The sequence below is a fragment of the Lycium barbarum genome, chromosome 11 (assembly GCF_019175385.1).
Source record: "Lycium barbarum isolate Lr01 chromosome 11, ASM1917538v2, whole genome shotgun sequence".
NCBI lineage: Eukaryota > Viridiplantae > Streptophyta > Magnoliopsida > Solanales > Solanaceae > Lycium > Lycium barbarum.
In genome coordinates this window covers 122,849,283-122,993,461 of record NC_083347.1, presented here as the reverse complement: position 1 = coordinate 122,993,461, position 144,179 = coordinate 122,849,283, and the positions used below count along the sequence as shown (strand labels likewise).

Genomic DNA, 144,179 nt, shown 5'->3' with positions numbered 1-144,179 from the left:
AATTACTTTGAAAAATAAGCTGACACCTTGGAGATTGCAACAGACTCTACAGAGGTAATCACTATGCTTCAAAAGGGTCACCTTGCTTATTATCCTATTATCTCTGAATGCAGATCACTAATGGAGGAGTTGGTCCATCCAGTAATTAGACATAACTACCGAGAGCAGAACAAAGTAGCTGATCTTTTGGCAAAGAAGGGAGCAAAGCAAAAGCTGTTTGGACGAGCTCACATTCTACCTTCTCCTCCCATTTTTGTACATGATGTTTTTTTGGCAGATGTATTTAAAACTACTTATGATCATTTTATCCCGATTTGTAACCTTAACAATATTACAAACCATAGTTCTCTGAGTGGGGGCTTACAGGCCCCTAGTAGTTTTAGTTAATATACATATTAATTATCTGATTCACTAAAAAAAAAAAAAAAAAAAAAACTCCAACTTACAAAATATCATCTAACCTCCGCTTTTCGGCCGTAATCCCGTGCTTTACCAACGCATTCAATGGATTCCACCATGAACCGGGAGACACCTCCATATTTATGTGCCACATTAGTGTCATATCAACATTTGTCTTTACGTGTTCAACTTTATATAATTTGAGGTGCCTACTTGTACACACTCAATGACGGAGGGCGAAGACATATTTGTTAAGTGAGGCCAAGTTTGAGGGCTCACCTTATGCCTAAAGGTTATTTTTTTTTTTTTAAAAAAGGCCTTATAGTATATACATATTAATTTATTCGGAAAAGGGCCAAAATTACCCTTGAACTTTGAAAAATAGTTCATCCATACTCTTCGTTATACTTTAGGGTCAATTATACCCTTACCGTTATACTATGGGATCAACTATACCCTTATGTTTAACAGCTGCCACGTGGCATCACCCCAGTCCTTCAAAATTATTTTCCCTCAAATAATTTTTTACCCACTAAAATAACCCAACCCGACCCGAAATTTTTTTTCCAGCCAAACTGATACGGACCCAACCCAATACCCCTTGGCTGGAAAGAAAAAAAAAATCGGGTCGGGTTGGGTTATTTTAGTGGGTAAAAAATTATTTGAAGGGAAAATAATTTTGAAGGGCTGGGATGATTCCACGTGGCAGCTGTTAGACATAAGGGTATAATTGACCCCGTAGTATAACGGTAAGGGTATAATTGGCCCTAAAGTATAACAAAGGGTATGAATAAACTATTTGTCAAAGTTCAGGGGTAATATTGGCCCTTTTCCGTAATTTATTTAACTATCTTAGGACCCTAAATCTTGACCACCTGATTGTACTGATCGAACGGTCCAAAATTAATTTTGGCCGGGATATTTAAAACGGTTTCTAAGGGTTTTATCTCTCAGTTCTAACCCTAATCCTTCTCCTGAGCCGCCACACTTTTCCTTCACAAATGAGGTCTCAATCATAATATTTGCAAATCCTTTAATGGCTATTTTCAGAATCAGTAGAAACATTAATTATTTTTTTTGCTATAATACATGGCTTATATTCACTAAATGAATAACCGCACCATCAATTTGTTGTGATTTTGCAAAATCAAAAGTAAAATGCAGTAATAATTATTCTAACTAAGGAAATAATTAATCGAACTAAGGAAAGAAGAACTAACAGGTTTTGATTCATAGCTCAAAGCATTGCTCCAATTCAGTACATATAGCTCCAAAAACGTGACTAATTTGGCCATAGATTTTGAAGTTGAAAATTTGAGTTTTTTTGAAGTTGTGATTTTTGGAACTTAGAAGTTATGTTTGGACATGCATTTTACTTGGAAAAAAAATTTAAAGTTTTGTTAGTGAAAGTGAAATTTCTCCCAAAAACTTGGTTTGAGTCAGTTTCTGGAACTTTAAAATATTTTGAAGATAAATTTTTAAAATCTGATCCTATTTCATGGCCAAACAGATACTTGAAGTAAATTTTCTAAAATCTATGGCCAAACGCTAGCGAAGATTTGTGGGTGAAGTGAAATTTTGCCCAAAAATTGGTCTGAGAACTTGAAAATATTTTGAAGATAAATTTTCAAAATCTGATCAAATTTCATAGCCAAACAAATATCTAAAGATAATTTTTCAAGATCCAAAATCTATTGCCAAACGCTAGCGAAGTTTTGTGAGTGAAAGTGAAATTTCGCCAAAAAACTGGTCTGAGCCAGTTTCTAACCAATTTTTGGAACTTGAAAATACTTTGAAGATAAATTTTCAAAATCTGACAAATTTCATGGCCAAACATATATCGGAAGATAAATTTCCTAAATTTGATCCAAAATCTATGGCCAAATTGTAGCTAAGAGTTTGGATCTCTTCAGCTGTTAAGTACTCCTCCGACAGCTTCATGTACTACTCCCGCATTTCAGCTCTAACACTCTGTTTGGATGGTTGTTACATATTGTTTCATAGCAGAGTTGAGTTTGGATCGAAGCCTTCGAAAACACTGAAAATTTCTCCAGAGGTCAGTGCTCTTCCTGTTTTCTCGTTATTCAATACTGGATGTTTCATGTGTAATGGATATGCTCTAGCTTATGTTATGTAATGGATACAGTAGTCATTATGTTTTTATTTTTATTTATATATATATATATATATATATATATATATATATATATATGAAGAACAGAAAATGGATTATCGTTTGCCTTGGTGTTAGGATATCAAATAACTTTACATGATTAAAGAATCTTTTTTGACGACCATGTATATAAGAATCATACTTTATCTTTGAATGTATAATAGAGTTCATAAGGAAATCGGCAACCCTGTCCAACTGTTTGAATCAACAAGCCTTACCTAACTGCATTTCTTTCATAACTAGTGAATTTCTACTATTATAGAAGAGCATGTGGTATCAACATGGCTGCTTCATGTCAATAAATTTGAAGTCAAAGGATATTTTAGTCAGTTTAATTATCAGCTCATGCTTTACTGATGTTCTACTCCGTAGCTGTGTAGAGAGTTCTCTCGTTCTTCTGTCTCTCATTTTCATCTACAGAAATTATGAGGGGATTACTTGGTTGACTATGGTTGCCTTCTCAGTATCTCAGGTGAGCACTATTGCTCTCTTTTCAGTTGGAAATTGGAAATTTATATGTCCTTTGAAGAACTTCTTGGATTTCTGTATACTTGTATTTGAACAATACTATGGAGTACAGCAAATCTTGATATATTTGACTTGATTGAATAATTTGGGTTTTCTTTTTTTCCTCTCCTGTGGGATATGAGAAATTAAAATTATAGAATGGGAAGAATATAGAGGATTTATCAGATGGTTACTCAACTAATAATTATTCTCTCAGAAAGTCACTTTCTTTGTTGAAGAAAACTGGATTCAAGAAGAAGGGTGACTTTCTGAGATAATAACTATTAGTTGAGTGACCATCTGAGAAATTAACACGAAGAATACAGTGTTCTGTCATTTGGTTTTTCCAAATTGAAGGCAACGTCCAAGATTTAAGAGATCTTCATTTAGGATTCTCCTCTATCGTTATTGGGATGCTTTCTTCTTCTTTAATACATACATGTGCTTATCTCGCTAACTGAATTATCACCATATCCAGAAGTAGTATTGCTTATCTGTGTTTTGTTTGTATTGGCAGTTAAATAGAAATAGGTGACAGTGAATATTGTTTGCGATAATGGTACCGGAATGATGATTAGTGAAGGTCAGTTCTAACTTGGTTACTTTTGTCTTTCTGAAAGATGGATTTACTTGAGCTCATCCTCAAAAGGCAAAGTATCCAATAAGAATATTGTACTTTGTTCTGCATTATGCTCAAAACAGTTGCTTCTTATTCAGATTATTTGTCCCAACTTTGAAAGTGTGTCTCTATTGTTCTTCACTGATCACTTCCGAAACTGACTAACTCCAATATGTCTATTGTGTTTCTTGAATGGAACTGCAACTAAGAATTTTTACAATGAGAAATTGTTGCTTGAATTGAATTTTTCATCTCTGAATATGTGTTGTTTCTTTTCTTGATGAAGTGCATCTATTAAAATTCATTTGGACAGTTTGAGGTTGAAGTTGATGAGAAGCCACAACTGACAAGTTGATATGTAGCTGTTGAAAATCTTATAATACCACATGGGAATGACCTTCTATGGCGACCTTTGAAATCTTGATAAATAATATTTTGTTAAACCTTTTTGTTACTCAAGATGAACTTTGAAATGCACTTTTATAAATTTTTCAAAATGGCTGTATTTTTGGCTTTGGCATAGTTATTGCTACTATATTTTCTATCTTTGTTGGTCACTCTTCTCTTCACTAAATGAGCATTCTTTGTTCCACAGACACAGTTGAGTGGTTTAGTTGACATGAAGTGCAAAGTTTATTTCTTTAATCACATATTCTTACTTTTTTCTCCGGTACACTTGTTTTTTTAACCCACACTTTAATTGCGCTTTGTGCTTAAAAACTAGTAGGCTTGGACACAGTGAATAGGATAAATTAAGCTTATTTGGATGAGAATTGTTGGCCATTTAAAAATATCCCATTCATTGTCGATGTATTGTATCGTCTGCTTCATTCTATTTCGTATGGGATCTCTTTTAATTGGTAATTTCTACACTTCAGAATCAAACAAACTGACCTATTGGATGATCCTTCTGACGATCCTTCCCAACGTGCCGACTTGATTCAAGATGAAGGAAATACATAGATGAGGTAAAGAATGCAGAACTTTCTGGCCTACTTGATCATTCCCATAAGTTTCTATACATAATAATCAAGTATAGATCCATATAATTTGAAGTGATTTAGTTTATACATGTGTAAAATATTACATTATGCTGGTCAAGAGATGCAACGGTATATGGATGAACTTTTAACTTTTGTAGTGTAGATGATCTACCCAGGGATTCTGCAAAGCTATGTTGCCGAGCTTAACGAGAAACACACTACTTTGAATGATCTATCCTCTGTTACATTTGTCACTTTTGGTAAGTTTTTCCCCCCTTTTTTATTCTTCGGCCGCCCATTTTTGCCCTTCATTAAATATGGTTTTGCTATCATCCCAATGGGAAGCATCTCCGAAAGGTCACAGATCACAAGTGAGTTAGATAAAGGAAGAAGAAAGTATGTAAAGAAACCTTATTATTTGAAATGAATAATCCAGTTAAATCCCGAAGCATCTACACTATGTATTTGAAAATTAAGTTTCCCATTTAACTTGTTGCTGTGACATCAGGTTAGTTCATCTGTTTAACTTGTTCCTGTGACATTAGGTTAGTTCATCTGTAAAACGCCAATACCTTCTGCAAATGGAATGTTAACATGTGAGAAAATTTATAGCTTGTATGTGACAGAAGCATTTTGATCCCCCTAAGTACTTTGAGAAAGAAGTACTTGCTTGACCTTGACACACGTGGTAGTGTAATATATGGATAATGAACCAAAAAGGCGGGGTTCTGTGTAGGAGAATGGAATCCCATTACTCTGCAGTTCATCCTTTATGCGTTTTCTGAAACAGATAACTTGATTTTTAATCAAAATTTGATTTTTTTGATAGATACATACTATTAGTCATAACTCCGCCTGTGTGAGCTCGCTCACATTGCCGGTCCCAAGCCCGGATAAAGGAGGAGGGTTGCCGAGGGTCAATCGGAAACAGCCTCCCTACCCAGGTAGGGGTAAGGCTGCGTACATCTTACCCTCCCCAGACCCCACTATTGTGGGATTACACTGGGTAGTGACCAAGACCAATACATACTATTAGTCATAGGGCTAGCTTAGTGTTGGTGTTTTTTCTACCTAAATCCATCAGGGGTTGAAGTAGTTGTTTTGCAGAAATTTCTGTTTTACTTCGATTCGGAAAACATGGTGCTGCAGTTGTAGCATTTAAACTGACTGAGTTATTCCTTTTGAAACTTCATTTCCAGCCACCACAGAGCTGCCAAATTTAGCCACAAAGTTTGTAACTTGTTTAATTCATTTGATTTTTTTGCAATATGGACTAGGTATATATTCATTGATGAGTCAATTTTGACAAAATCGAAATTATCAAATTGATGTGATGTTGGGTATTGGTGTGAATCTCATGTGCTTGAACAATAAACAAACTTTAAGTATTGAGCTTTTTGTTTTCTGAAGATGGTGAAATCTATTCCATTTTGCTTAAGTACATGAATGTCCTTTTGTGTGTCTGGTACTTCATAACAGTTTAAATGAAGGAGATTTTTTCTTATACCTATTATGGGAGAGCTGCTCTATTTGTTCCAATACTCTAAAGATTGGTTTGGATTTTTTTATTTTTTGTATTTAAATGGACAACTTTAGCATGTTAAACATTGAGTAGTGCAGCTCTTCTATACAGATGTGTTTAGTGATAGTACATTAAAGATTTAGAGGTCTCCTTTTGAATTACCTTTTTTTTTAAAAAAATAAAAAATTACCGGCTGATTGCTTATCAAACTCTTTCGTGCTTTTAAATTCTAAACTGCTGCAGATTCATGTTAACTCTTTTATTTGCAATAATGCTGGAATACGAACATGATCCTTTTATTTCTTCACCCAGAACTCCGACAAATGTCTATTGTCTTTCTTTTCTTCTTTGTTTGAGATATAAGCATTAACAATTGATAATTACTTCACAACTGTACAGGTTTTTTTGTCAAAAGCTGCTAAGAAGAAGCTGTGGAAAAATGCATCACCAATTCACAATCTGTAAATAGTATGACCTGTAGATAGTTCTCCCATATATTATGTAAAGAATATGTACTTCGGCATTTACCAGTATGATGCAGCCATTGATGTTATTCCAAAATGTGTGAATAGTATCCAGTAATTGGCTAGTATGAAATGTTGTCTAACTGATTTGATGTCACACCCATGTCTATACGAAATTTTAGAATTAGGCTACCAACTAATAGATGACTCAAAAAATTGTACGTAGTTTTCTCCTGTTTCTAATAGAACCTTTTTGTTGTTTTGCCAAAGAATATATTGATTGCTCGAAACTTTTATAGGATAGGATGTATGTAAATAATACTCTCATGGATGTAATCATGTAAAGAGTGTGTCACTTTGCAGCCGCACAACATCCATGACAGAAATGTATATTTTATTAACTTTTGTGCAGCTTACATGATTTTGTTCTTAAATGCATGTAAACACTAAGAGCTCTCATGTAAAGAACGTAACATTTGGTAACCATGTGAAGCAATTAGCATATGATGATGTCTATACTGAAATTACGTACACATTCTTCAATTTATTCTTCCTACACATTCAAGTCAACACAAAGATAATGATAACTAGAAAAATGGTGGAGTGAAATCAGTTAGGAGTTGTTATTAGAGTGAAAAATGGTGAGCTGACAAAGCTGAATTTAGTTAGCTGTTATTAGAGTTAGTTATTTGTTAGCACTGCTGGAGTTAGTTGCTACAGTATAGTGTTAGTTAATTCTTCTTCAATCTTATTAATACCATTTGGATCGTTCATGAATATAATAATACAGTAATAATTTTTTCCTCTAAATTTAGCTGTCATCTTGAATTCATCCCTGACATTGAGCTTGGTTCATGAAATAAAAATAATTCTGATGGGATTATGTATTGAATATGTATTGTTGGTGTCACGCCCCGAACCATGGCCTGGACGTAACACGGCACTCGGTGCCTGACTGCATGTGACCGAGCGAACCACATGACTTGCTGAATCATCATGATGCATAACATAAGCGGAATATAACGTGAATGCATGATGAGCCTTTATAAAACATGGTAAGTCATAATACTTAATAAAATACTTGTTTAAACATGAGTGCGGAAATAACATGAATGAGCCAAAAATGGCTATACGACTCCGAATGTTTGACATAACATAACTGACTTGTCTAGTCTATGAAACCTCTATCATGAGTCTGACTGGAAAACGTACTTACTGGGATAAGGCTCCCAGCATACCTTTAGATGCAAAACTAAATAGATAAACACAATGTCTAAACCCCGAATGAGATGGGGCTCACCAATAAGCTGATACGAGCAAATCCTAATGATCAAAAGCGTCGTCCTGTAAATCCGTACCTGCATCGTGAAATACAGGCCCCCGGGCAATAAAAGGGGACGTCAGCACATTGAATGTACTGGTATGTAAAACAACTGAAAGAAAGAACATGGGACATGGAATAACATGATAAGAACTGAAACTGAAAACCTGGACATGAACATGAGTGCATACATATATATATAAAAAAACATGGTAAAAATATCATAAGTAGGGAGAGCAATAACTTATAACCGATCCATGGTCTGGTGCTTGCGTCCCGCCAGCAGAACACTCAGTCCTTGCCAGGGAACATGAGATTTAATAAAATATGAAAGGATCCAGTCATTATGAGAGATCGTCCGGGACATGGGTGGAGCGATCCTCATCCTACGGTGGCTACGTAGTTTCAGGCTAGCTGAAGCCCTCCTCGGTAATTAATGCAACTCCCAAAACATGAACATGTAAAATAGTGGCACTTGCTGCCCATGGTATATCATGAATCATAACTTGCTTGTACATAGTGTTCATGAATCATAACTTGCTTGTACATAGTGTTCATGAATCATAACTTGCTTGTACATGGTTTTCATGAATCATAACTTGCTTGTACATGGTTTTCATGCATCATAACTTGCTTGTATAGTTTCATAAGATAACTTGTCATAGTCATGCAAAACATGTTTTTGGTTCATGAGTAATAACCATAATTCGAAATCATATATATATATACTTGTCTTGAAAACATGCTTGTAACTTGCTGGATGAAATCATAAAGTTTCATATAAACATAATGAGAACACATAAGGAAGAATTCATGATTCATGGATTAAGCTAGGATTCCTAATATCCGTAATGGAAGATTAGGAATACAATAACGAACATAGATACAAAATTCATGTACATACATACATAATTACGGGCTACCAATATGTTGGGTTTAATGCCCTAGGATTTGAACTTCATAGATTTTACGAAACGAATCATGGGGAAGAACGTAGAGATTCCCACATGTGGATGGAAGTTCTACATACCTTAACTTCCCGCTTTTGAGCGTATCATAATGTCCTTCAATCCCTTCAACTTCAATCTATAGCAATACAAGCCATAGGGATTCTATATTAGCAACAATATCCATGTTTTGTTCATCTAAGCATTTTATCAAACACTTAGTGGGCATGAAGCTCTATAACCCTCATTAATGGTGTTTTCTTCACCCAATCCCCATTCTATTACTTCTAGCTAATTCTACCATCTCAATTAGATGTAATTAACATCATTCTTCATCAACCATATGAATACAACAATCCCAAGTCAACAATCCAACAACTCTAGCATAGTTCATATAATTCTCTTCATCAAACCCAATTATTATTCTCCCAAGAATTCATCAATTCACAACCATAAATGATTAGAGAGTAGAAACATTACCTTTCAAGAGTAGTAATCACGAAATCAACACCCCCAAGTTCGATCCTTAGCTTAGAATGACGACAACAACTTGTACTACACTTTATCCTTCACGAGCTTCGGGATTCGGAGTCTTAAACTTGGTTGATTTTCTACTTTCTCTCTCTAATTTCCCCTCTCTCTCACTTCCTCTCTCTAAAATCTGAAGTTATGGGAAAAAATGGGGCTGCTAGGGTTACATTTCCCTTATATACTAAGGGGAAATGGGTTGACCCAACTTGAAAATGGGTTGTGACCTTTCTGTCTTAAAACGTCCATATCTCCCTATCCTGATGTCGTCTGTGAACCCACAACCTATGGTTGGAAAGGTATTTCAATTATATACAACTTTCGTTCTTTGAGTTTTCCCAAATTCCCACGTTATGATAGGGTTATGGCCTCCCGAAGTCAGGTGACCCGAAACGTACATACGGACCAAGATACGGTCACTGTTACGGTCCCGTAACACAAAGGACGGACCGTAACTTGGTACCGTACCTTGGTGAAAATTTCCAGTGAGGTTCTGGAAATTTTCGAGACGTTACGGTCCACTGTTACGGCCCGTAACACGTGTTACGGTCCGTAACGTCACCGTTACGCTGACAGAAATTTCCAGCGAACAGGCTTCAGTAAAATGGGCATAACTCTTTGCACAGATGTCCATTTGACCCCCGTAAGATACCGTTGGAAAGCTATTTCAAAGGGCTACAACGTTCATCAAGGATGTTTTCTCAAATTCCCAACGGATTTTCATGAAATTTAACTGGAAGGCAGACGTGTCGAAAACTTAGCCGATTCTATAGGATTTCAAGTGCCTTACTATTAGCCATATTGAGACGATCATATCTCCTTGCTCCGATCTCTGATTGGCTTGGTCCTTATATCGTTAGAAAGGTATTTCTACGTACTACAACTTCATTGATAGTACCTTCCAAAATTCCAAACCGATCAAGGAGTTATTGCTGCCTGAACTAGGCCTATCGACCATTTTCGCAAAACGTTCAAACCTTCAATGTTTCCACTAGAACTCTAATAATATGAGCTTAAACTCAGTTCCAAGATGCGGGGTGTTACAGTTGGCTAGAATCGACAAAACCCAGAAATATATCTTATTTTCCTTATTAGTTTGTCCCAAAAAGATTGACACATTTCTATATTTAGAAATAATTTAACTTAATGAGATGATTTATTGCCACATAAATATCGAAGATTTTTTGGGACAGAGGGAGTAATTCTTAAGCATGCACCAATTAAGTTTATTACGAAAACTGATTTTGATGTTTGTAAAGACATACTGAACAGATCTACGGCTATGATTTCACTTCCACTGATCATGAAGTTACGTTGGAGCTCCACTATAAGTAAAATTTATCCGTAATCGGTGTTTATACCAATAAAATAAACATATACGAATACATTATTTGAAATTTACGCGTTCAAAATTCTACCCTTTTTAAATTATTAGATTTTAAATTAATAATTTATACATATTAAATATTTTTTTATAAGACAAATATGGGGTTTTGTGACATAACTACTGGATTTGACCAAATGTTGAACACTACCTTCCTGCATATCATGAAACATGTCTTCAAGTACACTCTTATCACTAAACTACAGCCAATCAATACACATTACTTTTAAATTATTTTTTTAATCATGATAAATTAATATGATTTAGCGTAAATATCGGTGCGAATGAAAAATCATTCCGGGTCTATATATATGACAAGGTTTTGCATGAAATTTATGTGGGGTTCGGACCCTCTATAAATATAGACTCTTCACTCAACTCCATGTAGGTGTTAAGTTTTGATTATATTATACCCTTCTATTTTACCTCATAACTTTAGTTTAGAACATCTATGGCTCACTCATTTGGAGTTCTTGATCCTATTCTCATCCTTTCTCTTCTGCTTTCAATCATCAACTCAGGTACCTTTCCTTTTCTTTTCGATCTACTTTTTATATTTATTTCATTTTAGCTTGTATTGGGTATTTTTCACTTTGAAATTAATTTGTGTGTTGTCCTCTTACTAGATCCCACTTATGAGATTATTCTTGATTTGTTGTTGTGTTGTCCTTTAATTTGTTTTCACATAAGATGCTTGATTTTAGGAACTTCAAAAGATTTTAGACTTGTGATCACTTCAACCAAACAACTAGGTACACATCGATCGTATGAATTTTCATTGTCCAAGTCCCTCGAGTTAAGCTAATTACTTAAATTCAACTAATTCTGGCGCGGATGTGGATTAATTCTACTCAAAACAGGTACCGGACACCAAAGTGAATTTTTTTTTAAAATAAGGTTATACTTGTTTCTTTTCTTGACCTCCCTTTTTTGTGATTATTCCATACCACCAACTCAACTTTTTTATTTTTTCCATTAACGTCTAGAATATGAGAAATAAAAATAAAAAAGTAGCTTAATTATCTTCAATTGTTAATTTTTTTTTTTCTTTTAACTGCAGGTGGAATCCTAAACCTTGCAAATGCACAAGCACCAGGACAGGTTAAACTTCTGACTCAAAAAAAAAAAAATCCTCTTTTCTTTTACAAATTATGTTGATTTATTGAGTTCATTCCTTAAACGGTTATTGAAAAACTTATTGAAATTAAAATAGGTGAACAAAATCGTTTTTCTTTCTTTTCTATCAGAAATTCATTTATCTTTTTGCTATTTTACTCAAATGCCACATCCTAAATTAAAATTGACCGGATGTATCACGTTCCAGTTGAGTAATCTTTTGATTGTAATATCAAAAGATAAGTGACTTTTCTGATACAAAGAACTAAAGGTGACTTTGTTTTTGTTCTTTTGTTCACCTATTTTGAGTTGTTAAGTGACTGTTTTAACAACGCACTCTGATTTTATTTTCTCAGAAAGAATATTAAATTTTTTATAATAAATTTTATAGGGATCTTGGTGCATTGCAAGACCCTCAGCTTCAGATGTGGAACTTCAAAGGAATATTCATTACGTCTGTGATGAACAGAAAATGGATTGTTCTTTAATTAATGATGGTGGATCTTGTTGTAACCCTGATACTTTCATGAACCATGCATCAGTGGCCATGAATATTTATTATCAGAATTCTGGAAGAAATTATTGGAATTGTGACTTTGGCAAAACTGGCGTTATTATTGTTACTGACCCAAGTAAATATTTTCTTGTTTTTTTGATGAGTTATAAAAATCGTTATAGATTCATTTTTTGATTTGGATTATAAGTTATGCAATTTTTAAATGTTTTATTTCCTCTTTTTCCAGGCTATGATAATTGCAAATTTGAATTTTGTCAGTAGATATTGAAACTGAAGCAGCATGGAATATTTTGCGTGATACGGTCTGAAGAAACAATCAGTCAATGTACCATTTATTTATATTTATAATAAAAAAAAAACACATCCTACTTTGGTCTTTTGTCCTTTCTTTTTTCTATCGCTTTTTCGCGTCTCAACTATCAATTGTACTGAATTAAGTAACTTTGGTCCAAATCCTATATTTGTTTTAAGAAATACATTGAATATATACATATTTTTTATTTCGAACCCATTAACTTAAAAGAACTAGAATTCCGAACCCAGTAATATCAAATCCTGCCTTCACATCTGCCTTTTCCTACTTGAACTATCACCATTTATGTATTAAAATACACCTTAACTACCTGTCGTTCCCTTTTTCTACCTGAACAATGGTGATATAGTTCAAGTAGAAAAACGGAATAATTGATAGTTGAGGTGTGTTTTAATACACAGATGGTGTCAGTTCGGGTAGGAAAAGGGAACATGTGATAGTTGGGTGTGAAACCCGAAAAAAAAAAGGATAATTTATGTGTTTTTTGACCATTATCTATTTTTTGATTAATTAAACTGATAGCCGAGATTCCAAGCAATTGGAGTAAATTTATTATGATCTAAATGTTTACTGAAACCAAGAACACTAATTTCCATATTTCAATGAGAGGTTAATTAATTTATAATAAACCATGGAGTGATCCAAGATTTTGGATCAAATGCAGAAGACATCGAAGCAAAAAGAAAAAAGAAAAAAAAAAAACAAAGAGGAGCATTCTAGCTAGCATGTGAAATTTGAGTTACGTTAGACGCACATTATGAGTTCGAATTCTGTCCTAAATAAAAAATTCATACTTAACTGAAGAAATATAGGCGAGCGGTTCATTATCCATTATTGTGTTTAATGTACCAAAATTTAGGAAAAGAATAGAGCAAAGAAAGGAAAATCATTTTCATTAAATCTTTTGGTGAGTAATATAACGTTGAAATTGGATAAAATATCGACCATCTTCAGTTTGTGCTCTTCTTTCTCTGAGAATTTTTCAATATTGGATCTTTAACAATTGCGCTAGTAGTTTTAGAGAAAATTCCACAAATGTTCTTGATGTTAGGCCTTAAATTTGACTTCATCCCTAACGTTTCATCATTTAAGGGGTCGTTTAAGGTCTAGCCATGCAGGAATTATAATGTAGATATTGAATCACAAAGGGATGTACTGGAATAATTAAAAAAAAAAAATCATCTTTGTATAACAAAAGTATTGTGTTTAATCTTAGCTTGGAGCACTAAAATCCCATTAATGAGTGAATCTAGATTAGTCGAATGATAAATTTTAAACACCGAATGGTTAAATCAGAAAAAAATATAATATAGAAATTGCTAATGTACAAAGTTGGAGCTAGGGTATCGTAAGGGATTAATCAGAATCCTTTTTGTAAAAAATTACACTATATATAACAACAACAACAACATATATCCAGTGTAATCTCACAAGTGGGGTCTGAAAAAGGGTAGAGTGTACCAGACCTTACCCCTACCTTGAGGAGGTAGAGAGGTTGTTTTCAAAAGAAAAGAATTACACTGTATATACAAGATCAAAATTATTTTTTATGTATATATTTAGTAGATGTTGAATCCCTTAGCTTCTTCTTATGCTTATTCATTTCGTTATATTTTGAATCTCCTTAGTGAAATGTTTACCTCCACCGCTACTATGAATAAAACATTAGAATTAATATATCGTGCTAGTACTATATGAATTGTTATACGACGATACATAACATGTTGGATTTGTTATTCCAGAACTGCACTACTTTAAAGGTACTTCAGTATTTAAGGACACTTATCCACGTGTGTTTACACAGAAAATTGTTACAGTTGAATTTGTGTACATGATTAAGGACACATGGATCAATGTAACTAAAATTATGAAATAGCAAGTAATAATTAACTAGACAAATGAAAGTAAAGCATAATTAGTTGCGTAGCGTGGGCCTTGGAGAGGCTTTGAGCTAAAGCCTCTGCGCGGTGAATCACTATAAACACCACAAATTAAGCAAGAAAGAGCAAATGCTAAGAATAACATGAATACTATGTATTGTTGTATAATGTTTCAGATGATGTTTACAATGAGATGAGCACATCCATTTATATTAGAGCTATGGGGTGTATGATCCACAAATCATGCCTTATTCATTACCCATATTAATGTCAAAGGTAATAAAGGGATTTAATGTTATGACAATGAATGGTAATGAAGGGAAATACTGCACATTTAAGACTAGAGGAAGACTTGGGATTTCTTGCAATGGCTGCACATTGAATGACATTTGAACAGTGAGTTGGCATGCTTCTTCGGACCTCTTCTAATTTCTGTCTCCGAAAGCGGCTGCCAAGTTACTCCTCCGGAGCATCCTTATGCTTTCACGGAGCCCTCGTTTGTTCACTCTAATCTGATCTATCACCATTGTCACGTGTCATCCTCTGATTCATCCCGTGGCGTCTACGGATTTTGCCCTATACAACGTGTACTAATATAAGTATTCTTAGTAGTATATTATTACATATAATAAAATGTACTAATACATAAATTTAGTGTAAATTCTACTAGTATATTAGTAACGAGGTGCGTCATGTTAGCTATACTTGTGAAGACAAGTAAATTGCCCGATTACATAATAGATGGAAAAAAAAAATTAAACGTGTGTTCGGTATGCAGGAAAATGTTTTCCACAAAAATGTGTTCTTGGAAAATAAGTGAATTTCTACTTATTTTCTCATGTTCGGTTGGGTAGGAAAGAATAAGTGGATTTGTTGCTTATTTTTCATGTTCGGTTGGTAGGTATAAAACATTATATTTTTCGGAAAATACACACCCAAGCCCCACCAACCCCACCTCAATGCCACCACACCACACCACACCAACCCCCACACCCACCACCCACCCCAAGCACCCACCCTCCACCACACCCACCAACCAAATCCCAACCACCACCCTCGAACGCACTTCATCTTCACCCACCCCAACCCCAAACCACCACCCAACAACGCTCCATCCAACCCTCCCGCTCACCCCCGCCCCCCCACTGTCACGACCCGGCTAGGGGCCGCGATAGGTACCCGTGCTAACCACCGAGCACCACTCGTTTTACTACTCCTTAGCCTCTTTATCAATCGATTATCCACTTCATAGTTAATTTATAAGAAAACCATTTTCATTTGGAAACAAAAGCATTGAATATACTTGAGCCCTATAGGCTAGCAAAATAATACATATACGTTCATACATACAAAATGACCCTTCCATGAGACCATACAACCCACATCGAGTATAGTTGATCTCGAGTCTTATGCATGTATTATGATAAGCATATTATAATAAGCATATTATTACAAGTATTTTTGATGAGCATGTCATGGTCATGTTACACCGCGCCTAGTTGGCCGGGCAGTCACCGCCAAGGCGGGCAGCTATACGGATACACCATGACCTTTTGGCATGGGCAGACACCACTAGTGGGCGGCATGAGATGGTACCCCGGACGCGGGAGACCTGGACGCGGGCTAATGTTATTGATTATCACACCGTTCCGATATGGACGGGCAGCTTGCATATTATGCATATATGAGATTATGATGAGTATGAGTAAGACAACATGCAATACTCCTTTTATGATTGCCATTCAGATTCAGATGTTTCATATTGACGTTCACATTATATTATCACTGTCTTTCTTCATTGTTTATGCCTCTCATACTCAGTACAATGTTCGTACTGACGTCCTTTTTCTTTGGACGTTGTGTTCATGCCCACAGGTAGGCAGGGAGGAGACGTTGCTCCAGATTCCTAGAGTTGCCAGCCGATTAAAAGCCCTCCATTGCTGCGGAGGTGCCTATGACAATCTTTTGTGTACAGTTGTATATGTGTCAGTTCATAGAGGCTCGTAGATACTCGATGTGGGTTGTATGGTCTCATGGAAGGGTCATTTTGTATGTATGAACGTATATGTATTATTTTTCTAGCCTATAGGGCTCAAGTATATACAATGCTTTTGTTTCCAAATGAAAATGGTTTTCTTATAAATTAACTATGAAGTGGATAATCAATTGATAAAGAGGCTAAGGAGTAGTAAAACGAGTGGTGCTCGGTGGTTAGCACGGGTACCCGTCGCGGCCCCTAGCCGGGTCGTGACAAAAGTGGTATCAGAGCAGTTCGGTCTTAGGAAGTGTCTACGAGCCGTGTCTAGTATAGTCTTGTTTATGGTGTGTTGCGCGCCACATCGATAAACAAGAGGCTACAGGGCATTTAGGAAAAATGATCATCTTTCTTCTACAAGATCGTGCGATAGAACTGTGATGTAAGATTTCCTTTATTCTAATTGTGCGTTATGATTTCAGTGATTCCGCCAAAGAAGAAACAAATTCGCGCGATATTAAATGCCGCCGGTGAAGGCACCAGCCGAGAACCTCCAGTTGAGTGGGGACAGAGCGAGGCTCAGGATGCCACTTCCTCGCATGCCACTCCCACATCTTCTTCTACCTTGCCCAATGTGGAAGGGCAAGCAAGAGCCCCAGCTCCAATTCCTCCGCCGGTCGCTTTGGGCCAACAAATGACCGAGGCTATTCAGTTATTGACCCAGTTGGTGGCTGCACAAGCACAACGACAGAATGTGGGTTCAAGTGATCGGGCAGCAAGTACAAAGGCCCGTGATTTTATGAGTCTAAATCCTCCAGAATTCTTCGGGTCAAAGCCAGAGGAAGACCCACAAAGTTTTATCGATGATATATTGAGGCCATTGAGGGTTGTTCATGCCTCCGAGACTGAATCCGTGGAGTTGGCATCCTATAGACTCCGGGACTTGGCGGTATTATGGTACAACAATTGGGTATTATCAAGAGGGGAGAATGCTCCTCCTCCGATTTGGCAAGAGTTTGTAGATGCTTTTACTCGCCATTATTTGCCACCCGAGGTTCGCCGAGCTAGAGCGGACAGGTTCCTGAATTTAAAACAAAGAGGCATGAGTGCTCGAGAGTATAGTATGCAGTTCAATTCATTGGCAAGATATGCTCCAGCTATGGTGGCAGACATGGGAGACCGGGTTTACAGGTTTGTGAGTGGCCTAGGGCCACATTTGTACAGAGATTGTCTGACGGCCTCCTTGCAAGACGGGATGGATATTTCCCGGATACAGGCCCATGCCCAGAATCTCGAGGACCGACAACGACAGCAAGTAGAGGCAGGGGTAGAGGGGGAGTATCCACTTCAGGCGCTGCTCAGCCTCGTGTATATGCTCTAGCGGGGCGACAGGATCTTGAGTCTTCCCCAGATGTTGTCACAGGTATATTGTCTATATTCTCCCGTAAGATGTATGCGTTGATAGATCCAGGATCTACATTTTCTTATATTACTCCATATGTTGTCGGCTGTGTTGGGGTGAAACCCGAGTCCATTAAACCCTTTGAGGTACTCACTCCGATTGGTGAACCCGTGATAGCTAGACGGGTATACATAAATTGTATTATTGTGAAATGTGATCGTCAGACCCAAGCTGATTTGATTGAGCTAGAGATGGTTGACTTCGATATAATCATGGGTATGGATTGGTTGGCATCGTGTTATGCAAATGTTGATTGCCGGACAAAAATGGTTCGATTCCAATTTCCGGGAGAGCCCGTGCTTAAATGGAAGGGTAATGCAGCATCGCCGAAGGGTAGGTTTATTTCCTACCTCAAGGCGAGGAAAATGATAGCAAAGGGCTATATTTATCATTTAGTTCGGGTTCATGACACTGCGGCAGAGCCGCCAACTTTTCAGTCGGTTCCGGTGGTGAATGAATTCCCAGATGTATTTCTGGATGAACTTCCAGGTCTTCTGTTATACCCCGTTTTAACCGGGTTATAGCAGAGTACAACATATTGGAGATTCCTAAATATGCTTTGTTTATTTTAAGGAGTCGCCACCTAATTGACTTTACGGTGAATTAGGACACCTAGATATTAACTAAGGTAAAGCTAAAGCTAAACCTCTATTAATGGTCTACTTAACCAGTGTGATTCTAGGTAAGGGTTCTATATTATCCTAAAGGGAAGGGGTTAGGCATCCTTTAGAATCCGTTAACTTACGGTTATCCGACCAAACTTAGGTTAATTAATCAATGTTGGGTATAATATTTAAATTTTAAGAAAATAGCTTGTGCAAACAAGACTTGTAAAAATATAACAATTGGTGCAAAAGAAGATTTTAAATGTCATTTTATAAAGAAAAGGACTTCAAATAATAATGATGTTAAAAATGGGATTAGTAATTCGCGTAAGAGGAGATTTTAGAATGCTATTTGAAAAAAAGTTTATGAATGTTGCTAAGGTTCTTGAAATAAAATGCTAATAAAAACCTATGGGAAAGAATATAATAATTTGTATAAAAGGAGACTTCAAGTGCCATAAAATTTATAAATATTATTAAGGCTTTAAATAGAAGTGCTATTTAGAATGAAATTTGTAAAAAATATAATAATTCGCATAAAAAAAAGAAGAAACTGCAAATGCCATTTGAAAATAAACTTATAAATGTTGCAAAGATTTTTAAATGATGATGCTATTAAAAATAAAATTCGCATGAAATGTATAGGCAAAAGAAAGTGCGGGTTTGCGTAATGCTTTAACAAACATTTGAAACAAACTGAAACGATGATATATTGATTGACTTTGCGTTTTAGAAGTACAAAATATTCTTTAATTCCTATTTACATGTTAGTGATATTTCAAAAATTCCAATAAAATATGAATCCTTTGCCTCAAGATATGAAATTAGGCTGTTTGCAAATCAGTTATTTTAAATAAGATAAATATTAGATGCTTATAAATAATTTTGACATAAAAGAGAAGAATAGATTTATGGGATTGATTAGTCTTTTATCTAACTACCCCTTACTAAACTATCCCTACTAATTTCCAATAATTCACCGAAAAGCTAAGGGAGAAAAACGAAATGAGAACAAGTGTTAGTCAAATAATATACAAATTAAGGCATAAGATAAGGCAGAGGTATAAAAATCAAATGGGCAGCCCATTTGGGCCGCTGATCTGCTGCTATTGGGCTTTTGCCCCAGTTTTACTGTTGCAGTTGCTGCTACTGTTCCAATTTATTGTAGGGGGGAGGCCACGGCCTGTTGCTGCTGTGTGGATTGGACTCGAGAAAAGAGTAATGTTTCGTTGGGCTTTAGCCCAACATCGAATGCGGAAGAAGACGAGTCCGAGGGGACTCGTATGCGATGGTCATGCATAAAAAAAGAAACGAAAAGAAAACGGATTAGGATACCATTAGATGAATAGGATCAATATGTAAAATATACACTCGAAGCAGACCATGTATATGCTGTGTATAATCGAGTATACCTCTTGTATACACATATGCTATTAAATACAACATGCTTGCACTATAAGAATCTAAAGATTGAGCAAATAGCAATACAGCAGGCCTTACAGATTTAATCATGTACTCCTAAATCTTTCACGGGGCGGTTTGAGGAAGAAGGCAGTAATTCAACACTCCCGAAGGTATTTATACATATATACTAAACATGGTGAACTTAAGCTTAGTACAAAAGGGCAGCTGGTTCCTTATAACTGAACAAGATGGAATAGACTAAACTAAAAAATAAGGACTTGACAACTACGGACTGAACGTGATAAAACTATTATTTCACGAAAACAGGGAAGCTAAAAAAAAACATTAGGCTTGCTACAGCAAAGGCAGTAAAAATCAGACCTGCTTTCACTGAAACGGAGATACACAATATATAGATTAAATATATTGGCAACATACACCGCGTACCAAATCTAAGCGTGGCATATTGCAAAATACCTACTGAATCTAGGAAGGGCATTTATAGTGACCATTCGCACTGTCCAGTTCCATTTCCACATTAACAAGGCAACATATTAGTATTTATAGCCCCGTATCATCATTGCCAGTGGCTTATAATTCCAGAAAGAGTTATTTCAGCATTCATTAAAGCCTAGACAGCCTCTAATTCCACAAACCCGACTGACTGGTACCATTTAAGAAGGGTTGATCATGTTTTAGAGGAATGCTTGCATATGGGGAATCGTATAGAGAAAAATAGCTGTTTTAAAAATAAAAATAAAAAAAGATGATCTTTATGTCTTCAAATCTCCAACTTGAGCTAAAAGAGGTTTCAACAGGTTCAGATTTTACAACACTACATTCAAACCATTTAAGGTCACTGTTTTGCTCAAACTAACTAGGAACTATATCTAACGCAATACAACTTAAATGGCATGCCCAGATGAAAAAGGAAGTAGAGAAACTGGGCTTAAAACAACAAACAATATCTTGACCATGTCATTATTTCAACTCAACTGCCCAAACCTTATGCAAAGCAATTTTAAATTAACCCAAAAGACTGAATAAAAATATAAACATGCTTGATTATACCAACTGACGTCAACACTGATTCACCCATAACAGTGGTATTTGGCAAAAATACTCATATTTGCGAATGGACAGATTTACAGACACAGGGATGGGATGCCAGGTTCAAATACATCTAGACAACATATAAGCCAGACTCCACATAGAAGAGGGGAAAAGAAAAGGCAAAGCTTTTTCTAAAGATAGTGAACAAATCCAGGGCAGTTCAGCCTACTTCTAGACTTATCAAGATTAATAGTGAGAATCAGGACAATCTGGACAACTAGTGTTAGCAGCTTCAAGCCCATTTTGATGTCATTTCACACTTAGCCAAGTTTGTAAGACCTTTTTCCATTGGTTAGACACACTGAATGGTGAGCAAAGACTTGTAAAGTATAAATTCAACTAACAAAGACAATTTCAAACAGATTTACAGTGCTTAATACAAGTTGCCATCCCCTAATATAGCAACTCAGTCAAACTGCATATAAATACCCTCCCAAGGTAAGCAAGTTAAAAGCTAATCCCATAAACATAGTTGGTTAGACAAATTAGGTCACTATGCCTGATTAGATTAAGGAAGAAAAAATGTGATAGTGTGTTATGGCCAACATCCCAAATTATATCTCAACAGGTTCAAGATTATAAAGCATTATAGTTTCAAATTTCAGCACTCCTCAATAACAGGTTTATGTCTTATGTCCTTTAGTCCATTTTACTCAAATAAGCAACAAGCTAAAGACAGGTTGATTACACTGTTATGCCTAACCAACTGAATTCGATCATGCCTAGGCCTTATTACGTAATAATCGACCAACTACTCTTACCATAATAGCATGTTGACACAGGACACGCATTTAAACTAGACGAATCATATTCATATAATGCCCAAAGACCTACTTAAAATGGACCAGGTTATGCTAAACAGACTAAATCTCTTAAGTCCACTGAACAACAAATGCAACCAATCATAAAGCGTATGAAACTAAACCCAAACGAGAAAGTAACTGCCAGAAAATAAACTGAACCAAACAGGGGACTAATTAACACAAATGGTGCCTAATAAACTTAACAAAAACAGGAAACCAAACATTCTAACACATGCGCGGATATTCAGACTATGTACGCAAATCCAATAAAAAGCAATATTTGGACTAGCACCGAACCACTAAATCGAAAAATAAAATGAAGACAAGAAAGGGGAAGAAGAATCACCTGCTTCGGGTGCAGCGAATTGGGATTTTGAATCTTCGATCTACGCTCGAATTCTCAAGATACCAGGATCCCTTTTAAGTGCGATTTTCGTCTATAATGAAGTCGAACCTTCGTTTCTAAGGTTTCGACTCACTTAAACGGAACGAAAACGGAAACAGAGAAATTAAGATAAAAAAAAAAGATGGACTCGATAGAAATTCTATGGCTGAAAACTTCTTAGTTTTGGAGGTTCGATGTTTGAAACTTCTTCTATCTCCTTTTCTCCCCTTCTCCTTGTTGTTGTTTTCGTCCTTTATAGGTTTTTGTTTTCGTCGTTTTGTACTGAAAAAAAGGGGAAGGAGGAGCGGGAGAGAGAGGAAAGTGGGGGACAAGGGTGAGTGGGAAACGGAGAAGAAGGAGGGAACAAGGGAGAGTGGGAGCGGCGGCGAGAGGCGGGAAAGGGAGAAGAGAGGAGACGAAGGAGAAGGGGAGAGGAAAGGTGAGAGCGGCGGAAGAATGAGGGAAAAGAAATGAAGGGAAACCCTAGGGTTTCCCTTATTTTGCTGAAATGAATTGGACCCGGTCCATTTGTGGATCGGGTCAAATTTTAGACTGGGTATTTGAAAGAATGAGCTATTAAATTAAACATGGACTGATCTAAAAGTTGAGATAAAAAATATGGTCTAGTCCAAAAATATTAGGAATTAATCGGACTTTGATTTGGGGTCCGGTAAGTCAAAATACGGACTGAGTGCAAGAAATAGTTTGGCTTCTAAATTTGAATAAGAGATACATTTTGATTGACGATGTACTAAGGGTGCCAGAATATCACCTAATACGGAAATATGTAATTATAAAAAGATCCGGGTAAAAATTATATGATGTCGCAAATGACCGTGCTATAATATTTAATAACAAACGCTACCATTTAAATGTGCGAAATAAATGCGATGTGTGTGCGGAGGTTGGTAGAAACGTCGAGAAATGCAAGTTTCAATAATACTAAATAATAGTAGCAAATAGATAGCGGTAGTAATACTGCTAATAACAATGATAGTGGTAAAAATGATAATGTTGATGATAATGGTGATAAAAAATAATAATAGATATAATAATAATAGTAAATAACAAATATTGATAATTAAAAATGATAATAATTAATAATAATAATAATAATAAAGATGATAATAATTAATAAAAATAAATAATAAATAACGCTATTGATAGTGACAAAATGTTAATAAATTAATAATAGTAACAATAATAGTGGTAATAATAAGATAATAATGATAATAATAAGAAATAATAATGATGATAATAATAAATAACAATTATTGATAAAACAATGATAATAATTAATAATAAAATAACGATGAATGATGATTAATAATTGATAACAAAATAACACTGATAATAATGATTAGTAGTTAATAATAATAATAATAATAATAATAACAATAATAATGATAAAGGAAATAACAAGAAATAATAATTAATGACAAAAATAAAAATGATAATTTAAGAATAATAATAACAATAATAATAATAATAATAATAATAATAACGATAATAATAACTGCAGCGGAATAATAAAACGTGGGTGTTAAATAAAGACTAATAACTATAGTAAAATTTAGGCGCATGTTTTTTTTTTAATTTCTCAAAATATCAGAAGTATAAATAGGTATTTCGGGGAGAGGCGGGACAAAATTGGGTGTCAACATCTTCCACCAGAAAGAGAAATTGAGTTCGCTATTGATGTGTTTCCAGACACAAAACCTATTTCTATTCCTCCTTATCGGATGGCTCCGGCAGAATTGAAAGAACTAAAGGTACAGTTGAAGGACTTGCTCGAAAAGGGATTCATTAGACCTAGTTCATCACCGTGGGGAGCACCGGTCTTGTTTGTGAGAAAGAAAGACGGCTCGCTACGAATGTGTATTGACTATAGGCAATAGAACAAGGTGACGATAAAGAACAGATATCCTCTCCCAAGGATTGATGATTTGTTCGATCAATTGCAGGGTGCCAAGTGGTTTTCCAAGATAGATCTGAGGTCGGGCTACCATCAGGTGAGAGTTAGAGAGGCGGATATTCCTAAAACGGCTTTCAGAACGAGATATGGCCACTATGAATTTCGAGTGATGTCATTCGGGTTGACTAATGCTCCGGCTGTATTTATGAATTTGATGAACAACATATTCAGGCCTCTCTTGGATCTGTTTGTGATCGTATTTATCGATGATATTCTGGTGTATTCTCGCACGGAATCGGAACATGCAGATTATTTGAGGATTGTTCTAGGCATTCTTCGAGCCCGGGAATTATATGCGAAATTTTCAAAGTGCGAGTTTTGGCTAAATTCGGTGACATTTCTAGGCCATGTTATTTCCGATGATGGTATTCGAGTTGATACTCAAAAGATTGAAGCGGTGAAAACTTGGCCAAGGCCTACGACGCCCACAGAAGTTCGTAGTTTCCTGGGTTTGGCTGGATATTATAGGAGATTTGTAGAGGGCTTTTCATCTATCTCAGCCCCATTGACTAAACTAACCCAGAAGGCGGCTAAATTCCAGTGGAACGACGCTTGTGAGCGTAGTTTCCAAGAGTTGAAAGACAGGTTAACCTCAGCTCCAGTTTTAACACTTCCAGAAGGATCAGATGGTTACGTGGTGTATTGCGATGCTTCGGGTGTCGGGTTAGGATGTGTATTGATGCAGCATGATAAGGTTATTGCATACGCATCAAGGCAATTGCGGAAGCATGAAAATAATTACCCCACACATGATCTCGAATTGGCTGCAGTCATTCATGCCTTAAAGATGTGGAGACATTACTTGTATGGTGTGCACGTGGATATCTATACAGATCACAAAAGCCTCCAGTATATTTTCAAGCAAAAGGAATTGAATCTGCGACAGAGGCGGTGGTTAGAACTATTAAAAGATTATGATGTTGACATTTTGTACCACCCCGGGAAGGCCAATGTAGTAGCCGATGCACTTAGCCGCCGATCGATGGGCAGTCTATGCGAAGTCCCTCCGGAAAGGAGAGAAATGGTTCAAGAAATACATCGGTTGGCTAATCTTGGAGTGCGTGTGCTTGATGGGGGTGAGGCAGGTACTAGTATCAAAGATTCTACAGTTTCGTCCTTGGTTATGGAAGTGAAAGAACGGCAACGCGAAGATCCTCCGTTATGTCATTATAGAGACGTATCTTATGGAAAGGAAAATTCTTCGTTTGAAGTTTCTAGTGATGGGGTTCTCAGATACCGAGGGATATTATACGTGCCAAATGTGGCGGATCGGCGCCGACGAATCTTAGCAGAAGCACATTGTACTCGGTATTCTATCCACCCAGGTGCGACCAAAATGTATCATGATCTAAAGATAATGTATTGGTGGGATGGTATGAAAAGAGATATAGCGGAATTCGTAGCTCAATGCCCAAATTGCCAACAAGTGAAAGTTGAGCATCAGAAGCCAGGAGGCTTATTGCGGGCTATAGAAATACCTACTTGGAAATGGGAAGTGATCAACATGGATTTCATTGTGGGATTACCTCGCTCTCGGGGTAAGTATGATTCGATATGGGTGATCGTGGATAGATTGACGAAAGTAGCCCATTTCCTTCCAGTCAAAACAACGTACGCAGCAGAAGACTATGCAAGGCTATATCTCAAGGAAATCGTGCGGATCCATGGCATACCATTGTCTATTATCACAGACAGGGGAGCACAGTTTACAGCTAAGTTTTGGAAGTCTTTTCAAGAAGGTTTGGGCACACAAGTGAAATTTAGCACAACATTTCATCCACAGACCGATGGGCAAGCCGAGCGTACCATTCAAACCTTAGAAGATATGCTCCGGGCGTGTGTGTTAGATTTTGGTGGAAGCTGGGATGATCATTTACCCCTCATTGAATTTTCATATAACAACAGCTATCATTCTAGTATACAAATGGCTCCATACGAAGTGTTATATGGAAGGAAATGTAGATCTCCAATCGGATGGTTCGAAGTAGGAGAAGCACAATTAGTGGGCCCTGAATTGGTCCAGTAAGCAATAGAAAAGGTCAAGGTGATTCGAGATCGGTTGTTGACAGCCCAAAGTCGCCAAAAGTCCTATGCAGACAACCGCCGACGAGATTTGGAGTTTCAGATTCATGATTGGGTGTTCTTGAAAGTGTCGCCAATGAAGGGGGTGATGAGATTTGGCAAGAAAGGGAAGCTAAGTCCGAGGTATATCGGACCCTACAAAATCATCCGCAAGGTGGGACAGGTAGCCTATGAACTAGAGTTGCCTTCAGAGCTTGAATCAATCCATCCAGTCTTTCATGTTTCAATGCTCCGCAAGTGTGTTGGAGATCCCACAAAGATTGTCCCGCTAGATGATGTGAAAATAGCGGAAAAGTTAACTTATGAAGAAGTGTCTATTTCCATCTTAGATAGACAAGTGCGAAAGCTTCGAAACAAAGAGGTAGCTTCCGTTAAGGTCCTGTGGCGGAACAACAACTGGGAAGAAATGACTTGGGAAGCGGAAGAGAGCATGAAGTCAAAGTATCCTCACTTATTCCAACCCCCAGGAGAAATCCAAGACGAAACGCCAACGAGATAAGGTATGTATGCACTAATTTTTATGATTTTGGTCGTGTATGGCCACAAATATGTTGCTATTGTGATGTAGCCCTGTGAGGCGATGATATTATGGGTTGTTGTGACAGGTTAGTAGTGCCATAGTACAGGGTAAACTCTGGCGAAATTTTCGTAGAATTCCCGAGCGTTTAACATTCGAGGACGAATGTTCCTAAGGGGGGGAGAGTGTTACACCCCGGAAAATTTTCGTTCGCGCACAGTGGATCGACTGGCGAAGGACAATTTCGAGTATCGAACTAGCGATGTCTTAAAGATATTTAGGAGAAGAATTATAATGCCCCTTATGTTGGTAATTAGGATCCAAGTGAGTTTCAAGAAGTACCCACAAGCCAAATATGGGCACAAGCCATCCAAAAAGGGCGAGTTAAGGAAACACTTTCGGAGGATCTGGTTTGTAGGGACCAAAACTCCATTTTTAAGTTATAATTTGGGAAAAACACCACAGTATAACAGTTGTAGATAATTGAAATATCTTTCCAACCATAGGTGGTGGGCTCTTACATCACATCGGGATCAAAAGTTATGGCCACTTTACGGAAGATAGTTCACTACGTTCTGGCATGACCTGCGACGACAACATGCGACTCGCATGTTCGACATGCGACTCGCATGTTCGACATGCGACTCGCACATAGTGTCACATGTTGTGCCAGTGAGAGTTGATCAACTGGCATGACCTGCGACACAACATGCGACTCGCATGTTCGACATGCGACTCGCACATAGTGTCGCATGTTGTGCCAGTCCAGAATCTTCTGGACAATTATATATAGACCCAATTTCGTTCTAACTCATGTTTTTCACCATTTTAGTCCTAAAACCTCTGGAACCCTCTCCAAACTTTCATCCACAAGAAAAATCAAGGGAAACCAAGATTAACAACATCAAATCCATGAATCAAAGTGTATGAAACCCAAGTAAGGTTCATCTTCCTCAAGGAAATCCAAAGAGGGAAAGTAGGGTTTTGGTGCTAGAAGGGAAAAATCCACTCAAGGCTTGTCCAACCATCATCCAAGGTAAGTTTCATGACTATTACATGTTGTTTAAAGATATTGGAAGGTTAAGGTACTCGACTTGTAGAGAAGCATAGCAAATGGGTCATGCAAGAGTGAATAGTGTCATGTTTGGTTAGTAGTTGAATTGAATCATGGATTATAGGGTGTTGTGAGTATGAATAAATTATAAATGACTTGTAAACCCTGAGATAAATGTGATACGTGGGAAAATACGATATCGAACCTATAACCATAAATGTGATGAAATTGGAGAGAAATGGTGGATTTTGCTAAATGCACATAGATGATGATTGTTGATTGTGATATTGTGAGTAGGATTGGGAATGTTGGGAGTTGATATAGAACATGGGAAAAGTAGTATAAACAAAGGAAGTGCTGCCCAATTTTTCCTAGAAATAACGACGCGTTCTCATAGTTATTTAGCTAATGTACCTCGCATTCTTTAATGAAGGTGACGACGTAACATCGGAGGTGAACGAGAGACCGATAGCTTAGCTAAACGACAAAGGTATGTGAGGCTAGTCCTTTCTTTCCAATGGCATGAATCCTATAGTATAAGTTCTTTTCCTCTTCATGAGTTCCTATTTTCCGGAAAGCTAGAAGCCTATATTCATAAATGTCTATATAAGATAAGAGATATGATATGATGATGCCATATTGATAGTGATGTTATTTATTTCTTACACTCACCTTATGTTCTAATTCCTTCAAGGTGAGGCAGAATGTCAATAATTGCTCCATAATGAAATCGGAGAAATCATGACCTTACGTCACCCCGATAGAGTATAGTTGATCTCGAGTCTTATGCATGTATTATGATAAGCATATTATTACAAGTATTTTTGATGAGCATGTCATGGTCATGTTACACCGCGCCTAGTTGGCCGGGCAGTCACCGCCAAGGCGGGCAGCTATACGGATACACCATGACCTTTTGGCATGGGCAGACACCACTAGTGGGCGGCATGAGATGGTACCCCGGACGCGGGAGGCCTGGACGCGGACTAATGTTATTGATTATCACACCGTTCCGATATGGACGGGCAGCTTGCATATTATGCATATATGAGATTATGATGAGTATGAGTAAGACAGCATGCAATACTCCTTTTATGATTGCCATTCAGATTCAGATGTTTCATATTGACGTTCACATTATATTATCACTGTCTTTCTTCATTGTTTATGCCTCTCATACTCAGTACAATGTTCGTACTGACGTCCTTTTTCTTTGGACGTTGTGTTCATGCCCACAGGTAGGCAGGGAGGAGACGTTGCTCCAGATTCCTAGAGTTGCCAGCCGATTAAAAGCCCTCAATTGCTCTGGAGGTGCCTATGACAATCTTTTGTGTACAGTTGTATATGTGTCAGTTCATAGAGGCTCGTAGATACTCGATGTGGGTTGTATGGTCTCATGGAAGGGTCATTTTGTATGTATGAACGTATATGTATTATTTTGCTAGCCTATAGGGCTCAAGTATATACAATGCTTTTGTTTCCAAATGAAAATGGTTTTCTTATAAATTAACTATGAAGTGGATAATCGATTGATAAAGAGGCTAAGGAGTAGTAAAACGAGTGGTGCTCGGTGGTTAGCACGGGTACCCGTCGCGGCCCCTAGCCGGGTCGTGACACCCACCCCCCTCCAAATTTTCTATTTCATATATTTTATTTTACTTTTATAAAAAATGAGAAAAAATTTCTTACCCACCCCTACGCCCCAACTACAACCCGCCCCGCACCAAATATAACCACGCAAACTTTTATAATTTTTTATAAAGGAAAATTAAATATGAAGTACAAAATTCAGGAGGGGTAGGGGGTGACCGGGCAGGGGGAGGGGGCGGTGGGTGGAGAAAATAAAAAAATAAAAAAGCTTTTCAAAACCTTTTTTTTTTAAAATAATTTTCTTGGAGGGGGTGGGGGGTATCGCAGAAAACCAAAAAAAAAATCTTTTCAAAACCTTTTTAGAAAAAAAAATTTATTATTTTGGAGGGGGTGGTGGGGTGGGGTAGGGGTGGGCATGGTATGTCAGATACCGATTACCATACTGAAATCGAAATTTTTTATAACGCAATTTTGGTATTATGGTATTTGGTATGCATTTTTAAAAAGTTTGGTATTTGGTACGGTATTCGATATTCATAAAGAAAATACCGAATACCATACCGAAGTATATAATTACATATACAATTCATATATCTTAGTATTATAATACTAACAAATATATAAACTAGTATTATTAGAAAACTAACTGTTTAAACGTTGGAAGTGACTACTCTATCTTGATTTAAATGTCTTTTTTGTATAATTGATTTACGAAGGGGATTGCTTGTACTTTCTTTTGAATATTTTTACATGTGTAAGGTGTTTAGTACATAATAATTGAGACGCTTCTTAAGTAACAGAAGTCATAGTTCTCCACGATATGAGTATATGTAAGTCGAAGTCGGACAAACTATGGTACTGATTTACCGTACCGTAATATACCGAAATCGAACTTTAAAATATCGAACCATACAGAATTAATTTGGTACGGTAATGGTATAATATTTTTAGAAACCAAAATTACCGTATCGAAGTTTTTAATACTGGGGTAGGGTTGGGTGGTGTAAAAAACCAAAAAAAAAACAATTAAGGAAAAAATAATATTTTGAAGGGGGGGTGGGGTGTAGAAAACACAAAAAAAAAAAAAAAAAAAAAAATTGAAGGGGGGTGGGTTGGGTGGTTGTTGAAATGTCACTTGTGGACTTATTTTCCCTACTTTGATTAGGGAAGTCATTTTCTCCATTTTTAAACTTATTTTTCTAAAGAAAATGTTTTCCAAAAATTTTGACCAAACGAAAATTGAAAAATATTTTTCGAAAAATATTTTCCTCCATACCAAACACAGCCAACGTGTTGTTTGGTTTAGAAATAAGTTACGCAGGAATTAATGCAGGTGTGCTTCGCGTAAGTGTCTTCACTAAATTTACCTGTCCATTTGGGTTGAAAATGAACCCCTAATTGTTCATCGGGTTCTTCCTTTGGATATCAAGTGCAGTGTTTTTAAAAGGTGGGGGCATTTTACATATGCCTCAGCGGGACAAAAGCCTAATGAATATTTAATTTTTAGTATTTTATAAAATAATATAATTACGATAAATATTTTTAAATTAAGTAAAATTATGTAAAAACATAAATAAAAGAAAATTATAAACAAATGAAGTGCGTATATATATACATATATATGTGTTTGATCCTCACAAAAAAATTAATCAAAACAATTCATTATACGTCACTTACAACTTGATTATATATAAACATAATTTTACAAGTATAAATAATACAATGAAATAAAAGTTATTCTGAAATATTAAGTGACCCTCACTATGTTCTCAAATAGTAAATACATAATATTACGACTTGTTATTTGGATTATACCCAATCTTCTTATTTCTATAGAAGATGAAAAACTATTAAGTATCATTCATTTGTTAAAGAATTATGAAGGTCACCGATTTAACTAAGGAATGCATATAATTTGTGTAAGAACTGTAAGGCGAGCCGCGAGCGTTGGGCATTAAGCGTGTTTAGGGCGTATAGTCGGGCGCTTAGGGCGTAAGCCTCACAGGAACTAAGCCCTGCATGCTAGGCCCCGAGCATTTTGTCAGTGTCCCGTCCCGCGACGAATCCTGAAACTGCCTTTTAAAACTCTGATCAAGTGTTTGATGATGATTTTGTTCGCTGTTGAAATGCTGTTGTGTAAGGACCAATTATTTATGTGGTTTTTAATAATAAAGTGATTATAATATGCGATGTTCAATGATAATATATTGTTTTGCGGTAGTTATTACTCTATACGTCTCAATTTTATGTGAAAGTGTTTGAATGAGCTCAGAGTTCAAAGTTTTTTTGAAATTTATGATCTAAAATAAGTCACATATATTTTTGCTTCTATAAATCATATCATTAAGGGAAAAATGAGAAGTCTAAAGTTTAAATTGTTACTATTAAAAAATGTCATTTTTTCTCGGACTGATTGAAGAGAAAAAAGTCTCACATAATTAATAACGAAAATGATATACATAAATTAACCTCTACTATAAAAGTACATTTTTGTCTTTAAGTAATTTAATATATGTGTTACTATACATACTCTTATTCATATTTTAGTTTACATAAAATAATACATAAATTTTCGTATAATTTAATGGGGTTACTACAGAAATGAAACATTGTATTATTTTAAGTGAAACTTTATGTTGAGGTTAATTATTTTTCAACTCAAATCAAACTACCCCAAAAGGAATAAAGATTAAAGACAATGTTGGTGGCAAATTAATTGCTTGCATTTTGTGGGATTGGATTTTGAACATTTTCTAACATAATTTACTTTCTCTAACGGGAAAAGGGTCAAAAATATCCTTATTTTAATGGATAAAAATATCCTCCGAACTAATTTTGGGTCATTTATGGCCCTGCTGTTATCAAAGTTAGCAAATATATCCTTCATTTGACGGTAATTCTCAAATTAATTCAAATAACCTGATTTCATAAAAAATAACTCATTCTCATATCTTACCCGGCCCGATCCACCGCCTGAAGTCAATGGTGTTATTTGGAATATATTTGTTAACTTTCATAACTACAGGAGCTATAAATGACTAAAAATTAGTTCGGAAGATATTTTTAGCCATTAAAACAACGAAAAAGGCTCAAATATGCATCAAATTGTTGGAAATGACTCATTTATGCCACTGATCAATAGTTTGACTCATTTATGGCATCGCTCGTTACCAAAATGACTCATCTATGCCATTTTTCATTAACACATGTTTTATAATACCAGACATGACACGTGACCTTCAATTAGAGGTCAACGTCATTTAATTAAATCAGTCAAATTTTAAATCTCAAATTAATTAAAAAAATCCGACTCATGCATCCGACCCAATTACAACCATAATCTAGTTAGAGGTCGCGTGTCATATCTGGTATTGTAAAATTGGTGGTAAATAAAAAATATTGGATCTTTAACAATTGCGCAAGTAGTTTTAGAGAAAATTCCACAAATGTTCTTGATGTTAGGCCTTAAATTTGATTTCATCCCTAACGTTTCATCATTTAAGGGGTCGTTTAAGGTCTAGCCATGCAGGAATTATAATGTAGATACTGAATCACTAAGGGAGGTACTGGAATAATTAAAAAAAAAAATCATCTTTATATAACAAAAGTATTGTGTTTAATCTTAGCTTGGAGCACTAAAATCCCATTAATGAGTTTTCTTATGACATGAATCTAGATTAGTCGAATGATAAATTTTAAACACCGATTGGTTAAATCAGAAAAAAATATAATATAGAGATTGCTAATGTACAAAGGTGGAGCTAGGTATCGTAAGGGATTAATCAGAATTCTTTTTGTAAAACATTACACTATATATAACAACAATAACAATATATATCCAGTGTAATATCACAAATGGGGTCTGGAAAGAGTAGAGCGTACCAGACCTTACCCCAACCTTGAGGAGGTAGAGAGGTTGTTTTCAAAAGAAAAGAATTACATTATATATACAAGATCAAAATTATTTTTTATGTATATATTTAGTAGATGTTGAATCCCTAAGCTTCTTCTTATGCTTATTCATTTCGTTATATTTTGAATCTCTTTAGTGAAAAGTTTACCTCCACCGCTACTATGAATAAAACATTAGAATTAATATATCGTGCTAGTACTATATGAATTGTTATACGACGATACATAACATGCTGGATTTGTTATTCCAGAACTGCACTACTTTAAGGGTCTGTTTGGAAAGCCACCTGGTAATTGGAATTGGTGTAATTACTACCCTAGTAATTACACAGTATTGTAATTACAATGACCTGTTTGTTTGTCATAATGTAATTATAGTGTAATTACAAGTGTGTTGTTTGGCTGCACAAGTGTAATTACACAGTTAATTTAATTTTAAAATAAAACTTCACTATAAAAATTTAAAATTAATATTTAAAAAATATGTGCCTTTATACATGATGTTAAATTAACTATTTAATAACACATTATTTCTTGAAAATATGTTAATTATTAATCATATATTTGTAAGTAATATTGTAAAAAATAGTTGATATATAATTTCAAATTAATAATATTTTTATTTTAATTGATTATAAATACTTTTTTTGTGAGAACATCATGGGATTTGATGTTTGAGAAAAAAAAGAATATTTATAAATATAATGCTACAATATTATTCAAATGTTTAACAAAAATTCTATCAATTATAAGTGAAAAATAAACAACAAGTAATGTGAAGTAACAAGTCAATAGTATTAAAACAAATAAATTAAAGTAAAAAATATAACCTAAATTCAAAATCCAAAAGAATTTTTTTTAACATAATACTCTTATGTCAAATTCCAACATTACATAAGTAAGTTCCAACGTAACATAAGTAAATACTCCTATAATTCAAAAGAAAGGGAAAATATAAGTCTATAACCACATTCACAACGAAATTATACTTTAATAACGTCACTCATTATATGTCAAGTTTGTTAATGACTCATTCTTTCTAATATTAAGAGATGTAGTTTCAAAAATTAGAATAATAATACTGTTATGCGAAATGAAATAAATAAAATAAAATAAAAAAATATGAGCAATTACATGGAACCACAAGAAGTAAAGGTTGGAAATGAGAAGAAAGGAAATGAAATATAAATAATATAAAAAGAAAAATATATTTTAAAAAATAAAAAAAAATTAATTAATAGAAATAAAAAAAAAATAGAAAATCAAAGAAATTAAAATAAAATAAAAAAGAAAATAAATAAAATAAAATAAAAAAGAAATAAACTAAAAAATTACTCTGTAATTACAGGGTGTAATTACACCCAATTCTCAGCCCCCCCCTTGAGAATTGGAGAGTGTAATTACACCCTGTCAATTACACCCAATTCCCACCTAACTGTGTAATTACCTGGTCAAACAAAGAGGCCAAACTGTGTAATTACACCCAATTACACCCAATTCCAATTACCTGGGTGGCTTTCCAAACAGGCCCTAAAGGTACTTTAGTATTTAAGGACACTTATCCACGTGTGTTTACATAGAAAATTGTTACAGTTAAATTTGTGTACGTGGTTAAGGACACATGGATTAGTGTAACTAAAATTATGAAATAGCAAGTAATAATTAACTAGACAAATGAAAATAAAGCATAATTAGTTGCGTAGCGTGGGCCTTGGAGAGTCTTTGAGCTAAAGTCTTCGCGCGGTGAATCACTATAAACACCACAAATTAAGCAAGAAAGAGCAAATGATAAGAATAATATGAATACTATGTATTGTTGTATAATGTTTCAGATGATGTTTACAATGAGATGAGCACATCTCTTTATACTAGAGCTATGGGGTGTATGATCCACAAATCATGCCCTATTCATTACCCATATTAATGTCAAACGCACAGATTAATAATGCACATTTAAGACTGGAGGAAGACTTGGGGTTTCTTGCAATGGCTGCACATTGAATGACATTTGAACAGTGAGTTGGCATGCTTTTTCGGACCTCTTCTAATTTCTATCTCCGGAAGCGGCTGCCAATTTACTCCTCCGGAGCATCCTTATGCTTTCCCGGAGCCCTCGTTTGTTCACTCTAATCTGATCTATCACCATTGTCACGTGTCATCCTCTGATTCATCCCGTGGCGTCTACGGATTTTGCCCTATATACAACGTGTACTAATATAAGTATTCTTAGTAGTATATTATTACACATAATAAAATGTACTAATACATAAATTTAGTGTAAATTCTACTAGTATATTAGTAATGAGGTGCGTCGTGTTAGCTATACTTATGAAGACACGTAAGTTGCCCAATTACATAATAGACGAAGAAAAAAAAATTAAACGTGTGTTCGGTATGCAGGAAAATGTTTTCCACAAAAGTGTGTTCTTGGAAAATAAGTGAATTTCTACTTATTTTCTCATGTTTGGTTGGGTAGGAAAAAATAAGTGAATTTCTTGCTTATTTTTCATGTTCGGTTGGTAGGTATAAAACATTATATTTTTCGGAAAATACACACCCAAGCCCCACGAACCCCACCCCAATGCCACCACCCCACACCACACCAACCCCCACACCCACCACCCACCCCAAGCACCCACCCTCCACCACACACCCCACCCCACCCTCCAACCAAATCCCAACCACCACCCTGGAACGCACTTCATCTTCACCCACCCCAACCCCACACCACCACCCACCAACGCTCCATCCAACCCTCCCGCTCACCCCCCACCCCCCTCCAAATTTTCTATTTCATATATTTTATTTTACTTTATAAAAAATTATAAAAAATGAGAAAAAATTTCTTACCCACCCCTACGCCCCAACTACAACCCACCCCACACCAAATTTAACCACGCAAACTTTTATAATTTTTTTATAAAGGTAAATTAAATATGAAGTACAAAATTTAGGAGGGGTAGGGGGTGAGCGGGCAGGGGGAGGGGGCGGTGGGTGGAGAAAATCAAAAAAGAAAACTTTTCAAAACCATTTTTTTAAAATAATTTTCTTGGAGGGAGTAGGGGGTATCGCAGAAAACCAAAAAAAAAATATTTTCAAAACTTTTTTAGAAAAAAAAAATTATTATTTTGGAGGGGGTGGTGGGGTGGGGTAGGGGTGGGCATGGTATGTCAAATACTGATTACCATACCGAAATCAAAAAAATTTATATCGCAATTTTGGTATTATGGTATTTGGTATGCATTTTTAAAAAGTTTGGTATTCGGTACGGTATTCGATATTCATAAAGAAAATACCGAATACCATACCGAAGTATATAATTACATATACAATTCATATATCTTAGTATTATAATACTAACAAATGTATAAACTAGTATTATTAGAAAACTAATTGTTTAAACGTTGGAACTGTGACTACTCTATCTTGATTTAAATGTCTTTTTTGTATAATTGATTTACGAAGGGGATTGCTTGTACTTGTTTTTGAATATTTTTACATGTGTAAGGTGTTTAGTACATAATGATTAAGACGCTTCTTAAGTAACAGAAATCATAGTTCTCCACGATATGAGTATATGTAAGTCGAAGTCGGACAAATTATGGTACCGATTTATCGTACCGTAATATACCGAAATTGAACTTTAAAATATCAAACCATACAGAATAAATTTGGTACGGTAATGGTATAATATTTTTAGAAATCAAAATTACCGTACCGAAGCTTTTAATATTGTACCATGCCCACCCCTAGGGTGGGGTAGGGTTGGGTGGTGTAAAAAATAAAAAATAAAAACTTTTTTAAGGAAAAAATAATATTTTGAAAGGGGGGTGGGGTGTAGAAAACACAAAAATAAATTATTTTGAAGGGGGTGGGGTGGAAGGGGTGGGTTGGGTGATTGTTGAAATGCCACTTGTGAACTTGTTTTTCCTACTTTGACCAAACGAAAATTGAAAAATATTTTTCGAAAAATATTTTCCTCCATACCAAACACAGCCAACGTGATGTTTGGTTTAGAAATAAGTTACGCAGGAGTTAATGTAGGTGTGCTTCGCGTAAGTGTCTTCACTAAGTTTACCTGTCCATTTGGGTATAAAATGAACCCCTAATTGTTCATCGGGTTCTTCCTTTGGATATCAAGTGCAATGTTTTTAAAAGGTGGGGCGTGTTGTTTGGTTTACATATGCCTCAGCGGGGCTTAAGCCCCATGAATATTTAATTTTTAGTATTTTATAAAATAATATAATTACGATAAATATTTTTAAATAGGTAAAATTATGTAAAAACATAAATAAAAGAAAACTATAAACAAAAGAAGTGCGTATATATATACATATATATGCGTTTGATCCTCACAAAAATATTAATCAAAACAATTCATTATACGCCACTTACAATTTGATTATATATAAACATAATTTTACAAGTATAAATAATACAATGAAATAAAAGTTACAAGTATAAATAATACAATGAAATAAAAGCTATTCTGAAATATTAAGTGACCCTCACTATGTTCTCAAATAGTAAATATGTAATATTACGACTTGTTATTTGGATTACACTCAATCTTCTTATTTCTATAGAAGATGAAAAACTATTAAGTATCATTCATTTGTTAAAGAATTATGAAGGTCACCGATTTAACTAAGGAATGCATATAATTTGTATAAGAACTGTAAGGCGAGCCGCGAGCGTTGGACATTAAACGTGTTTAGGGCGTACAGTCGGGCGCTTAGGGCGTAAGCCTCACAGGAACTAAGCCCTGCACGCTAGGCCCCAAGCATTTTGTCAGTGTACCGTCCAGCGACGAATCCTGAAACTGCCTTTTAAAACTCTGATCAAGTGTTTGATGATGATTTTGTTCGCTTGTTGAAATGCTCTTGTGTAAGGACCAATTATTTATGCGGTTTTTAATAATAAAGTGATTATAATATGCGATGTTCAATGACAAAATATTGTTTTGCGGTAGTTATTACTCTATACGTCTCAATTTTATGTGAAAGTGTTTGAATGAGCTCAGAGTTCAAAGTTTTTTTGAAATTTATGATCTAAAATAAGTCACATATATTTTTGCTTCTTTAAATCATATCATTAAGGGAAAAATGAGAAATCTAAAGTTTAAATTGTTACTATAAAAAAATGTCATTCTTTCTCGGACTGATTAAAAAGAAAAAAGTCTCACATAATTAATAACGAAAATGATATACATAAATTAACCTCTACTATAAAAGTACATTTTTGTCTTTAAGTAATTTAATATATGTGTTACTATACATACTCTTATTCATATTTTAGTTTACATAAAATAATACATAAATTTTCGTATAATTTAATGGGGTTACCACAGAAATGAAACATTGTATTATTTTAAGTGAAACTTTATGTTGAGGTTAATTATTTTTCAACTCAAATCAAACTACCCCAAAAGGAATAAAGATTAAAGACAATGTTGGTGGCAAATTAATTGCTTGCATTTTGTGGGATTGGATTTTGAACATTTTCTAACATAATTTACTTTCTCTAACGGGAAAAGGGTCAAAAATATTCTTATTTTAATGGATAAAAATATCCTCCGAACTAATTTTGGGTCATTTATGGCCCTGCTGTTATCAAAGTTAGCAAATATATCCTTCATTTGACGGTAATTCTCAAATTAATTCAAATAACCCGATTTCATAAAAAATAACTCATTCCCATATCTTACCCGGCCCGATCCACCGCCTGAAGTCAATGGTGTTATTTGGGATATATTTGTTAACTTTCATAACTGCAGGAGCTATAAATGATCAAAAATTAGTTCGGAAGATATTTTTAGCCATTAAAACAACGAAAAAGGCTCAAATATGCATCAAATTGTTGGAAATGACTCATTTATGCCACTGATCAATAGTTTGGCTCATTTATGTCATCGTTCGTTACCAAAATGACTCATACATGCCATTTTTCATTAACACATATTTTATAATACCAGACGTGACACGTGACCTTCAATTAGAGGTCAACGTCATTTAATTAAATCAATCAAATTTTAAATCTCAAATTAATTAAAAAAATCCGACTCATACATCCGACCCAACTACAACCATAATCTAGTTAAATGCCACGTGTCATATTTGGTATTATAAAATTAGTGTTAATAAAAAATAACATGAATGAGTCATTTTGGTAACGGGCGATGACATAAATGAGCCAAACTATTAATCAGTAGCATAAATGAGCTATTTTTAATAGTTCGATAGAATAAATGAACTAAACTATTAATGAATGAAATAAATGAATATTTTCGATAGTTTAATGACATATTTGAACCTTTTCCGTCAAAATAAAGTTTGAGCATATTTTTGACCCCTCTCCCTTGTCTAATATATTGACCATAATTGAGTTATCCCTATTTTCTTTACATTAAAAACTTTCTAGTTTTCTCTCTCTCTATACCCGCCTGTTATCTCCTTCTTCAATCGCCGCCGGTGAGTTTTATCAAATGCTACCTCTTTTCTTTTTTTCAATTTTGTTTTTCTAAAATTTAATTAAAAAAATTAATCACTGTACACTAAAAAATAAAAAAAATTAGGGTTTTATTTTGTCACACCTCTTGCTGATCTAAATATCCAGATCTAATCTATTGTTGTTTGTATAGTTTTGCATATACTAATTTGTTTTTTTTTTTTGGGAGGGGGGGTGTGGGGGGGGGGGGGGGGTAAGGGAACTTGATGAAAATGAAGATTTCTGATTTTTGTTTTTTTTGAGTTAATTGTAAGAGCTTTTTATTTGGAATATTTGAAGTTGGTTTGGTTATAGTTTTTGCAAATAATATTTAGTTGTTTGGATGTACTGGAAGTGAAAAAAGTGAAAACAGGGTTTTAGATATCCAATTCATAGACAAATGCTGATTTTCAAATAATGTGAAGAAAAAAATTCCATAAAAAAGTGAATAATTTTCATGGCCAAACAGGTCCTAAGTTTTAATGCTCAGATCCTCAAAAAAAAAAAAAAAAAAAAAAAAAAAAAAAAAAACTTTTGGAGGATTCGGCAAACGCTCGGGCCATTTTTAGGAGGATCTGAGCAATAGAGTGTTGAGGAAATGAATAAAGAAAAGTACAAATATATATTTGATGAGAGATTTACACAATCATAGTGATATACAGGTAGTTTTAGATTTGTATATTGGTATACATTTGTATATTCGGCAAACACTCGGGCCATTTGTATATTGCGCCTTCCTTTTTCATCATGGAGAAAAAGGATTAAGGCATAGTTGAAGCAAAAAGAATAGTAAAGGTGTGATACCAACTAGTTGAATTTAGGCTTAGTTGTTGTTGTTATGCTTACATTATGTCCAATGTTTGCCAAGAGTCCTTTTTAGTCTAGTTTAAAAAAAAAAAAAAAAACTCAGTCATCAACTCTAAGGGCTCGTTTGGTACAAGGGATAAGGATAAATAATCCCGGGATTATATTTCAGATGATGGGATAAAATGGTAGTATAACTAATCCCGGGATTAGTTATCCTAGCATTGTAGTGCTATTTTATCCCTGTGGGAAGGTGGAATAACTAATCCCGGGAGAAGTTATCCTGGGATAACTTGTTTCCAACCAAATGACCCCTAAGAGGTAACAAATATTCTGCAGTCTAAGGTCTCCTCTATTTTCTTTTCGAATCTGTTTTTCTTATACTATTTATTATTCGTTAGAATGAAAGAAGTAGCCAATTAGCAGAGCTAGTGCATCAATAAACGATGATGAACACTTGCATTGAAGGTTGGCGATATCAATAAGTGATTCTCCGTGCCTATCAAATACTTCTTGTTTTGATTACGGCCTCGAACAAATCGCTAAATTTCTCATATAACATGTTTCGGTTATCAAAAAAAGAAACTTTCCTGTCAGTGAACGGATAAATGTGAGATTTTTTTGGAAAACTTGTTGAATTAGAGAAACAGTATGACTTAGGGAGCAAATTATGTAATATTGTAACGAAATGATCCCAAATAACGTGGTATGGATTTAGATGATTCGTATAACTGCTTTATCCCAATAAGAAAAAAGAGTTCATATGACCATTTGGAAGCAGTTATGGGTATACAAATTTTTGAAATAGGTTTTCGGTGAAGAACTTGGTGAAAATGAAGAGTTTTCATTTTTGTATTTTCCCAAGTTAATTGTATGTGCCCTGTTAATGTAGCATAGGTTCGAGTTCCAGTAATTTCTCGTTATGTAGGAGAAACAGACTAAGACATAGTACATGTATTTTTCATAACATTGAAGATTTACGTATACATAGTGAGATAGAGGTTTTTTGTGATTTGTCCGTTGGTATAATTTGTCGTATTAAGTTTTTGTTACAAAAATTATTGGCTCTCTTTGGAGCTGATCGAAAACAGGAAGATTGAGCTGTCGTTTTCATCACGTAGAAAGAGGATTAAGGCATAATTGAAGCAAAAGGACTGTAAAAGTGATACCAACTAGTTTAATTAAGGCTTAGTTGTTGTTGTACTTACGTTATGTCCTATGTTTGCCAAGAGTCCCTTTGTAATGTAGTTAGAAAGCAAATTATCTAATTCGGAGTGAAATCACTGAAATGGCCTGAAAGATTTATATAACTGATCCCAGCTATTTGTGAGTTGGGACTAATGGTTAGTTGATTGGATTGATTGACTAAGTATCAATAGGACTTCTATTGTTCCTGTTTGGTGATGATGTGCATTTTTTTCATTTGTTTCTCTGCCATCTATTATAGATGGATTGGCAAGGACAAAAGCTAGTGGAACAGTTGATGCAGATACTGCTTGTGAGCTTCGCGGTAGTAGCATTCATCACAGGCTATGTCTTGGGCTCGTTTCAAACTATGTTGTTAACATACGCTGGTGGTGTTGTCTTTACTGCCCTTGTCACCATCCCTAACTGGCCTGTCTATAATCGTCATCCTCTCAAGTGGTTGGACCCAAGTGAAGCTGAAAAGCATCCCAAACCACTGTCTGCTAACTCAGGTTCCAAGAAGAAGACCACTAAGAATAAGTAGGTCATTTGACTGACATTTTACTTTTGTATGATGTATCAAATACAGTTGGTGGTTTTTCGGTATGAGCTGAACATTTTTTGTTCTCAGTGAATTTTGTCAGTGATATACAATGGCTCAAGAAAGATTTAGTTTTGATATTGCTGTGCATATCTCTTTTATTCTTATATTTTTATATGTGAACTGCTTATTTATTTGCCATATTGTCTGAGAATTACGAGTCTCGACCAAACTCCGCCGGTATTTCGGTGAAAGGAGCTTAAGTAATACTAGTATCTTTTAGAATTTGTGAACATTGATTCCTGCAATGGTATCATGTCCACACATGTCTTGGTAAAGAACAAGTGTGAAGGTGAAATCAAAGTATATGCAGCACGAATAGAGTGAGGTGCTGTTACTACGGTCAATTGCTTCAGACTTTCATGCTTGATGCCTGCGAATGTGCTGCTTATAAGGACTGCAACTACGTTCTACTATCTATTTTTTCTTATAATATCACGTGTCTTTTATAACATTTCCTAAGTTCAGATATAGATTTCAGGTGGCATGAATCTTTAGCTGTACATATGATTTTTGTAGTTCATAGCAGAATGCATTTATAGCGTCTCCCCAGGGAACTTGATCACTTCACTTTTTGCAACAAAGTTGACAAATTAAATGTAGCACTATGACCCAACACATTCTCACTCTGTTGTATGGATTGCCTATAGTTGCTCATTGAAAGTGCAAAAATGAAAGCCACATTTGAGAAGTTTTCACAGATGTGCTTCTAGCCCATGTAGTTGGATGTTGGAAGATAGTTCTCTTCTGATATTATAGCACAAATGCATTAACCTATCTGGGAACTTGCTAGTTGCAGGCTCTTGATCAGTTCATTCAGCAGAGTTTACAAATTAAACGTAGCATTTGTATCCTAAGACATCCTCACTGGGTCTTTTGCTCGTCAAATGTCAGTGGCGGAGCTACTCGTATCCAAATTGCGGCAGATGAGGGAGTTTTTCATTGTCACTCATCCTGCCTTCCTAAGTGGTTGTTGCTGTGACAACAACAACTACGTCTCAGTCCATAACAAGTTGAGTCGGCTGTGTGAATTTGCACTGAACTCATCTCTTATCAGCATTATGCAACTACAAATAAAATGTATTGCAGTACAAGTCATGTATATTTTCTACGCCAAATCACTCCTATAAAACATAAGAGCCACTATTGAAGTGCTAAAATTTGGCATAAGATAATGACAATGTTTGGTTAGCCTTACAAAAATAAATAGTACATAGCTAATACTTTGCTTTTGATTAAAATTATTAGTAAAATAATAACGTGGTCGGCAGGATTCGAACCTACGCGGGCAAAGCCCACATGATTTCTAGTCATGCCCGATAACCACTCCGGCACGACCACTTGATGTCTATATGCTTCTTGAAATAATTTTAACACCATCTCCTGCCAACTTACGCGTATTTATCCTCTTTCCTATGTGCTCCATCCGTCTCAATTTCTGTAGCATCATTTGACATAGCATGGAGTTTCAAAAAGAAAAGAAGATTTTTAAAATTTGTGATCCAAAATAAGCCTAAAATATTTATGTAGATGTAAATCATCTCATAAAGTTAAATTATTTCATAATATAAAAATGTGACATTCTTTTTAAGACCGACTAAAAAAAAAAATTTACCACATAAATTGGGACATATGAAGTATGTTCAAACTTCAAACTGCAGACAATGGGAAAATATCCCAGCCATTTTTTTTGTTTCTACTAGAATTTTAATCTTAATCTACCGGATTTTTTTTTTTCTACTTCACTATCCAACCAAACCACCATTTAAATTTTGTCCATATTTTTTAAAAGTGGCAAACATATAGGCCCTTAAAAATTATCACTCCGGACAATGTTAGACTCAAACCTAATATTTGTTCACATATTGTTCAAGCTTACAAACAAAATATATAAGGTTATCGTCTAACATTTGCAATAACTTATAAAAATTTAGACCATTGTCCAATAATTTCTCTTAAGATTGTAAGTTTGATCAAACAAAATTCTAGACCAAGATCTAAAAGATCTATAAGTTGCGAGAGAAATATTAAAAAAAAAAAAAAAAAAAAAAAAAAAAAAAAAAAGGAAGCATCAATCACTAAATAGTTGCTTCAAAGCGAAAATTTCACCTTGCTGTCTATTTTATTAAGTGTCTACTCCCATGAGGCTTTCTGATATTTAAAGCCTGTTTGGATGGGCTTATGCCTTTGCAACTTATAAGCTGAAAAAAATAAGTTGAGATAGTCTTAACTTATTTTTTTTAGCTTGTAAACTGTTTTCAGCTTATAAGCTGCTTTAGATAAGCTAAGTCAAATGGGTCCAATTATTTTTTTGAGCTTATTTTAAGCACAAAATGACTTTAAGTTGATCAGTCAAACACTAAAAAAAAACTAAAAACAGCTTATAAGCAACTTATAAGCCAATCCAAACGGGCTCTTAAAGTAAAACAGTTCCTTTGTTGATTGTGATTTGTGTCTTCATTCACATGAAAGGAAGCAAACAAAAATCATCCCTTGAGATTTCAATGAAACATGAACCAGGATTACTTGCTGAAGCAAATGTTTATTTCAATGCATTAACCATAAGACTCCAATAATACAACAAAGAATATTGAGATAAAAAGGACTAAGAGCTATGCATTTCAAAGAAAACACATCGCCCGTGGCTCTTTTCAGAAAATAAATAAGCATTAAGAGCTTAAACCTCACTCATCTGTTAGTTTTACAACATACTCCCAACTCCTAAAATGAGGTCATTCAGCATTTCACTGCAAAAACTCTCGGGGATCAGTGACATAACCGGTCAATGCTGATGCTGCAGCTGTATACGGGGACGCAAGATAAATCTGGCCTTCCTTGTGTCCCATTCGACCAGGGAAGTTCCTATTCGTGGTTGATACACAGACCTGCAAAACAAACCACCATTCGTAGAATGAGGTAACGAACTACATCACGATGACAAAATTTGACCTCTTGGTTGAATTTTTCTCAAAAGGATTCTCTACAGCAAGATTAATGCACCTAAAAGATCCAGCATCGTACACTTAAGGAAGCTGATTTAAGTTATGTAATAATGTAAGTCCTTCACTAAAACCAGGCCAATCAATCTGGAATAAGGGTAAACCTACAAATAACCTTAATTCATGCTACGGTGAGCCGAAAATATGCACGTAAATGTTATTCCTCGTTCACCATACACATTGAACCAATCGACCAAACAACTGCCTACTTGCTTGTCTCTAGATTTTGCAAACCACATAGTAAGTTTAAGCTTTAGAGGTGCATGCATACAAATAATCGACAGCTATAGCTAGCATCATGATATATAGCACATAGACCGATAGTTCAGAATAGCAAGCCATTACCTTATCTGGAAAAGAATAGCAAGAGCTTGTATGGGTTTCTACTTGATGCAGGAGGTATGTTTCTAAGAAAGGGTTAATCACAGGAAGAGACAAATCTGTTTTTCACATAAATACTTCTGAAGTTATCTCTTCATTTATAATTGTTCTACAGAAAGTTTACGATAAGAATACATCAAATTTCAAATGCATATTTTCAACTAGGTGGCATAACATTGAATTTACTACTTGAAATTCCACTATGACATATACTATTTGTCAGAGACAAACCAATGACGTTTACTCAAGAGCCGAATACACGTAACACAGTAGCATATTAATGGCAAGTCAAGAGTAAGTCTTTTCTATTTTTATGAACTGAAAGAAAGAAAAAAGACCAGTGTGTTTCGTATAGAACGATACTTGTAGCTTGATTCTTTACTCATTCCGCTATTTGGGTGATTATTGATCAGCTGGTCAAGTCAGCTGACTTCCTGCGGATCAGTATGACTTACTCTACGGGCCAAGCTAACCCAGATATATATTGATGAAAAAAATCACTTCATTTCGACTACAAAAAAGTCACTTTATAACTAATAAGAAAAACTATTCATATAAAACAAGTAACGACTTGCCTGAGCCTCATTCATGCGTGCATAGGTATCTTTAGGGCCACCCAAACAAGCACCACAACTAGGACTTGCAGGTGTATCGCAACCTGCCTCCTCAAAAATCTGGGAACATGTTTTGCCGCCGGATCCTGGAACTGGGAGGCTATATACATCCATCCATACCTGAAACAGTTTCAAATATTCACATCATATGGTAATTCTGCAGTGATGATGCAGCTAAGGTACCAAAATAGTAGCAGGACGAAAAATAAGATTACGAACCTTTTGCGTAGCAGGAACAAGAAAAGTTGGAACCTTTACCTTCTTTCCCTGCATAAGACAAGGTTATTTGTTTAAACCTGAAAGACTTAACCTATCCTGCTTGATCGGAAGTAGATTGCAGAACTCGAACGTTCCATTTTTTAAGTTATCTAAAAAGGAAATAAAGCATCGGACATCTAGAGTCAATTGAAGAACATAACATAAGATCTAAAACAGGCATCCCGAGTCTTATTACATGGAAAACATGAGAAAAATAAGGACTTAATCATGAAAAATGATAGGTATTTCCTCTCCCTGCAGGAAAAAAGGGCAGCCCGGTGCACTAAGCTCCCGCTATGTGCGGGATCCGGGGAAGGGCCGGACCAGAAGGGTTTATTGTACGCAGCCTTACCTTGCATATTTGCAAGAGGCTATTTCCACGGCTCGAACCCGTGACCTCCAGGTCACATGGCAGCAACTTTACCAGTTACGCCAAGGCTCCCCTTCCTCTCCCTGCGGGAATGGGAGAAGAAATAAAAGAGCTAAAATTGCCACAAAAAGAAGCGAGAAAGTAAGCAGAATAGTGTCAGATAGCTGTGAAACATGGTGAAGCAACACTGCATACATATCTAGTAATCAGCCAATATAGGACAAGAACAAATCTAAAGAACATAGACTTGCAGAAAAGACAAGTGGCCTAATGTGGAAATCAGTCACTAACTGACAACAATTGAGTGGATTGGGGTGAGTTGTTGGATGTTTGACTATTTTGCCACAATCAACCTTAATGGTTGACTAGAAATAGGCTGTTTTCTCCTAATTTTACGAGAAGTGCGAGGGTAAAAATAGTGCAAATATCTGTCGATCACAATAGCAGCAGTATTTTGCTGAGTGCACCAAATCAACAACTACATGGTTAAAAATAGAAAATTGTAGTAACATCTTACAGAAGCTAGAAAAACTTTTGCAGCAGCCATGAAGTCCTCTGTTTTTCCACCAGTACAAGATCCAATATATACTCTGTCGATTTTGACATCTTTGCATTCTCTTGCCAAAGCACGATTATCAGGAGAATGAGGCTGCATGATGCACAGAAGATTTAGAACACTTGGAACAGGCAGTACTCAATATGAGTTAAAATCCATCACCAGAGAAAATACAACCAGAGTAATAAACAAGAATAGACTAGCTTAAAGCTCTGCAAAGAGCGCTGTACTAGTGTTCTTGGTCTTTTGATAACATAGAATTTAAGTACAATATTTGCCTATGTTGCTTGGACTCTCCAAACACACTTGCCGCACACGTGTCAGATCCTCCAATTATGCACTACTCTTGAACTATCCAACACGCACCCGATGGCATTTTTAGGGAGTCCAGGCAACATAGAATTTTGCCAACCTTATAAATTATATCCACACAATCAAACACTGTTAACACCATTGATGAACCCCCCAAAGAGAGAAGGCTAGAACATAACCAACCTTAGCCACTAAGGGCTCCAACTTGGAAACATCGAATCTGTACTCCTTAAGATATCTGGATATACCAAAAACAACGTGTAAATGTTAAAGTCATGGCAATTTGAATACAGATGTTATCCTAGTACTCTTTGGTGAGACAAAAGAACAGAAGAAGGTTATATGGAAGATGACTACAAGTGTACAACCTTATGAAAGAGTGACATAAAATAAACAAAATCCTACAATGTCGTTGGAAATAGAATAAGTTGATTTCATGAAAGGGGGCTACTGCTTTACTAAAAGACTCTATATCCCAAAGATTTTTTAAAATATACCAAGCTCGGACCCTTCTGGTGTTAGCTATATCCAAACAAACATTCCACGGCCATTAAAACATTTTTCCACAGAAACTAGAAAGCGGCAGAATATAAGTCTCACTACTAGCTTTTAATCTTAAGCAGCAGCGGCGGTCAGGAATGAATGTTATACTAAACTATCCACCATTTCATTAGGACAACACTTGCTCAGTCTTTATTCTTTTAGGTAACATGAGACAAAAGCACACTAGAATAACATGCAATCAATTGGTGATGTCGCAACAATGTTCTATGGTGTTAAATACCTGGCTCCTCCATCACTATAAACAGGTTCATAGGGCACAGAAGTCCTGCCCTGTGACAGCAGAAAACAAAAATCCATCAGCTGAATAGTGGTTCTTCAATTCAGTACCCATGAATGTAAAGTTATAAGATCTTTTTGGCAGCATGTCTCAGATGATATTAAGCTCAAGGGAAGTGGAAAAATTTAAAGAGGTGAAGTCGTGTCCCCAGATTCCCCACTTACCTCGAGATAGTCATATGTTGTTTTATCAGCTGGGATGATACCATTCTTTCCACCAGCTTCAACTACCATGTTGCATAATGTCATTCTTTCTTCCATCTATTAAAGCAATAAGAGCCATAAATTACTTGCAGATCTAACCTGGTTACTCCCATCAACAATATAAGAAAAAACTTACCGTCAAACTTTCAACGGTCGAGCCAACAAACTCCATTGCTTTATAAGTAGCACCAGCCACAGAAATTTCACCAATAATCTGCAATTTTTTAAGCAAAGGACAAGGATTTGAACTTTGAATTTTTATCAATCCAACAACGTTGTAAAGAAGTAGAACAACAGACATAACAAATCACTTACTGCTAGCTTTATTCACATAAAACAGCACACAAAAATGAAGTATAGAGCATCCAACAAAACTTACTTGCAAAATCAAGTCCTTAGCAAGCAAGTAATCGGGCATCTCACCATCCATTACAAATCTCAGAGTTGGAGGCACCTGCAGCGTACGGATGTAAAATTTCACAGATGACGTACATTAGCAGAAAGAGAAAACTATGAAAGTTGAAAATTTACAAGAGACAAATGTGACTGTCAGTTCTTGTTCATCCTTCAATTCAAATAGGAAATGATAAAGTATACACCTTGTTTCTTTAATACATTTTTTAATGCGTATTGTTTTTTCTCTTTTACATGCATTGGACCGCGTTTAAGTAGATTGTTTTGAATCTTCAAGCAATAGAAAGTGTTATGATTACTTGTCCTCTTTTATCTGGTGAGTTGCAAGGGAGAACAAGCTCAATTACATGCTTTATGTGCTTATCATTTACTATTCTAAGTTTTTAGCTCTGTCATCTGTTTGTCTTAAGAAAAAAAAAGGGCAAGTCTTTGGTAAGAGACAACAAAAAGAAAGTGGGTTACACCTCTATGCAACAGTAGAAAATGTAGATAAAGCTCCTCTGGTTATTTAATTAGGAACCATGTTGGCAATAAAATCAAACAACACAAGCCAGAACTGCATCCCTTAAAGGCAAGAATCACATACCTTGAGCAGAATCTTGCCAGTACCCAACACAAAACCTGCATCAGTATTTCCAATTCCAGTGGCGAATTGCCCGAAAGCTCCAGCAGTACATGTGTGGGAGTCTGTACCTAGCAAAACCTGGGAACAAACATAAGGGTTTCATAAAGTTAAGCATATGACAATACATATTAAAACATCTCGACAGAGTGGATGGTGGCAAATATTATTAACCTCTCCGGGTCTGCAGTGACCTTCTTGTGCAAGAGCAACGTGGCAAACACCCTTGTAATCAGGATTAGCCTGTATAGTTATCACGCATTTAGTTTTTCAGTTGTTAAGAGCAGACAAACAAAGTAAAAGCTTCAGCAGAGCACGTAATAAGTTATTCTCAGAGGAAATAGCCATACGCGGAAGTTTCCCAGATCTTTAATGTCATAGAAGTACTTAATATTTTGTTCAGTGCAGAAATCCCTCAAGATATCCACGTTACGGTTTGCTCGTTCATCAGTTGTGAATATGTAATGGTCAGGTATTATGACAAGCTTTTCACGATCCCAGACCTATGATATTGAAATAAGGAAACATCCATTAGATATATAATTCGAATAAATGCGTCTAATCAACAAAAAAGCTCTAGCCTGAGAAAGGTAATTTTTAGTTCATAAAATTAGGAACATAGTTTTTAGTTCATAAAGATAGTTTTTAGTTCATAAAGACTTTAAAAAGCATCACATTAAGTTACATTTTTTTGTCGAATGACATCGACCACCGATTACTATCCATTGCTTTAATTTTATAATACAGATGACATTCATGAAGTCTGATATACTATTGATAATTATTCATTTCAGTATAATCTATGGAAATATTGTACTCCCTTATGAAAAAGAAAAACGGAGAAGAAGTTTTCTACTCCAACTGCCTAGATGGCTGAAAGCAATGACTAATGAAAGCAAATACAGGATTAATTACAATACATTTGCTAAAAGCAAGAAGGGTTAAACTGCTTAGTTAATTTTTTTTTTTACAAGAACCTGCTTTGATAATAAGTAATAAACATCAAGTAAGCAACTCAATGCCAATTCATAAAAATGTGATGTTTACTCATAACAGGAAATTAGTATAGAAGCACAACATGAAAAGAAAGAAATTAAGCAATCCCTATAGCCATTTATACATATTGACCATGTCATAATTGGAGAGTATTGCACTTTTAAAAATATAGTACATGTCCAGAATAGGTTAGACTTGAAACATTTTTATCAGTAGATTAGACTTCAAACTCCTCAAGGTAAACAAAAAACTAATTCTAACTCGAGTTCAAATAAATCCAGAGTTATATGCAAGGAATTCTAAGTTACTCGGACTCTTCACTTTCGATGTTGCGCCCGTGTCGACTCGGCATGGGTGTGGGTGTGGGATCCGTACCCGATCTGGTCAACCGTTTTTGGGTACTTTGACCAAAATCGACAGAGAAATTCCGGACAGATCCAATGATTTCTATAATCAAAACAAAAGCTAAGGTGGACTTGAAGAAAATGGAATACCTTGTCTATTGAAATTTCTATGTCACTCCTTTTCCTTTTATCTCCTTCTGGGATTCTCCTCTTGATCAATATTTCCTCCTAAAGTTCTCCACATAATATCTCATAATTTAGGTTTTATAATTCTATTTTTAGATATTTCAATTATTTTTAGCCGAATTCCCGCACCCGTATCCATACCTGGATCCATATTCCCGAATCTTACAATTTAGATCACGAAGGATCCGACCTCTAGATCCGCACCCGAGTACGAGCAACTTAGGCAAGGATTATAATACAGGGAATGCTACAAGGTGAATAATAATGTAGGGACTGTTACAGTCAATAACAAAACAGATATAGTTACTCAGTAAATGATAATACAGATAATCCTTATCCAAAAGAATAATAATACAGATATTATCATGTAGGTATTGCCTAGTTTAAGAGCATTGTTGTTAGTAGATACTCTAACATCAGGTATTGCTAACACATGTATTCTTATAAATACACAGAATTTTATGCCTAGGATTATTCTCCCTTACACCGGAAACCAAATGAACCTAAAACTAACTACAAGTATCACAATGGCATAGTTTACATAATTTCACTTACTGATTCGCATATTTCCACATTTCACCAGACAACCAAATAAAAAAAAATAAAAAAATTGGTCTGTGCATAGTAGAGCTACATAACCAGGTACTGAAGTAAAGTAGCAGATTAAGAATCAGTTTCCAAGTACTCAAACCAAAATCAAATTACTCTACAAAAATTGCAACACAACAAATTTGCACTAAAAAAGTTACTCTATTGGCAACATATACCTTAGCATTCTGCCCAAACTCTTTCTTAAAAATTCCAATAGAGCCAGGCCCACAGACATCATGGGTCATCAGAACATCAACATTTACCCAAACATTGTCACCAGGGCTCACTTCAGGCTTCTCAGAAGCCTTAGCAAATATCTTCTCTGTCATGGTCATCCCAGCCTTTACCTAAAAATACATATGCAAACAAACCCCAATAATCAAAATCCACCAAATCAACGACCCAATTTTAAAAATATTAACGAGCACAAAACAATCAGAAATACAAACTGATCCAGTGGTGGCAGGTTTTCGCTCAGTCTGTTGTGGTGTCATCACAGAAACGATTTTCTTGGAAACCCTTTTCCGAGCAGTTTGAACGGAAAATGAAGGTTGTGAAGAGAAAGCAGATAGACCGACATCTTTCTGCGGGCAAATAAAATTATATCAGCAAAAGGGTCAGCCCAAATCTCATAAAACGGAAGAAATCTTGATTTTTGCAGCATATAATAGAAAATCAGCAAAAGGGTCAGCTTAAATTCACTCAAAACGGAAAAAAAGTCTTGACTTTACAGCAAAAGGGCATCAATTCAATCATTTATACACACTGAAAGAAGATAGACCCACATCTTTCTGTGCGAAAAGAAGAGGATATCAGCAAAAAGGTCAGCGTAAATTCACTCAAAACGAAGAAAAAGAAATTCTTCGATCTTCAGCAAAGGGGCATCAGTTCAATTGTTTATACACACAGAAAGCAGATAGACCCCACATCTTTCTGCGGGCAAATGAAACAATATCGGCAAAAGGCAGCGTAAATTCACTCAAAAGGGAAGAAATCTTGATTTTTGCAGCTTTTAAGAAAAAACCAGCAAAAGGGTCATCGTAAATTCACTCAAAATGGAAAAAAAATCTTGATTCTTGCACAAAGGGGCTTCTTTTTTCAATCACTGTATAAACACAAACCTTATTGACGAAAGTTGTAGAACTTGAAGCAAAGGAGCATCAATTCAATCGTTAATACACACAGAAAGAATATATACCCACATCGTCACGCATGAAAATAAGAGAAAATTAGCAAAAGGGTCAGAATAAATTCACTCAAAACGAAAATAAATATCTGATTTTGCAGCAAAGGGGCATCAATTCAATCATTTATACACAAAGAAAGAAGATAAAGCAACATCTTTCTGTGTGAAAATGACATAATATCAGCAAAAGGGTCAGCGCAAATCTCCTCAAAACAGAAGAAATCTTGATATTTGCAGTAAATAAGAGAAAATCAGCAAAAGGGTCAGCATAAATTCCATCAAAACGCAAGAAATCCTTTTATTTTGCAGCATATAAGAGAAAATTCACTCAAAACGGGAAAAGAAAAAAAAAAGTCTTGATTTTGCAGCAAAGGGGCATCTTAATTCAATCGTTTGTACACACAAACACAAACCTTATTGATTTTTGCAAGCAGAAATCAATAAGGTACTCAAAACAGAAGAAATCTTGATTTTTTTGCAGCATATAAGAGATAATCAGCAAAAAGGTCAGCGTAAATTCACTCAAGACAGAGAAAAAAACATACTTTTGCAGCAAAGGGGCATCTTAATTTCACTAGTTTATAAGCATAGCTTATAAATCAGCAAGAGGGTCAGCATAAATTCCCTCAAAATGCAAGAGATCTTTTATTTTTTGCAGCAAATAAAAGAAAATCAACAAAAGGGTCAGCACAAATTCACTCAAAACAAGGAAAAAAAAACTTGATTTTGCAGCAAAGGGGCATCAATTCAATCATTTATAGTTTCATACACAACATCGAGAAGAGAATATAGGTAAAAGGGTCAGCGTAAATTCACTCAAAACGAAAAAAGTTCTTGATTTTGCAGCAAAGGGGCATCTTTTTTCAATAGTTTATACACACAAACACAAACCTTATTTGATGAAAGCTGTAAAACTTGAAGCAATAATATTTTTTCATAAATAACATAATATCAGAAAAAGGGTCACCATAAATTCCCTCAAATGCAAGAAATCTTTTTTTTTCCCACCAAATAAGAGAAAATCAGCAAAAGGGTCACCATAAATTCCCTCAAACTGCAAGAAAGCTTTCATTTTTGCAGCAAATAACATATTATCAATAAAAGGGTCGTCATAAATTCCCTCAAAAATGCAAGAAATCTTTTATTTTTGCAGCAAATAACATAATATCAGCAAAAGGGTCGCCATAACTTCCCTCAAAATGCAAGAAAGCTTTGATTTTTGCATCAAATAACATAATATCAGCAAAAGGGTCACCATAAATTCCCTCAAACTGCAAGAAAGCTTTCATTTTTGCAGCAAATAACATATTATCAATAAAAGGGTTGCCATAAATTCCCTCAAAATGCAAGAAAGCTTTGATTTTTGCATCAAATAACATAATATCAACAAAAAGGTCAGCATAAATTTCCTCAAACTGCAAGAAAGCTTTGATTTTTTGCAGCAAATAACACAACATCAACAAAAGGGTCAACATAAATTTCCTCAAAATGCAAGAAAGCTTTGATTTTTGCATCAAATAACATAATATCAACAAAAGGGTCACCATAAATTCCCTCAAAATGCAAGAAAGCTTTGATTTTTGCATCAAATAACATAATATCAACAAAAAGGTCAGCATAAATTTCCTCAAACTGCAAGAAAGCTTTGATTTTTTGCAGCAAATAACACAACATCAACAAAAAGGTCATCATAAATTTCCTCAAAATGCAAGAAAGCTTTCATTTTTGCATCAAATAACATAATATCAACAAAAGGGTCACCATAAATTCCCTCAAAATGCAAGAAAGCTTTGATTTTTCCACCAAATAAGAGAAAATCAGCAAAATGGTAACCATAAATTTCTTCAAAATGCAAGAAATCTTTTATTTTTGCATCAAATAACATAATTTCAACAAAAGGATCAGAATAAATTCCCTCAAAACGCAATAAATCTTGATATTTACAGCAAAAGGGTCATCATAAATTCACTAAAAACAAAAAAAAAAATGATTTTGCAACAAAGGGGTATCATAATTCAATAGTTTATTCAAAAAAAGACAAACCTTATTGAAGAAAGGTGTAGAACTTGAAGCAATAGCTGAAGATGCCATTACTGAAACAAATTAGCTTAGCTTTTTTGATATTGAGTTAAGGGGAAGTAGCATATAGCCCAAATAAATGGCGGCTAAAGAAGGTAAATGTTGTTGAGCTTTGGGTTATGGGTCCCACAAATATGACAAGATCTTAGGGTGGTAGTGTACTTGGTAGAATATTGAATCTTTAGTCTGTTTGAAGAAATTTTGTCTCTATTTTTATTCCTTTTATTTATTTAAAATTTTGTCTCTCGAACCCGATTGGTCAAGCTTTCAAAATTAACTTATTTTAAAAAACACTAAAAGTACTTTTCAAAAAAATATTTTTGGCTAAAATCAGTTTGTGTTTGGCCAATTAATTTTAAAAATACTTTTAAGCAGCAATTAGTGCTTGATCAAGCTTTTAAAAAGTGCTGATAAGTGTATTTTTTTCAAAATTGTTTTTCAAAAAAGTATTTCTGGGTAAAATCTATTTTTTTAGCTTCTAAAAAACTGGTTCTACTACTTTCTAAAAACACTTACTTTCTCTCAAATGCTTGACCAAACACCTCATCTTTTTAGAATAAGTACTTATTGGAGAAAAAAATCAGTACTTTTGGGGGAAAATAAGTTTAGCCAAACAGGCTATCAATCTTTATTCGTTTTTATAGAAAAGCTATAGGTTTGAATCTGTACTTTGCGAAATGATTCAAATTTTTTATCATTAATATTTAGGGTTAAATACATTGTTGTTTTTATTTTTATAAGATTGGTCTTGTTGTAAATAAAATTATAAGTGAATGTCCATGTATTGTAAAATATGTATTTATTTATACTTGAAGAGCAAGGTTTGGTTGGAGACCAATGTAACTAGGTAATAACTATAGTTATTATGGACTAATCTAGTTAGAATGTAACTAGTTACTTGGTGACCAAGTATTTCTCTTCCTATAAATAATCTAAATAGAAGTAAATTTGAAAGAAAATAACTAATTCCTACTTGTATGTAAGTGAACACTTATTTTGGACCAAAATAAAAAAGGTTAAGTGAACACTTATTATAAATCGGAGGGAGTAATATATTTAGATTTGTTATAAAATAATACAAATTGAGAGTTAAACAAGAGAATTAGAGAGGAAGCTTAAGGAGAAATTTGCCATATTTTGATGGATCTTTTACTAAGGAGATAAAACCTTTCGTAAGCTATTATATAATCAAGAGATTATATCAATTGCAGTAGTATTCAATTAAGAGTAATTTAGTCAAATATCTATTTTTTTCTAGAAAATGATATTTTCCTAAGGAGTGTGCTAAAGGATAAATGAATACTTTGAATAGGAGAGAGTATGTACTACTAACAACGGAAGTACTACTAACAACGGAAGCTTTGGAATACATGAAATTACGATTTACTAACAATGGAAACTTCTCAATACATGAAACTTCTTTACAAGGAAAAATGATCAAATTTGTTGTTGCATTATGTAGAATGGTCCAGATTAACCTCATAGTCAATCTATAAATTTGTATGTAAAAATATAGTGAAGGTGATACCAAAAGGATCAAAACTTAAAATTTTCGAATTAAACATCACAGAATCACGATTATATAGCGAAACTCTCTGAACTTTGCTTTGCGGGAGCGCTCATATAGTGATGCTTCTTTTCTTGCTCTTTTCGGATCATCTTTAATAACTTACAAGCACATTAAAATGTTTGTAAGGCATTTCAAAGCCTTTCTTCTGGGAATCTTAGTAGTTCAATTGGTTTATTACCTGAACTTTTAATTTGTTGGTGAAAGAATTGTAACCCCCTTCCCCTATTCCCCTATGTAATAATATATTATTACTTGTTTAAAAAAAAAAGCCTTTCTTCCCATAAAACATGCTATTGCTTTTCAATTGTAGCATCAATTGTAGCCCACCTAACGTTTTTTGAACCCCTTCAAGATGTGACCTCATAATAGGACGTCGAAGTAACTCTTTAGCAGCAAATTTCACTCGTTTGTGTGCTGTCATTTATTGGCTACTTGTTGATGCTAATAACTAAGACCAACTAGCTAGTTAGGAACTTAGGATGACATGGAATCTCTAAGAATCACTAAAGAAGATTAAGTTAGTTACGAATTTCGTCGTGAATCCATCGTTAAATTGTTCGTAGCTAACTCAATTTATTGATAACTTGTTGCTAAATTAGATTAGCGACAGATTTTGTAGTTTAGCTCTAACAATTTGTGCGTCCCTTATTCCTATTTTTTTAGTAGTGAATGTTCTAAGACTTCTTAATCTATTATATTAAAAAAAGATTACTCCTAAGAGTTGCTTTGAAGTGTTAGGAAGAAGTAGAAGAGGAATATATGTAAACAGTACAATAAGCTGAATTGGTCTATGGTGAAACTTCCCTGTTATCAAAGAATGGGAATTTTTTTAGAAATTGGAAATGAAAAAATAGATGGAGAAAATCAAAGTTTTTTCAGGAGAAGACATACCAATCAACAACAAGACAAACCATATAATTTTGAGAAGTTCTGCTAAAGAAAACCAAATAGCAGAATAGTTTACAACATTGTAAACATTAAAACAATAATCATCAAATTTAATGAAAAGAGTGACCTAAACAACATGACCCCCTAATTCCTCAATAGCATCAACATATCATTCTTCTTGCAACTGGGCCTGAAAAATCTAATTGGGCTTGGGCTTTCAATGCCATGATCTGCTAGCAGTTGATGGGCTTTTGTACTTGTTGTTATGACTTCTCTTTTGAGGCTTCCCACAAATGCATTGGCATTCATACCCACAAATATTACCAAAGCAAGAAAACAAGCTACTCCCTCCATCCGAACGCCTTCTCCCGTGGCGCCCGGTCGAACGGTAGCTGCTCGAGCCCGTCCCTCGGTCGTATACTGGTGGAAGTTCGGTCCTCCACCTCTCGAGCTTGGACCGGAGCCCCTCGGTGCTCTCATCGAGGCTCCAACCATCCAACACTGAGCTCTTTTTGTCATCCAATAATGGGTATCTCTTTTCATCAACCAATAATGCAGCAGCCACTTCAGATGCTGAAGGCCCAATTTCTGATTCAGACAATGGGCCTCCATACACAAACTTGCCATTCTGCATTGGGCTTTTTGGGCCTCCAAACTCATTTCCACTATTCTTCACAATGGGCTTTGTAACAGATTGTTCATCCATTACTTTAGTTGTTGATGGGTCAATGTCAGGGCCTTTTCCATTTGGGGGCTCATTTTTGTTGCCCATTTCCAACTCAATAAGTTTGAGTTTGGGTTTGGGCTTGGGCTTTTCACTATTGGGCCTATCATAAATAGATGACCCTTTGCTCACAATAGAATCACTTAGAACAGAACTTGTCTTACCTTTTTTACCTTCTCTTTTTGATTTCTCCTTTATTAGCTCTGCTCCACTAATAACAGAACTTGCTTTTCCCTTTTTTTTCATCATATGAGTTGGAGGCTCAAATGAAATACTAAGTATTGAACTCTCTTTTTCTTGATCTTTAGCCTTTGATTTTGAGGGAATAGCAACTATTGAACTATTACCCATAGAAATGTCATCAAACGTGACTCGTTCGCTACGTTCACTCTTTGTCCGGCGTAACATAGGTTTTAAAGTATCATCATCGTTGTTGTCGTTGTTGTTGCTAGTGGTGTTGGTGTTGTTCTGTTTGATCTCGTTATTGCGTGGAAGATGTGTGTCTTCTTCCATTAAATCGCGATATCCAACTGCTGACGTGCTCATTTGTCTGTACAATGGCATACTTCTCATCGAGCCATCGAGCAACGCCACACCAATATTTAGTATACCCTGAGGACGCCCTGATGGACGACGAACCTACATACACCAAAATAGATATGTAGACATTCAAATGTCAATTAACATAAGGTAAAATTGATGATTGAAGAACAATAGAACCATATGATCACATGTATTGCAACTAATCCCCATATCCACAAACTAATTTATTTATAAACATTAACTTCATAACTCTTAGCAACATGTAGTACTTTTATAATAAATTAACTTATACAGTATCTTGGTATTTAACTTATAATTTGTAATTTTAACCTATTGTCACACACCAGGAGCCTTGGAACAACAATAGCCTTGGAACAACAATAAAGTTATTTATATATGCTGAATTATAGGTCACGGTTCGAGTCATGAAATTAACCATTTGTGTTCATGTTAATTAGCTGGCAAGTTGCCCACATTACACCCAAAAGGATGAGGCCCTTTTCCAAACCCCAGGTAAAAGGGGGTAAAAACGTGAAATTCTTTATAGAGAAAATTAAAAGAAAAGAAGAAGACATTCAGAAAGGCATATTGGAACCAAAAAGAGAGAATACAATAGAGAGGAGATCCAAGAATAAGTCAAATTGTTGTACGTGCATGCATGCATGCAACTTTACGTATGCAGGTAAACATCTATTGAACATACGTAGAAACTAAAAACCAAAAAAAAAAAAAAATGTATAAACCTGAAGTGCAACAAAACGCATTCCAAGATGGTGAGGACGGTGGTGAGTTCGAATAGGAGGGATTAGGTTTCCGACGAGGACACGAACCGTTCCGACGAGAGAGTCCCGGAACCAATGGACGGAATAAATCTCAATGTGGACGGCAGAGTTGTCCTGTCGGAGGAATTCCTCGTCCACACGAAAAACAAACTTGTCGTTCCACGTAGGGTTGTTGCCACCTTCGACATCAACACCCGTGGCGAGTTTCCGTGTAGGGTGGACCCATGCGGCGGCGTAGGTTTTCATTTTCTTGGACAAGGGTTCCAAGTCCTGCGCTGAAATGACGTTTATTTCCAAGAGTTGGAACGGTTTCATGATCCCCATGTTCTTGGAAATTGGCGGCATTTTCATGATGTGACGGTCGCGAACGTGATCGTGGTGGTGGGATGAGGAGGTTTTTCTCGTCGTCCGTTAAGAAAGGGACGACAAGGGAAAAGTTTTGGGTTGACGTGCTGGAGACCCCAAGTGAAATTGGGGTTAGAGAAGGAGGTGATTTTTCGAGAGAACATTAAGGGTCGCAGTATATACAATAAAGAAAATAATTAGAATCAATTTGTATTTTAGACGATATAGCGTCTTGACGCATTTGGAGGATTTTCCTTTTTATTGTTAAATGTTGTTAGGTTACAAAGGCATTACTATGGACCTCATTTTTAGGCAAGACTTTTGTTATACGTGGAACTTTCGTTAAAGCATTTATTAGTCTCCTTTGACTTGTTTATTTAATTTCCTGAACATTTGTTGTACAAATATACCATTATCATTTTACTCCCGTTGCGAACCATTTGCACCAATAATAATGTTTACAATTCTGATATTATCAAATCACTCAACAGATATCTGAGGCTACTTCGTAAAAATGAAATTCATAATGTTTACAATTATGATATTATCAAATCACTCAAAAGAAATCTGAGGCTACTTCGTAAAAATGAAATTCATAATTTTGTAAAATGAGATAATACCTAGCTACGATAACAGCTAATATAATAATGTTATTGTGATATTTTTACCATATCTTATACATAAGTTAAAAGCGATATGATTAGTTGGTATTCCCATCAAAGGGCTTATGTTCTGACAGCTAATGGAAAATATTCCATTTCAGCCTATGGACCTATGGTACAATGTTGGGTTAGCAAAGAAGAATGAGAGTTGCTGATTTAATATGGAGCAATGTACTTCAACCTAGACATAGCTTCATTGTTTGGCTTGTTGTGCAGGACAGATTACTCTCACAAAGGATAGGCTTTAAAGACTGCATATTCTTGTAGACAACACTAAATGTAGCTTGTGTGATGCTCAGGCCATTGAAAGACAAGTTCATTTGTCCTCTGATTGTGCTTGGACCAGGAGAATCTTCTATGCTATTGTACATTGGGCAGGAGTGCAAATACCAACAGGAAGCTAAACGGGTGTTGGCAAGAATCATAGAAGACAACGATCTTTGATGGAGGAGATGGAATTCATGAGGCAAACTATCCCAGCATTTTCTGACAACCCAAATGCTGGAGTCAAAAGGTTCGGAGGGACACCCCCGACACCAACTGTTAGAAACAATACACCAAGTGGAGACCGAGTGGAGGGTAGAACCGTTGAGGGTGAAGACGCATCCAAGAGTGAGTCCGACCAAGATTATTTAGTCATTCCAACGGTTGTTTCCCATACATTTTCTCTGTTGCTCCACTAAAATACAACTTCCAATTTTTCTTTTTCTTTTTTTTCATTTTTATTTTGTGGGGGTAACGATTATAAAAAGATCAAGTATAAAGGGGGTGTAATTAGGACCAGTTATCGTTTGAGGGGATAATGATTATAAAAAGTCAAGTACAAGGGGTAAAAGAATAAAACACACTAAGTTTAGGGAGTCTTTAGGTATTCTGCCTTAATTTTAAACTATGATATGTGTCCCCCCTCCAAGTAAGAACTTGGAAAATAACGGAGACAATGAGATATGGAGAGGAGCCGGATCTCTCAGTCATTGGGGGAGATGTTGAAATTTTTGTTGGTTAGTAATGACTCTCTTTTTGTTTCTTTTTTAATTTATGGAGCTTATAGACCATAGAGGTATATGACCCTCTGTATACATGGACACATATCACAAAAGCGATCCGTTATATTTTATAGAGAGTGATTTAATAAATTCACCAAATTAATTATACTACCATTTTCTTCCTTGTCTTTCCACTTATAACAATACATGAAAACAGAAGAGGAAAATAATGCTTTAAAAATCTTGACAGGGAATCGATTGCAACAAACAATGTGAAAATCATTATCTTGGAAAAAAAATTCTGGTGTAGATGGATCCTTAATGACTCCTACGGGAGTTTAATATTAAAAGGTTATTTTTTTCAATATATTAGTAGCGACATGAAAGAAATAAAAAAAGATAACAGAATTTTAACGGAGTTAATATTTGTGTAGGAATTTCATAGTACAGGAGTATTAAGTTTTTTGTTTTAAAATATATATAGGGCGTGTCTCTGTTTCTGAGTCATTATACATGGGCGTTTAACGTATTTAACTCTAAAATTAGTTGTATCTTTCTAACATAAATGGTTAAAGGTTTATAAATATTTAATTACTTGTTTTCAAATATATTGCATGCTTAAAATACAATTTCAATTTTTAAATATTTATTTACCCACTTTTGAGATTACACTAAGTATGTTGTTATTGTTGTTGTTTGAACTTCATTTTGAACTTTATAGTCCAGTGCACTAAGCTCCTGCTATGCACAGGATTCAGAGAAGAACCGGACCACAAGGGTCTATTGTACGTAGCCTTACCCTGTATTTCTGCAAGAGACTATTTCCACATCTCGAACTCGTAACTTTACCAATTATGCTAATTAGGCTCTCCTTCACAAGCACTATAAACGATTAGTATATTTCAGATAATTAATCTATGAAAGAAAATTACAACATTTTAATAATTATTTGCCGCATTAAGTAATTACGGTTAAAGCAGATTCTTCAAACTAAATCAACAAATTAAAGATTTCAAGTAATATATATATGTACATGAGTGTATCTATTTTATTTTATATTTTTTAAATAAAATATTTACCAAATAATAATAATATAAAATGTAAAAATGATATAAATAGCCCTCAGGGCTTTGGTTTAGTCGTATGAAAGCAACACATGATGTGTGACTCCAACCCACGTTATGGGTTCGAACGCAGCCACATACAAAGCCCAGTAAAATATTGGAGAAAGGTAGAGGGACGAGTCCATTATACAAAGAATTTTGAACCATGAATCATTGCCCGCTGAGACTTCTTAATTAGTTATAAGAAGATATAAATATGAATCTCTCAAGAGAAGTTAGATAGAAGGAGAATTAAACATTTAGTGGAATAAAATTTCAAGCATTTATCAAGATGAGCAAATACTGTAGGGATTTTAATAGCTCTCAGTTGGTTGACTACCTGAACTTTCACCTTATTAGTGAGGGTTCGAATTTCGAAGTTGTAATTTTCTTCCCAATCCCCCTTTACCCTACCCGCTATGTAATAAAAAAAGAATTTTAAAAAGAAAAAAGAAAAAAAGATGAGCAAACACTTTGTAAATTAATAACTCAAACTGGTAAAAATAAAATTAAAAAAACCCTAATTAATCTCCAAATACCTTCACATAGCTGATCACTATTCTTCCTTATCAGAACATCATTATTCTCTGCAGCATTTTTGATGACTCAGAATTATACAATTTATTACAAGGATTTGTAGACATAGTATTAATTAATCAATCAGCCAAAGAAATTATATTGTTGAATTGAATTGCTACGCAGACAAATAAATTGGACGGTCACTAATTCATTGATCAATAGAAAACTTATAAAATTAAGTAGATGCGGATTTAAGATTTGAAGTTTATAGGTCATTACAATTAGTGACGGAGGCCGAATTTTCAATAAGAAGATTCAAAATACATAAAAGTAAACACGTGGAAGTAAGTCAAGCAGATTCAACATCTATTATACATATACTACCAGAAAATCGCTAATTTCCTATGAAATCCGTTGGACTATGGTTCATCGCTAACGTTTTCACATTTGAGACTGTGGCTAAACTTTGATTGTCAGCTCAAAATTAGGCTAAATAATTAGCAATCACGTTCACTGTATGCATTGAGATCATTTAAGGGGAAAATACTCTCTATCAAAAATTTTCTGTATCCAGGGCTCGAATCCGAGGAAATCATATCTATCCCACTACAAGCCTTTGGCGGTTAAAAAGCACCCATCTACTAACTCGTATATTAAGAAATTCTTAGAATAATTTAAACTTCAAATCTAAAATCATTTCTAGAATCAACCCAGTAATCATCTTTTCAATCATATTTTGCGAGAAGCTTCTCCATTTTTGGCAGAATTTGGATGTCATCAATTGGTCCACATATGTATAATATGATTTTGTTGGTCGGATTTAGGTGAGATTGTTCCCCGTTTTTACCCCACATATATGCATAATTGATTTTTTTGGGTCGCAATAATTAAGTTAAGAAGTGAAAGAGATATACATTGTAACAACATCATTGGTTCCGAAATTTTCTGATAGCTATAGCGAATGTCTGTTATAAGAAAATCTTTTAAAGATGAAAGTATATATTCATATAATTTTTTTTTCATAAATAATGCAATAAAGTATCAAAATGTTTGATTAAAATCTCAAGACCTATTATTGGTAATCTTAGAGATTCTATTTCTATAAAAATTATTAATTACTATATATTATCAAACAAAGAAGATAACTATTATAAGGGATAATTTTACAAAAAAAGTATTGTTATAAAGATGGTTGTTGCTATTATAGGTAAAATATTGCTATAGAGTGGTAAAATGTAACGTAAAAAATCAGTTCCGAGAAAAACTTGACTATTATAGAGGGGTGTTATTATATAAGGATGTTATTATAGAGAGGTCTGACCGTATAATGGGCCATTTATGTCAAATATTTCAATGTGCTAATAGTTAACCTTATCTTATTACTAGTTGTACGAGGCCTGTGCTAAGCCCGGGCCCAAACTCAATATATAAAAATAATAATTCTATTAATTAAGCTATTATAATTTACATTATATTTTTCTACTACATGATTAATTTAATTGCAGTTAATCATGTTTTTTTTGATAAATTTCATAATTAATAAACTTTATTAGTCAAATAATTGGATAAGTTTCAAAAAGAATTATAAGTAAGCAAGTTTAGCAGGAAAATTTGCAAATACCAAAGGGATATGTGATTCGATACTGTATAAGCTAACAAGATAAATTATGATAATTGCAACCTTTTTTATGAACCTGTGAGCACACGATTTTTAGTTATAGATAGAGAAAATTTCTTTTGATAGTTATTAAATTTTGATGCATTAGTTTATGTTTCATGAGTTATGCTAGTTAAATGTGGTGATTTAAACTTAAGTTTAGAAAAAAATCAAGAAAAAACTTAAATTCATTAGAATGAACCTCGGAATTTTTTTTAGTTCTTACCAAATAAGAGATTTCAAAGACAATTTGATATTGGCCGATAATGCTACCTTCATTTTCAAACACTATAGGACACCATTTAATAATTTCGACTTTTAATATTTGTAATGCAACATATATAATATATAACCTCATACAATTATCAAAATTTAGAATAGTTTTAACCTCTTCATTACCCAATCTAACAAAAAAAAAAAAAAAAATTGTCCTTTTTTCCCCAAAAGATGCCAATTTATTGATTTTTGAAAACATTTGATGCGCTCTAAGTTAATCTACTAAAACTCATTGCACTTACCTTTCTTAATACAAATTTTACAAAAGAACAAAAACAAAATGACTTGTGCATACAAAGGAATTAAAGTTCAAACAAAAACCTTAATTGAAATATATTTTTCTTTAAAAAAAAAATATTATTCATGATAAAAGATTTTAATTTAGTAATTTCAAATATTTTTTACCAACTATTTTTTTTATTAAACCCATTAAAGAATGAGTTTTGATTTTATTTAAATAAAAACATAAAGTGTGGCGCATTAGTCACGGATGAAATAAATACTTAAAACACACTTAAACTAACAATCTTATATAATAATTACAATTTCAAATAAGTATGTTTAAAAAACTTTTGCTGATGATAGAATTTTTTAGTTTAAACTTATACTTACCTTGAACTCATTTTAAGATTTTAATATTACATTTTTGTTTGGATAAATGGATTTTACATAATTAAAATGATAGATAAGGTCCTCTTGTTAAGTTTAAACAACTAATCCCTTCGTTCCCTTTTACTAATCTAATATCGGAAAAGGGTCAAAACTGCCCTTAGCATATCGGAAATGGCTAAAAAAATGCCCCAATTTTACTTATTGGATCAAATTTGCGCTTTCTTTCATCTATTGGATAAAAAATTCTTTTAGTTTATTAAAAATCGTCTTATTTACATCCGTTGGTGATCCGGTGATAACTAGTCGGGTCTATAGAAATTGTGTGGTGGTGATTTGAGACCATCATACTATGACTTACCTATATGAGTTGAAAAAGGTAGATTTTGATGTCATTATGAGTATAGATTGGTTGACTTCTTGCTCTGCCAGTGTTGATTGTAGAACTAAAATAGTTTGTTTCCAGTTTCCGGAAGAATTGTAATTCTTGAACTGAAATGCACCTGTTAGTGTTTTGATTACCCTAAAGGTCGTTAGCATCATATACTTACCATCTCCACACAGCGGCGAAGCGACAACCCGACAAGGGTGTTCAACCGAACACCCTTCGCCGAAAAATTATATCGTGTAGACATGTAAGTTATTACGTATTACAGACATATATTACATATTGAACACCCTTAATATATAGATTATATGAATTTGAACATCCTTAAAAAAAATTCTAGCTCCGCCACTGTCTCCACATGACTACATGGAATTGTTAGTTGGGTAACCAAATGTCAAGTCATTCACACCCTCGACTTGGGTTTCAATTTTTAAACATAACATATGCCACATTGCACGTAAAATTATTTTGACTATATATTTAATTACTGTACGCCATGACATTCTAATCTAAAATTTCCAAAATAAATTAAAGATAACCTATCTTGAAATGTCGCACATAATTTGTTTTGATGGTGATATACAGTAACACAGGTACTCCAAATGCTTTGAAATATCAACTCCTGCAACACACATGAACATTATATTCATGAGATACCAAGAGGTAGAAGTGCATATACCAGTAAAAAATCCCATATCCACACTCCGATCAAGGCCTTTACAGAAACTATGATACTCAACCATACAACTCCCATTAATTACTCATAACCAGAACATTGATACTCAATTAAACCACACAATTTCAGCTCAGCTTAGGGCATGCATGAACCAATAGGCACTACAACACAAGGCATATGTTGCTACAAAATACATTGTAGCTAAATATAAAAAATTTCGTGGCTAAACACTTTAGCCACGAAAAAAATTTCCGTAGCATTCGTAGCAATATGTAGCGTAGCTAAAAGTTAGCTACAAACTTTACATGATCCGTGGCTAAGGATTAATACTTATTGCTACGAATTTTTTGTGTTGTAGCTATGATGGTAAGAAATTTTTGCCACGAAAAATATATTTGTAGCAAGTGATTTTATTCTTTTGCCACGACAAAATAAATTTTGTGGCTATCTTTATGCTTTAGCCATGAAGTGATATATTGTGGCAAAAGATGTAATTTATTTTGCCACAAAAATTAAAATATATAGCTATGCTTACATATTAGCCTCTTGTTATTAATATGTATTTATGTCTAGCTACAAACTCAAAATTTCATAGCTAGAAATTGGCATAAGATCCATGGATATATTTTTATTATATATTAAATTATAAATTATTGATATAAATTTATTTATTAGTAGCGATAAAACTTTTCATTGCAAATCTATTGCTATTTTTCCAGATTAAATATTTTCAATGGTTCCACATCCATACATATTATGAACATTAACAACATAATAAGCTTAAGGTATGACTTAATTCATACAAAAAATACACAAATATATAACTAAAGTTCAAGGCATTCATAATACACAATACTTCCAAATCATACATAATGAGATTGTAGAACAAAACTAGATAGGCTAGATAGTAACAAATATTACAAACTATGTACAACATGTTATACATTTCAACCACAATCCGTAAAATTCTAAAGTTTCTCATATCCAAAAAAAAAAATAAAAAAAAAATAGGGCATTTGTCTGGGATTTGTGATGCTGCAACCCTCTCGATGATCTTCTTGCATTCAGGGAAAGGATGAAGTAGGTTTTTCCTGCATCAATATGCTGAAAGCCTGAAACAATGAACCAAAAATACTTTGTCACAAACTTATATCTGAATCATAAAATAAAAATAACGGATATAAATACATTTTATGTATCTCCATACCATTAACAAATGTCTGCAAAATCATTTTTCCTCCTCTCTAACTCTTGTCATTAAAATGCATTTGTAAATTCAGAAATTAAACTAACAATCAGCACAATAAGAATGAGCCAACTCCCCAAAAAAAAAATTAATACAAAGATGAAGTTTGCTAAGTAACGATAATAGAATCTCAAGAAAAAAAAAGATTATGTCTTGACAATTCTTTTACAAGAATCTTAACATATAACAAAATGAAAAAACAAGAAGTACAATATACAGATCTTTGTAATTGGAAGAGAGAAGCGCCGATCATCGCTGGTCGAAAGGTCTATTGGCTTTCTTGCTTATGCGGTACTTCGAAGGCTAAGCCTCAGACAAAAAGGGAAAAGTAATAGAGGGGGTGTGGAGGCTGGAAAGGGAGAGGATTGGAGGAAGATGTTTAGGTTTTGAAGATTTTATTTTGGACAATTGCCCTAGCCTTTATGGCCATTTAACTTATTCACTACTATATTTTACTTTTCTTTCCTTCTATAATAGTGTACGTAAATGAAAGTAAATGCAAGTACTAACAAATATTAGTAAGAAAATTACTTCTCAAGATATCCTAAATAATAACTCCGTATAGTTTGCATTAAGTAAAATAGGAAAAACCAACTACTATATGATATCGTTAATCTTTGCATATGGTCCTATTTCAATTATATTAAATTCTTAAATTTATATTCTTAATTAGATTTATAACGATTAAGTTTTAAAATAGTATTTTCCTTCTATAATAGTACGTAAATGAAAGTAAATGCAAGTACTAACATATATTAGTAAGAAAATTACTTCTGAAGATATCCTAAATAATAACTACATATAATTTGCATTAAGTAAAATAGGAAAAACCAACTACTATATGATATTGTTAATTTTTGCATATGGTCCTATTTCAATTATATTAAATTCTTAATTTTATATTCTTAATTAGATTTATAACGATTAAGTTTTAAAATAGTACTATAAATCTAACCTTTATTCTTATTTAAATTGAATATATTTAGTAATAAGTATAAAAGATACATGGAAAATAGTTAATTTGATATCTTAGTTATTCAAATGTAATTTAAATTAATTATATGGAACATATATAAAAATATATATAATTTGATTAATGATAAATTATTGAAATAACAAAGGACCATATCATTATAACGTTTTTTCTCATCTAGATCAAATATAATTAGTTGTACAATATAATTGGGTACAAGCTTCTAATTGTTTAAATTCTAGTCTATAATTAGTTATAGTTGTTTACTATCAGTTAGATATCATTCAATTCTTCTTTTAATTATAATTGGAACTTACATGTAATACTTATTTAATAAGAATTTATAATATAATTTATGTTTTGATTACATACAACAACAACAACAAGCCCAGTATAATCTCACTGAGTGGGGTCTGGGGAGGGTAGAGTGTACGCAGACCTAACCCCCACCTTGAAAGGTAGGGCGGCTGTTTCCGAAAGACCCTCGGCTCAAGAGAGGAGAAAAAGAGAGGAAAAGACAAAAGGTTAGATATGGTCAAGCGTATCGAAAACAATATGAAAGCAAGAAATAACAAGAAATAACAAAACAAGAACGTCATGGTAAAAGGAGTATCAACTGCTATAGATAACTATGAAAATGAAACAATGAGAGTAAATAAGTCATTCGAAACCAACAGATACTCGCAGAAATCAAGATACAAGAAACTATAGAACAACATAATTACTCTTAAGGGAGGATAAACGCGACTACCTACTATCCTTCTACCCTAATATGAGTCCTCCATACCCTCCTATCTAAGGTCATGTCCTCCGTAAGCAGGGAATGCTCCATGTCCTGTCTAATCACTTCCCCCCAATACTTCTTCGGCCTACCTCTACCTCTTCTGAAACCGTCGCTGGCCAACCTCTCGCACCTCCGCACTGGGGCATTTTCATCTCTCCGCATCACATGCCCAAACCATTTCAGTCTCGCTTCTCGCATCTTGTCTTCCACTGAGGCTATTCCAACCTTGTCTCGGATGACTTCATTCCTAATCCTATCACTCCTAGTGTGCCCACACATCCACCGCAGCATTCTCATTTCCGCCACTTTCATCTTCTGAACATGCGATTTCTTGACTGGCCAACACTCCGCCCCATACAACATAGCTGGTTTAACCACCACTTTGTAGAACTTGCCTTTGAGTTTCGGTGGCACCTTCTTATCACACAACACTCCGGAGGCAAGCCTCCATTTCATCCATCCCGCACCAATACGATGTGTGACGTCATCATCAATCTATATTTTGATTACATGTTTGGCCAAATTTCTAAAATACTTTACTTATTTTTTGGGAATGTTTTTGTCAAAATAGCTTTTCAAAAGTATGTTTGGAGAAAAAGTTATTTGTGTTTGAACAATTCATTTGATAGGTGCTTTTTTAGTATGTGATAAAAATATTGTATTTGACGAATCTTTTCAAAAAGTGATTTTACGTATTAAATTGTGAAAGTGATACTAGAAAATGATTTTTAGAAGAGTTTAAGGAAGTTTTTTATTTATTTAGGAAAAATTTAACACATAAATAAAAAAAACATTTTAAGGTATTTAATCAAATATAAATATAGTTAAGCCCAAAAAGGGAGGAGAGAACAATTTGTATTTATATTTGAGAGATATATTAGCTATATTAATTATATGTAGTTTTACAAATATAATTTTCTTGGACGGATAATTTTGTCTTGAAATAATTAACTTTCTGCTTTGCTTTTAAAAAAAAAATTATAACTTTTTCCTAAAATAAGAAAAAACTGTTTCTATTGTTACTGCAAAACACTTTTTGATTTTGGCCAAACACCTCAAATCTCTAAAAAGAAAAGTGTGTTAATATCAAAAAGTACTTTTGGCTCGCTAAAAGCAGCTTGCAGTAATTATTTAGAGATGAGTTCTTAGATAAGTGAAATTATTTTAAATTATTTAAGATAATTAAGGTCGACCCATACATAAATTTATCTACAACTAATAAAGTCTTCAATATATAAATACTTGTCTAAAATAAGTGCTTAGACATATAAAGTTATTCTAAATACTTATTTAAAAATTATAAAGGACTAAGAAATACATAAATTTATAGATATTAATAACAATTTGAATTTTACATATAAAATCATAGAAAATATTAGTAATTTGAACTTAGAATTAATACCTATTTAATAAGAATTATTATATAGTTAGTTTCTTATATGGACTTAGAGATTAGCCATATTAATTTCTTAATAGTTAGTGTAAATTAATAAAATAAAATTATGTAAGAATTTGTATAAATAAAAATATGAGTGATAAAGAATCTTGATGGAAAAAAAAAAGAAGATATTTCGTCAATATTTCGGCATGCGTTAACGCAAAAATTAGTAATAAATTTCATTTTAGTCGTAAATTCCTCATTATTTTAATATTTATTAATTTTTTTCTCTCTATTTATTGAGTGATGAAAATATAAATCCATCATTATTCAATCTATGCAACTATGAAATGTCAATTAAAACTTATTACTATAAATTTAACAAAACTAAATCCACCAACACCATCACAAAAAGTTTCAATTGTATGAGCACTTATTTAAATCATTTTTTTTTATGTATATGAAATTTCTTTTAAGTGCTTATTAGGACTAATTAAGGATCATATACATAATATCTCTACAACTATTAAATCTTCAATACAAATATACACTTTTTGAGAAAAAGTGATCACACGTAAGAAATTACTCTATTTTAAAATAATTAAATACCAGATATATAAATTGATTCTACATGTAAATTTATAAATTAACGTAAAAAATAACAAGTTACAATGAAATAAAATATGCATGATAAGTTTTGAATTTACAAGTAGGTACAAATAATCGTTTAATGAAGATTACTTTTTTTCATTTTATTTGAATGTTAATTCATTGTTTAATTTATAGACAATAACTATTTTCTATCATTTAGAAAATATCTAAATTTTATGTTTAATTTATTTTCATAACTTAACCTTGTTAGACCATCTCTTATAATGATTTCGTAATAAATATAAACATATTAATTTTGTATAGTTAATTTATTGTGGTTAAAATACGACTATTGCAATGGTAACCTCACGAGCATAGCAAAAATTATAGTTAACTATGGAATTTTATTGTCACTCTAAATTTGTAGTTATTCATTTTGTCATGACAAATAATTGTAATTATTAAGCAAATTATTTTTACTTTTTTCAAATATAACTTGAAGAAAAAATATTTATTTAGCTACAAGATTTTTTGTCAAATAATTTAATATGGCTAAAAGATTACTATTGCTACAACAAATTTCAACTCGTGGTAAAAAATAATGATTAGCTGGAAATTTTATCACAACAATGAATTCCTGGCCATATCATGTTGTCATGATAAATAATTGTAGATATTAAGCCTACTTTTGCCACGGTTACTTAGTACTCGAAGCAAAATTATCTATTTAGCTATAATATTTTGTTTTAAATAACTCTTTGTGGCTAAAAGGTTACTATTGCTACAGTAAGTTTCAACTTGTGACAAAATTAATGATTAGCTATGAAATTTTATTATAGCAAAAGGCCCGTGGCTATATAATTTAGCTATTGCCACAATTTTTAGAACTTGAAGCAAAAGTATCTATTTAGCTACAAGATTTTGTTTTAAATAATTTATTGTGGCTAAAAGGCTACTATTGCTATGGTAACTTATATCGCGTGGCAAAAACTTATGATCAGCTACAAAATTTACTGTAGCAATAAATTTTGTAGCTATATAGGTAAATATTGCCACGATTGTTAGCAATTATAGCAAAACTGACGAATTAGCTTTGTCAATTAAATTTTCGTGGCTAAGAAATTTTACGAATTTGTAGATAGCCATGGAATTCAAATTTCCGTGGCTATTACTAGGTATTAGTCACGATTTTTAAATTCATAGCTAAAATTTCGTAGGTATATATGCCTTATGTTGTAGTGAGGGAGTGATAGAGAAACAGGAGCCAGCAGCAAGCTTCCAAAACATATTGGCACATGGTATCATATATTTTTCCTTCTGTTAGCAGATGTTTTTTGTTTTTTGGTGATACGTGGCTTTTGAATGGCAGGGTATTTATAGAAAGTGGACACGTTGTTTAGAATTAGAACTGAAATAACTGGCTTGCCCTTAAATTTAAATTGAATACCATTAAGCAGCTATATAGAAAAGAAAAATTTCTTTATTTTCTCTTTGAATTCTTTGAGGTAATGTTTGGTTGCTGAATTTTATTGGGTTGGAATCTGTGGTGCTAATTATCTATACTATATTAAAAGTGTGAAGGGCCTTAGAAATATTGATTGAACTTTTTGTCCTTCATTAAAAGACTCTACAATAGACAAAATTGTCATTTATTATTTCTTTTAAATTATTATTACAAAATTTTCATTTATATATCTTTTAAATTATTATTAATTAAATCCTAATCGTAATCATGTAGAGGAATTAAAATTCTATTAGGGTTAGAAAAACCCATCTATTTATAAAAGGCTTGTGCCCCATATGTATGTTCAATGTCTTCATTCTTGTAAGTACTCCTCAACTTTTTTGATCTTATAATTCTTTGAAATATATTTCTTTCTTTGTTGAAATATAATAATAAAGCTAATGTTTACCCTTTTCCTGTGTTTGTAATCTTTATCATTTTGGGTTCTTATGAGTTATTTTCTAATCAATTTATCTTGATTAAGGTATTATACTTCATCTTATATTTAGTTCAATCCTTTTGCTTTTTCCCCAATCAATGTATTCATTGTTTTATATGGATATTTTCAGAAGTGTAAAGTCACGTAGAGTAAGTTTCAAACGATAAGTTTACATAATAAATTTTATATTTGATTGTTGTATCTGTTTATCTTTTTTTTTTTTTTGTTATTTCTTTTGACAACTTCCAAATCGATAAGTTTACATCATAAATTTTATATTTGATAGTTGTATTTGTTAATCTTTATATTTTCTATTTATTTTTATGCTATTTCTTTAACAACATATACTTTTAGAAGTGTAAAGTCACGCCGAATAAGTTTCAAACCAATTAGTTTACATAATAAAATTTTATATTTGATTGTTGTATCGGTTATCATATATTTATGGTATGTAGTTTTTTTTTTTTTGCATGAATTGTTGGGTTTAATTGATAGGTTGAATGAGAAATGGAGGGAAAAGAAGTGGAGAGAAAAATGAGTTGTTCTCTCTTGCTTTATAAAATAAGCATTTGTCCCTCATAGGTGGTGGAAAGAAAAGTTCTCCTACTTAAAAGTAGAAGCACTCATTTGTGTTGCTAAAGGGTCAAGAAGAGGGTCTCCCCTCGCGCTGTCTTCGTCTCTCAGCTCGGCTTCGGTTTCGGATTTGGTCAAATGATTTGATTGATAATATTTTTGGACCAAATTTCCTTCTCAACGGAATTTTTCTGAAAGGTTGCAAACCTTTTCCCAAACAAGCTATATATTTCTGTTGATCCCCGGAATTTTTAGTTACGAAATTTTCTGATATTTTTCTTCTTTGTTTCCTGCACTTCGTAAAACCTTTCTGTGATATACTACCTTCGAGTGGTTCGTAGTCATCAGAATTTGCTATACCGCTATTTTGGTGAGTAAATCGTTCTATCCTGGGAGGAAAGATTCCAATACCTCGGGTACATTAAGGGGAATAATTTCCTTAAGGGCACACTGTGAATTCAATGGGCTCGATTTCATTTTTCCATACAATTAACATACTGTTCATAGTATTTTTAGTTTCTGCTAATTTCGATTTTCCAGTTTGTAGAATCTGTGCAGTTTCTGTTTTTCCTGTTACTGTTACAAAGTATTTGTTGCAATACAGATCTAATAACAATCTTAAGGAAATTATTGCTTATATATTTTAATATGTATCCTGTTTTGGAGACTAAAACCTTATGGTTTTCTACTCCGTTGAAAATTTTCAACTCCAACTTGAAGAACATAAAAAACTTCGTTGGATTATTAAAGTTCATAACAGTGACGCGATTTGAAGAACATAAAAACTTCATAGTGAAAATCCTCCTGCTACTAAAGAAGAAATGCCTGAAAACCAGCGCTTTATGATTACTGAGGCTTGGAAGCATACAATTTTTTTTTGTGCAAAGGATACATCCTTAGTGCACTAGATGATGATCTGTATAATGTCTACAGTTCTGCCAAAACTTCAAAAGAATTATGGCTTGCGCTCGAAAAGAAGTATAAAACTGAAGATGCATGCTTAAAAAAATTCGTGGTTGCCATGTTTCTTGACTACAAGATGACAGACAGTAAAACTGTTGGAACCCAAGTTCAAGAACTCCAAGTCCTTATCCATGACCTTATTGCCGAAGGTATGGTGATCAACGAGGCATTTCAAGTGGCTGTTGTGATTGAGAAGTTGCCTCCTTCATGAAGAGACTTTAAGAACTATCTGAAACACAAGCGTAAGGAAATGTCGCTGGAAGATCTTGTGATTCGCTTGAAGATTGAGGAAGATAATAAAGTTGCTGAAAAGAAGTCGCGTGGAAATTCAACGATTATGGGAGCGAACATCGTTGAAGAAGCTGCTCTAAAGAATAAGAAAAGGAAGAAACCTTTTGGAAAGAGTAAGGAGCAGAACAAGAAAAAAATCAAGGGAAATTGCTATAATTGTGGGAAAGCTGGCCACAAATCCCCAGATTGTCGTCTCTCGAAAAAGGACAAGAACAAGAGACAAGCCAATATAGTGGAGAAGAATGATGACATGGATGATCTGTGTACAATGCTGTCAGAGTGCAATTTGGTTGGAAACCCAAAGGAGTGGTGGCTTGATTCTGGTGCCACTCGACATGTTTGCGCTGTAAAAGAAGCATTTGCAACCTACGCTCCCGCTGGACTCGAAGAGGAACTGTTTATGGGAAATCCTGCAACAGCCAAGGTTGAAGGATATGGGAAGATGACTTCCGGAAAGGTGCTGACTCTCAACAACATTTTGCACGTTCCAACAACTAGGAAGAATTTAGTTTCAGCCGGACTACTCGTCAAAAACGGTTTTAAGTGCGTGCTGGTTAGTGAAAAAATTGTAATAAGTAAGAATGATATGTTCATAGGAAAGGGCTACCTCACCGAGGGCCTTTTCAAACTCAATGTAATGGTTGTCGACAGTATTAATAAGAATTCAGCTTCGTCTTACTTATTGGATTCAAATGATTTATGGCATGTTCGTTTAGGGCACGTCAACTACAAAACCTTGCAAAAATTGATTAATTTAGAAGTATTGCCTAAATTTGAGTGTAATAAATCATTGTGTGAAATATGTGTTGAATCTAAGTTTCTTAAACATCCATATAAGTCTATTGATAGGAGTTCAAATCCTTCAGACTTAATCCACACAAATATATGTGATATGAAGTCAATACCATCTCGCGGTGGGAAAAAATATTTTATAACTTTTATTGACAATTGCACTTGATATTGTTATGTGTATTTTCTTAATAGTAAGGATGAAGCAATTGATGCATTTAAGCAATACAAAAACGTAGTGGAAAATCAATTGAATAAAAAGATAAAATTGATTAGAAGTGATAGGGGTGGAGAATACGAATCTCTTTTTGCAGAGATATTTTAGAATATGGAATTATTCATCAAACTACTGCCCCCTGCACACCACAATCAAATGGAATTGCGGAAAGCAAAAACTGAACATTAAAGGAAATGATAAATGCTTTATTAATAAGTTTCGATTTACCGCAGAGCTTGTGGGGAGAAGTTATCCTTACAGTTAATCGAATACTCAACAAGGTGTCCCACAGCAAAACACAATCAATTCCATATGAACTATGGAAAGGAAGAAAACCCAACTTAAAAGATTTCAAAGTGTGGGGGTGTTTAGCAAAGGTCCAAGTTCCTTTACCCAAAAAGATAAAAATCGAACCAAAAATCGTGGATTGTGTTTTTATTGGCTATGCTACAAACAGCAAAGCTTGTCGGTTTTTGGTTCACAAATCGGACAATCCCGAAATTCATGTTAATACGGTAATTGAATCAGATAATGTTGAATTCTTTGAAAAAATTTATCCGTATAAAACTGAATGTGAGTCGTCAAGTGAAAGATCTAACGGACGCGGGAAGAACCAAAGGAAAGTAAACCAAGTGAAGAGGATCCAAGGCGTAGCAAACACCAAAGGACATCTACTTCCTTTAGACCAGATTTTGTGACATTCTTGCTTGAAAATGAGCCTCAAACATTTAAAGCAGCAATGTCTTCTTCTGATTCAGCAATTTGGAAAGAGGCAGTCAATAGTGAGATTGAATCAATTTTAAACAACCATACATGAAAATTGGTTGATCTTCCTCCTGGAAATAAACCTTTAGGATCAAAATGGATTTTTAAAAGGAAAATGAAAGCTGATAGCACTATTGACAAATATAAGGCAAGACTTGTGGTCAAAGGTTATAGACAAAAAGAAAGCCTTGATTACTTTGACGCATATTCGCCGGTAACAAGGATAACATCTATTAAGGTGTTAGTGGCACTGGCAGCCGTATATGGTCGTGAAATCCATCAAATGGATGTCAAGACAGCTTTCTTAAAATTGAAGGAAAAAATTTACATGGAACAACCTGAGGGTTTTGTGTTCCTGGTAAAGAAAGGAAAGTGTGCAAACTTGTTAAGTCACTTTACGGACTTAAACAAGCATGCAAAATTTGACCAACCAATTTTGGCAAATGGATTCAAGATTAATGAGTGTGACAAATTTGTTTACATTAAAAATACTCCAAATCATGAAGTCATTGTTTGTTTATATGTTGATGACATGTTGATAATGAGCAGAGATATTGTTGATGTAAATGCTACGAAGCGTATGCTTGCTAGCAGATTTAATATGAAAGACTTAGGAGTTGCTGATTGGCTCTTAGGAATTAGGATCCATAAAACTCCACAAGGTCTAGCATTATCACAATCACATTATATTGAAAGGGTACTTGACAAGTTCAAGTATTTAAATTTCAATATTGCAAAGACTCCAATTGATGTAAGTTTTGCACTTCAAAAGAATGAAGGTGAAAGTGACTCACAATTGGACTGTGCACGAGTTTTGGAAAGTTTGATGTATATTATGAATTGTACACAACCAGATATAGCATGTGCTATTAGCAAACTGAGTCGATTCACGAGTAATCTCAATCAAACTCATTGGATGGCAATGAAACGAGTCTTGGGGTATTTGAAATACACCAAAAACTATGCTTTGCATTATCATAAATATCCCACAGTAATTGAGGGATATAGTGATGCAAACTGGATCACCGGATCATCTGAAGTTAAATCCACGAGTGGATATGTTTTCACCGTTGGTGAAGGAGCAGTGTCTTGGAAATCATCTAAACAAACATGCATCGCCCGCTCTACAATGGAATCTGAATTTATAGCTTTAGACAAGGCTGGTGAAGAAGTTGAATGGCTCCGAAATTTTTTGGAAGATATTCCATTTTGGCCCAAACCTTTGGCATGTATACATTGTGATAGCCAAGCGACAATAGGTAGGGCAGGGAGCGTTATGTATAACGGAAAATCGCGTCACATTCGATGGCGACACAATACCGTTAGAAAACTACTCTCTAGTGGTGTTATCACTATTGACTACGTAAAGTCAAGAGATAACGTATCGGATCCGCTAACAAAAGGCCTATCTAGAGAGGATGTTGAAAGATCATCGAAAGGAATGGGGTTAAGGCCTAGGACAAGTCATCACGGCGGTAACTCTACCTAGTAGACTGGAGATCCCAAGAACTAGGTTCAAAGAGATCAAACAAAGTTATGAATGACGGTTCAACATTGTCAAATAATCAATCCATTCTCTCGATGATGACAATGTTCAGAAACAAGGATAAAACCTTAAGGCTTTTTAATGAGTTAATAAAGCATTAAAGTTTTTTAATGATTGTTTAAGTCTGGCAGAACATGACCAGATAGTGTGTCTATAGGACTACACGTTTAAAAATCACCTATGTGAGTGTGAAGTATAAGTCGCTTCAAGGGGAATGATGGTAAAGGCCCATTCTCTATGCATTCACGAAACCAGGCGGTGTTCATGGCTGAAACGAACACAACCGTGAGAACTATAGATGGCTGAGGGTTAATTGTGTGACTTATGTTGTCTAGTTATACAACAAAGTTCGACGGTTCAAAGATATCACATCTACCGATTGATCGAGTATATCCGATATAAGTTCACTACAGAAAGTTCAAAGGGAAACCTACTTATCCAGATGCAATTAATCTTCGCTTGTATATCACACACTTGTCCGTGCATTCCTTCATGTGGGGATTGTTGGGTTTAATTGATAGGTTGAATGAGAAATGGAAGGAAAAGAAGTGGAGGGAAAAATGAGTGGTTCCCTCTTGCTTTATGAAATAAGCATTTGTCCCTCATAGGTGGTGGAAAGAAAAGTTCTCCTGCTTAAAAGTATAAGCACTCCTTTGTGTTGCTAAAGGGTCAAGAAGAGGGTCTCCCCTCGCGTCGTCGTCGTCGCTCGGCTTCGGCTTCGACTTCGGTCAAATGATCTGATTGATTGATAATCTTTTTGGACCAAATTTCCTTTAATTTTAATTATTTAATTAATTATTATTTATTTAATTAATTAATTAAAGAGTCCTGACCTGCGACCCGACCTGTTTTATTTCTTTCCCGGATTAATTTAAAACATTTCCCTCCATTTTTCAATGGATTTTTTCTAAAAGGTTGCAAACTTTTCTGAAAAGTTGCAAACCTTTTCCCAAACAGGAAATTTATGATATTCTTCTTCTTTCTTCTTTGCACTTCGTAAAACCTTTCGTGTGATGTACTACCTTCGAGTGTTTCGTAGTCATCGGAATTTGCTGTATCGCTATTTTGGTGAGTAAATCGTTCTATCCTGGGAGGAAAGATTCCAATACCTCGGGTACATTGAAGGGAATAATTTCCTTCTGTGAATTCAGTGGGCTCGATTTCATTTTTCCATACAATTAACATATTGTTCATAGTATTTTCAGTTTCTGCTAATTTCGATTTTCCAGTTTGTAGAATTTGTGCAGTTTCTGTTTTTCCTGTTACTGTTTCAAAGTATTTGTTGCAATACAGATTTAATAACACGAATTGCCCTTCATTTGGTGTGGTCTTTAATTTTTGCCCTTCAAATTGGTAATCTTTAATTTTTACCCCTCACCTAACACCCCGAGGGTGTGGGTTTGAACATCAGCTCAGTAAAAAAAAACCCGCAAGGCAGAATTTCGTAAATCTGTCAAGCAAAATTCTGCCTGTACCATGTAAATTCTGCCTGAAGGGCAAAATTTAAAGACCACCATTTTGAGGGTAAAAATTAAAGACCACCCTAGCGAAGGCCAATCCTGCAAATTGTTGCTAATGCTATACGCATAACAAAAGTTTCTCTTCTTTGTTTATTTTGGTTCACTTTTATGTGTTTTTATTTGCTAATAAAAGATAATTTTCTACCATGATTTGGTTTTACTTTTTTTAATCCTTTATTTTGTAATGTTGAAAACTTGAAATATGTTAATTTATGCGTGCCTTAAAAATGTTGATTGAGTTTTTTGTCCTTCATTAAAAGACTTTATAACATACAAAATTATCGTTTAAATTTTTTCTCAAATTAATCTATACTATATTAATTTAATTATTCCCCTAATATTTAGTGATAGACATTTAATTATCAAATCCTAAAATTAAGGACTTCTTCCCATTCATTTTAGGTTTTGGAGCCCCCACTCTGAATGTTTTTCACCTACTTGCAATTTCTGGTAGAAGTAGGAGTTTTTTTCCCCTCTGACAGTGAAGTGTTTAGACATAGTTGGAAACAAATTATAAGGAAGAATCTTAAAAAAGGAAAAATTAAGGATAATGAGAAAGACAAGAATTCTTCCATTACGGGTATTCTAATTTAAATTGCAATGTACATTTACCTTATTAATATTTCATCTTACATGTAATGAATTTTGAAAAATTAAATTCTTTTAAAAAATATCCTTAGCAATATATATAGTTCAACTTGTCCTAATTATTATAACGGAGTATTTTCAACAAATTTCATTATTTAGGAGCCGTTTGGACATGGTTGAAATCATGATTGAAACCATGTTTGGACATGTAATTTGGATTTCTTAAGTTGTATTTTTTCTTATAGACATAAAAAAAACCCTCACAAGTTGTGAAAACTATCAAAATATTCTCAATTCTTATACAATTTTACCAAATGAGCAAGTTATATTTCATAACAAAATTAATACGTTACTAGAAGGCCTTTCTAAAAAATACAACATCAATTGATCAAACTTTAGTTCAATAAAAAAGAAAATTTAGCACGGATAGTAATGTAATTACTCTTTAATATAATCCTTAAACATGGTAAACATAAATAAAGGTTCGTAAATGGTTGTTGGGAGTAATTGTTAAAAATATCTACCAACTTATGGGTCTTTTTTAACAAAATATAAATTTATGGATTAAATTTTATATTTAAAATTTTTGAAACCCCAAATCATGCCTTTTTGGATGATTTGGGATTTCAAACCATGAGATGAAATGCATGTCCAAACGCTGATTTCATCTCATGATTACAAACTATGGTTCAAAATCGCATGTCCAAACGCCTACTTAATGTTAGAAATATATTGATATGGGAATTTTCAAGTGAAAAGAAACACAAAAGATATCAACAACAATTATCAGATGAGCGAATTAATGCCTTTATAACAATAAAGAAGAGAGAAAAATGGACAAAAAGCAAGGCTAAATAGAGTAATATCTTTCGATGATAAATTTGTGACTCTTGATTCTTTATGAACCCTAATCATAAATATGTTCACATTTATCATATTGAAACTTCCAAATTTTATTAATTTTTATATTATAACGCAAACACGTTTCTTTAATATTATTTTTAAAAAATTATTCTCATTGGTACATGGAACACGCGTACGCTTAGACTAGTTTTACTAATAAGGAAAAGAATCACACACTCCCACATTTTATTTTAGTTTTAGTTTTTATCTCTCGTATTTAAAGCATTTACATTATAATTGCCCAATAAAATTAAAGTGAAAGAGGTTCACACTGTAACTGTCACATTACGTTAATTAAAAGAGGTATATTTATAGTTTTCTATTTCTAAGTCCCCAAACTCGTAGTATAGACCTGAAATGGGAGCTCTGACATTATTTATTATTTTAATTATTTCTTTTTTCATATTCTTAGTTAGCTCTTGATTTATGTATAATGATATTTATTGTAGTTATTCACTCTTTTCCCAAAATGGACAATATGACGAGGTCCAAGTTAATCTCAAAAAATATTTATACTTGTGATTTAGTCAAAATTTTTTTTATTATTATTATTACTATTATTATTATTATTATGATGATGATGATGATGATGATGATGATGATGATGATGATGATGTAAGAGCCCGTTTGGATTGACTTATAAGTTGCTTATAAGCTGTTTTCAGTTTTTTTTGAGTGTTTGACTGATCAGCTTAAAGTCATTTTGTGCTTAAAATAAGCTCAACAAAATAATTGCGCCTATTTGACTAAACTTATCTAAAGCAACTTATAAGCTGAAAACAGCTTATAAGCCAAAAAAAAAAAAAGTTAAGACTATCTCAACTTATTTTTTTTAGCTTATAAGTTGTTTGCAGCTTATAGGCATAAGCCCATCCAAACAGGCTCTAAATAGATGAAATCAAACTCTACTTCTATATTGACTAAATTTATCGGAGGACTGATTAAAAATTTCACTAAATTTTTTTACTTATCGAGCGAAGCGTGTTCAATTATCACTAGTTACTGATCAATAGAAAACTTATAAAATTAAGTAGATACGAATTCAAGATTTGAAGTTTATGGGTTATTACAATTAGTGGCAGGGAAAATTTTTCAGTAAGGAGATTCAAAACATATAAAAGTAAGCACACGGAAGTAAGTCAAACAGATACATATACTAACGGACAATCCATAATTTCCTATGAAATCTGTCTATTTGGCTCGTCGATAACATTTTCACATTTGAGACCATGACTAAACTTTGATTGTCAACTCAAAATTAGGCTGAATATTTAGCCATCACATCCAGTATATGCATTGAGGTCATTTAAGGGGAAAATACTTTCTATCAATTTTTTTTTTTTATATTCAAATCTTAAATCCGAGATCTCTAATAATTAAACATGAATAAATCATATCTATCCCACTACAAGTCTTTTGGCGGTTAAAAGGCACCCATATACTAACACATATATTAAGAATTCTAACAATAATTTAAACTTCAAATCTAAAATCATTTCTAAAATCAACCCAATAAGCATCCTTTCAATCATAATTTGCGAGAAGCTTCTCCATTTTTGTTAGAATTTGGATGTCGTCAATTGGTCCACATATGTATAACTAGATGGCTTATGCCCGTGTTGCGCACGGACCCAACACTTCGGATTATAGTGTATCTATGTATATGTAGTTATGTTTAAATAACATATATATATATATATATATATATATATATATATATATATATATATACTATATTCAAAATACGATTAATATAACATTTTAGTTTGTGCTGCATATCTAAAACTTATTTTATTTGTATTTTCTACGAAAACTTATTAATACTTTTTAAAAGAGAAGACTTGTTTAAAATAAAATTATTTTTCTCTCTTTGAGATAAAATAATAGCAATATTTAAGCATCGGTTGATATTTTCAATTTTAATTCGATTAATTTAAAAGTGTAAAATACTTATTATTTTTTAACAAATTTTGATTTGGATAATTTTAATTCACATTATTAAATTAATTTTACATGTTTGAAACGAAAAAAATAGAAATTAATTTTCTATTTAAACGAAGAAATGCTATTTATTAATTTTTTAGTAAATATTTTCGGTTTAACTCATTTTACTTGTCATGTTGTCTTTTGCATAATTTTTTAAAAAACGTGAATTAGAATTATAATTTGACTAATTTATCTTATTCATTATTTGATCTTCATTAGATATTAATCTCTTTTCACATTTATTAGAGTAAGAATAAAAATAAAAAAGTAATTAAATTGTATCTTATTTTTTAAATATATATATATATTTTAAGTATATTTATTTTAGTAAACATAATAAATAAATGACATGGCGGAATAGCAAATTCTGCAATTAAATATTTTGAAGAAAAGTAATAATATGAGGTCAATGTTTTTTACTGTGCAATAATTTCATTTGCTCTCACTAATGGGTTATATACATGTGGCAATGAATCCACTATTATTGACCTGATGGGGATACTTTGGGGATTACATGAATATTGTTTGATCTTTTAGTATATGGGGTGAACGGTTTTTTTTTTTTTTGACGTTGCCTTTTTTTTTTTTAATATGGGTCCATTTTTTTTTCATGAATATTTTAATATGGGTCCATTTACACCCACAAATGGGTTGATACGCATGTGACATCATCATTGATTTAATTGTTTGATTTTCTAAGCATTTGTTTTTTAACGTTGTTTGTTTTATTAATATGGGATTCACTTTTTTTTTTTAATATTACTTGATTCTGTTAATATGGGGTTTCCTTTTTTTCCCGTCAGTTTGGATGTGGTGAGTTTCACTTTTTTTCTTTCTTTTTTTGATTGCTCGGTGTTGTTTAGTATGGGGCCCAACCTTTTGGACATTATTAGTTTGCACTATTTTTATGCATATAATATTTCTACTATTAAGAAGCATGGGCTGGGGCTCCCTTTTCGTCATCCGTTGTGGGGCTCCCCCATGAAAAAAAAAATATTTTGGCCCCATATTAAACAACCCATAATTAAAAAAAAAAAAAAAATTGTGAGCCCCATATATATTAAATAACAACTAATATTAAAAAAAATTATAGGCCCCATATTAAACCAGTATTAAAAAAAAAGTGGACCCATATTAATAAAATTAAGCAATATTAAAAAAAAAGTAAATCTCATATTAAAAAAATAGACAATATTATAAAAAAACGTGGGCCCCATATTAAACACCATGTGAATCCATAGCAAACACTGATATAATAAAGTTTTAAATATGGAGCACAAACTATAATGTTATATTAATCGTGTTTTGAACATAGTTTCCCATATTGACAAAATCAAGCAATATATATATATATATATATATATATATATATATATATATATATATATATATATATATATAAAAAGTGGATCCCATATTAAATAAAATAAATCGTGTAAACAAAAGTGCAGAGTTTGTACTCTTAACAAACACTAATATAATAAAATTTTAGATACGGAGCACAAATTACAATGTTATATCAATCATGTTTTGAACAAAATATATCTATATATATATATATATATATAGTGTAAACTAATAATGTCCAAAAGGGCGGACCCCATACTAACAACACCAGGGAATATAAAAAACAACTATATAAAGCTAAACTCATGCTTCATCATCCATTGTTCCTTAAAAAAGGTGGGCCCCATACTAAATAGCACCGAGCAATTAAAAAAAAAGAAAAAAAAGTGGAACTCACCACATCCAAACTCATGGGAACAAAAAAGTGAGCCCTATATTAATAGAACCAAGCAATATTAGAAAAGAAAAAAAAGTGAATCTTATATTATTAAAACAAACAATGTTAATAAAATCAAACAATTAAATCAATAATAATAGACTCATTGTCACATGCGTATCAACCCATAAATGGGAGCAAATGAAATTATTGTACAACAACATACTTAAAATACTCATATATTAAAATAAGATAGAATTTAATTACTTTTTCATTTTTTCCTTACTCTAATAAATGTGAAAAAAATTGTGGGCCCCATATTAAACACCATGTGTATTCGTAACAAACACTAATATAATAAAGTTTTAAATACAGAGTACAAACTATAATGTTATATTAATCGTGTTTTAAACATAGTGTCTCATATTGACAAAATCAAGCAATATATTAAAAAACAAAAAAAGTTAATCCCATATTAAAAAAAACAATGTCAAAAACAAAAGTGCAGACTTTGTATTCTTAGCAAACACTAACATAATAATGTTTTAAATACGGAGCATAAATTATAATGTTATATCAATCGTGTTTTGAACATAGTGTGTGTGTGTGTGTGTGTGTGTGTGTGTGTGTGTATGTGTGTGTGTGTATATATATATATATATTATATGCATAAAAATAGTGCAAACTAATAATGTCCAAAAGGTTGGGCCCCATACTAAACAACATCGAGCAATAAAAAAAGGAAGAAAAAAAGTGAAACTCACCACATTCAAACTCACGGGAAAAAAAAGGACCACATATTAACAGAATCAAGCAATATTAAAAAAAGTGAATCCCATATTAATAAAACAAACAATGTTAAAAAACAAATGCTTAGAAAATTAAATAATTAAATCAATAATGATGCCACATGCGTATCAACCCATTTGTGGGTTCAAATGAAATTATTGTACAGTAACATACTTAAAATACTCATGAAAAAAATGGACCCATATTAAAAAAAAAAGGCAACGTAAAAAAAAAAAAAACTATTCACCCCATATACTAAAAAATCAAACAATATTCATGTAATTCCCAAAGTATCCCCATCAAGTCAATAATAGTGGATTCATTGCCACTTGTATAATAATAACCCATTAGTGAGAGCAAATGAAATTATTGCACAGTAAAAAACATTGACCTCATATTATTACTTTTCTTCAAAATACTTAACTGCGGTATTTTGCTATTCCGCCATGTCATTTATTTATTATGTTTACTAAATAAATATACTTAATATATATATATATATATATATATAGATAGATAAGATACCATTTAATTATTTTTTTTATTTTTATTCTTACTCTAATAAATGTGAAAAGAGATTAATATCAAATGATGTTCAAATAATGAATAAGATAAATTAGTCAAATTATAATTCTAGTCCATGTTTCCTTAACAAATCATGCAAAAGACAACGTGACAAGTAAAATGAGTTAAACCGAAAATATTTACTAAAACTTTTAAAAATAGAATTTCTTCGTTTAAATAGAAAATTAATTTCTATTTTGTTTCGTTTCAAACATGTAAAATTAATTTAATAATGTGAATTAAAATTATCCAAATCAAAATTTGATAAAAAATAATAAGTATTTTACACTTTTAAATTAATCGAATTAAATTGAAAATATCAATTGATGCTTAAATATTGCTATTATTTTATCTCAAAGAGAGGAAAATAATTTTCTTTTAAACAAGTCTTCTCTTTTAAAAAGTATTAATAAATTTTCGTAGCAAACACAAATAAAATAAAGTTTAGATACGGAGCACAAACTAAAATGTCATATTAATCGTATTTTGAACATAGTGTGTGTGTGTGTTGATGAGTCGTGAAATTACGCGATATTCGGCGCTAATTCCTTAAGCTTTTGTGACTCCTTAAGCACTTTTGTTGTTACTTTTTGTGTTTTTATGTTGTTTTGTAGGAAAAGATGCCTGAAGAGCAAAACGGAGCAAAACGGACCAAAATAGAGCAAAAATAGAACAAATCAACGTTTTTTGCACCACATGCTAATAGCATGCTAATAGCATGTGGTGCAGCATGTTGAACATGCTAGCAGCATTTGCTGCAGCATCTGCTGCCAGTGAAAATGGCACCATATGCTACTCGCAGAGTGCAGTATATGGCGCAGCATGTGGTGACAGAGAAAATTGTCACCACATGCTACGGTTTTGGCACCACATGCGATTAGCATGTTGAACATGCGAATAGCATGTGGTGCAGCATGTTGTGCAAGAGGGTATTTTGGTCCAGATTTTGTTCCCGTTTTTGGAATAATATAAATACTCTTTTAGGGTTTGTAATAGATTAGCTTTGGCAGTTTTTCATCAAGTTTGGAGACTAGTTTTTACACCACACTTTGGGGTTAAAGATTTGAAAATTTGGTTGAGTATTTCTTAAACCTTTAATTCATTTCTTTAATTCCTTGCCTTGTATTGTATATCTAAGTGTGTATCTTTCTATTCCATAACTTGAATATCGTTTATGAAAGTATTCTTGATTAAAGTTTGGTTTGAAACTCTTGTTATGCTTATGTATTGAATGCTTCTTATTGCTATTGAAGTGGGTCTTTGTTGATTTAATTAATCTCGTTCTTGAATGTTTCCAAAGGGATTAGCTAACCCTAGGACTCACCCATTTACTTAGATTGAGCTTGGAAAAGGAAATCTAGGTTGGGAAAGATTAATTAACAAGAATTTGGCTCATTAAACTCATCTAATAACTTGAGCTCGGAAGAGGATATTTACTTGAGGTTAAATTGATTGTACCTAATATCACACTCTAAGGCTTGGAAAAACTTAGAGTGAAATTCATTGATTTGGTTGGAAGACTTTCAATGAGATTTTAGATATCATTATCTATCAACACAAACCTGCTCTTAGTTGTAAAATCGTAAAATACGTTGGATCGTTACTTGAGTGTAATCTCCTATTATCCGTACTTGTGGCCATTGATCATTTTACTTGCTTTCTAGGTTAGTTTACATTTCCGCATTAGTCATAATATTTCTCAAAAACCCAAAATATTATTTATCGTTTGGCTTTAGCTTAGTTGGTGAAAGTTCCTTACTTTCTTAATCGCCTAGCACATTGTTCCCTGTGGGATCGACCCCGACTCATAATTGGGTAAATATATTGCATACGACCGTGTACACTTTCTCTTTGAGGAGTGTATTTGGACGTTATCAAAAATGGTGTGTGTATATATATATATATATATATATATATATATATATATATATATATATATATACACACACACACTATGTTCAAAACACGATTGATATAACATTATAATTTGAGTTCCGTATCTAAAACTTTATTATATTAGTGTTTGCTAAGAATACAAAGTCTGTAATTTTGTTTTTGACATTGTTTTTTTTTTTAATATGCAATTAACTTTTTTTTAATATATTGCTTGATTTTGTCAATATGGGATATTATGTTCAAAACACGATTAATATAACATTATAGTTTGTGCTCCGTTTTTAAAACTTTATTATATTAGTGTTTGCTACGAATACGCATGGTGTTTAATATGGGGCCCACAATTTTTTTCACATTTATTAGAGTAAGAAAAAATGAAAAAGTAATTAAATCCTATCTTATTTTAATATATGAGTATTTTAAGTATGTTGTTGTACAATAATTTCATGCTCCCACTAATGGGTTGATGCGCATGTGGCAATGGACGATGAAGCATGGGTCTTTTTTTAATTTTTTTTATATTCCCTCGTGTTGTTTAGTATGGGGCCCGTCCTTTTGGACATTATTAGTTTGCACTATATATGTATAGATATATTTTGTTAAAAACATGATTGATATTTACAATTATATCAATTTGTGCTCCGTATCTAAAACTTTATTATATTAGTGTTTGATAAGAATACAAAGTCTGCACTTTTTTTTACACTGTTTATTTTTTTTAATATGAGATTCACTTTTTTTTATATATATTGCTTGATTTTGTCAATATGAAAAACTATGTTCGAAACACGGTTAATATAGCATTATAGTTTGTGTTCCGTATTTAAAACTTTATTATATCAGTGTTTGCTATGAATACACATGGTGTTTATGGGGCCCATATTTTTTATAATATTGTTTATTTTTTTAATATGAGATTCACTTTTTTTTAAATATTACTTAATTTTATTAATATAGAGTCCATTTTTTTTTAATACTGATTGATGTTTAAAATGAGACGTGTAATTTTTCTTTTAATTATGAGCGGTTTAATATGGAGCCAAAATATATATATATATTTTTTTCATAGGAGCCCACACCCGACCAACCCATGCTTATTAATAGTAGAAAAATATGATTTTGTTGGTTCTACCACAAAAGGGCAAAAAAAACAAAAAGATTTTGTCGGTAGCATTTAGGTGAGTTGTTCCCCATTCGTCACGCCCACATATGCATAATTGATTTGTTGGGTCCCAATAATTATTAAGTTAAGAAGTAAAAATGATATACAGTTTGGTTTCGAAATTTTTGGGTTGTTAAAGTGAATGTCTATTATAAGGAAATCTTTTAATGATAATAATATATATTCATATAATATAATATTTTTGTCATAAATAATGTAATAAAGTATCAAAATGTTTGATTAAAATCTCAAGATTATTATTGGTAATCTTAGAGATTCTATTTATATAAAGATGGTTAATTACTATTATATTATCAAAAAAAAAAAAAGATAGTTGTTATAGGAGATAATTTTACCAAAAACGTATTGCTATAAATATAGTTGTTGCTGTTATAGGTAAAATGTTGTTATATAGAGATAAAATACAATATAACAAAATGATTCCTAAAAAAACTTGACTATTATAGAGAGGTGTTATTATAGTGAGGTCTGACCGTATAATGCTTCATTTTGGTCAAATTATTTTCATTGTGCTAATAGTTCACCTTATCTTATTATATTGTTAGATATGTATTTCCATGTTCGAAATCTATCATGCATTCTAAGTTTGTTATTCTGGCAAATTGGCTGATCTTTTCAACAACAAAAAAAGACTGTTTAAAAAAAATAGCTCGGAGCACAAAGCATTCCGCGTGTTCAGAAGAGTTCTACCTTAAGGAATGTAATGTAGGAAAGACTGCTATGTTCTGAACTTTAGTTTTACTAACAAAAAATATTTTCTTATTTTTAGTTTTGACTTCTTAGATAAATAAAGGAGAAAGAAAGTGAGTGAACCATGTTCTATTCGAAAGAAACCAAATGATTTGCTCAATAATTATGTATAATTCCATCTTATGCATTCGTGCCCGTGTTTAATTAGGGTGATGAACATTATGATAATATTGCTCCGGACATAAGTAGATTCAGAATTTAAAATTTATGAATTTCAATCCCTATGGATTCTCATAAACTCATGGGTTAATATGCGACTGGCTCCAAATGTTTTTACAAAATTAAAAACCATATCCAGGACATGGTATGCACTCACATCGCAATATAGTTTTTTTTTTTTTTTTTTTTTACCATTGAACCAACTGAATCAAATTGCTTCGTGGAAATTCATTGTTGCCGATTTTACCAAAGTGGACATCATTCTCAAAAGTCAAAGCTCAAAACCAAGACATTTGGTCAAAGGCAGAAGAACATTTATAATTGGGGATAATTTAAAAGATCATATTATATTCTAACTCTCCATCACATTTTCGTATAACACTATTACTATTTGTTTGAAGTAAAACGATAATGGAATCTATATTTAAAGAATCGCGAGGAAAATTATGTAATTTAATCTTCACAATCCTAACTTGTACATGTGTTTGGCAGAAAGAAAAATGCGTTTTCCCAGAAAATAAGAGATGCTCTGAGTTATTTCTTTTAGTGTTTAATTAGGTAGTCAAAAGATATGTTTCAAGAGTATTTATATAATATTAATCTAAGCAAAAATGGAGGAGGTGGGGGAGGAAGGTGGTAGGCGGGGGTTGGGTTGGGGTATTTGGGACGGGAAGGAGATAAATATACTTATGAAACATATTTTTCCTATTCTTATTAGCAAAGTCATTTTCTTGATTTTAAAAAAATTTATTTTCCTAAAAAAACATTCTCAGAAATATTTTAACCAATCAAACATGAAAAAATTGGAAAGCATTTCTCAAAAAATATTTTCCTCCCTACCAAACACACCCTTAATCTACATGATATGCTATCACGTCAATATATAGCACCCATAGACTATTAATTACATACCTAATTAAACAGTCCAAGATCAACCATAGTCAACCTATAAACCAATAAACATTGCACAAATATACATTTATAGAAACAAATAAATAATATGGCCCCTCCTAATAAATATGTAAATAATTCAACTATTGATACATGCAATTCTCGTGTACCACTTTTTATTTTTTATTGAAACAAAGCTAGCTCCTTCATTGAGTATAAATTCTACCTCTTTTGCACTCTTGTAGCACACAAAGCAATTTTCTAAAATCTCATCAATATACTTTTTATAGAAGAATGGCTTCTTTTCAAAAGCAGTTAGCTGTTTTCATGCTCCTTTGCTGGGTCGCCACAATTGGTGAGTATGCATACTTATTTATACACACTACATAATAACCAGTATTAGAGACGATCAGTTCTTTTACTAAACACAGTAAACAGTAAAATTTCACTGCTAATATCTTATTTGATGGCGGATTAGCTAATGGCTATACAAAAGAATCATGTTAGCTACACATACACACATATATATACATATCGGATTAAACAGTTGTTAGAAAGAACATAACATTTTAGTTAATTACTCAGTTGTGTCTTCACGTGCGGGTCTGATTCTTTTCAATGGACCAAACACGTGGAGTTCTTTATTTTCAATAATGAGTGACAGTAATACTCGAACCCCGATAACCTCTGCTTGGATGCAATGTTGAAATATGTGTGACTATCTAATCTAAAGGCTTTAGTTATTAGAGAGCGCACACTTTTTATTTTGTAATATTTCAATGTAAATAACTAGCTAGTTTAGGTGGAGACTTACGAGTTATTTTGTAATATTTCATGTAAATACTAGTTTAGGTGGAGACTCACGAGTTTCTCCATGAGGAAGCAGATCTCTTTCAACACTGGTCGGTAGGAATTATCATGAAACGAGAGAATTCCTTGATTTACACGACTAAATATACATCCTCTAGAAGATGCAAAGAATTCTCTTCATAAGGTGGTCATCTCTTAATGAAAAGCATCCCGTTTCTTTGATACCACTATGGGGTATTTATATCTTAAATAGGGTTTTAGGAGGAGGTCCAGCTAATAGAGTAACGGGCTAATAAGCACCCCTTATGGATTGACTTGATCCAATAATAATTTTTCAACATATTAATACTCAATTATGTCTTCAACAACGTATGATTATACATGTCAAATTTTTATTTAATTACCTGACTTAATATTTTTTTGTTATATATAATTACAGCCAAATATTCAGGATCACCAAACATGATGGTTATGGCTGTACGTGACTTGCCTTTGGATGTGGCTATCATGGAACAAGTTCTTTTTCCAGGACTCACTTGCCGGAGATCATGTAAAACAAACAATGATTGCTCAGATGGTATTATTTGCGCGACATGCCGTTATTTTCCAAAACAGAAAGTCCGTATTTGTGTTGCTTCTTAATTACGTATTTTCGCGTAATTAAGGTATTAATAATGATGTGTTATGTGTCGTTTAATAATAAATAAGGTGATTTGCAATTGCTTCGGCTCTGTATGTTGCAAATTGTCAACAAATGTTTGTATTGTAAACATGTCTTGATGTATCGTATGTTATTGTGTCGTCTTTATTTTAAGTATTAATGAATGGACTATGGTGTGATAATAAGAAGTGTATTATGTATACGAGGAAGTATTAGTCGAAAAGTTTTTATTATGTTTTTGTTTATCTTCGCATTATAAAAACGGTCACACGAGTGTCATGATCCCAACAAAAGAAGAATGAGTATATATGTGCTCACTTATAGAAAATCTAATCATTTAATTGTGGTTATTGCTAAAGAAATATAAAGTGTCAATTGAATATATTAACACCACTTTTGTGATGGCAAATTCTTTGACGAAAGGATTATAGCCAAAACATCTGACAAAGTCAAACATTCCATGTTGAAAGGAGGACATTATTAATTGCAATGAACAGATATATGGAAAGGTATATGTTTATGCAATTGACACTCTAAGCATTATTGCAGGACCCATATGATTTATGTTGTGACCTACCGAGAATGGCGATAATCAGTTATGATTTAGATAATGATATTTTAAGCATTATTGCAGGACCCATAGTGTATTCTAAATGTTGTGTTGTGTAATAAATTAATATTATAGTGCATGAAAGGGATTATATCGAATAAAGTGATGTACGATCGACATGACTCATAATAGTTAAGGAAATATCTTCACCGCCACAGGAGGAGGCTAGTAAAGCTTTTGCATTAGGCCTCCATTTTTTTTTTATTATTCGATGCTGCAAAAGTTTATGTATTTTTACAAGTGGAGGAGCACAAAACTTTTGGTAGGGAGATTCAAAATATAAAAAAATAAATATACGGAAAAAGTGAATTCATATATTACTAGAAAATCGCTAATTTTTTATGGATCGAAATTTGGCTCGTCAGTGACATTTTCGATGAGTTCTGACCTTATATATATACGATGTAATCTTCGACGGATGGGATTCAAATAAACCCCTTGAGCCCCTCTGCCCCTACATACAATAATACCTCGATTCACTCCAAATTAATCTTTATAAATATTTATTGAATTTCTTAATACTTACTCTTTTTAATAGCGTCACAATTAGAAAGTGTAAAAATAACAACCATAATTTGTTCTTGTATCTTTCTTCGCTATTCCGTTTTAGAGAACGGTTTTTCATCAGCATCAACTTCTTCGATAATGATTGTATCATTCACCATTTTCCTGTAGATGCCTAATATAACAAAAGATAAAATCATTAATAAACAGAGGATTTGAACACTGTGAAGTTAAAAGAAATTCACAGTTACTAAATTTTCAGTTAGTAACGGAAAATCTTGAGCTTTATTATTAGTTGTAACTTGTAATGGACTGTCACGTTTATCAAAAAGGCCCTTTGAGTTCTATTTACATTTGTACTTAATATCAAAATATATTTCAATAAGAAGCACTAATTATCTTTTGATTTATAAATTGTGATTGATTTATCCCATTCGTCTTGGTTTAGTTGCTGATTTGTTTTCCAATTGAAACTAGGAGGATGTGCTCAAGTTTTCATATATTTTAAGTATCTAAATCCTTTTATATGTTTGAGGGGATTGTTTTACTACAAGTATACGTCATATCTACGTCATTACATAATTATTAGCAGTGTTTTAAAAGACGAGAGCGTAAGGCGGAGCGTTTTACATACGCCTCGATGAGGCGTAAGCCTCGAGGCACGGGGCGTAAGCCCCATGGGTATTTAATTTTTAGTATTTCTTAAAATAATATAATTATAATAAATATTTTAAATAGGTAAAATTACATAATAAAATAAAAAAATTGTAAATAAATGAAAAATACATACATACACACACACACACATATATATTTATGTACGTACGTATGTATGTATGTATATATGTATATGTGTGTGTGAGAGAGAGAGAGAGCGCGTTTGATTCTCACAAAAAAATGATCAAAGCAATCCATTATACACCGCTTATAACTTGTAATTATATATAACATAATTTTACAAGTATAAACAATACAATGAAATAAAAGCTATTATGAAATGCAAAACAATTCTAACATTTTAACTTTCATACACGGAAAAAAACACAGTTTCTTAAAACACTATTACTATCATACTATTCATTTTATCTCCCTATAAGCAAATAATCAATAAAATTTATCAATATTACAATTAAAACATAACTTCTTCATGAACAAAAAATAAAATTATATGATAATTCTGATACATATGACTTAAGACCAATTACAAGTGAAAATCTACAATTCCGCTATGTGTTTTTTTTTTTTTATATAAGTGATATTCACCCTCACGACGTTCTCAAATAATAAATATCCAATACTATGACTTGTTATATGAGCTACACCCAATCTTCAATAGACGCTTAGGGTGTAAGCCTCATAGGAACTAAGCCCCACACGTTAGCCCCAGGGCGTTTTGCCACTGCCCTGCCCCGAGGCGAGCCTCGGGGCGAGTCCTGACATTGCCTTTTAAAACAATGATTATTAGGGGAAATTTCAGTAATGTACAATTTAGCACACAAAATTACATTTGCGTAGCCATATTTTTAGATTACAAAACCTATCACCCAACAAATTATGGCTGCGACTTATATGTACAGCATTATACAACAATGTACAACTTTATACAACAATATATAACTTTATACACCTACTACACACAATGTATAAACCTTGTATAAAAATATATAATAACGTATAAGAGTTGTTTATACACACTTATGCAGTGTTATATAGTATTTATACAGTGTTAAAAGTGTAACATAATGTATGTGTTTTATACACACCTTACCCTTAAAGAACCACTAACATTAGAAAGAGATTTGGAAGAAAAAATAGCATCTTGGAGTTTGATGTGCGGGGGAAGGGGGGTGGCTATCTCGAGTAATTATTATTATTTTAAAAAAAGGGGATGAAGGCAACAAAATGTAAAAATAAAACTATGGCCATTTCGGGTAAATACTTTACCCGAAATGCCATAGAGTGTTATTTTCCCTAATTATTACTCTCTCCTCTCAATTTATGTGGCACTTTCACTTTTCGAAAGTCAATTTGACTAAATTGCATTAGATTAACTTAATATTAATTTAAGATTAAAATTTATATTTTTGAAAATTACATGAAAAGTAATACTGTATAATTTGTAACTTTTCTCATATCAATTTGGTGAAAAAGTATATCTTAAAATGTTGGTCAACGTTTATGCAGTTTAAATTTCGGGAAACGAAAAGTGTCATATAAATTGAAACAGGGGGAGTACGATTTAACTGGAAGACATAAGTAATTTTAAAATTTGATTTGTGTCACGACCCGACTAGGGGCCGCAACGGGTCCCCGGGGCTAACCACCGAGCACCAATCATTCTATGTGTTGACACCCAATTTTGTCCCACCTTTCCTCCAAAATACCTATTTTTCGCTTTTAATATTTTGGCAACTTTAAAAAATAATTATTTGCATTTTTACTATAATTAGCTTTTATTAATACCGGCATTTCATTATCCTGTCATTATTTTTACTACCGTCATTACCACCATTATTATTATTATTATTATTATTTTGTTACTATTATTATTATTACTAGTATTATCATAATTATCATTTCAACATTTTTTACCATCTTACGCACACGCATCGCATTTATCTTCGCATAATTAGATAACATCATTTACTTACTGTTGAATTTCAAATATTATTGCACTGCTATTATGACGGCATATAATTTATTATCCGAGTATTAGTAATTCCACATTTTATATTAAGTAATTCAAATTAGTCTTTTATTTAAATGTAGTAGCCCAATCAACTCATAAACATTTTTTGACCAGCCCATATTTTGATCCCAATTTTTTAGACCAGTCCATGTTTTATCGCACTAGCCCATTCATTTAATACCCAGTCCAAAATAAACTGATCCAGCTCATCCTAAATTATACCCGACCCGCCCTTTTCATTTAACAAGGAACCCTAATGGTTCCTTGTTCCTTTTCCTTTTCAGCCGCCGCCCCTCCCCCTCTTCATCTCTCTTCTCTCCCTTTTTTCTCCCTCATCGCACGCCCACTGCCACCCCACTACTTCTCTCTCCCACACCTCCACCATACCCTGTTCCCCACGCTCACTGCCACCCCTATTCCCTCTGTCCCCCGTTATTCTCTCCCTTCCTCACGAGAAAAAACCCTATAAATAGTTGCTAGCTGCGTCGTTTAAGAGGGATTTTTTTTTTGAGGTTGGCAGTGAAGATCCCTGGAAATAGAAAACAAGAATCTGAAAACCTTCGAATCTCTTGAGCTCATGAGCGACCTGAAAATCCAATTAAAAATCAGTTTCCTTAGCAACCGAAATCTTGTTCTAATATCGGGTCAAAATACTAGATCCAATTTGCATTTTTTTGCCTTGTTGTCGTTGTGAATCCGAGCAACGCAATCTCGGATTTGATAATATTCGAGTGTGAATCGGAGACCCCGCGCCTCACTTCGCTGCATCCGAAAAAGCCCAACAAAACATTCTTATTGAGTCAGCCCCATCAGCTGTGCAAAATGATTCTTGGCCGAGGCCCATAACAGCAATGAAAGTGCACAACAATTGGCATGAAATGGGTCGATCCATTTAATTCCTTTCCTCCTCTATTTTATGCTCTGTTATGAATTTTTGTTTTGTATTGAAGGACTAACGCTTTGCCTTGCTTTGCTTTCTTAACATTAGATGAATCCCAGCGGATTAGTGGGGATAATATTAGCAGTAACGGGTAGTTAAATTAAAGGAGAAATCATAGTTAATTCCCCAGGTTTCAGTTCTTCTGATTAAATTATTTAAAGTCTTCTTTTATGCAGATTATTATATTTTCTCTAAATGTTATTTTAAGCAGCATCCTTATATTTTCTTTGAAACCTTAACAACCTTTCCTAGCCCTTTTCTTAAAATTCAAAGCACCCTATTTAGCATTAATTAATTAACCTAAGTTTGGCCGGACAACCGTAGTAACAGATTCTAGAGGATGCCTAACCCCTTCCCTTTGGGATAATATAGAACCCTTACCTAGAATCACACTGATTAAGCAGACTATTAACGGAGGTTTAGTTAGCTTTACCTTAGTTAACATTTAGGTGTCCTAATTCACCGTTAAATTAATTAGGTGTCGACTCCTTAAAACAAAGCGATTTAGGATCTCCAATATGTTGTACTTCTACTTTAACTCCGGTTAAAATGGGGTATAACAACTTGGCGACTCCACTGGGGATAGTTCTAGGTTCTAACCATAACAAACTTAGGTTAATAATTAAATTGTTGAATGTTTGGTTGTTTCTTTATGCTTGCTTTTATTGTTGCCTTGTTTGTTTCTTTTATGTTCTTTCAAGTATTTGCTTTATTATGTGAAATTTTCTATGTAATAATATGTTACTGCTTTCCTTAAATTGGCATTCCGTTCATATTTCCTCTACTTTTGGAAAACTCACACTATCACACGTACACGCGAGGTGTGTTTTGCGCACTCACAAATTTTCTTCGTAGAATCCAAATTTTAGGAGAGTTGGCGTATGCGCGGGGTGCCCGAGTAACGGGGACCGTGTAGCCTTCTCACTCGAGTAGTCCGCTCGGGAACCTTGTGTCTAGTGAGCCAAATCTTAGAAAACTTAAGATAGAGCTATGCCACCAATTCTATTTAAGTCATGCATGCATAAGCCTTAGGTGGGTCGGTCTTTGGTATCGACTCCACAATTAGGAAACCTACCAAATTGTCGACGGGTTTCATAACCCAACGACCAACAAGCATATTATGTGTAACATGATATTGATAGAAGGATCCAAGCCTCATCATGACATGTCAAGTTTGGGAATCATTTCCTTTTCTTTTTTTCGTCGTCCCCGTCGCTGCTCGTTAAAAAGGTAATTTTTTCTTCGTCTCCGCTTTATTTTCCTTTTTGTTAAATTCTGTGTGCATTCTGAATTCTAACATAGGTTAGCTTAGTTTTGGAACGCTCTGTTAAGATTATATGAGCAGTCCTTATCCTCGTCTTAATCTTATTTGCATTCATTTAGTTTAGTTTCTTCCCTATTAGGATCTGTTTGAATTAAATCTGTTGCTATATCTCAAATTGAATTAGTAGGATTATGTGATTAATGTTAAGATTTTCCTATTCCCTTTGAATATCAGTTAGTAGAAAACATCTCTACAATGCGGGCTATGAATAGTAATATACCTGTTCAAGTTGTTAGCTTTTAGTTTTGCTATACAAATAAGAAGTCTGATTCTTTATGTTCCCTTTCATGTGATCCTAATTTATGTGTGAATGGTGGCATTGGACTTATTAAGACCTTTGGCTGTTGTTATGGTATAGTTGGAAGAGTAAAACATTGGAAATTTTTTGGTTTCCGAATCTTTTTTTCCCCTTTTTAGCTCTGTTTTTGTGTTTTTTCTCCTGGTATCCCATCTGTTTGGTTCTGTGTTCTGTTAGTTAGTTGATCAATTTTTGTGAGTATAGCTTGACTTGGCTTCTAGAATGTGTTTGCTTGGTTATGCTTTCTTTTCCTCAAGAGTAGGAGGGTTGTAGAGTTAGAATCTTTCTATTCATATGTTTTAGCTAGCTCACCACAGGCAAAAGCAGGAATAAAAGGTATGTTGTAAGATTGTTACCTGTCATATTATCGATATATGTTTCATAAGGTTTTGTTGCAGTTAAGTCTCATCCTTATGTTAATTGTCTTTTCAGATTCCATGCTACCAAAATAGTTTTGAGTGTAAAACTTTTAATCCATATCTTTCTGCTGTCATATCTAAATTTTCTATAAGAATTAGGCCTTAATAATTTGAGCATAACATAGTTCAGTTGCCTTCTCAGTTTCTTCCTTTGTTTTGACAAACTAGTGTGGAGGTTCTTTTACAATGTTTGAAAGGTTAACAATAACTAACTCTGAATCTGCCTAGTTAAGGTGTTTCTGCCTAAATATTTCAGTTTGTAATTTCTTAAGCACATGCCATTTTAGATAAGCTAATCTAGTAAAATGTTCTGAAGAACAGGCTGTTTTGAAGTGTGCTTAAGTGTTCTTAAGTCTGATTAGGATAGTTGAATCCAATAGCTTCTCCTTAGTTATCATGTCAAGTCCATGTCTATTGCTTAGTGTCAATCTTTGATGGCAATACCATTTCATATTCATGTGAAGAGGTAAATGTGATTTTGGTTTAGTGTCTTGAAATATGGAGGGTAAAGTATCTGTAGAAAGGGGATCCTGTCTAGTTGAACTTCATTTATACTACATCATTGTCGTTATGTCATATCCTAGCTTACTTTAGATTGTGATGGTGTAATATAACCATGTCTTTAAGCTGTGAGAACAAAATATTACTGGTGGACAATATTATGAATAGCCATTATCTTGCTATCTGTTTAAGAAGATTAAAGCATGATTATTTGGATAGGCCCATGCCAAAGAAGGTTTTTGAAGTATACTGTACATCTTTTGGGGTTGCCTTTCTTTAGTTGAAAACACATAGGTTAATTAGCTATAAGGATTGAATCCTTGTCGTTTCACAGCATCAATAGATTTTTACGAATTTCATGAACATGGTACTATGACTCAATCGGTTGTTTCCCTGTTATTGGAAAAGATTATGCTTTAAAGTATCTTTTAAAGAAATTAAGCTTTCCCAGATTGTTTACCGTGAGAGCTAAGTCCTTGTGTTCTCTAGAACCGTTCCTGAACATTTCTTGAATTTGCCTATTAGTTCGCTAAAACTTTGAGACTTTGAATCTTTGTCACCTTAATTTGTTTTCATTAGAATTTAAACCCAAAAATGATAATATTGTATCTTATAGTATCTTGTTACAACCTTTGTGTACAAATATTCATTCTTCTCCCCCTCTTTTGCATGAATTGGGGATTCCACAAACCTCATTGAGTTACTACTTTGGCTATTGAAACTGGTAGCGACTTCGCTGGAACCTGAGGGAAACTGGTGATTTCTATGTTTACTACTATGCTCAAAATGCTCTTCAAACTTGCCAGCTGCTTCATTTCAGTGGCCAGGGCTGCTGTCTTGATGGACTATTGTCTTGATTATGAGAAATGCTGCTGCTATACACTTTTGTGTGTGTTACTACATTATGGGGATGGGCTGATTGCAACATTATTTTGACTTGTTGTGTTTATAAACAGACATGTCCAGTTAGTTTACTATGCATATATCTTACTCTTTGAGATACCTAATCTGCTGAGTTGTTAAAATACAATAAAACAGGTATAAAGTCAATCGCTTGAGTTCTCGATAGCTCTGTTTTATGTGTGTTGGATTCAAATGTTGGTATGGCTTTAGACATACTGCCTCTTGTTGTTTCTTCTGGGCTGTTAGATTGAGTGTTGAGTATGTGAGTCCCTTTAGATTCTCCTACTTTAGTTCTGAAAGCTTAGATGATTAAATCCTTTACCTTGTGAGTATGAAATTCAATTCAATATGCTATCCTGAGTCTTTGTGGTGCTGTAGGTAGCCGTGTCATTTTACAAGTTGATTTTCCATGAGGAAAGTGTTGCTGCCTAGGTTCCTTCAATTAGGATTAGCTTAGGTAAAAATGGAATAGAACACTAGTGATGATGTGTTTGCGTTAGAAGTACAATATGTGTTTCATTAGAATCATTTTGTTAGCTTAAGATAGACAGATTGTATCTGTACATCCTGCAGTCCTAATATGGGTGTGTGTGATTTGAACTTGGGAAATGTAGCTCTGTGTTCAATTCTGTTTCATGGCTTGAGAAGGTTGTTGTTGCTGTGCATTTTATAAAATAAGCCCTATGTTTATGTGTGAATGGATCACAGATATTAAGCTCAACTATTTGTTCAGTTTCATGGAGAAGATAAAAGGAATAAGTAGGAATCCAGCACTATAAAAAGAGAATGAAGAAAAGGATTTTAACTTGAACTCTGCATGATCATCTCTTTCAACTCTTTGAATATATATAAGTTGTCTTTGCCGATCCCTTACTGTTTGTTTGAATTGAACCAAGTTAATGATAGAGTAAAGGAAATTTGACTGTGAATGCCAAGTTTGAGCAGCCCCATATCCTCCCAAGTAATTAGTATAAATTTCTGCAGCAAATTATGTATTCTGAGATATTTGGTTTAACCTCAGGACATTCCCAACTGAAAAAATAATTCAGTTAAATGAGTTTGATTAACAACAAAGTGAATCTCATAGGTCTGGTCCTCCAAACTGGCTTTCCAAAGAAGTCTAAAGGCACTGATTTCTTCTGCTTGGTTAAAATCATTGATGAGTCGTACCCAAATGGCGGGCTTTCTGTTAATATTTTCACAGAGACGATGGATAAATTGCCTGTAGTACTTAATGGTGGTGATATTATTCTTCTTTCTCAAGTTGTGGCAATTTCATTTACTTCTACCTTTGTAATATGTTCTGCTATATTTCTGAAAATCTTGAACTTGGGGAATTGATTTCTTGATCTTTAGTTATAATCGGCAGGAAATAAGAGTAGAGATGGATAAAGTTCCCTTTGCAGAATTGCAATGAACAAGCACAAGATTAACACTCAAACACAAGTGGACGCATGACTGTGGACTGCTTAAGTTTAGTTAGAAAGCATTAGAGTTTAGAGACTATAGAAACTTATAATTTTCCACCTACATTTCACATGCCAGGAAGAAATTTGTAACAATATTTCGCTGCAAAAGTGCAAGATTTTGTTTAGAAGGCACAAAGTGCATGATTTTCAGCCATTAATTTTATTTGATTAACAGAATCACCCAACAACAAAGCTCTTTTTGAAATAGGAACATCTGAGCATGGGAAGCACTTATTCTTGGCAGATCTCTAACTATACAAAGAAGACCTCAGCCCAGGCGTGTGAAATAGTAAAAGTAGTGGCATTTCTTGGCAAAAGGGTGAAAAGAGGATGAGAATCCAAATTGCAGATAGTTATTATCTGTGTGCCTTTGGGCCAACCATCTGGCAGCCACCGAAGTATGTTGCTAACAATGGAATATAATACTCCTCCATGTAATCAACTGAAAAAGCTATCTTGGGAAGTCGAAATGCATTGTATACAGGGAAAGTTCTTGGATTATGTATGGAATTCCCCCCCCCCCCCCCCCCCCCCTTTTCTAGGTCTATGGATACTAAAAAAGTACTTATCAACTAGCATTCAAAGTGTCTAAAGTAACTTTTAAAAGTTAGTAAGGACGGAAATATTCAGATGGTGACTAATTGAGTATCAACACTACTAAATCTAGACCTTTTTAGTCTAATTGATAATTTGCAGATTAATGTAAGAGCCTAACCAAGTGAAGTGGGAAAATAAAAAACTGTAGAAATTTCACAAAATCATGTCAGTTCCTAGATTTTTTTTTCTGTTCAGCTTTAATTTGCATCTTCTTCATCATGAAAAAGATAAACTTGAAGGAAGGAAAAAATACACACACGCACACACTAAGATATGTGGCTTCATAGCTTCTGGCTCTGAATATTTCATGAACAAGGGTTGTTGGTTTGGTTGCTAAAGAAATCATTGGGTCAAACAGGGAGGGGTGCCAACCACTCTTAGAAGAAAATCCCTTCACTCGGTATTCTCAGCGGCACACATTGCTAACTAAATACTGATTTCATCCAGGAAAGAAATTCAATCCTGTAAAGACACCATAAGGATTCATGGCGTAATAGTAGCACGTTTGACTCCAGATCAGAAAGTTGTGTTGCGTGTTCGATTGACGTTTCAGTTCAAATTCCCAATCCAGTGAATATTAATAGAAGAAACAAAGTACTTTCGGATTGAAATTCCTGAGAAGAAAGTTCTTCGGCATGATCAAAGCCCAAAGATTTAGGCCAAACCCTAGGATTGTTTTACACTATAGCGTCTTTACTGTCTCATCAATGTACTTGCTTTTGTTATTTCAACGAAACTTGACCCTTTTATTTCCAAACTCGACTGTCTCAATTAAATGGCTTGGATCACTCTATCGTAATCTCGAATATTTGGCGTTAGGCCTACCTCTGGCATAAAGAGGTCCCTGCATCTTAGGACGTGTTATTTATGTCTGTGTCATAAACTTTGTAAGTTGTTCACTCGCTTACTTGCTAAGTGATGTATTTGAATTTATTTGTGATATGCTCGCTCTTGAATTTATTTGCGATTACTTGATGCTAAGAGATTTATTTGAAGTTATTTTCTACTTGTTTAGTTTTAATTCTTTAGAGGTTGCCTAGCATTGAGCACTGCATTGGCTGCGAATCTGCATTAAGGACAAGATACAATGGCAAAAAGATATGAATCATTCAACATCGGTGTGGGATTGGTGCAAGCGTAAAATGAGGATAGTGAGAAGAATGTAGTACAAAGAAGCGTGTTGGTCAATTTGGGAAATACCTTCAGCCTTCTTCCTAACACAAGTTCAGCTTCCAGCTCGACCCAAAACATTTCCTTCACTATTTCTCCTCACCCAGCTCCTACATATATACCGCCAAGATTCTCTATTAAACCAGAAACCTTGCAAGTCACGTTGTTGCCTAATGTTCAAAGGCCTGCACTCGCAACATCCTTTACAGAAAACCAGTAAAATCACCTAGCGGCAGGCCCATACAAGAGATTGAGAAATGAAACAAATGCAATCAATTGGGATGACTCGGATAGAGAACTTCACAATTTAAGGAGAATTGTCGAAGAAGAGATGCGGGCAAGAAATGTCCAAAGTTTAAGATATGAAAACTTGTGCATGCTTCCAAATGTTGAGTTGTCGCCAGGATTCAAAGTGCCAAAATTCAACACCTTCAATGGCAGAGGAAATCCTATTACGCACTTGAAGGACTATTGTAGCAGATTAATGGGAATTGGACAAGATGAAGCCATACGAATGAAATTGTTCATTCAGAGCCTATCAGGGTTAGCATCAGATTGGTACACAGAACAAGACTTTCGCAAATGGTACACATGGGAGGACATGGCCCGCGACTTTGTAAAACATTTCAAATTTAACATCGGGGTTAGTCCAAATCTTTATGATATGCTGGAGATAGAAATAATGCCACATGAGTCTTTTCAGGAATATGCCATCCGATGGAGATTGGAAGCTTCAAAAATATGCCCTCCATTGCCCGAGAATGAGTTGATTTCAACTTTCATCCAGATGCAAAAGGGCATATATTATGAAAAGTTGTTATGTGCGCGGTTACGTGACTTTTCTGATCTAATTCAAGTTGGAAAGAAAGTAGAAGCGGGCATTCAAGCAGGAAGAATTGTTGACACTTCATCAGTACAAACAACTTTTCAAGCTGAGACATTCAACAACTTGCAAGACAAAAACAGAGGAAACGACTCAGCTGTCAGGTCTACATATCAACCGCAATCGCGACAGAACTATCAAGTTTCGCGTGATCATATATCGCTTCATCAACGAGGCTTTCAATATCAACCCAAGCAAGCACAGTCTAGCTTACGACAGTCAGAGCACGTAAAATTTCGCACTTTTACCCCGTTTGTAGAGTCATTAACCAGCATATTTGAGAGAATGAAAGCTAAGGGACTCCTGAAGCCAAAGAAAGGATGGATCCCTAAAAGCCTACCGCCAGATTTTGATTGGTCCAAGAGTTGTGCTTACCACTCTAATATTCCAGGTCATGACACAGAAAATTGCCCAGCACTTAAGCATAAGATCCAGAACATGATTGAAAAGGATAAGATAAGCGTGCAACAAAATAAATTGTGCAACAATGATGGCCCTCCAGTTGAAAATGCAATTATTGTTACCGGTGATCCATCAAAATTGGTACCGAGACATTTGAAAAGGAAGCGTGGAACTAAGTAAGATGATTGAAAGGATCTACTGTCACTAGCATTCTCCACCCACTTGCCTCATGATCAACTTTCCTTCTTGTAATTTTGGCTAAAGCTTTGTATTATGAACTACTTTTGACCTGATTCCTTCGGGATAAGTAGGCAGTCCATTCTTCGACACGGTCTTAATATAGTGGAAAATTTCATTTTCCCACGAAGCAACCCTGGGGCAGCTCTGCAAATGGCCTATCATTATTCGACAAAAGCATGAATCGAGATCTCAAGCAATATATTAGCGTCACCAGATTGTTGCAATGCCATCACCACGAGAAATGCAGATTCAACGCCAAAGCTCTAGTGTTCATTGCAAGGCAACCGTTTTATTTTGCACTGACAAGTTTTCTTTGAGTAACGCAGGGACATATTTTAGCTATTCTTGAAGGATATCACACAGTATCAAGTCGGCAATTGCAATTCAGATAAAGCAAGGGGCAAAGCCAACTTAATACTAATTAAATTTGAAACTCACAAATTTCTTTGAGTGTAGGAACTTTTTAGATGTAAATTTTGGCAGGGTTCTAGGCCCCCAAATCTTCGGCATTACATCATGAATATTTGCTGCTGCAAATTACGCACTGCGTCAAAACTTGTCTCACCGTATATGAATCAAGCATCGCAAAAGCTCTTCGCTCCACACTAATTTTAGTAATCATAAATCAAGCACTGCAATTAGGCTAGTCCGCCTTTAATAGGACATTTTAGGCTCGTCCGCCTTTAATAGGACATTTTGGGCTTGACCGCCTTTTATATATTGCATGGGCTGTGCACCGCCCCTTTGAAATTTCTGCATAAGGCTGAGCACCGCCTTTTATATGTTGCGTGGGCTGTGCACCGCCCCTTTGAAATTTTAGCATAAGACCGAGCACCGCCTTCTATCACAATTTTATGCTGCTTTGTAATTTGAACTACGCTTGACCTGATTCCCTTAGTGGGATACATAGGCAGCCTATGTCAGGCTCGGTCTCGTCATTCGCAAAAGCAACATCCTCCTATACCAGAAACTGGGACAAATTTTAAGGGCATCACCACAAAAGCTCAATATCCTCCTATACCAGAAACTGGGACAAATTTTAAGGGCATCACCGCAAAAGCTCAATATCCTCCTATACCAGAAACTGGGACAGTTTTAAGGGGCATCATCGCAAAACGACACCCTCTTATGCGAGTAACTGGGACAATTTTTAAGGGCATCATCGCAAGCGACATCGAGAAACATGAAAGAGAATATGGCCAACAGAGTCATCAGGCAAAAAGAAGACTTGGGAGAAAGGACGCTCGCTTTGTTTCACGGTTCCCAAGTTGCAGAAGCCAAAATATATAATGTTCGCAGCCTTGCAAGGATTGCACGTCGAACGGTTTGATCTTTATTATAACAATTATGCCTCTCGAGTATCAATAATTTGCGAGATTCGCAACAAATTAATGCTTGAGCCTTGCAAATGATTTTTCAAACGTGTCGATGCACAAACATTTCCTATTGCTTTCAAATGCCTTGCATAAATGCTTTCAAATACAATGTGCATGCACTATTGCTTTAAATGCCCCGCACTGCACTACTGTTTTCAAATGCCCCGCACTACAAAAGCAACCGCACCTGCATTACATTATTACTTTCAAATGCCCTGCAAAGGCACATCATCATTGTTCGCAAAAGCACCACATTTTAGGTTCGTCCACCTTTAATAGGACGATTTAGGCTCGTCCGCCTTTAATAGGACATTTTAGGCCCGTCCGCCTTTAATAGGACATTTAGGCTTGTCCGCCTTTAATTGGATATTTGGGCTTGTCCGCCTTTAATATGACATTTGGGCTTGTCCGCCTTTAATATGACATTAGGCTTGTCCACCTTTAATTGGACGTTTTAGGCTAGTCCGCCTTTAATAGGACATTTTAAGCTCGGTCGCCTTTTATATATTGCCTGGGCCATGCACCGCCCTTTTAAATTTCTGCATAAGGCTGTGCACCGCCTTTCATATGATGCATGGGCTGCGCACCGCCCTTTGCATCGCTTTCATATATTGCCTGGGCCATTCACCGCCCTTTTAAATTTTTGCATAAGGATGTGCACCGCCTTTCATATAATGCATGAGCCATGCACCGCCCTTTGCATCATTTTCATATATTACCTGGGCCATGCACCGCCCTTTTAAATTTTTGCATAAGGTTGTGCACCGCCTTTCATATAATGCATGGGCCATGCACCGCCCTTTGCATCATTTTCACATATTGCCTGGGCCATGCACCGCCCTTTTAAATTTCTGCATAAGGCTGTGCACCGCCTTTCATATGATGCATTGGCCATGCACCGCCCTTTGCATCATTTTCATATATTACTTGGGCCATGCACCGCCCTTTTAAATTTCTGCATAAGGCTGAGCACCGCCTTTCATATATTACATGGGCCATGCACCGCCCTTTTAAGTTTCTGTATAAGGCTGTGCACCGCCTTTCATATGATGCATGGGCTGCGCACCGCCCTTTGCATCACTTTCATATATTGCCTGGGCCATGCACCGCCCTTTTAAATTTCTGCATGGGCTATGCACCGCCCTTTGCATCGCTTTCATGTGTTACATGGGCCATGCACCGCCCTTTTAAATTTCCGCATAAAGACATTGCACCGCACCTGCCTTGTTTTATTATTATTTTGTTAATGCCCTGCATATGTTCGCAGCCGCATTGCACCACACTTGCATCGCTGTATTTCAATATTTTTTCTTACTGACCATTTTTATCTAGTTTTAAAGTTTCGCAGGAGCCTTAGCGCAACGTGGAACTGTTTCTTCGGCAGCGAACTGGGGCAATACGTCGGGAAGGATGAGAAGACTTCCCAACAAGGGTCAAAGATCTACCTCGAACACTCGGCTCCAATTTCAAATTTCCTGTTCACGTTTCAGCATACTCAATTTTCAGAGTTCTATCACAATACCTAGTGTCATCATAACTCGACACTGGGACAATATTTTTGCGAAGATTCGCATCAAATCGTGAGTTGCCAGTCATAGGTGTCGTAGTCATCCCAGAACTACACACGGCCTGATTCTCGTACATCCCGAGATATGTAGGCGATTCAGAGACCAGAGTTCGGCCGTAATTTTCTTTACCCTTAGTCCTCCATAATCCTTCAGCCGGGACAAAATAGGCTACTAAGTCAACGTCTTTGCCCGACAACTCTTTTCATCATTACCGAGCAAAGAGGGACAAGTTGTTGACACCCAATTTTGTCCCACCTTTCCTTCAAAATACCTATTTTTCGCTTTTAATATTTTGGCAACTTTAAAAAATAATTATTTGCATTTTTACTATAATTAGCTTTTATTAATACCGACATTTCATTATCCTGTCATTATTTTTACTACCGTCATTACCACCATTATTATTATTATTATTATTATTATTATTATTTTGTTACTATTATTATTATTACTAGTATTATTATAATTATCATTTCAGCATTTTTTACCATCTTACGCACACGCATCGCATTTATCTTCGCATAATTAGATAACAACATTTACTTACTGTTGAATTTCAAATATTATTGCACTGCTATTATGACGGCATATAATTTATTATCCGAGTATTAGTAATTCCACATTTTATATTAAGTAATTCAAATTGGTCTTTTATTTAAATGTAGTAGCCAATCAACTCATAAACATTTTTTGACCAGCCCATATTTTGATCCCAATTTTTTAGACCAGTCAATGTTTTATTGCACTAGCCCATTCATTTAATACCCAGTCCAAAATAAACTGATCCAGCTCATCCTAAATTATACCCACCCGCCCTTTTCATTTAACAAGGAACCATTAGGGTTCCTTGTTCCTTTTCCTCTTCAGCCGCCGCCCCTCCCCCTCTTCATCTCTCTTCTCTCCCTTTTTTCTCCCTCATCGCAAGCCCACTGCCACCCCACTACTTCTCTCTCCCACACCTCCACCATACCCTGTTCCCCACGCTCACTGCCACCCCTATTCCCTCTGTCCCCCGTTATTCTCTCCCTTCCTCACGAGCAAAAACCCTATAAATAGTTGCTAGCTGCGTCGTTTAAGGGGGATTTTTTTTTGTTGAGGTTGGCAGTGAAGATCCCTGGAAATAGAAAACAAGAATCCGAAAACCTTCGAATCTCTTGAGCTCATGAGCGACCTGAAAATCTCATTAAAAATCAGTTTCCTTAGCAACCGAAATCTTGTTCTAATATCGGGTCAAAATACTAGATCCAATTTGCATTTGTTTGCCTTGTTGTCGTTGTGAATCCGAGCACCGCAAGCTCGGATTTGATAATATTCGAGTGTGAATCGGAGACCCCGCGCCTCACTTCGCTGCATCCGAAACAGGTGTTTCCCCTTTCCCTTTTATTTCTTTTGCATTTATATGTTTAATTTATAGTAATTGGTTGTTTTGTTGCTCGTTTAGCTCATCATGTCTAGTCTCTGTGGCTTGATTTCTTGTTCGAGCGATGTATCATGTCTATGGTGACTGATTTACTTGTTTAATTCAGTTTATGATGCTTAGTCCATAGAAATCAGTTCTTTAATCTTGCTTAGCTTGTCATGTTTAGATTCTGGTGATGGGTTTCCTGTTCGTTAAATTTACTAAGCACAATTAGCGGTAATTATTTCCCCTGTTTGATCAGTGTCTTCCAGTTACCTTCGTCTTGGTTCAGTTCAATACGCTTTAGTTTTGTTTGCATTTTGTTGTCCAATAGATCTAAAGTATTTAGTTTGTTTGGCATACTGGTGCAGCCTGATCTAAACACACATTGATTTTCCACTAGTTTGCTTTTAATTGGTCGTTTATACCTGCTTAATTGTTAGTTTAGTTCAAATTTAGCTTAATTCAGTCATTAACCGGTATAAGCATGATTATTTATCTTAAATAAGTAATATAAATGTTTACTCGAATTATTGTTTCTTCTGTTAGTCAAATATGATTTTAATGTGACAACATGTGGTTAGGGTAACCAAATCAGTAGTGTATACAAGATGTCCTACGTATTTTGTTAAATTAGTTTGATTAGTTAGCCACTGTTATCATGTCTATTATGGTGAGTAAATGTCTCCCACTTGAATATGTGCTGTGTTGGCCCTCAGTTTACCGTAGTTTAGCGTAATCCCCATTATGTATGCGTTTGTCTTTATTCACTGACGCCACTCAAAAAAATCACATGAATCAATTAAGTGTGCATCTTCTAAAGTTGTCGCCTTCGATACATAATCTGAGATTCATGTGCAGTCTATACATGATCTACTAACGTGTTTGAGCTTATATTTTACATGTTTGACCTTGTTCATGCTATTATATTCTAATCTTTTCCTTTCGTTTTATGCATGACTACCGCGTGCGAGTCCGAGGGACTCGTCTTGTTCCGCATTCGATGTTGGGCCAAAGCCCAACAAAACATTCTTATCGAGTCAGCCCCATCAGCTGTGCAAAATGATTCTTGGCCGAGGCCCATAACAGCAATGACAGTGCACAGCAATTGGCATGAAATGGGTCGATCCATTTAATTCCTTTCCTCCTCTATTTTATGCTCTGTTATGAATTTTTGTTTTGTATTGAAGGACTAACGCTTTGCCTTGCTTCGCTTTCTTAACATTAGATGAATCCCAGCGGATTAGTGGGGATAATATTAGCAGTAACGGGTAGTTAAATTAAAGGAGAAATCATAGTTAATTCCCCAGGTTTCAGTTCTTCTGATTAAATTATTTAAAGTCTTCTTTTATGCAGATTATTATATTTTCTCTAAATCTTATTTTAAGCAGCATCCTTATATTTTCTTTGAAACCTTAACAACCTTTCCTAGCCCTTTTCTTAAAATTCAAAGCACCCTATTTAGCATTAATTAATTAACCTAAGTTTGGCCGGACAACCGTAGTAACAGATTCTAGAGGATGCCTAACCCCTTCCCTTTAGGATAATATAGAACCCTTACCTAGAATCACACTGATTAAGCAGACTATTAACGGAGGTTTAGTTAGCTTTACCTTAGTTAACATTTAGGTGTCCTAATTCACCGTTAAATTAATTAGGTGGCGACTCCTTAAAACAAAGCAATTTAGGATCTCCAATATGTTGTACTTCTACTTTAACTCCGGTTAAAATGGGGTATAAACCCACACTGCGTATCTACGAGCCTCTACTGGAGAACTAGACATATACATATATACACAAAAGTATAGCCCGACTGGCACCTCCGAAATAGTGGAGTGCTCTTGTAAATCTGCTGATAGCTCCTATAGATCTGCGCCGTCTCTCTGTCTACCTGTAGGCATGAACACAAAGTCCAAAGAAAACGGACGTCAGTACGAATATTGTACTGAGTATGTAAGGCATAACAATGAAAATATGTCAATGAGATAAATGAAGCATCAATACGGAGCAACTATATATGACTGTAACTTCTAGAAGAAATAGCACGTGCTGACTTACTCATAATCATCATCATCTCATGTATGCAAGAATGTATAAGCTTCCGTCCATATAGGTACGGTGTGATAATGTATAAGCTGCCCGTCCATATCGGATCAGATCGGTGTGATAATCATAGCCTGCGTCCAGGCCTCCCGCGTCCGGGTACCAACTCATGCCGCCCACTAGTGGTGTCTGCCTATGCCCGGAGGTCATGGTGTATCCGTATAGCTGCCCGCCTTGGCGGTGACTGCCCGGCCAACTAGGCACGGTGTGAAATGCTCATGATATGCTCATCATAAATTACTCATAATAATATGCTCATCATAAAAGGTTTATCTTATCGTAGTACATACATAATGCTCAAGATCGACTTACTCTATCGGGGTGACGTAAGGTCGTGATCCCCCGATCCATGGAGCAATTATTGATATTCTGCCTCACCTTGAAGGAACTAGTATATACAAGGTGAGTGTAAGTGACGAATAACATCATTATCATGCTAGCATCATCATATCATATCTCTTATATCAAATAGACATTATGGATATAGACTTTTGGCTTTCCGGTCTATAGGAACTCATGGAGAGAATAAGAATTTCGTGCTATAAGATTCATGTCATTAGAAAGGAAGGACTAGCCTCACATACCTTGGTTGCTTAGCTAAATCTCGTTCACTTGCTCTTCTTCAATATCGCGTCGTTACCTTCATAAGGGAATTCAAATTATCGTTCGTTAATGGACTATAAGAACGCGTCGCTATTTCTAAAGAAAATTGGCAGCACTTCCTTTGTCTATTCAACATTTGTCCCTACCTTAATTCAACTCCCAACGTCAACAATACATTCATAATATTACATCAATGGCCATTAATCATCTACATTATCCACATTCCCTATGCACTTCCATTTATCCCTATTTATGGTCGCAACACCCAACTCCGCCCGTTCATATACAATGTCTATTTCATGATCTTGGCGTCATTTATAATACATTCATACCATAATACAACAACAATCATGACTCAATTCAAACTATGTCTAAAAAACGTCACTATTCATCATTCATAATCTATTTGCTATTCTCTTCTAATGACCAAGCATTTTTAACTCTCAATTACCTTAAACAACATACAAATAGCTTGAATCTTACCTTAGATGTCGTAGGAATGAGCTTTAGTTGATAATACTCCACTTTGAGCAAAACCCTAGTTTTTCTCCATTTGGGTTTCTTGGCTTTAGATGATCCTTGATGGGTTCTTACTATTGATTCACTTGTTTATGTTGTTGATGGATTAATATCCTTGAAAACTTGTATCATAAATGTGGAGAGATGTTTTTAGAGAGAGAGGGGTGAAAGGGAAATGAAATGAAAATGACTTGGTCCCCTTACATTTATTGAGCAAAAAGCTGCCCGACCAAATATACGGACCAACATACGGTCCGTATAAAATCTACGGACCAACATACGGTCCGTATAAAATCTACGGACCGTATGTCCTGGCCGTATGTTTGGTCCAGAGAGTTGGCCAATCTGGACAGATTATACGGTCCAGACATACGGACCGTATAAATTATACGGCCAGTATGTTTGGCCGTATAATTTCCAGTGATCCCGAATTTCGTTTCGTCGATTTGTTTGATCTCCAATCCTTATGGGACCTTCTTAACACTTATTCAACACTTCAATACCAATCTAAGGGATTTTATAACTCTTCCCTAAGACATCATCAAGTCCTTGCTAGCTCGTTGCTCGTAATTCCTTTCCGATACTCATCAACTGCTCTTGCCTTCTCTTGGCAATCCTCTTCCCTCATCTCTAACATCTTTAAAATCTCAACTAGGGTCATCAATGTCATTCTCACCAATTTGTTCACTTGCGTACCCAGCTAGGGGCCGCGACGGGTAACCGGAGCTAGTTACCGAGCACCGCTCACTCTACTACTTATCTTGCTCATTTAATACTCTTTTATCAATTTCACATACCAATCGTAGAAAATAATATTTAGTAAAACATAAATACTTTATATACCTTTGCCTCTCGGCCATCAAAATAATATACATACATATGAAAAACCTCTTGTGAGACCGTCTAACCCACACTGCGTATCTACAAGCCTCTACTAACATGATGAATACATAGACGGAACAAGAATCCGCCATGCCCAAAATATGCATATATGAATGTACACCAAAAGAATAGTCACAGGCACCTCCGAACAATGGAGTGCTATTTATCAGCTGACAGCTACTGGGGGTCTGGGCTAAGCGCTCCTCCCTGTCTACCTGTGGGCATGAACACAGCGCCCGAAGAAAGGACGTCAGTACGAATATTGTACCGAGTATGAGAGGCATACATAATGAAAGGAAAACATCAATAATATGAGAACACATCCATGAGACATCTGAATCTGGCTGATAATCATAAATGAAGTAATGCATGCTGTCTTACTCATGCTCATCATCATAACATGTATGCATCAGATGCAAGCTGCCCGTCCATGTCGGAACGGTGTGATAATCAATACCATCCTGCCACAACAACCCATAATATCAATGCCATACAGGGCCAAAACATAATAGCATAAAAATATGGCCACACACGACCCAAAAGCAGAAAGGAAAGCATTCATACATTATGATTTTGACGTCTCATCTTGGACCTCTTCCAAGGGCTGAAATAAATGGGGGTATTTGGATCGCATATTCTTTTCCGCTTCCCATGTCATTTCCTCTCGATTGTTATTCCGCCACAGGACCTTAACTGAAGCTACCTCTTTGTTTCGAAGCTTTCGCACTTGTCTATCTAAGATGGAAATAGGCACTTCTTCATAAGTTAACTTTTCCGCTATTTGCACATTATCTATCGGGACAATCTTTGTGGGATCTCCAACACACTTGCGGAGCATTGAAACATGAAAGACTGGATGGATTGATTCAAGCTCTGAAGGAAACTCTAGTTCATAGGCTACCTGTCCCACCTTGCAGATGATTTTGTAGGGTCCGATATACCTCGGCCTTAGCTTCCCTTTCTTGCCAAATCTCATCACCCCCTTCATTGGCGACACTTTCAAGAACACCCAATCATGAATCTGAAACTGCAAATCTCGTCGGCGGTTGTCCGCATAGGACTTTTGGCGACTTTGGGCTGTCAACAACCGATCTCGAATCACATTGACCTTTTTGTATTGCTTGTTGGACCAATTCAGGGCCCACTAATTGTGCTTCTCCTACTTCGAACCATCCGATTGGAGATCTACATTTCCTTCCATATAACGCTTCGTATGGAGCCATTTGTATACTAGAATGATAGTTGTTGTTATATGAAAATTCAATGAGGGGTAAATGATCATCCCAGCTTCCGCCAAAATCTAACACATACGCCCGGAGCATTTCTTCTAAAGTTTGAATGGTACACTCGGCTTGTCCATCAGTCTGTGGATGAAATGCTGTGCTAAATTTCACTTGCGTGCCCAAACCTTCTTGAAAAGACTTCCAGAACTTAGCTGTAAACTGTGCTCCCCTGTCTGTGATAATAGACAATGGTATGCCATGGAGCCGCACGATTTCCTTGAGATATAGCCTTGCATAGTCCTCTGCTGCGTACGTCGTTTTGACTGGGAGAAAATGGGATGCTTTCGTCAATCTATCCACGATCACCCATATTGAATCATACTTACCCCGAGAGCGAGGTAATCCCACAATGAAATCCATGTTGATCACTTCCCACTTCCAAGTTGGGATATCTATGGCTTGCAACAATCCACCCGGCTTTTGGTGCTCGATTTTCACTTGCTGGCAATTAGGACATTGAGATACAAATTCTGCTACATCTTTCTTCGTCCTATCCACCAATATATATGGGCTTAAGATCATGATACATTTTCGTCGCTCCGGGGTGAATGGAGTAACATGAACCATGAGCTTCTCTCAAAATCCGGTGGCGTAGACCTGCCACATCAGGGACACATAATCTGCCTCGGCATCGGAGAACCCCATCTCCGGAATTATCCAACGACGACTCCTCTTTCTGAGGAAGTGTATCTTTGTACTGCATCAGCATGGGATCCTCACATTGTCGCTCTTTTACTTCCGCTACTAGCGATGAAACTGCTAAATTCTGAATAGTAGCTCCGCTGCTCCCTGAGTCCACTACTCGGACTCCTAGGCTAGCTAACTGCTGAGGCTCACGGGCCATCTCTTTCCCTTCTGGTCGTATATCACTCAGGCTTTCCATCGATCTACGGCTAAGAGCATCAGCCATAACATTTGCCTTTTCGGGATGGTACAGAATCTCGACATCATAGTCTTTGTATTCGTAACCGTACTCATTTACCCGTCGTATCAATAGTCATATTCATAAGCATATCATGTACATATTCTTGTTCGTAATCATATCATACACACATCCTTTATATAGCATACCCGACCATGAAGGTTCGGTGTTCATATATACTTAAACCCTTTTTGTCTATCTGTAGTAACTTGTCTCGTCATGCTCTCTTCTCCCCTTTTTTTAGCATATCTTGTGTTCTACCATAGAAACTTTAAGTCTCTTTCTTCATTGTCACTTATAAATAGCAATATCATTAACAACGACTATACCGTTGGTGCCCTTGCCTCTATTCTAGTATCACATCGCCATCCTTTGCAATACCCCTTGAGTTATTTACTCATCGATGTCACCTGGTTCAAGGTCTTCACAAATGATTTCCCATACAGTGTCAGATGCTTGCTCGTTTTAGGTTCGTTTATTTACTCGTTGTTAGACTTATTTCTACGTAACTCTCATTCTTTATTCTAGAGTACCACTTTTGGTCACACCTTGGGGTCCATCATTTCGATCTCTACACTTATATTCTCTTTACTCGCTCCCCCCCCCCTTTAAGGGTTTTACTTGTACCATTCTCAAGTCTGTTGTCTCACCTTCAAACCCTGAATTCATACATCCCTCACTATACTACATCTTATTCATGTTGTTTTGCATAATTTATAAATATGATAATTCATGCGGGAGGTCTTAGCATACTCGCCTTGCAGTTTTGTAATCAAGTAATACAATCGGCATAGCAATCTGAACCAGAATGTATTTTACTTAGCTCATCTGGTCAATATCTAAATCCGCTTCAATTAACAACTTTTGTTCCATAGGGATGCTCCCAAGTGTAGTAGGTCTAGTTATCCCTACCACCCATATAATGTTACTTGCCCTCTTTTTCGGGGGTCGAGGTTTACTTGTAACGTCACCTTTGTTGTTCCGGACCCAAGCCTCACGCGCAACTAATATTCCTTATGCCTCATACTCTTTACTCTTGTCTTGCACTCGGCGTTGGTTTCAAAACCAATCATAATCATATTGCGTTTGTTATTGGCGATAACTTTATTCTCTCATTTTACTGTCGTACAGTAAACTTCATAACTCATGATCATCTTTTCCTTTCAACTGATTACTTCATATTCATATCTCTGTCTCCGGGCGCTGTTACTTTTATTTTGCTAATAAACTTATTGTAATTTACACGTGCTTATACATCCAATCACTACTCCAGTACCGCATTTTATCAGAGTTACACTTTCTCCTCCATGTCATGTTTTAGTGCTACCAACCCCCTTTGTTTACTCTAGCATTTCTCTTTATAGTATCAATATCGCTCCCATCACTGCCATTTCTATCAATTTGATACTGTCTGACTCGACTCCTGTAGTCATCAACGATACTTCTAACTTAGTCGCATTCTGCCATTACTCTTTTGCGCATCATATTTTCCCGTTAGGACATTTTGCAAGCTTATATCCTATCCCCTTTAGATTCTAGGAAAAATTCGGCAGAGTTTCCTCTGTATTTCTTACTATCTCAAAACCTACACGCAACAATTACCAACAATGCCTCACAGGCCAATATATATATATATATATATATATATATATATATATATATATATATATGACATATCTCGGCCACACAAGGCTCCCACATTCAAGTAAAGCACAAAGATGTCGAAGATTATCTCATATATCACGTTTCGAGATGTACCTGATCCTTTAGCGATCTTTCCTGTTACCTCTTCCTATTTACTTTCTCTTTCATTATTCGGCTTTGTATTTTGATCATATCTCAATATTCTTACTCTATTCGACGCACATCTTTCATACCATGGCTTACCTTTATTCGTATCCATTCGATTTGCTGAGTTCTCAACTTATAGCTGAACTTATCATCAAAGACACATTTAATCAATTCCTCTATCATATAAACACCGACTTACTTTCACAACAATCAATTCATCATCATAGTATTACATATTTCGATAACGTAGCCTCAACGAAGGGGCTTACCTCAGTAGCTTTCAACGTCATCAATCACTTTCTTCCATCGTTCCCATTCTTCTGCTGCAATCAGGAGTTAATATAAGGAATCTCATTTCCTATGGATTAGCTCTGTCGCACGATTCTTATGAAGAAAGAAGGTCATTCATTCCTAAAATGTCTGCAGCTTCTCGTTTATAAGTGTGGCGCGCAACACACCCATAACCAAGACTCTACTAGTCACGGCTCGTAGACACACCCTAGGACTGAACTGCTCTGATACCACTTTTGTCACGACCCGACTAGGGGCCGCGACGGGTTCCCGGGGCTAACCACCGAGCACCAATCATTCTATGTCTCATCATACTCATTTAATGCTCTTTTATCACTTTTATACTTAAATCGTAGGAAAATCATATTCCATATATAACATAAATACTTATATATATATATATATATATATATATATATATATATATATATATATTAATATATACATATGCCTCTTGGCCATCAAAATAACATTTATACTAAATAGCTGTTAAAGATATTTCGAGTATCGAACTAGCGATGTCTTAAAGATATTTAGGGGAAGAATTATAATGTCCCTTATGTTGGTAATTAGGACCCAAGTGAGTTTCAAGAAGTAACCACAAGCCATCCAAAAAGGGCGAGTTAAGGAAACACTTTCGGAGGATCTGGTTTGTAGGGGCCAAAACTCCATTTTTAAGTCGGAATCTGGGAAAAACACCACAGTATAAAAGTTGTAGATAATGGAAATATCCTTCCAACCATAGGTGGTGGGCCCTCACAGCATTCAGGAGCAAAAGTTATGACCATTCTACGACAGACGGTTTCGGGGCAAAAATATCACTTTCTGGCAGAATCTGCGACACCACCTCCGACTTGCGGACACAACCCGTGACTCACGGATGCGACGCCACTTCATCGCGGATTGTGCCAGTGAGGGTCAGTCGTCTGGCAGAATCCGCGACACCACCTGCGACTCGGGGATGCGACGCCACTTCATCGCGGATTGTGCCAGTGAGGGTCGGTCGTCTGGCAGAATCCGCGACACAACCTGCGACTCGCGGACCATTCCCGCGACTCGCGAACTGTGTCGCATGTCGTGCCACTCCAGAAAATTCTGGACCCCTTTTAAATGTACCCAACTCGTCCGAAAATAATTTTTTTCATCTTGTGGGCTAAGGAAACCTCTAGAACCCTCTCCAACATCCATCTATAAGAGATATCAAAAGAGAATCAAGATCAACAACATCAATTACATGAAATCAAGAGTGTAGATTCAAGTAAAACTTATCTTCTTCAAGGAAATTCAAGAAAGAGTGAAGTAGGGTTTTGGTGCTGAAGAGGTATTCTCTTTCAAGGCTTGTTCCACCATCATCCAAGGTGAGTTTTATGATCATCCCATGTTGTTTAAGGTATTAGGAAGCTTAGATGTTTGAAATGTAGAAGAACATAGAAAATGAGGTATTTTTGAGTGAATAGTGGCACAATTGGATGATGGTGGGATTGAATCAGGGATGTTGGGATGTGGGGATTATAAACATATGGTGAACTATGTTTAGGTTATGCAATGGGATTTATGTATGCGCAAAACATGATAATGAGCTATAACCCTAAACATGAGCTAATTGGAAGGAAATGGTGGATTTTGCTAAATGCACATAGATGATGATTGTTGATTGTGATATTGTGAGTAGTATGGTGAATGTTGGGAGTTGATACAGAACATGGGAAAAGTGGTATAAACAAAGGAAGTGCTGCCCAATTATTCCTAGAACTAGCGACGCGTTCTTATAGTTAATTAGCTAATGTACTTCGCATTCTTTAATGAAGGTGACGACGTGGCATCAGAAGTGAACGAGTGACCGGTAGCCTAGCTAAACGACAAAGGTATGTGAGGCTAGTCTTTCTTTCTAATGGCATGAATCTTTTAGCTTGAATCCCTATTCCTTTCATGAGTTCTCATATTCCAAGAAGTTGAAAGCTTACACTTATGAATGTCTATATGAGATCAGTTATACGATAGGATGACACTAGAATGATGATGATGTTATTCCCTGCCTACACTCACCTTATGTACTAGTCCTTTCAAGGTGAGGCAGAATGCCCATAATGGATCCATAACGTAACCGGGGGATCACGACCTTAAGTCACCCCGATATAGTAAAGTTGATCATGAGTCTTATGTTCGCATTATGATAAGATAAGTAATTTATGATAAGCATATTATTATGAGTATTTTGTATTGAGCACGTCATGAGCTTTTTACACCGTGCCTAGTTGGCCGGGTAGTCACCGCCAAGGCGAGCAGCTATACGGAGACACCATGACCTTCGGGCATGGGCAGACACCACTAGTGGGCGGCATGAGATGGTACCCCGGATGCGGGAGGCCTGGACGCGGGCTAATGTCACTGATTATCACACCGTTCCGATATGAACGGGCAGTTGTGTATGATACATATATACCATGATGATGAGTATGAGTAAGACAGTATGCATTACTTTTTTATGATCACTAGTTAGGTCCAGATGTTTATGTTGTTGCGTCTCTATATTATTGATGTATTCTTTCACTATTTATGCCTCTCATACTCAGTACAATGTTCGTACTGACGTCCTTTTTCTTTGGACACTGTGTTCATGCCCACAGGTAGGAAGAGAGGAGACGTTGCTCCAGATTCCTAGAGTTGCCAGCGATTAAAAGCCCTCCATTGCTCCGGAGGTGCCTATGACAATCTTTTGTGTACAGTTGTATATGTGTCAGTTCATAGAGGCTCGTAGATACTCGATGTGGGTTGTATGGTCTCATGGAAGGGTCATTTTGTATGTATGAACATATATGTATTCTTTTGCTAGCCTATAGGGCTCAAGTATATACAATTCTTTTTTTTCAAAATGAATATGGTTTTCTTATAATTTAACTATGAAGTGGATAATCGATTGATAAAGAGGCTAAGGAGTAGTAACACGAGTGGTGCTCGATGGTTAGCACGGGTACCCGTCGCAGTCCCTAGCCGGGTCGTGACAAAAGTGGTATCAGAGCAGTTCGGTCTTAGGAGGTGTCTACGAGCCGTGTCTTGTAGAGTCTTGGTTATGGTGTGTTGCGTGCCACATCAATAAACAAGAGGCTACAGGGCATTTAGGAAAAATGACCATCTTTCTTCTACAAGATCGTGCGATAGAACTGTGATGTAAGGTTTCCTTTCTTCTAATTGTGCGTTATGATTTCAGTGATGCCGCCAAAGAAGAAGTAAATCCGCGCGATATTTAATGTCGCCGGTGAAGGCACCAGTCGAGAACCTCCAGTTGAGTGGGGACAGAGCGAGGCCCAGGATGCCACTTCCTCGCATGCCACTCCCACTTCTTCTTCTACTTTGCCCAATGTGGAAGGGCAAGCAGGAGCCCCAACTCCAATCCCTCCGCCGGTTGCTTCGGGCCAACAAATGACCGAGGCTATTCAGTTATTGACCCAGTTGGTGGCTGCACAAGCACAATGACAGAATGTGGGTTCAAGTGATCGGGCAGCAAGTACAAAGGCCCGTGATTTTATGAGTCTAAATCCCCCGGAATTCTTCGGGTCAAAGCCGGAGGAAGATCCACAAAGTTTTATTTATGATATATTGAGGCCATTGAGGGTTGTTCATGCCTCCGAGACTGAATCCGTGGAGTTGGCATCCTATAGACTCCGGGATTTGGCGGTATTATGGTACAACAATGGGGTATTATCAAGAGAGGAGAATGCTCCTCCTCCGATTTGGCAAGAGTTTGTAGATGCTTTTACTCGCCATTATTTGCCACCCGAGGTCCGCCGAGCTAGAGCGGACAGGTTCCTGAATTTAAAACAAAGAGGCATGAGTGCTCGAGAGTATAGTATGCAGTTCAGTTCATTGGCAAGATATGCTCCAGCTATGGTGGCAGACATGGGAGACCGGGTTTACAGGTTTGTGAGTGGCCTAGGGCCACATTTTTACAGAGATTGTCTGACGGCCTCCTTGCAAGACGGGATGGATATTTCCCGGATACAGGCCCATGCCCAGAATCTCGAGGAACGACAACGACAGCAAGAAGGTGATCGTGATGGTGACAGAAGGCAGGGTAAGAGGGCTAGATCTATGGGAGAGAGCAGTGAGTATAGAGGGGGACCGAGACAGACACATCCCAGGCACTCAGGTCAGTCCGCGACTAGTGCGCCCCCTCGATTCTCAGACAGGAGGTTCGATCGTTCTTTTCAGCCGGGACAGGGACAGAGTTCGAGAGCCTCAGACTCTCAGTCCAGGAGAGATCAGGGTCAGCAGAGGCCCCCAGTACCGCGGTGTAATCAGTGCGGTAGGTTGCATTCGGGACAGTGTCGCCTAGGGTCGGATGCTTGCTATACCTGCAGGCAAGTAGGTCACATGATGAGGGACTGCCCCTCAGCAAGAGATAGGGCTGGGACTCAGCCCACAGGTTCAGCAGCGGGTTCTTCATCAGCACGCCAGAGAACACCGACTCCCCAGATGACAGCAGGTAGAGGCAGGGGTAGAGGGGGAGCATCCACTTCAGGTGCTGCTCAGCCTCGTGTATATGCTCTAGCGGGGCGACAGGATCTTGAGTCTTCCCCAGATGTTGTCACAGGTATATTGTCTATATTATCCTGTAATGTGTATGCGTTGATAGATCCAGGATCTACATTTTCTTATATTACTCCATATGTTGCCGGCTGTGTTGGGGTGAAACCCGAGTCCATTAGACCCTTTGAGGTACTTACTCTGGTTGGTGAACCCGTGATAGCAAGACGGGTATACAGAAATTGTATTATTGTGATATGTGATCGTCAGACCCAAGCTGATTTGATTGAGCTAGAAATGGTTGACTTCGATATAATCATGGGTATGGATTGGTTGGCATCGTGTTATGCAAATGTTGATTACCGGACAAAAGTGGTTCAATTCCGATTTCCGGGAGAGCCTGTGCTTGAATGGAAGGGTAATGCAGCATCGCCGAAGGGTAGGTTTATTTCCTACCTCAAGGCGAGGAAAATGATAGCGAAGGGCTATATTTATCATTTAGTTCGGGTTCATGACACTGCGGCAGAGCCGCTAACTTTTCAGTCAGTTCCGGTGGTGAATGAATTCCCAGATGTATTTCCGGACGAACATCCAGGTCTTCCACCAGAAAGAGAAATTGAGTTCGCTATTGATGTGTTGCCAGACACAAAACCTATTTCTATTCCTCCTTATCGGATGGCTCCGGCAGAATTGAAGGAACTAAAGGTACAGTTGAAGGACTTGCTCGAGAAGGGGTTCATTAGACCTAGTTCATCACCGTGGGGAGCACCGGTCTTGTTTGTGAGAAAGAAAGACGGCTCGCTACGAATTTGTATTGACTATAGGCAATTGAACAAGGTGACGATAAAGAACAGATATCCACTCCCAAGGATTGTTGATTTGTTCGACCAATTGCAGGGTGCCAAGTGGTTTTCCAAGATAGATCTGAGGTCGGGCTACCATCAGGTGAGAGTTAGAGAGGCGGATATTCCAAAAACGGCTTTCAAAACGAGATATGGCCACTATGAATTTCGAGTGATGTCCTTCGGGTTGACTAATGCCCCGGCTGTATTTATGAATTTGATGAACAACATATTCAGGCCTCTCTTGGATCTGTTTGTGATCGTATTTATCGATGATATTCTGGTGTATTCTCGCACGGAATCGGAACATGCAAATCATTTGAGGATTGTTCTAGGCATTCTTCGAGCCCGGGAATTATATGCGAAATTTTCAAAGTGCGAGTTTTGGCTAAATTCGGTGACATTTCTAGGTGAAAACTTGGTCAAGGCCTACGACGCCCACAGAAGTTCGTAGTTTCCTAGGTTTGGCTGGATATTATAGGAGATTTGTAGAGGGATTTTCATCTATCTCAGCCCCATTGACGAAACTAACCCAGAAGGCGGCTAAATTCCAATGGAACGACGCTTGTGAGCGTAGTTTCCAAGAGTTGAAAGACAGGTTAACTTCAGCTCTAGTTTTAACACTTCCAGAAGGATCAGATGGTTACGTGGTGTATTGCGATGCTTCGGGTGTCGGATTAGGATGTGTATTGATGCAGCATGATAAGGTTATTGCATATGCTTCGAGACAATTGCGGAAGCATGAAAAGAACTACCCCACACATGATCTCGAATTGGCTGCAGTCATTCATGCCTTAAAAATGTGGAGACACTACTTGTATGGTGTGCACGTGGATATCTATACAGATCACAAAAGCCTCCAGTATATTTTCAAGCAAAAGGAACTGAATCTGCGACAGAGGCGGTGGTTACAACAATTAAAAGATTATGATGTTGACATTTTGTACCACCCCGGGAAGGCCAATGTAGTAGCCGATGCACTTAGCCGCCGATCGATGGGAAGTCTATGTGAAGTCCCTCCGGAAAGGAGAGAAATGGTTCAAGAAATACATCGGTTGGCTAATCTTGGAGTGCGTGTGCTTGATGAGGGTGAGGCAGGTACTAGTATCAAAGATTCTACAGTATCGTCCTTGGTTATGGAAGTGAAAGAACGGCAACGCGAAGATCCTCAGTTATGTCATTATAGAGACGTATCTTATGGAAAACAAAATTCTTCGTTTGAAGTTTCTAGTGATGGGGTTCTCAGATACCGAGGGAGATTATACGTGCCGAATGTGGCGGACCTGCGCCGACGAATCTTAGCAGAAGCACATTGTACTCGGTATTCTATCCACCCAGGTGCGACCAAAATGTATCATGATCTAAAGATAATGTATTGGTGGGATGGTATGAAAAGAGATATATCGGAATTCGTAGCTCAATGCCCAAATTGCCAACAAGTGAAAGTTGAGCATCAGAAGCCAGGAGGCTTATTGCAGGCTATAGAAATACCTACTTGGAAATGGGAAGTGATCTACATGGATTTCATTGTGGGATTACCTCACTCTCGGGGTAAGTATGATTCGATATGGGTGATCGTGGATAGATTGACGAAAGCAGCCCATTTTCTCCCAGTCAAAAAGACGAACGCAGCAGAGGACTATGCAAGGCTATATCTCAAGGAAATCGTGCGGCTCCATGGCATACCATTGTCTATTATCACACAAAGGGGAGCCCAGTTTACAGCTAAGTTCTGGAAGTCTTTTCAAGAAGGTCTGGGCACGCAAATAAAATTTAGCACAGCGTTTCATCCACAGACCGATGGGCAAGCCGAGCGTACCATCCAAACCTTAGAAGATATGCTCCGGGCGTGTGTGCTAGATTTTGGTGGAAGCTGGGATGATCATTTACCCCTCATTGAATTTTCATATAACAACAGCTATCATTCTAGTATAAAAATGGCTCCATACGAAGCGTTATATAGAAGGAAATGTAGATCTCCAATCGGATGGTTCGAAGTAGGAGAAGCACAATTAGTGGGCCCTGAATTGGTCCAGCAAGCAATAGAAAAGGTCAAGGTGATTCGAGATCGGTTGTTGACAGCCCAAAGTCGCCAAAAGTCCTATGCGGACAACCGCCGACGAGATTTGGAGTTCCAGATTCATGTTTGGGTGTTCTTGAAAGTGTCGCCAATGAAGGGGGTGATGAGATTTGGCAAAAAGGGGAAGCTAAGTCCGAGGTATATCGGACCCTACAAAATCATCCGCAAGGTGGGGCAGGTAGCCTATGAACTAGAGTTGCCTTCAGAGGTTGAATCAATCCATCCAGTCTTTCATGTTTCAATGCTCCGTAAGTGTGTTGGAGATCCCACAAAGATTGTCCCGATAGATGACGTGCAAATAGCGGAAAAGTTAACTTATGAAGAAGTGCCTATTTCCATCTTAGATAGACAAGTGCGAAATCTTCGAAACAAAGAGGTAGCTTCAGTTAAGGTCCTGTGGCGGAACACAAACCGGGAAGAAATGACTTGGGAAGCGGAAGATAGTATGAAGTCAAAGTATCCTCACTTATTCCCACCCCCAGGAGAAATCCAAGACGAAACGCCATCGAGATAAGGTACGTATACACTAATTGTTGTGATTTAGGTCGTGTGTGGCCACAAATATGTTGCTATTATGATGTAGCCTTGTGAGGCAATGATATTATGGGTTGTTGTGACAGGTTAGTAGTGCCATAGTACAGGGGAAACTCTGGCGAAATTTTCGTAGAATTCCCGACCGTTTAACATTCGAGGACGAATGTTCCCAAGGGGGGAAGAATGTTACACCCCGGAAAATTTTTCGTTCGCGCATAGTGGATCGACTGGCGAAGGACAATTTCAAGTATCGAACTAGCGGTGTCTTAAAGATATTTAGGGGAAGAATTATAATGCCCCTTATGTTGGTAATTAGGACCCAAGTGAGTTTCAAGAAGTAACCGCAAGCCATCCAAAAAGGGCGAGTTAAGGAAACACTTTCGGAGGATCTGGTTTGTAGGGGCCAAAACTCCATTTTTAAGTCGGAATCTGGGAAAAACACCAAAGTATAAAAGTTGTAGATAATGGAAATATCCTTCCAACCATAGGTGGTGGGCCCTCACAGCATTCGGGATCAAAAGTTATGACCATTATACGACAGACGGTTTCGGGGCAAAAATATCACTTTCTGGCAGAATCCGCGACATCACCTGCGACTCGCGGAAACGACCCGCGGATGCGACGCCACTTCATCGCGGATTGTGCCAGTGAGGGTCAGTCATCTGGCAGAATCCGTGACACCATCTGAGACTCGCGGACACGACCCGCAACTCGCGGATGCGATGCCACTTCATCGCGGATTATGCCAGCGAGGGTCGGTCATCTGGCAGAATCCGCGACACAACCTGCGACTCGCAGAGCATTCCCGCGACTCGCGAACTGTGTCGCATGTCGTGCCAGTCCAGAAAATTCTGGACCCCTTTTAAATGTACCCAACTCGTCCAAAAATCATTTTTTTCATCTTGTGGGCTAAGGAAACCACTAGAACCCTCTCCAACATCCATCTATAAGAGATATCAAAAGAGAATCAAGATCAACAACATCAATTACATGAAATCAAGAGTGTAGATTCAAGTAAAACTTATCTTCTTCAAGGAAATTCAAGAAAGAGTGAAGTAGGGTTTTGGTGTTGAAGAGGTATTCTCTTTCAAGGCTTGTTCCACCATCATCAAAGGTGAGTTTTATGATCATCCCATGTTGTTTAAGGTATTAGGAAGCTTAGATGCTTGAAATGTAGAAGAACATAGAAAATGAGGTATTTTTGAGTGAATAGTGGCACAATTGGATGATGGTGGGATTGAATCAGGGATGTTGGAATGTGGGGATTATGAACATATGGTGAACTATGTTTAGGTTATGCAATGGGATTTATGTATACGCAAAACATGATAATGAGCTATAACCCTAAACATGAGCTAATTGGAAGGAAATGGTGGATTTTGCTAAATGCACATAGATGATGATTGTTGATTGCGATATTGTGAGTAGTATGGTGAATGTTGGGAGTTGATACAGAACATGGGAAAAGTGGTATAAACAAAGGAAGTGCTGCCCAATTTTTCCTAGAACTAGCGACGCGTTCTTATAGTTAATTAGCTAATGTACTTCGCATTCTTTAATGAAGGTGACGACGTGGCATCGGAAGTGAACGAGTGAACGATAGCCTAGCTAAACAACAAAGGTATGTGAGGCTAGTCTTTCTTTATAATGGCATGAATCTTTTAGCTTGAATCCCTATTCCTTTCATGAGTTCTCATATTCCAAGAAGTTGAAAGCTTACACTTATGAATGTCTATATGAGATCAGTTATACGATAGGATGACACTAGAATGATGATGATGTTATTCCCTGCCTACACTCACCTTAGGTACTAGTCCTTTCAAGGTGAGACAGAATGCCCATAATGGCTCCATAACGTAACCGGGGGATCACGACCTTACGTCACCCCGATATAGTAAAGTTGATCATAAGTGTTATGTTCGCACTATGATAAGATAAGTAATTTATGATAAGCATATTATTATGAGTATTTTGCATTGAGCACGTCATGAGCTTTTTACACCGTGCCTAGTTGGCCGGGCAGTCACCGCCAAGGCGGGCAGCTATACGGAGACACCATGACCTTCGGGCATGGGCAGACACCACTAGTGGGCGGCATGAGATGGTACCCCGGACGCGGGAGGCCTGGACGCGGGCTAATGTCACTGATAATCACACCATTCCGATATGAACGGGCAGTTGTGTATGATACATATATACCATGATGATGAGTATGAGTAAGACAGTATGCATTACTTTTTTATGATCACTAGTCAGGTCCAGATGTTTATGTTGTTGCGACTCTATATTATTGATGTATTCTTTCACTATTTATGCCTCTCATACTCAGTACAATGTTCGTACTGATGTCCTTTTTCTTTGGATACTGTGTTCATGCCCACAGGTAGGCAGGGAGGAGACGTTGCTCCAGATTCCTAGAGTTGCCAGCCGATTAAAAGCCCTCCATTGCTCCGGAGGTGCCTATGACAATCTTTTGTGTACAGTTGTATATGTGTCAGTTCATAGAGGCTCGTAGATACTCGATGTGGGTTGTATGGTCTCATGGAAGGGTCATTTTGTATGTATGAACATATATGTATTCTTTTGCTAGCCTATGGGGCTCAAGTATATACAATGCTTTTGTTTCCAAATGAATATGGTTTTCTTATAATTTAACTATGAAGTGGATAATCGATTGATAAAGAGGCTAAGGAGTAGTAACACGAGTGATGCTCGGTGGTTAGCACGGGTACCCGTCGCGGTCCCTAGCCGGGTCGTGATAATAGCATCTCGTGAGACCATCTAACCCACACTTCGTATCTACGAGCCTCTACTGGAGAACTAGACATATACATATATACACAAAAGTATAGCCCGACTGGCACCTCCAAAATAGTGGAGTGCTCCTGTAAATCTGCTGATAGCTCCTATAGATCTACGACGTCTCTCTGTCTACCTGTGGGCACGAACACAGCGTCCAAAGAAAATGGACGTCAGTACGAATATTGTACTGAGTATGTAAGGCATAACAATGAAAATACGTCAATGAGATAAATGAAGCATCAATACGGAGCAACTATATATGACTGTAACTTATAGAAGAAATAGCACGTGCTGACTTACTCATAATCATCATCATCTCATGTATGCAATAATGTATAAGCTTCCCGTCCATATAGGTACGGTGTGATAATGTATAAGCTGCCCGTCCTTATCGGATCGGATCGGTGTGATAATCATAGCCTGCGTCCAGGCCTCCCGCGTCCGGATACCAACTCATGCCGCCCACTAATGGTGTCTGCCCATGCCCGGAGGTCATGGTGTATCCGTATAGTTGCCCGCCTTGGCGGTGACTGCCCGACCAACTAGGCACGGTGTGAAATGCTCATGATATGCTCATCATAAATTACTCATTATAATATGCTCATCATAAAAGGCTTATCTTATCGTAGTACATACGTAATGCTCAAGATCGACTTACTCTATCGGGGTGACGTAAGGTCGTGATCCCCCGATCCCATTATGGAGCAATTACTGATATTCTGCCTCACCTTGAAGGAACTAGTATATACAAGGTGAGTGTAAGTGACGAATAACATCATTATCATGCTAGCATCATCATATCATATCTCTTATATCAAATAGACATTATGGATATAGACTTTTGGCTTTCCGGTCTATAGGAACTCATGGAGAGAATAAGAATTTTGTGCTATAAGATTCATGTCATTAGAAAGGAAGGACTAGCCTCACATACCTTGGTTGCTTAGCTAAATCTCGTTCACTTGCTCTTCTTCAATATCGCGTCGTTACCTTCATAAGGGAATTCAAATTATCGTTCGTTAATGGACTATAAGAACGCGTCGCTATTTCTAAAGAAAATTGGCAGCACTTCCTTTGTCTATTCAACATTTGTCCCTACCTTAATTCAACTCCCAACGTCAATAATACATTCATAATATTACATCAATGGCCATTAATCATCTACATTATCCACATTCCCTATGCACTTACATTTATCCATATTTATGGTCGCAACACCCAACACCGCCCGTTCATATACAATGTCTATTTCATGATCTTGGCGTCATTTGTAATACATTCATACCATAATACAACAACAATCATGACTCAATTCAAACTATGTCTCAAAAACGTCACTATTCATCATTCATAACCCATTTGCTATTCTCTTCTAATGACCAAGCATTTTTAACTCTCAATTACCTTAAAAAACATACAAATAGCTTGAATCTTACCTTAGATGTCGTAGGAATGAGCTTTAGTTGATAATACTCCACTTAGAGCAAAACCCTAGTTTTTCTCCATTTGGGTTTCTTGGCTTTAGATGATCCTTGATGGGTTCTTACTATTGATTCACTTGTTTATGTTGTTGATGGATTAATATCCTTGAAAACTTGTATCATAAATGTGGAAAGATGTTTTTAGAGAGAGAGGGGTGAAAGGGAAATGAAATGAAAATGACTTGGTCCCCTTACATTTATTGAGCAAAAAGCTGCCCGACCAAATATACGGACCAACATACGGTCCGTATAAAATTTACGGACCAACATACGGTCCGTATAAAATTTACGGACCAACATATGGTCCGTATAAAATCTACGGACCGTATGTCCTGGCCGTATGTTTAGTCCAGAGAGTTGGCCAATCTGGACAGATTATACGGTCCAGACATACGGACCGTATAAATTATACGGCCAGTATGTTTGGCCGTATAATTTCCAGTGATCCCGAATTTCATTTCGTCGATTTGTTTGATCTCCAATCCTTATGGGACCTTATTAACACTTATTCAACACTTCAATACCAATCTAAGGGATTTTATAACTCTTCCCTAAGACATCATCAAGTCCTTGCTAGCTCGTTGCTCGTAATTCCTTTCCGATACTCATCAACTGCTCTTGCCTTCTCTTGGCAATCCTCTTCCCTCATCTCTAACATCTTTAAAATCTCAACTAGGGTCATCAATGTCATTCTCACCAATTTGTTCACTTGTGTACCCAGCTAGGGGCCGCGACGGGTACCCGGAGCTAGTTACCGAGCACCACTCACTCTACTACTTATCTTGCTCATTTAATACTCTTTTATCAATTTCACATACCAATCGTAGAAAATAATATTTAGTCAAACATAAATACTTTATATACCTTTGCCTCTCGGCCATCAAAATAATATACATACATATGAAAAACCCCTTGTGAGACCGTCTAACCCACACTGCGTATCTACGAGCCTCTACTAACATGATGAATACATAGACGGAACAAGAATCCGCCATGCCCAAAATATGCATATATGAATGTACACCAAAAGAATAGTCACAGGCACCTCCGAACAATGGAGTGCTATTTATCAGCTGACAGCTACTGGGGGTCTGGGCTAAGCGCTCCTCCCTGTCTACCTGTGGGCATGAACACAGCGCCCGAAGAAAGGACGTCAGTACGAATATTGTACCGAGTATGAGAGGCATACATAATGAAAGGAAAACATCAATAATATGAGAACACATCCATGAGACATCTGAATCTGGCTGATAATCATAAATGAAGTAATGCATGCTGTCTTACTCATGCTCATCATCATAACATGTATGCATCAGATGCAAGCTGCCCGTCCATGTCGGAACGGTGTGATAATCAATAATATTAGCCCGCGTCCAGGCCTCCCGCGTCCGGGGTACCATCTCATGCCGCCCACTAGTGGTGTCTGCCCATGCCCAAGAGGGTCATGGTGTATCCGTATAGCTGCCCGCCGTAGCGGTGACTGCCCGGCCAACTGGGCGCGGTGTAATGCAATCATGACATGCTCATTATAAAATACTTATCATCATATGCTTTTCTTATCATAGTATATGCATAAGCTCATGATCCACTGTACTCTATCGGGGTGACGTAAGGTCGTGATCCCCCGATTCCATTTTGGAGCAATTATTGGCATTCTGCCTCACCTTGAAAGAATTAATGCATATGTTGAGTGTGAGCAATAAATAACATCACTATATCATCTCTCTTATCTTATGTAAGTACTTATGGAGGTAGGCTTCTAGTTCTCTGGAACATAAGGACTCGTGAAAAGAAAGGAGATTCATGCTATGGGATTCATGCCATTTGAAAGAAAGGACTAGCCTCACATACCTTGGTCGCTTAGCTATAATATCGTTCACTTGCTCTTCTTCAATATCGCGTCGTTACCTTCATAATAGAATTCGAATTATCATTAGTTAATTGACTATAAGAGCGCGTCGCCATTTCTAGGAAAAATTGGGCAGCACTTCCTTTGTTTATACACTTTTCCCCTGTTCTATATTAACTTCCAACATTCACAACAATACCCACAATATCACAATCAACAAACATCATGTACATACCATCATCACATTCCACCAATTCCTCAAATTTTTCCCATAATTTCCCATATGGCTTATTATCGTGTTTTTGCACCTCTAATACTCATATCATTATAAAAGCATCATTTCTAGCATATTCATAACTATCACCCTCAACTTCCATGATTTAACTCCATCATTATTCACTAGTGGCACTATTCACCCTTTTAAGACCCATTTTCATGTTCTTTCACAATTGACGTTTTCTTAGTCTTCTAACACTTAAATAACTTGATAAGGTCATGAAACATACCTTAGATTATATTTGAACAAGTCTTACGTTGAAATGCTTCACTTCCACAAAACCCTAGTTCCACCTTCTAGGGAATTCTTGACCCAAACGCTCCTTTTGATGTGTTCTTACACTAGGTTGTTGTGAATTGATGAAATTGAGCCTAGATTTTCACTTGTGTTCTTGGTTTGGAAGTGTTTAGAATATTCTAGAGAGAGAGAGAATCGTGTAGTAGAAATGGGAAATGAAGAAATGAAACTTGGATCATTATTTTATAAAATACAATTCAGTCCCGACATCATTATACGGCTCGTTATACGGTCCGTATAAATTTATACGGTCCGTATAACTGACCGTAAAAAAATGGGCTCAGTGATCACCCCTCTCTGTGACCATTTGACGATCCACTTGACGGGCCGTATAATTGTTATACGGTCCGTATAACTCACCGTAAAACTGACCTTCCCTCAACTTCATTCTGTGACACTTTGACGGTTCGTTTTACGGACCGTCAAACCGTTATACGGTCCGTATAATCTGCCGTAAAACTCGCCCTTCAGTCAGTCTCTTCTGTGACGCTTTTGCGGTCCGTATAATGGACCGTAAAACACTTTTACGGTCCGTATAATGGACCGTATACTCCCAGTTCGTTGAATCTTATTTTCTTGACTTTGTTTCCTCTCCGATCCTTATGGAACCTTCTTAACAATTGTTCAACACTTCGATACCATTCTACGGGACATTATTGTTCGTCCTTAAAATGCCACATACACTTTATCCTTATTAGTCTATTTTGTGCACACTAATCGGAAAAATTTCCGAGGTGTAACATTCTTCCCCCTTTTTGGAACATTCGTCCTCGAATGTTCGGCACTCGGGAATTCTAGAAAATTTTTACCAGAGTTTCCTTTGTAATTTGGCACTACCAATTTACCACAACGACCCATAATATCATCGCCTCACAGGGCTATATCACAATATCAACACATACACGGCCACACACGACCAAAAACATTAAAACTAAAGTATACGTACCTTATATCGTCGACGTTTCTTCTTGAGTTACTTCCAGGGAGTGGAATAAATGCGGATATGTGATTTTCATCTTTTCTTCCGCTTCCCAAGTCATTTCTTCCCGATTGTTATTCCGCCACAGAACCTTGACTGAAGCAACCTCTTTGTTCCGAAGCCTTCGTACTTATCTATCCAAAATGGCAATGGGCATTTCCTCGTATGTTAGCTTCTCTGTTACTTGCACACCATCAACCGGAACTATTCTCGTTGGGTCTCCAATACACTTGCGGAGCATCGAAACATGGAACACTGGATGCACAGATTCGAGCTCTGAAGGCAAGTCCAATTCGTAGGCTACTCGACCCACCTTACGGATAATTTTATAAGGTCCGATGTATCTTGGGCTCAATTTCCCCTTTTTACCAAATCTCATCACCCCCTTCATTGGCGAAACTTTCAAAAATACCCAATCGTTAGCTTGAAAATCCAAATCCCGTCGGCGATTGTCCGCATAAGACTTTTGGCGACTTTGAGCTGTTAACAGTCGGTCTCGAATCACTTTAACCTTTTCAAGCGCTTGTTGGATTAAGTCGGGGCCTATCAATTGTACTTCCCCGGTTTCAAACCACCCAATTGGAGATCTGCATTTTCTTCCATATAAGGCTTCATACGGGCCATTTGGATGCTGGAGTGATAGCTGTTAGTATAGGCAAATTCAATAAGAGGCAAATGCTCAGCCCAACTACCGCCAAAGTCCAATACACATGCCCGTAGCATATCCTCTAAGGTCTGAATAGTGCGATCGGCTTGTCCGTCAGTCTGCGGATGGAACGCCGTGCTGAACTTAACTTGGGTACCTAGACCTTCTTGAAAGGACTTCCAGAACTTGGCTGTGAACTGTGCCCCTCTGTCTGTGATAATGGCCAAAGGAATACCGTGAAGTCGTACAATCTCCTTGAGATACAATTTAGCATAATCTTTCGCTGAATATGTGGTTCTAACGGGGAGAAAATGAGCTACTTTCGTGAGTCTATCCACGATCACCCATATAGAGTCACACTTCCCTCGCGTACGGGGTAATCCTACCACAAAATCCATGTTAATTTCTTCCCATTTCCACGTAGAAATTTCCATCGCTTGCAATAAGCCTCCTGGCTTTTGATGCTCGGCCTTCACTTGCTGACAATTTGGGCATTGGGCTACAAATTCTGCTATGTCTCGCTTCATACCATCCCACCAATATAGCAATTTGAGGTCGTGGTACATCTTGGTTGCACCTGGATGGATAGAATACCGGGAATAATGTGCTTCCTCTAGAATCCGTTGGCGCAAGTTTGCCACATCCGGTACACATAACCTGTCCTGATATCTAAGGACCCCTTCTATGGAAACTTTGAATGGAGACTTTTCCTTTTCATGAGCTAGATCTCGATAATGGTTTAATTGAGGATCTTCATATTGTCGTTCCTTCACTTCTAGATTCAATGATGAAACTGTGGGGTTATTAACGCTAATACCTGCATCTCCTGAATCAATTGGTCGTACGCCGATACTTGATAACCGATGGACCTCACGAACCATTTCTCGCTTTTCCGAAGGAACTCCACATAAACTACCCATCGATCGGCGGATAAGTGCATCTGCCACTACATTCGCCTTTCCTGGGTGATATAGAATGTTCACATCGTAATCCTTCAGTAATTCTAACCATCGCCTTTGCCGCAGGTTCAACTCCTTCTGTTTGAAAATATATTGAAGGCTTTTGTGATCCGTATAGATGTCCACGTGCACACCATATAAGTAGTGTCTCCATATTTTCAATGCATGAATGACCGCGGCTAATTCAAGATCATGAGTGGGATAATTCTGTTCGTGTTTTCGCAACTGTCTCGAAGCATATGCAATAACTTTCCCATGCTGCATCAATACACATCCTAATCCCACACCGGAGGCATCACAATATACTACATAGCCATCTGATCCTTCTGGAAGTGTTAGCACTGGCGCTGAGGTCAACCTATTTTTCAACTCTTGAAAGCTACGCTCACAGGCATCACAGCACTGGAATTTAGCCGATTTCTGGGTTAACCTTGTCAACGGGGCTGAAATAGATGAGAAGCCGTCTACAAATCTTCTATAATATCCTGCTAACCCAAGGAAACTACGAACTTCTGTGGGCGTCGTAGGCCTTGGCCAAGTCTTCACAGCTTCTATTTTCTGAGTGTCGACTCGGATACCATCATCTGAAATAATGTGACCTAGAAATGCCACTGAGTTTAGCCAAAACTCGCACTTCGAAAACTTTGCATACAATTCCCGATCTCGAAGAACACCAAGAACAATTCTTAGATGATCTGCATGTTCTGACTCTGTGCGAGAATATACCAGGATATCATCGATAAACACTATCACAAAAAGATCCAAGAACGGCTTGAACACATTATTCATTAGATTCATGAACACCGCCGGGGCATTTGTCAACCCAAACGACATAACTCGGAACTCGTAATGGCCGTACCTCGTTCTGAAAGCTGTCTTGGGAATGTCTTCTTCTCTGATCCTCACTTGATGGTAACCCGATCTTAGGTCTACCTTAGAAAACCACTTAGCACCTTGTAATTGATCAAACAAGTCGTCAATTCTGGGGAGGGGATATCTGTTCTTCACAGTCACCTTGTTCAACTGTCTATAGTCGATACACATTCGTAGCGACCCATCTTTCTTTCGCACGAACAAGACCGGTGCTCCCCATGGTGATGAACTGGGCCTAATGAAACCCTTTTCGAGCAAGTCTTTCAACTGTGCCTTTAGCTCCTTCAACTCTGCTGGAGCCATTCGATAGGGAGGAATAGAGATAGGCTTGGCGTCTGGCAATACATCGATGGCAAAATCAATTTCCCTTTCTGGAGGAAGACCTGGTAACTCGTCGGGAAACACATCTGGGAATTCATTCACTACCGGAACCGACTGGAAAGTTTGCACTTCCGCTTCCGTATCACGAACCCGAACTAGATGACAAATGTAACCTTTGGCTATCATCTTCCTTGCCTTAAGGTAGGAAATAAACCTACCCTTTTGGGAAGCTGTATTACCCTTCCACTCAAGTACGGGCACTCCCGGAAATTGGAATCGAATTACTTTTGTCCGGCAAAAAACATTAGCATAGCACGATGCCAACCAATCCATACCCATTATTACATCGAAATCTATCATCTCAAGTTCAATCAAATTAGCTCTCGTCTGACGATCACATATAACCACTACACAGTCCTTATATACTTGTCTCGCTATTACGGGATCACCAACCGGAGTGAATACCTCGAAAGGTTTCATTGGCTCAGGCCTCACCCCAACACAATCAGCGATATACAGAGTAATATATGAGAAGGTAGAACCCAGATCAATCAGAGCATATACATCACGGAAAAATAGAGTCAAGGTACCTGTGACAACGTCTGGGGAAGACTCAAGATCCTGTCGCCCCGCTAAAGTATACACACGGGGCTGAACAGCACATGAAGTAGATGCTCCCCCTCTACCTCTGCCTCTACCTGCCGTAGTCTGAGGGGTCTGTGCTGCCGGGCGTGCTGAAGAAGAACCCACTGCTGAACCTGTAGGCTGAGTCCCCACTCTATCTCTTGCTGAGGGGCAATCTCTCATCATGTGACCAACTTGCCCGCAAGCATAACAAGCATCTGAACCCTGACGGCATTGTCCCGAATGCAGCCTACCACACTGACTGCACCGCGGTACCGGAGGTCTCCTTTGACTGAAATCTCCCCGATGCTGAGAATCTGGGGCCCTCGAACTCTGGTCCTGCCCTGACTGAAAAGAACGATCAAATATCCTATCCGGGAATCTGGGAGGCGCACTAGTCGCTGACTGACCTGAGTGCCCGGGAGGTGTCTGTCTCGGTCCCCCTCGGTACTCACTGCTATCTCCCATCGATCTAGCCCTCTTACCTTGTCTCCTGTTACCATCGCGCTCACTCCTCTGCTGCTGTTGTCGTTCCTCAAGATTCTGGGCGTGAGCCTGTATCCGAGAAATATCCATCCCGTTTTGCAGGGAGGCCGTCAGACAATCTCTGTAAAAATGTGGCCCTAGGCCACTCACAAACCTGTAAACCCGGTCTCCCATGTCTGCCACCATAGCTGGAGCATATCTTGCCAATGAATTGAACTGTATACTATACTCTCGAGCACTCATGCCTCTTTGTTTTAAATTCAGGAACCTGTCCGCTCTAGCTCGGCGGACCTCGGGTGGCAAATAATGGCGAGTAAAAGCATCTACAAACTCTTGCCAAACCGGAGGAGGAGGATTTCCCCCTCTTGATAATACCCAATTGTTGTACCATAATACCGCCAAATTCCGGAGTCTATAGGATGCCAACTCCACGGATTCAGTATCGGAGGCATGAAAAACCCTCAATGGCCTCAATATATCGTCGATAAAACTTTGTGGATCTTCCTCCGGCTTTGACCCGAAGAATTCCGGGGGATTTAGACTCATAAAATCACGGGCCTTTGTACTTGCTGCCCGATCACTTGAACCCACATTCTGTCGTTGTGCTTGTGCAGCCACCAACTGGGTCAATAACTGAATAGCCACGGTCATTTGTTTGCCCGAAGCAACTGGAGGAGGGATTGGAGCTGGGGCTCCTGCTTGCCCTTCCACATTGGGCAAAGTAGAAGAGGAAGTGGGAGTGGCATGCGAGGAAGTGGCATCCTGGGCCTCGCTCTGTCCCCACTCGACTGGAGGTTCTCGACTGGTGCCTTCACCAGCGGCATTTAGTATCGCGCGGATTTGCTTATTCTTCGGCGGCATCACTGAAATCATAACGCACAATTAGAATAAAGGAAACCTAACATCACAGTTCTATCGCACGATCTTGTAGAAGAAAGATGGTCATTTTTCCTAAATGTCCTGTAGCCTCTTGTTTATTGATGTGGCGCGCAACACACAATAAACAAGACTCTACTAGACACGGCTCGTAGACACTTCCTAGGACTGAACCGCTCTGATACCACTTTTGTCACGACCCAGCTAGGGGCCGCGACGGGTACCCGGAGCTAGTTACCGAGCACCGCTCACTCTACTACTTATCTTGCTCATTTAATACTCTTTTATCAATTTCACATACCAATCGTAGAAAATCATATTTAGTCAAACATAAATACTTTATATACCTTTGCCTCTCGGCCATCAAAATAATATACATACATATGAAAAACCTCTTGTGAGACCGTCTAACCCACACTGCGTATCTACGAGCCTCTACTAACATGATAAATACATAGACAGAACAAGACTCCGCCATGCCCAAAATATGCATATATGAATGTACACCAAAAGAATAGTCACAGGCACCTCCGAACAATGGAGTGCTATCTATCAGCTGACAGCTACTGGGGGTCTGGGCCAAGCGCTCCTCCCTGTCTACCTGTGGGCATGAACACAGCGCCCGAAGAAAGGACGTCAGTACGAATATTATACCGAGTATGAGAGGCATACATAATGAAAGGAAAACATCAATAATATGAGAACACATCCATGAGACATCTGAATCTGGCTGATAATCATAAATGAAGTAATGCATGCTGTCTTACTCATGCTCATCATCATAACATGTATGCATCAGATGCAAGCTGCCCGTCCATGTCGGAACGGTGTGATAATCAATAATATTAGCCCGCGTCCAGGCCTCCCGCGTCCGGGGTACCATCTCATGCCGCCCACTAGTGGTGTCTGCCCATACCCAAGAGGGTCATGGTGTATCCGTATAGCTGTCCGCCGTAGCGGTGACTGCCCGGCCAACTAGGCGCGGTGTAATGCAATCATGACATGCTCATTATAAAATACTTATCATCATATGCTTTTCTTATCATAGTATATGCATAAGCTCATGATCCACTGTATTCTATCGGGGTGACGTAAGGTCGTGATCCCCCGATTCCATTTTGGAGCAATTATTGGCATTCTGCCTCACCTTGAAAGAATTAATGCATATGGTGAGTGTGAGCAATAAATAACATCACTATATCATCTCTCTTATCTTATGTAAGTACTTATGGAGGTAGGCTTCTAGTTCTCTGGAACATAAGGACTCGTGAAAAGAAAGGAGATTCATGCTATGGGATTCATGCCATTTGAAAGAAAGGACTAGCCTCACATACCTTGGTCGCTTAGCTAAAATATCGTTCACTTGCTCTTCTTCAATATCGCGTCGTTACCTTCATAATAGAATTCGAATTATCATTAGTTAATTGACTATAAGAGCGCGTCGTCATTTCTAGGAAAAATTGGGCAGCACTTCCTTTGTTTATACTACTTTTCCCCTGTTCTATATTAACTTCCAACATTCACAACAATACCCACAATATCACAATCAACAAACATCATGTACATACCATCATCACATTCCACCAATTCCTCAAATTTTTCCCATAATTTCCCATATGGCTTATTATCGTGTTTTTGCACCTCTAATACTCATATCATTATAAAAGCATCATTTCTAGCATATTCATAACTATCACCCTCAACTTCCATGATTTAACTCCATCATTATTCACTAGTGGCACTATTCACCCTTTTAAGACCCATTTTCATGTTCTTTCACAATTGACGTTTTCTTAGTCTTCTAACACTTAAATAACTTGATAAGGTCATGAAACATACCTTAGATTATATTTGAACAAGTCTTACGTTGAAATGCTTCACTTCCACAAAACCCTAGTTCCACCTTCTAGGGAATTCTTGACCCAAACGCTCCTTTTGATGTGTTCTTACACTAGGTTGTTGTGAATTGATGAAATTGAGCCTAGATTTTCACTTGTGTTCTTGGTTTGGAAGTGTTTAGAATATTCTAGAGAGAGAGAGAATCGTGTAGTAGAAATGGGAAATGAAGAAATGAAACTTGGATCATTATTTTATAAAATACAATTCAGTCCCGACGTCATTATACGGCTCGTTATACGGTCCGTATAAATTTATACGGTCCGTATAACTGACCGTAAAAAAATGGGCTCAGTGATCACCCCTCTCTGTGACCATTTGACGATCCACTTGACGGGCCGTATAATTGTTATACGGTCCGTATAACTCACCGTAAAACTGACCTTCCCTCAACTTCATTCTGTGACACTTTGACGGTTCGTTTTACAGACCGTCAAACCGTTATACGGTCCGTATAATCTGCCGTAAAACTCGCCCTTCAGTCAGTCTCTTCTGTGACGCTTTTGCGGTCCGTATAATGGACCGTAAAACACTTTTACGGTCCGTATAATGGATCGTATACTCCCAGTTCGCTGAATCTTATTTTCTTGACTTTGTTTCCTCTCCGATCCTTATGGAACCTTCTTAACAATTGTTCAACACTTCGATACCATTCTACGGGACATTATTGTTGCCACATACACTTTATCCTTATTAGTCTATTTTGTGCACACTAATCGAAAAAATTTCCGAGGTGTAACATGGATAGCACGAAATATGTAACTGAGAACTATGATATTGAACAAAATTCATATATAATCTCCAATAATTTACATTTTCTAACAGCTTTACTAGGAAATCAGGCAATCTCATGTCTTAAAATATTCACTTTCCGGGGACGAAGTTCGTGGCGAAGGCCCAGGCATTGTTGTTAACTGGGTCAGCAATGTGATCGGCAAGGTTCTCCAATGGACCTTTTCCAGTAACGATAGCTTGAACGAAGAATCCAAACATAGAGAACATAGCAAGTCTACCATTCTTGATCTCCTTCACCTTGAGCTCAGCAAAAGCCTCTGGGTCATCAGCAAGGCCTAATGGGTCAAAGCTACCACCAGGGTAGAGTGGGTCGACAACCTCACCAAGAGGACCACCAGCAACACGGTAACCCTCAACGGCTCCCATCAGCACAACTTGGCAAGCCCAGATGGCCAAGATGCTTTGTGCGTGGACCAAACTTGGGTTTCCCAAGTAGTCAAGTCCACCCTCGCTGAAAATCTGGGATCCAGCCTTGAACCATACAGCCTCACCGAACTTAACACCATTACGTGCCAAGAGCTCAGGGAAGACACAACCAAGAGCTCCAAGCATGGCCCATCTACAGTGTATCACCTCCAACTCTCGGTTCTTTGCGAAGGTTTCTGGATCGGCTGAAAGTCCAGCAGTGTCCCACCCGTAGTCACCAGGGAACTCACCAGTCAAGTAGCTTGGGGATTCACCAGAGAATGGGCCCAAGTACTTGACACGGTCCGGACCGTACCATGGGCTGCCAGAAGAGACGGGCTTGGCCTTGCTGGCAGTCTTTCTCATTATGAATCTCCCATTTCCAGTGATTTCAGAAGAAGACGGTGACAGTTTCACTGCCTTTCCAGCAAAGGTAGAGGAAGAAAGAGACATTGCAGAAGCAGCCATGGTAGAAGTAGGATGAAATACTCTTGAATGCTGCTGCTACACTGAATGAATATTTGATTTGTGGCTTGAGTTTCATGGTCTAGTACCAAGTGTATTTAAATGACTCAAAGTCCTTATCCTGGAATATCATTATCTGTTTTCTCATTGGTGGATGACAATTTGCTATTCTCTTTTTTGGTTCATGTCCATTTGGCTTAGTTCAGCACCATTAAACATGACTAGATTATTGTTTGATACATTATAAATGACTCTACAGGCCCAATATCCTTATCCTTGAATATCTACATCTAATTTTTCATTGGTGGATGACAATTTGTAAAATTTTAGACCCATTTGGCAAAGTTCAGCACCGTTAAACATGACTAGATATTTTTAGATATATAAAAAATCTAACCCAATAAAGATTTCCTCTCTTCAGCCAGTCAGAGTTGCCACGTATGATTGTGGATTATTGCAATATAAGTAATATCCACTTCACTAGAGCATAAGAGTAACTCATGGCCATGCATTGTTCACACACACCTGTAAAACTTGGCTGACTGGCCTGTAAATTGGACCATTTGTATGAGTTGCAACTTTGCGATGAGACAAAATAAGAAAGAAATTGAAATTAAGTTGATGCAAGTCCAATTGTCCTAGTACCTAAGCTCCCTTAATTAACTTGCATGCTTCAATTGGACGTTTCATGCAA

At 36.0% G+C, this 144,179-nt stretch overlaps 4 protein-coding genes, 2 long non-coding RNA genes and 2 other non-coding genes across 8 annotated transcripts; 4 read left to right on the top strand and 4 right to left on the bottom strand.

The window, feature by feature from the left end:
• The first annotated feature begins 2,639 nt into the window (after positions 1-2,639).
• Positions 2,640-6,931, top strand: LOC132619205 (uncharacterized). Its single transcript, XR_009574609.1, has 5 exons — positions 2,640-3,044; positions 3,597-3,662; positions 4,577-4,666; positions 4,840-4,941; positions 6,603-6,931. It is a non-coding gene; the product is annotated as an uncharacterized LOC132619205 (long non-coding RNA).
• Positions 6,932-39,862: 32,931 nt separating this feature from the next.
• Positions 39,863-42,704, top strand: LOC132618004 (signal peptidase complex subunit 1-like). Its single transcript, XM_060333071.1, has 2 exons — positions 39,863-40,020; positions 42,288-42,704. The coding sequence occupies exon 2, from the start codon at positions 42,288-42,290 to the stop codon at positions 42,567-42,569; it is 282 nt and encodes a 93-aa protein (XP_060189054.1). The 5' UTR covers positions 39,863-40,020; the 3' UTR covers positions 42,570-42,704.
• LOC132620679 (small nucleolar RNA snoR86) lies at positions 41,266-41,389 on the top strand. The gene has a single exon (XR_009575117.1). It is a non-coding gene; the product is annotated as a small nucleolar RNA snoR86 (small nucleolar RNA).
• A 1,181-nt stretch (positions 42,705-43,885) lies between the features above and the next one.
• On the bottom strand, positions 43,886-43,967 carry TRNAS-AGA (transfer RNA serine (anticodon AGA)). Its single transcript has one exon. It is a non-coding gene; the product is annotated as a tRNA-Ser (tRNA).
• Positions 43,968-45,148: 1,181 nt separating this feature from the next.
• Positions 45,149-55,743, bottom strand: LOC132616922 (3-isopropylmalate dehydratase large subunit, chloroplastic-like). The gene is made up of 15 exons (XM_060331695.1): positions 55,543-55,743; positions 52,763-52,897; positions 52,490-52,660; positions 50,547-50,699; positions 50,371-50,439; positions 50,161-50,277; positions 49,540-49,614; positions 49,297-49,374; positions 49,122-49,217; positions 48,901-48,950; positions 48,300-48,354; positions 47,766-47,897; positions 46,840-46,887; positions 46,582-46,740; positions 45,149-45,511 (listed from the first exon to the last, which is right to left on the bottom strand). Exons 1-15 carry the CDS (start codon positions 55,588-55,590, stop codon positions 45,371-45,373), a joined length of 1,527 nt encoding a protein of 508 aa, XP_060187678.1. The 5' UTR covers positions 55,591-55,743; the 3' UTR covers positions 45,149-45,370.
• Positions 55,744-58,023: 2,280 nt separating this feature from the next.
• Positions 58,024-60,579, bottom strand: LOC132618348 (uncharacterized). The gene is made up of 2 exons (XM_060333412.1): positions 60,047-60,579; positions 58,024-59,399 (listed from the first exon to the last, which is right to left on the bottom strand). Exons 1-2 carry the CDS (start codon positions 60,434-60,436, stop codon positions 58,254-58,256), a joined length of 1,536 nt encoding a protein of 511 aa, XP_060189395.1. The 5' UTR covers positions 60,437-60,579; the 3' UTR covers positions 58,024-58,253.
• Positions 60,580-92,477: 31,898 nt separating this feature from the next.
• LOC132619279 (uncharacterized) lies at positions 92,478-94,021 on the top strand. Its single transcript, XR_009574652.1, has 2 exons — positions 92,478-92,672; positions 93,567-94,021. It is a non-coding gene; the product is annotated as an uncharacterized LOC132619279 (long non-coding RNA).
• A 48,574-nt stretch (positions 94,022-142,595) lies between these two features.
• On the bottom strand, positions 142,596-143,573 carry LOC132616614 (chlorophyll a-b binding protein 3C, chloroplastic-like). The gene has a single exon (XM_060331154.1). The coding sequence runs from the start codon at positions 143,486-143,488 to the stop codon at positions 142,685-142,687; it is 804 nt and encodes a 267-aa protein (XP_060187137.1). The 5' UTR covers positions 143,489-143,573; the 3' UTR covers positions 142,596-142,684.
• Positions 143,574-144,179: the final 606 nt, after the last annotated feature.

What these genes read in the sequence shown, in the direction of transcription:
- LOC132618004 (XM_060333071.1), top strand. Translation starts at nt 42,288, where the DNA reads ATGGATTGGCAAGGACAAAAGCTAGTGGAACAGTTGATGCAGATACTG.
- LOC132616922 (XM_060331695.1), bottom strand. Translation starts at nt 55,590, where the DNA reads ATGGCATCTTCAGCTATTGCTTCAAGTTCTACACCTTTCTTCAATAAG. An exon ending in GTCACTGCAGACCCGGAGAG is followed by an intron (nt 50,278 to 50,370) that starts GTTAATAATATT and finishes GTTTGTTCCCAG; the next exon opens with GTTTTGCTAGGTACAGACTC. An exon ending in TTGTTCCTGCTACGCAAAAG is followed by an intron (nt 46,741 to 46,839) that starts GTTCGTAATCTT and finishes AAACTGTTTCAG; the next exon opens with GTATGGATGGATGTATATAG.
- LOC132618348 (XM_060333412.1), bottom strand. Translation starts at nt 60,436, where the DNA reads ATGAAAATGCCGCCAATTTCCAAGAACATGGGGATCATGAAACCGTTC. An exon ending in TGCGTTTTGTTGCACTTCAG is followed by an intron (nt 59,400 to 60,046) that starts GTTTATACATTT and finishes TGGTGTATGTAG; the next exon opens with GTTCGTCGTCCATCAGGGCG.
- LOC132616614 (XM_060331154.1), bottom strand. Translation starts at nt 143,488, where the DNA reads ATGGCTGCTTCTGCAATGTCTCTTTCTTCCTCTACCTTTGCTGGAAAG.